At 32.8% G+C, this 124,557-nt stretch overlaps 9 protein-coding genes, 2 long non-coding RNA genes, 1 other non-coding gene and 1 pseudogene across 25 annotated transcripts; 6 read left to right on the top strand and 7 right to left on the bottom strand.

The window, feature by feature from the left end:
- Positions 1-3,652: 3,652 nt before the first annotated feature.
- Positions 3,653-5,073, bottom strand: LOC146934777 (uncharacterized). Its single transcript, XR_015007879.1, has 2 exons — positions 4,938-5,073; positions 3,653-4,852 (listed from the first exon to the last, which is right to left on the bottom strand). It is a non-coding gene; the product is annotated as an uncharacterized LOC146934777 (long non-coding RNA).
- Positions 5,074-18,131: 13,058 nt separating this feature from the next.
- LOC146934776 (small ribosomal subunit protein RACK1) lies at positions 18,132-20,370 on the bottom strand. The gene is made up of 2 exons (XM_085706727.1): positions 19,420-20,370; positions 18,132-18,458 (listed from the first exon to the last, which is right to left on the bottom strand). Exons 1-2 carry the CDS (start codon positions 20,293-20,295, stop codon positions 18,357-18,359), a joined length of 978 nt encoding a protein of 325 aa, XP_085562853.1. The 5' UTR covers positions 20,296-20,370; the 3' UTR covers positions 18,132-18,356.
- Positions 20,371-22,317: 1,947 nt separating this feature from the next.
- LOC146934775 (peroxisome biogenesis protein 3-2-like) lies at positions 22,318-27,971 on the top strand. Its single transcript, XM_085706725.1, has 7 exons — positions 22,318-22,595; positions 22,735-22,896; positions 22,999-23,198; positions 23,330-23,463; positions 25,485-25,612; positions 26,535-26,756; positions 27,564-27,971. The coding sequence occupies exons 1-7, from the start codon at positions 22,582-22,584 to the stop codon at positions 27,793-27,795; spliced, it is 1,092 nt and encodes a 363-aa protein (XP_085562851.1). The 5' UTR covers positions 22,318-22,581; the 3' UTR covers positions 27,796-27,971.
- Positions 27,972-30,208: 2,237 nt separating this feature from the next.
- Positions 30,209-33,150, top strand: MOS4 (modifier of snc1,4). Its single transcript, XM_085706726.1, has 6 exons — positions 30,209-30,561; positions 30,636-30,811; positions 30,913-30,996; positions 32,478-32,547; positions 32,643-32,776; positions 32,860-33,150. The coding sequence occupies exons 1-6, from the start codon at positions 30,310-30,312 to the stop codon at positions 32,915-32,917; spliced, it is 774 nt and encodes a 257-aa protein (XP_085562852.1). The 5' UTR covers positions 30,209-30,309; the 3' UTR covers positions 32,918-33,150.
- On the top strand, positions 31,511-31,602 carry LOC146934774 (small nucleolar RNA snoR113). Its single transcript, XR_015009270.1, has one exon. It is a non-coding gene; the product is annotated as a small nucleolar RNA snoR113 (small nucleolar RNA).
- Positions 33,151-53,830: 20,680 nt separating the features above from the next.
- Positions 53,831-63,020, top strand: LOC146934772 (Translation elongation factor EF1A/initiation factor IF2gamma family protein). Of its 12 annotated transcripts, none has more exons than XM_085706715.1 (19): positions 53,831-53,949; positions 54,677-54,718; positions 54,826-54,897; positions 55,632-55,679; positions 55,822-55,911; positions 56,953-57,064; positions 57,763-57,808; positions 57,935-58,006; positions 58,206-58,268; positions 58,387-58,541; positions 58,641-58,705; positions 59,180-59,330; positions 59,453-59,558; positions 59,656-59,791; positions 60,243-60,307; positions 60,393-60,557; positions 62,041-62,113; positions 62,203-62,263; positions 62,664-63,020. In XM_085706715.1, the coding sequence occupies exons 1-18, from the start codon at positions 53,946-53,948 to the stop codon at positions 62,238-62,240; spliced, it is 1,503 nt and encodes a 500-aa protein (XP_085562841.1). In that variant the 5' UTR covers positions 53,831-53,945; the 3' UTR covers positions 62,241-62,263; positions 62,664-63,020. The 12 variants fall into 12 exon arrangements, with proteins under 12 accessions (XP_085562841.1, XP_085562842.1, XP_085562845.1 ...); XM_085706716.1 differs by having other exon boundaries at positions 62,648-63,020; XM_085706719.1 differs by lacking the exon at positions 54,826-54,897.
- Positions 63,021-64,737: 1,717 nt separating this feature from the next.
- On the top strand, positions 64,738-67,017 carry LOC146934771 (microbial collagenase). Of its 2 annotated transcripts, XR_015007876.1 has the most exons (5): positions 64,738-64,958; positions 65,202-65,384; positions 65,475-65,534; positions 66,163-66,566; positions 66,689-67,017. XR_015007876.1 is itself a non-coding variant. In XM_085706712.1 (4 exons), the coding sequence occupies exons 1-4, from the start codon at positions 64,770-64,772 to the stop codon at positions 66,448-66,450; spliced, it is 720 nt and encodes a 239-aa protein (XP_085562838.1). In that variant the 5' UTR covers positions 64,738-64,769; the 3' UTR covers positions 66,451-66,670. The 2 variants fall into 2 exon arrangements, 1 of the variants encoding a protein (XP_085562838.1); XM_085706712.1 differs by lacking the exon at positions 66,689-67,017 and having other exon boundaries at positions 66,163-66,670.
- A 1,640-nt stretch (positions 67,018-68,657) lies between these two features.
- On the bottom strand, positions 68,658-71,543 carry LOC146934770 (protein PLASTID MOVEMENT IMPAIRED 1-like). Its single transcript, XM_085706709.1, has one exon. The coding sequence runs from the start codon at positions 71,508-71,510 to the stop codon at positions 68,895-68,897; it is 2,616 nt and encodes an 871-aa protein (XP_085562835.1). The 5' UTR covers positions 71,511-71,543; the 3' UTR covers positions 68,658-68,894.
- Positions 71,544-72,076: 533 nt separating this feature from the next.
- Positions 72,077-75,215, bottom strand: LOC146934769 (protein DETOXIFICATION 16-like). The gene is made up of 8 exons (XM_085706711.1): positions 74,607-75,215; positions 73,746-74,290; positions 73,439-73,525; positions 73,286-73,342; positions 72,899-73,137; positions 72,700-72,818; positions 72,490-72,576; positions 72,077-72,381 (listed from the first exon to the last, which is right to left on the bottom strand). Exons 1-8 carry the CDS (start codon positions 74,805-74,807, stop codon positions 72,280-72,282), a joined length of 1,437 nt encoding a protein of 478 aa, XP_085562837.1. The 5' UTR covers positions 74,808-75,215; the 3' UTR covers positions 72,077-72,279.
- A 767-nt stretch (positions 75,216-75,982) lies between these two features.
- Positions 75,983-88,187, bottom strand: LOC146934768 (alpha-1,3-arabinosyltransferase XAT3-like; annotated as a pseudogene).
- Positions 88,188-90,757: 2,570 nt separating this feature from the next.
- LOC146934767 (alpha-1,3-arabinosyltransferase XAT3-like) lies at positions 90,758-94,205 on the top strand. 2 transcript variants are annotated; one of them, XM_085706702.1, is made up of 6 exons: positions 90,758-91,393; positions 91,614-91,694; positions 92,084-92,140; positions 92,220-92,339; positions 92,543-92,605; positions 92,821-94,205. In XM_085706702.1, the coding sequence occupies exons 1-6, from the start codon at positions 91,255-91,257 to the stop codon at positions 94,008-94,010; spliced, it is 1,650 nt and encodes a 549-aa protein (XP_085562828.1). In that variant the 5' UTR covers positions 90,758-91,254; the 3' UTR covers positions 94,011-94,205. The 2 variants fall into 2 exon arrangements, with proteins under 2 accessions (XP_085562828.1, XP_085562829.1); XM_085706703.1 differs by having other exon boundaries at positions 91,255-91,393; positions 91,535-91,694.
- LOC146934766 (uncharacterized) lies at positions 91,773-94,780 on the bottom strand. The gene is made up of 2 exons (XR_015007869.1): positions 94,720-94,780; positions 91,773-92,699 (listed from the first exon to the last, which is right to left on the bottom strand). It is a non-coding gene; the product is annotated as an uncharacterized LOC146934766 (long non-coding RNA).
- Positions 94,781-94,892: 112 nt separating this feature from the next.
- LOC146934765 (DEA(D/H)-box RNA helicase family protein) lies at positions 94,893-108,147 on the bottom strand. The gene is made up of 19 exons (XM_085706701.1): positions 107,786-108,147; positions 107,225-107,379; positions 107,052-107,139; positions 105,738-105,983; positions 104,202-104,297; positions 102,982-103,170; positions 102,720-102,879; positions 102,312-102,442; positions 101,696-101,869; positions 101,322-101,594; positions 100,771-100,965; positions 99,088-99,291; positions 98,869-98,938; positions 98,571-98,719; positions 97,593-97,901; positions 96,792-96,851; positions 96,518-96,670; positions 96,278-96,388; positions 94,893-96,133 (listed from the first exon to the last, which is right to left on the bottom strand). Exons 1-19 carry the CDS (start codon positions 108,086-108,088, stop codon positions 95,663-95,665), a joined length of 3,537 nt encoding a protein of 1,178 aa, XP_085562827.1. The 5' UTR covers positions 108,089-108,147; the 3' UTR covers positions 94,893-95,662.
- Positions 108,148-124,557: the final 16,410 nt, after the last annotated feature.

Here is a 124,557-nt window from a genome sequence, read left to right as displayed (position 1 = left end):
TTTGTAAGTTGGTAAATGTTTTTGGAAGAAAGTAATAGAAAATATTAATGATTTTTGTTCATTGTTTACTTTTCTATTAGATTATCTGGATTAAACATAGAACATTTTTAGACATGAAATTTGAGTTTAACACAATGAATTTATAATACTTATATTAGTTATATGATAACTAAGATGAAAATGGTTGTGTTATAGTTTGTTTGAATCGACATGAGCTAAGTAGCTGAAAATACAAAATAATATCAGCAAAAATACAAATTTATTCATGTAAATGATTTACGTCATAATTACAAATATCTCGTTACCTGGACCAATTTGGTTTTTTCTCATAGGCTTCAATCTCTTTTACAATAGTCTTTTGCACCTTATCAAATTCATATTCAATGTATTCCAACAGTGGAAAAATTAGGTGAAGCCATAACAGTTCTGTTAAAAAAAATCATAAGACATAACATAAGTTTTGAATTTCAATAAATAAGTGTAAAATTCTAATTATAATTTACAATACAACTGACCTGAGAAGTTGAACTATAATTTTTATTTCGACAAATCCTTTTGGAAGCATGTAGTTGTTTTCCTCTTCAAACAGTTGAGGACACACAAATTCCACGTAAGTATCATCGCAAGTAGAAGTATCAATATCATTACCAGGGTTAAAATAAAGCCATTTTTTATGCGATGGTTGACCTCCAGGCTTAACCGCTGCAACTATAAACAAAGAAACGAAACCATGAATCAAACGTGAAAGTGATTTTCATATCCGTACCATCCTGTGAAACATTGGCATCCATTACATGTTCCCCAATGCTAACTTTCAAAGGCGGATGAAAATCTTTGTCCTTTTGGATTGGATACAATCGATCTTGATATAAGGCACAATGACCAATCCTCTTCTTTTTCAAATCATCATCAGTAGCATCCTTCTTTTTTAAATAATTAGTGAAAAGATTATTGAGAGCGTTTTCGAAACCTATCTCTATCTCTCATCTTAGAAGTGAAAGAGGATTCTCTGTTGAAATTAGGGTTCCGGGTATAAAATTGAGTTTTCAACTATCCAAAAAAGTGGGTTGGGATGGGTTGGGTAGGGTAGGGTAATTGGGTGAGTATGGTATACACCTCTATTTAAATTTTTGTAAGTTGGTAAATGTTTTTGGAAGAAAGTAATAGAAAATATTAATAATTTTTGTTCATTGTTTATTTTTCTATTAGATTATCTGGATTAAACATAAAACATTTTTAGACATGAAACTTGAGTTTAATGCAATGAATTTATAATACTTGTATTAGTTATATGATAATTAAGATCAAAATGGTTGTGTTATATTTAATTTTATGTTATGTATATAGCTTACATGTTTAAACTTATCATTTATAATATAATGTGTTAAGAAATTAATGCTTGACACATTCATGTTGGAATAAATATTTTTTGTATTAAAACTTGTTATGCCATTGGTGTGGGTCACAATTACAAATTGCATATCATGTGTCATTTGACAATTTTTTTATACCTTGCTAACATTAATATTGGTTACCTTAGTTACAAATCACATGCTTGAAAGAACTAATGAAGTAGAAACAACTTTCGAAATGAAAACAATAAATTCAATGTTGTGTTTTATTTAATTTCACCACATTAGTTTGTGCTATAGATATTACAAGAAATGTTTATTTTTCGTTTATTATCTTTGCTGGTAAATTGACTTTGTTTTTATATGATTGGAGTTGTAGTAAAAATAAATTTGTGTGCTTAATCAATGTAGTGTACGTCATTAGTATGTACATTAGTAAACAATATAGTACTGCAAATCACATTTTTTTTTAAGAATGACCTGCACTCTTTTCATTTCAATTGATTTACCTTATGCCTTTGAAAAAAATGAAATTAATTTGCCATATGTACTGATTCATTTTTACCTATGCATGCAGCTAGAGACTATGAGATTTGATAGAGTCTATGTCATAGAAGCATTGTTGGCATGTGAAGCTAGATTTAATATTTTTTGACTCCATACACACAATTTTAACACTTCAATTTGTTATTCAACTCACTTTCTGGAGGTTTGCTTTTCAAGTTTGGTAATATAAAACTTAGTCAAGAGGTAATAAAAACACATTAAATATTATTTAAATTAGATATCAAACTTGGATACTCATAATCTATAATTTATTTTGAACTTAGTCAAGAGGTAATAAAAGTTTCATGGTTTGATGATAGTGGATAAATACTATCAAGAGTATATAAATTGATCCATAGAGATGATTATTAAAATTCAAAAATCAAAACATACAAAAATCCTTCATTCATATTTAGTTTTTACATTCAATACGTTAATTTAAAGCATGCAAACTCTTTTAATAACACAATAAAACTTCAATATTGATTATTGACCCATTCATCAAGACATACAAAAACACTTCACGCAAATTGTTATTTTTTACCCTTCATTCACATTACTTTAAAGGCAAAAATATGGTATTGGTCCCTGCAAAATAAGCCAGTTTTGGTATTAGTCCCTGCGAATTTTTTTTATAGTTTTTGGTCCCTGCAAAAATAGGTCAGTTTTGGTTTTAGTCCTGCAAATTTTTTTATAGTTTTTGGTCCCTGCAAAAATTTTTGTTTTTGGAAATAGTCCCTGACCCCAGTTATGTGATGATTTGTCACTTTTATAAATTAAAAAATAATTATTGTATCTGTTTTATTATTATTTTTTAATTAAAAAATAATTATTGTTATATAAATTATAAAAAATAATATTCTTTTTATTAAGTAAGCACATATGCACAAAAGTGACAAATCATCACATAATTGGGGTCAGGGACTATTTCCAAAAACAAAAATTTTTGCAGGGACCAAAAACTATAAAAAAAAAAAAGCAGGGACTAAAACCAAAACTGCCCTATTTTTGCAGGGACCAAAAACTATAAAAAAAAATTTGCAGGGACTAAAACCAAAACTGGCCTATTTTTGCAGGGACCAAAAACTATAAAAAAAAATTGCAGGAACTAAAACCAAAACTGGCCTATTTTGCAGGGACCAATACCATATTTTAGCCTACTTTAAACATTGTTTTAAACACGAACAATACAATGAGTGTGGATTTAATTCCTACGAGATCAAGTGTCACATCAAAATGAGCCTTGCAGCCTAAGGTGTGGACCGCTTTGCCTCTTGCTCTTGTTTTAGTTGGTGACCTTTGAGAATGATATACCTCCCCTGAAGGCAAGAAGACCTATCTAAACATCATCACCTATCCAATTAGGTTGGGTTGGGTCCTTTCTTCCTCGCCTTCGTAGCTATATATGTCAAAAGTTCTGAATCATGTTTGATTAGGGTGTATTGAATTGGGATTTTGAAGGATTTTAAAAGACTTTTTGATTCTAAAAAAATCTTGAGGTATTCAATCAAGATTTTAAAAGATTAGAAATAATTATGGTGGTATTCAATTAAGATTTTCAGAAATTTTTAAAGAGTCCAACAAAATCCGGTGGTATTCAATCAAGATTTTTCACAACTTAAAAATTGTCCTTTGGTATTCAAAAATGTATAGATTTCAATGGATTATATGGTAGAATGGATTTTGTGAGACTTTTTAGTTGAAATTTTTAAAACTAACAATCTCATACAAACACATGAGATCTCCTGAGACTCTTTTTATATGTACTTTCTTTGTTTCTCCCACTTCACCCGTTAACATGCGTTGACTTTTTTTTTTTTTTGAGAGAAAAACATGTGTTACCATTGATATACTCGTTTCACTTTTCTGTTTTTCTGCGAGAGTCATTATGTCATGTTTGGGTTCTTTTCTTTTAATTTCCACTTCACTCATCAACAATCTCATGATCACGTTACGGCATTTTTTTTGTCCTGTTGTTTCTTCCATGTTTATATTATCAATACGTTTTTTTTTAAGCAATGAGTTTTTATTTTATTAGGTAATTGTTTTCTTTGAAGAAATTTTATTAATTAAGTTGTTGTTCTTCTTCTTATTATTATTATCATCATCATCTAAAGTAGTCAATCTCGTAAAATCATAGTAAAAAAAACTGATATATATCTCGTTAATTGTTAAAAAAAAGTTATTTCAAATTTGAACTTCTTAATTGTGTTAAAAATATTATCAAGTTGTTGTTCAAACGGAACAACATGAATAAGAAGATTATAATTTATGGTAGATTAGTTTAAGTTCAAGTATGTGAAGAAATTTCACTTAGGAAGACATGAAACTAGAACCACTTTGTTATTGAAAATTTAAAAAATTGTATTGATTTTATTTTTATCATGTAAATCTTTGATTTTTTATTATCTTTAGCCATCCCTCTCTTGTAATTTTGAATTTCTGCTAAAATTTGATGGAGTCATTTTAAATTTTAGGAATTCTCATCAAATACTTTCAAATCTTAAAAGTCTTTGAGTTAAAATCCCTCAAAATCTTTTTTTTTTTTAGGGAAAAATCCCTCAAAATCTTAAAAGTCTTTTATAAAAATCTTGAAAGTTAATACATTCTCACACAATCTTTTAAAATCTTCAAGACTTTTTTTTGCCAAAATAGTCTTTTAAAATCTCAATCCAATACACCCTCCAATAAGTGTTTGATAACATCATGGTTATGAGGATCCCAAGGCAATTTCTCTTGCAAAATGATCATTCATTATGCGTGTGTGTGTATGTGTGTGTATGTGTATATAACTTAGAAGCCAAGTGAACACACGTTACCTCACATTTTTCCAGCCACTCATCTTTAACATTTTTGGGTGTCTCACTCCAACAATGGTAAGGACTAATTAAGGACCACAAAACTGTGTGGCACTCTTAATGGCATCATCAACAGCTGTATTGCTAGGAGTAAACCTGTAAAGTATTAAAAAAAAATATTGAGTAAATAAAAATTAATACCACATAAATATTGAAAGAAAAACAAAGTATTGTAACTTACCCTCTACCGTAAGGTCTTATAATGATCTTTCCACTAGCATCTCTTTCTGGCATGAGATGAGGAACATTCCTCCAACTCCTCATCCTTCTGGCGGCAGTCTCCATTTTCCTCCTCATCCTCCTCATTGCACACACTCTGTTGTTTTTGGATTTCCAAACTGTTGTATTTGGATTTCCAAATTCTATTATCAACCGAAGTTGTTACTAGGTTGAGTCACGACCAGGTCGCTCTCTTTAAGACGTTTCGTGGCACTACCCAAAATTGTGCAAGGTAGACTATCAACCACGCCGCCTCCAGGATAAAACAAGCCCAGCTACAACTGTGCGGTTAACTACTGCACCGTAGAAAACCGTTCGAGAATTACACCTTCAAATATGGTACTAAGACCACTCTTTAATACTGAAACCACTTTAATATGATATTGTTACCACTCTGTTTTGGTGCTGAGACCACTCAAATATGGTGTTTCCACCATTCTAACCTTTAAGTTCTCCAAACTATCAATATGGTACTATGACCACTCAAATATGGTGTTACCACCATTTCCCCTCAAATAAAATTATTGAATAATTTTTATATACCGTTAAGATCATTCTTGATTCCGACGGGACATTGTTTATTCCAAATAGAGACTATGATCTTAAAAGTACTCTTTATTCCGAAGGGACATATATTATCGAAGGGACTATGAACTTAAGAGCATTCTTAATTCCGAAGGGACATTAAACCGAAAAGGGACTATGGTCTTAAGAACACTCTTAAAAATATGGTTCAATCGATTGATCGAAGCCACTCGATACGGTACGTAACCGCTCTATTTGAAACCGAAAGGGACAGAAAGGAGTAGAAGCAGAAGAAACTCGTTTAGCACAAGTCGGAGGGAGAAGAGAAGAAAAGAATTCCCGACAACTCAATGAAATTCTTTTCGGTGTGTGGAATGCACTGTGTGAGTTCTCTATTTATAGAGAAAATTCACAACTAATAAGTGAGAAACTTTGGGAACAAGTAACATATTACTTTGCGATTAAGTAATTCACATATTAGATATAGTACAAAAATATCTTAATTGAGTACTAAAATATATTAAATTTAGTACAAAAATATATTATATTATGTACCAAAATATTTTAGCAAAACTTGGGGACTAAGAAAGCACTTTCTAATAATGATTAAATTAATTATTTAATTTATCATTTCCAAATAATAAAATATATATCAATATATATTTTTTCTCTAGTGCTTATGTACCCCCATTAATTAGAGGTACACCCCCACTATATAAACACTACTAATGTGTGTGTTCCATCCGATGTGGGACTTCCACTTTTTTTTCAATTCACACAACACTAGTTCTACTCAACATGGAAATTTGTGTTTAGTCTTTTTACTCAATTTCCACACATGTTCCAACAATCCCCCACTTGAATTTAAAAAATGGTTTCATAAATAACGTCAAAAACGTCTCCATAAGATTTGCTAGTAAACAAAGGTGTCGCCTACAACTTGAACCTTTGCATAGCGCGTAAAATTCTGATTAACAAGAGTTGCTTACAGCATTGAACTCTATCTCAGACATAGAACCCACACACAAACCTTTTCATAAGGTGTATTCTAAAAGCCCGTGCGTTTATGGCCTTGCACGTGTATCCCGGTTTTAACGAACGCTCTAGGTATTCTGCCCCGAATCCCATAGGAACCGGCCCTTAGTTCCACATTCGTATAGGTGAGTCTATCAAGAGTACTCCTGTAGCTATGTACTCCACTCCAAATAGAGTATAGATCTCATTAAGAGTTTCTATTATCTCATCCTTCTATCGCTGCAGGAATCATGCTTTCTTACTTTTATCATAGCATGTTCTATCACTTGTGACTTGTTATTACCCATTGAACCTATTTCTTGGGATCTCCAGTCATGTAGGTCGGGTTACCATCACTTGTGACCTTTGGGCAATAGTCCCATCCTATTGGATGTGTTTAGGACTTTCTTTCTAGTAATTCCTTTCGTCAAAGGATTAACTAATTCTTTATCAGTACGTACATGATCTACTTTAACCGTTCCTTTTGAGAGTAGCTAGCTCTCTAATCCTTTATGTGTTCATGCCTTAATTATCGTCTCTAACGATTCTCAATTTTTGTAATAGCTGCAGACTATCACAATAAATTAACTCTTCTGGAAACGGTTTTATCCACTAAGGGATCTCAATTAGCAAGCATCTTGTCAACTTGCTTCTCCACTAGTTTTCTCTAGTGTTCTCATCTCAGATTCATTCCATAGTGGACTGAGTCAATATCATTTGTTTTAAAAAACAACTCCTCTAGTGATGCTCAATATGCAAACACTAGTCGCTAAATATTCATCTGAAAGATGTTCTATTTTATATCTTGTACCATTTAAGTACAATAGGTTACTCCTAGCGAAGTAATCTTAGAGTCATAGTTTTCTTAAGGCACCTCATGACTCTTTCTATAGCATGGCAATGCTTCTCATCCGTCAACTAGTAAACTTGCACAAGAGTTTCACGACATTAGCAATGTCAGGTCTAATACATTCAGTGGCATACCTAAGTACAGCCAATGATGCTCGCATATTCTTTTTTTCTAACTCCATCTCAAGTGTTCTTACACTTGGATCATAATATATGATTGCAAGTTTACGGCGAAATAATAATATTTCCTTAAGAACTTCCCAACTTTGTGAGATATATCAAAAAAGTTCTTTTTTCGATCTAGTAATCTTGAAACCAAGAATTACTTCAACTTTGTCTAGGTCTTTCTTATCAATGTTATTGTTAATGATTTCACATAATTCATAACATGAATCTTTAAATCAAATATGAGCAAGTAGTCTTCATAGAGACATATGATCGTGCAAATATTATTTGTCACTTTCATTCACTTTATACTCATTCGATAACATTAGAATGTCAAATTTTTCATGCCATTCCTCAGGAGTTTATTTTAGACCATACAAATAATTATCTAACTTACAGACCATGTTTTCTTGTCCATGAATCGCAAAACTTTCAGGTTGTTTCATATAGATTTCTTCTTCTAGTTCACCATAAAAAGAGGCAACTTTCACATCCATTTGGAGTACTATCGAGTTATGAACGGCGGCTAAAGGGACTAGTACTCTTATGGATATGATTTTCGTGACTGGTGAATGAATGTCGAAGAAGTCTATATTTTTCTCTGTCTAAAACCTTTGACTACAAAGAGAGCCTTGTATTCATCAACCGTTCCATCAGGTTTTAGTTCCTTTTTCCAAAATCCAAATACAACCGATTGATTTTGCAACTATGAGACAAGTCAACCAAGTGTCATGTTTTGTTAGACTCTAGAAGATTCATTTCATCGTTTATTGCTTTTTGCCATAATTCAGCATCCAATGAGGATATAACTTCTTTAAGGCTTAATGAATCTTCTTCCAATGTATAAACCAAGTTCATACTCTTTAGCATTTTTAGCTTTCTTACCTCCTTGAGGTTCTATAACATCCCGTACGATGTTCTCATAACTATTTCTAATTACGGAATTTAGTTTACCCCCACTAGTGCCCCCACTATTCTTTAATTTACAGGGGTACTTACTTCATAGAAATCAACATCTTTTAATTCTATGATCACTTTAACATTTAGGTCCTAAAACCTATATGTTTCGTTATTTATCGCATACCCGATGAATACACATTCATAGGCTCTACTAGTGAGTTTAACTCTCTTGGGTTCAAAATCCAAATATAGTTCAGACAATTCCAAGTTCAAAAATAAGACAAGTTGGATTGTCTTTTCTTCAAAAATTTCTTAATTAGAATTTTTGTTCTTAGACTTGGGTACTCTATAAATTTCAATTTTCGTTATAAAAATTGAACATTCAAGCATATCAATTTTATTTTCCAAAATGCACAGTCATCAATAAATATGATAAAATATGATTTTATCATTTCTAGTTTATGTGTCATCAAATTCACACATATCATAATTTATTATGTTTAGAGATTCATATTCTCTAAATTCTGATTTATATGAACTTTTGGTTCATATTTCTTGACTGCAATAAATAAAATTGCCTAATCATATAACGTTGAAATTAAGTCCAAGTTACTCAAGTTTAAAATTAAACGCTTGTTCACACAATAAATTTTGATATGTCAAATATTAAAAGCACACAACTAATAAAATAGAAGGAGAGTTTCATTTTGAACATATCATCAAAGGTGCAATCTTTTTACCAAAAGAATGCATGATGTACAAGTCACTAGACTTGTTCTTATAGGATCAAAATCCTAAAATAATTGAGCACTCAGATTTCTTATCCTTCCAAAAATGGGACTCAAGCTCAATTTCTTAAAGATATACATGTGCTTTAATTTACCAAATAAATCTTAGTCCATGTGCTTCAACAGTGAGTTCGTTTATATGGTAAGCTCATGTTCAACCTTAAATTTAGAACCTTTGCATCACTTATATTTGCAATGCACAGTACTTAATTTCCATTCTTGACAACTAATTTTATCCTTCTCATCGGCCGCTTAATATTTGTTTTTTAATTGTCAAGGATCAAGTAGAAAATTAAGTAAGCATGATGCAACAATCGGGTTCTATTCTTTTAACCATTAAAGTTATTTATTCATAGTGCGGTTTTGAATTTTTGAAAATAAATTTCAAAGTCGCATATGTGAATCTCTTAGTGTTGTTGTTATAACAACAAACACTTCATTGTTTCAGTCAAAAAATGTATTTCTATAGCTTGATTTATCCTTAATGTATTTAGGGACAACGAAATCTCAATAAGTAATTTCTTCGGTAGACATAGCAGATCGAAACGTCTTAAAAATGTTGTTTTTGGATTTCCAAACTGTTGTATTTGGATTTCCAAATTCTATTATCTACCGAAGTTGTTACTAGGTTGAGTCACGACCAGGTCGCTCTCTTTAAGACGTTTCGTGGCACTACCCAAAATTGTGCAAGGTAGACTATCAACCACGCCGCCTCCAGGATAAAACAAGCCCAGCTACAACTGTGCGGTTAACTACTGCACCGTAGAAAACCGTTCGAGAATTACACCTTCAAATATGGTACTAAGACCACTCTTTAATACTGAAACCACTTTAATATGATATTGTTACCACTCTGTTTTGGTGCTGAGACCACTCAAATATGGTGTTTCCACCATTCTAACCTTTAAGTTCTCCAAACTATCAATATGGTACTATGACCACTCAAATATGGTGTTACCACCATTTCCCCTCAAATAAAATTATTGAATAATTTTTATATACCGTTAAGATCATTCTTGATTCCGACGGGACATTGTTTATTCCAAATAGAGACTATGATCTTAAAAGTACTCTTTATTCCGAAGGGACATATATTATCGAAGGGACTATGAACTTAAGAGCATTCTTAATTCCGAAGGGACATTAAACCGAAAAGGGACTATGGTCTTAAGAACACTCTTAAAAATATGGTTCAATCGATTGATCGAAGCCACTCGATACGGTACGTAACCGCTCTATTTGAAACCGAAAGGGACAGAAAGGAGTAGAAGCAGAAGAAACTCGTTTAGCACAAGTCGGAGGGAGAAGAGAAGAAAAGAATTCCCGACAACTCAATGAAATTCTTTTCGGTGTGTGGAATGCACTGTGTGAGTTCTCTATTTATAGAGAAAATTCACAACTAATAAGTGAGAAACTTTGGGAACAAGTAACATATTACTTTGCGATTAAGTAATTCACATATTAGATATAGTACAAAAATATCTTAATTGAGTACTAAAATATATTAAATTTAGTACAAAAATATATTATATTATGTACCAAAATATTTTAGCAAAACTTGGGGACTAAGAAAGCACTTTCTAATAATGATTAAATTAATTATTTAATTTATCATTTCCAAATAATAAAATATATATCAATATATATTTTTTCTCTAGTGCTTATGTACCCCCATTAATTAGAGGTACACCCCCACTATATAAACACTACTAATGTGTGTGTTCCATCCGATGTGGGACTTCCACTTTTTTTCAATTCACACAACACTAGTTCTACTCAACATGGAAATTTGTGTTTAGTCTTTTTACTCAATTTCCACACATGTTCCAACACACTCCTATGTCTAATCCACATGTGAGGCCTTTTGTGAAGAGGCACCCATGGCTTGAAGGCCTATGTCTGAAGTCGGCATAAACAAGAATACTTCAGGAGTTGAGGCATGGATGGTGTTGGGTGGGAAGGTGATGCAAGGGGCTGAGACAATGTTGGAGAGGGTCGGTGGAGTGGCAGTGGATATTTGCCCAAGAATCGTTCGGCATCTGATAGCATGAGCCTTTCTTTGTCAGTGTAAGGTAAATTGACAATGTCCTTCTTATCATCCCATCTTTTGGATCCTATCACCTTGCTTAGCTCCTCTGCGGCTTTCTTCAAGACTTCTGGCTTTCTCAAGAACTCACAAATTGTCTATTCTATGCTATTGAAGCAGTACATGTTGTTCAAGCTGCCATTAGGACAAGATGATTAACAAATATACTAAAGGATAAGAAAAAAATTAACCAAATCCTTAAGTTTTGGATTTGTCATTAAGCAGACAAATCCTAGTTTGCAGTTATCGCAATGGGATTTTCTTAGCTTAATCATGCAAAAGCAATGCAATTGTTTACATTGTAGAGTATGGGTGGAAGATGTTACGATGAAATCTTGAATCATTCATTGAGAAGGGTTGCGCATCCATGATTGTTTATGATGAGAGGGAGTGAAAGTTTAGAGTGCAGTTTAAAGTCAGTGGTGGAGCCACATTGAGCTGGGATGCACATGCATACCCTGACATTTGAAAAATTGCACTTACCCTCTTATGAAAATTTAACTATGAACCCCCTGAACTATTTCGTTTGCACCGGATGAAGAACTCTCTCACACTTTCAGGGGGTGCAGTGTAACGTGGCTTCTCTCTTACCCCTTGTCATTCATAAAAGGAGTGCAATTCAAATTCAATTAGAAGATTGTAGTCAATTTTGCCTCTTGCCAATTGAATATTACGTTATAATATTACATTAAATTAAAAGAAAATGCTCACAAGTGTTGTTAAGGCATTGTTTAAGTATCCAAAAGTAATAACTTTTGCATTAAAAATTGCGTAGATATCATCTTTACATGCATTTGACTTTAAAAAAAAATTCTTTTTATATATTCCTTAAACAATGATATGATCTTACTCCCTCCGGTCACATTTATAAGCAAAAAGTAACTTTTTAGATACATTTAATAACTAATGTATCTTACCTATAAATGTGACCATATACATTAGTCATTCAATGAATCTAAAAAGTTAATTTTTGCTTATAAATGTTACCGGAGGGAGTATATCACTTGTTAGCAAAACCCCTAAATTAAATAATAATAGTAGTAGCATTTACAAGTTAAGTATAATCCTAACGGTCCTAATTTTCAAATATGTTTTGGAGATTCTTTAGTTTCATTTTTAAAATGTATCTACTTATTATTTAAATTAATTTTTCGAGTCGAATGGTCAATGACAAGAAACCGATATATTAAGTGTAGAAAAGTGAGAAATTGTGACTTTGAATTCACCTCCCAACCAATTTAGTAATACTACCAACTTTTTAAAAAAATTGTGTTTTGATTAATTAAGATCGTAAATTTAGAGACAATAAAAGAGGTGTACACTTATAATTAGGAAAAATGGATCTCTAAAAAAATGGTTGAAACTAAAAGACTTGTGATTTATTTGTTAGTCTATCAACTATTGAAGTTGAAAATGACTTGCCTATATTATCAAAAAAAAAAAAATGACTTGCCTATTGCCACAACAACTTTTGAACGGTCCTTTCGTGCTATGAAGAATGTGAATATTAGATTGTGTAATCAAATAGGGGATGAGCGGATGAACCATTGTCTCGTGGCTTATATTGAAAGAGATACATTACCAATATTGATAATAAAGTACAACGTAATTTTTAAATCTACATTATTTATATAAATATTGTTATAGTTATCAAGTAAAATTCAAAAGTTTGAACCTCTAATCCAGGGTCACGGCTACAACTCTGTTTAGAGTGCGACAAAGAAGAAAGAGTTTTGGTATTAACTTAAATTTTAAAGTAAATTTGGGTGTAAACTTAAATATATATGAGGTGTAAATAGAAATTTTCTAGAAAAAACTGTATTTGTCGAATTGTTCTATTAAATATATTTTGATGAAAATGGAAAAGAAAAAACAAATGTATTCTCCTGCCTATTAAGTATATGTTTGGTTACGCGGTCAAAACAGTCCAACGCGCGTCCTGCCTTTCAAAAGCAATTTTAACGTGTTTGGTTCTCCACATACACTCTACCGCCATCGTAAGTTTACAGTTTCAGAATCGATTTTTATAGAAGTTGCTCTCCCTAGCTTCTTGGAATCGAGTCTCTGCCGTGACAGTAGACAGCCTCCATTTGTCTCTTTTACCCTTGAACCTCATCACTTTCTTTCACATTATTTTTTTATATTTGAGAAATCTGTTACTTCTGGCTGTTGTATGTGTGTTATTTTTGTTGCTGGGAAGCTTTTATTTTTGCAGAAATCTGAAGCAAAGTTGAAGAAGACATTGTTGAGGTAAGAAGAAGAAGAAGAAGAAACGGTGGTTTTTGTTAGAGGTGTCAATAGAGCCCCAAATTTCAAAGCCCACTTAAAAAAGCCCCCACCAAGCCCACTAAATTAAAGCCCCCTAATTAAAAAGAAGGGTTAATTATGTTTCTAGTCCCTATAAAATAGCGACCTTGTAAGTTTAGTCCTTACTTAATTTTAATAGCATTTTTAGTCCCTATAAAAAAAAATTTACTTATAATTTTAATCCCTGCTGAAACAAAGTTTGATTAATTATCCTTAAAATCTTAAATTTTTGAACGATTTTTTTGAGACAAGATTAGAACACTATGAAAGGTCCGTTTACTAAAAGTTAGAATTTTCAGACATGAAATGAATTAAATATGAATTTTTTAAAACGACAAAAGTTAAAGATAAAAAGTAATAAAATCTGGATGTAGAAATCAAATTTTGCGATAATTTTTTGCGGAGGAACTTTTAGTAATGTTCTAAACAAGTCTGCAAAAAATTGTTCAAAAATTTAAGAGTTTAAGCATAAATTAAACAAATTTGAATTGAGTAGGGACTAATACTCAGGGCAAAAAAACAAAATTAGGGACTAAAAATGCTATTAAAATTAAGTAAGGACTAAACTTACAAGGTCGCTATTTTACAGGGACTAGAAACATAATTAACCCTAAAAAGAATTATTTGGGGCCAAGCCCACTATAAAATCTATTTATTTGTGGGCCTAATAAAGCCCCGTATTATAATTTTTTTCTTAACAGTTTATTTATGCAAAATAGTTTATTCGAAATAGTTTATTTATGCAAAACAACTTATTAGAATGACTTTTTAAAAACCGCTTATTCAAAACAACTTATTTATGCAAAACAGCTTATTCCGATCTCATTTTAAAAAACAACTTATTCAAAACAGCTTATTTATGCAAAACAGCTTATTCGAAACAACTTATTTATACAAAACAGCTTATTTGTACAAAACAGCTTATTCAAAACAGCTTATTTATACAAACAGCTTATTCCGATTTCATTTTAAAAAACAACTTATTCAAAACAACTTAATTATGCATAAATAAGATGTTTTGAATAAGCTGTTTTGCACAAATAAGCTGTTTTGTATAAATAAGTTGTTTTGAATAAGCTGTTTTGCACAAATAAGCTATTTTGTATAAATAAGTTGTTTCGAATAAGCTGTTTTGCATAAATAAGCTGTTTTGAATAAGTTGTTTTGCATAAATATGTTGTTTTGCATAAATAAGCTGTTTTGAATAAGTGTTTTGCACAAATAAGCTGTTTTGTATAAATAAGTTGTTTTGAATAAGCTGTTTTGCACAAATAAGCTATTTTGTATAAATAAGTTGTTTCGAATAAGCTGTTTTGCATAAATAAGCTGTTTTGAATTAGTTGTTTTGCATAAATATGTTGGTTTGCATAAATAAGCTGTTTTGAATAAGTTGTTTTGCACAAATAAGTTGTTTTGTATAAATAAGTTGTTTTGAATAAGCTGTTTTGCACAAATAAGCTATTTTGTATATATAAGTTGTTTCGAATAAGCTATTTTGCATAAATAAGTTGTTTTGAATAAGTTGTTTTGCATAAATAAGCTGTTTTGAATAAGCTGTTTTGCACAAATAAGCTGTTTTGTATAAATAAGTTGTTTTGAATAAGTTGTTTTGCACAAATAAGCTATTTTGTATAAATAAGTTGTTTCGAATAAGCTGTTTTGCATAAATAAGCTGTTTTGAATAAGTTGTTTTTTTAAAATGAAATCGGAATAAGCTGGAATAAGCTGTTTTGTATAAATAAGTTGTTTTGAATAAGCTGTTTTGCACAAATAAGCTGTTTTGTATAAATAAGTTGTTTCGAATAAACTGTTTTGCATAAATAAGCTATTTTGAATAAGTTGTTTTTTAAAATGAAATCTGAATAAGCTGTTTTGTATAAATAAGCTGTTTTGCACAAATAAGCTGTTTTGTATAAATAAGTTGGTTTGAATAAGCTGTTTTGCACAAATAAGCTATTTTGTATTTGTTTCGAATAAGCTGTTTTGCATAAATAAGTTGTTTTTGAATAAGTTGTTTTGCATAAATATGTTGTTTTGCATAAATAAGTTGTTTTGAATAAGTTGTTTTTTAAAATGAAATCGGAATAAGCTGTTTTGTATAAATAAGCTGTTTTGAATTAAAAAAAAACTTTAAAAATAGTTTTTTTTTTTAAAACAAAAACTTTAAAAGAAAATGTTTATAGAAATTTTGGAGCTTGGGGGCTTTTGATTTGTGGGCTTGCATGAATGTGGGTTTTTAATCTTGTGGATTTTTAAATCCCATTACTATATGGGCTGGGGCCAAAACTTCAAGGCCCATAATATTGACACCTCTAGTTTTTGTCGTGGCTCCCATTTGTTTTCTTGTTACGTGAAAGCCTATCAGAAAGGCTTTTTCAATGGCCTTATCATTTTTAAATTTTATAAAACAAAAGAATAACTAATAGTTTTTTAATAGTCTTTTTTCGTAGAACCTTTTTTTAATAATCTTTACACAGCTGTATTAAACTTGGACATAAAATTAATACTAACTAAAAATGGAAATGCTCTAAAAAAACGTAAAAATGGAATTGAAATTCGTAAAAAAACATAAAATAAAAATTGTTTCAAATGCACATATAGAAAAACCCATTTTGGTCATTTTCATAACAAAAAGCAATTTTAACACAAAATATTCAAACAACATCTTTCATATGAATCACTTCTAGAGTAAAAGTATCCAAACATAAATCACTTTTCATTCAACTCACTTTTAATCAAAATCAATTCCACAAAATCAATTCAATCAAAATCAATTTTCCCCACCGCATAACCAAACACACGCTAAATAATATGATATTTTATATTATTTTTTGGTAATATATATCTTTTTCTTTTAACTGGATGATATTTTATATCTGCTTGAGTTAAGTTGATTTACATTAAAAATAATACTTAAATGATCTCACACATATGGAGAATTTTAATAAATTTGAATTCGATTGGTCTACAAATATAAACACGGCAAAACTATAATGTATTTTATAATTCTAAACTTTTTAAAGCTAAAAGTAAAAGAAATTATATAGTTTTTTTTTTGATAGAGAAATTATACAGTTATAATTCTGAAATTAACGTATGGTTAAATTTTAAAAAATAAATAAGTGTTAGTTAGGACATTAAATTATATAATTATAAATTGTTGGTAAAAAAATATATTTAATCACTTTAAAATGAACATTAGTCTAGCATAAAAAATGAACATTAGTCTAGCATAAAATTTGTTAAAAAAATATTAGTTTTTTTTGTTAAAATTAAGGGTTAATTAAGTAAATGGTCCCTATAAATATTCGGAATTTTGTTTTTAGTCCCTATAAAATAAAATCACACTTTTTAGTCCCTGTTACATTTTCCTTAAGTATTTTAGGGACCAAAAATGTTGACAGGGACTGAAAATGATGATGAAATTTTTTTATAGGGACTAAAAAGTGTGATTTTATTTTGTAAGGACTAAAAACAAAATTTTGGATATTTATAGGGACCATTTCTCATCCTAGCACAAGTGAGACAAACCATGCACCATGTATAAATTAGTTTTCATCATTGGATCAATATCACCATTAAATCAAAAGAATTATGATATGATTTATTCATTCAATGGTGAAAAAGACTTGTACATGATGCAAGGCCATTTTACTTGTGCATTAGAAAAAGTCATTCACTTAATATTTTAATCTTTTTAGCGTGTATTTGATAGTCCTCTCAACACACATCTCATCTCATTATATGCAGTTCTGACCTGTTTAGTTCTATACCGATTCGCCGCTATTGCGTGTTTATTCTTTTGAGGGCTGCAAAGGTGTCTCCTCGGCTTCTCAAATGTGCGTCTCTTTGATGTATGCATCGTAGGGATGGCAATGGTCTTGGAATAAATTGGACTCGTGTTACTTTTTATTTGACAATGATAGTTATGTGTTTGGGATCAAACATTTGAGTTGATTGGACAATTGAGCTGTTGGCTTGGAAAATTTATGGGGAGGACAAACATTACAGGTCACAGTGGCACAATAAGAAGTGGTTCTTTTCTCCAGTTCACAAGGCACAGCAAAATGGTGGTGCAAAGCCTCTACAATTCTTGCTTGTACAATAATGAATTGAACTAACAAAGCCTCAGCCTAGAAAAAATGAAAACAATAGCGCCTGTAGGATTCTATTGACGCAAGAGAGAAATTTAGAAAGTGAAAGTTGTTTCTGCTAAAAGAGGCATTGAAATAATAGTATTCCAGAAATGTTTCCCTTCTCAAATATTCCGGCATATAGCATACATACTTCCAATACTTCAGGTTCCACAGGGGGAATCCTATTTTTATCCAAGACCAAAGCAGCCTTTCCGATTGAACAGCGGTGCAGCAGTTCTACGCTGCTATTCACTCTAAACATTTCTCATCCTAGCAGCAGAATGGAAATGAAGAAATGTTTCTTCCAGTGAAGTATTTATAGAACTAGAATCATTTAGGTTAATCACGCAAATAAATATGTAATGCTTCATGGCAGGACACTGTCATTGTGCCACAACAAAACTTTCGTGCATATTCCAAAATAAAGATTATACTTGTTTACTTGGAGGAAGAAAGAAACAAAGAGAACATTTCAAAATAAATAAAGCAGGCCACAAAGCCATTGTCATCAAAATTAAAATTGTTTCTACGGTAAAGCAATAACTAAGTTTGTCTCAAAAATCCAAAGCAAAGATAAAATCTGATTCAAACATAACATTACTGCAACTTTATTAGTAACGCCCGATCCCCCACACTCGGACAACACCATCGGTATATCCACTAAACAAGGTGCTTCCGTCTGCACTCCAGTTCAAACTAGTACAGTAGATAACCTGAAATACAATGGCAAAAATATACCTAATTAAAGGTTGAGTTGCAAAAAGTATGGCAAACTTAGAAAATGTACCAGAATAATACAATACATTGATATGAATGCAAGGATGGTGGCCTATCAAGTAAATGGACTAGATGGTCGACTTAAAAATTACATTTCAAACCATGAATGATAAATATCACCAAGGAGACAAACCTAAAAAATATTTTGGATTAACCTCAGAAAATGACATGAATGCAAGGAAGACGTTTGATCATTTACATCAATTATTTACAATCAAATGCTAGAACATTAACTTAAAGTTGATTTCAAAAATGAAAAGGTTTTTGCCATTGATTAATAAAATGAAAGTAATTCAAATGGCTTAATCTCAAAATGACATGAATGTAAGGAAGGCATTTGCTATTATACTAATCAAACAACAGTATTTCAACAACAATGGTCAAAGTTCGGTATTAACTGAGGAAAATAAAACTGAAAGAAAATATTTATTTCAATGTCACACATATGACAATTCAACACAAACATTAGCGCAAATCACTCTATTCAATGGTGAACAGAAACCAATTAGTTAAACACAATCTCTTCAAACAAAAACATAAAACAAGGGTTAACAATGCCTTATGTCAATCAAACAAACAGTTAAAAACAAAACCATTACACAGCAATTGTTCATTTCAACATAAGAATAAACAAGAATCAATCATTTCAAATTAAGAGGAGACACTTGAGTAACATCACAACTAAATAGTCAACACAAATTCTCATAACAAAATTAACATATAAAAATAAACATAAACATATCATAGCACATATTAATATCAGGGAGCATAAGGGTTAAACAACAACCCCCAAATAATAAACAAATCATGTATTATGATTGTAAACAATGCCTAATTCTAAACTACCCATCAACAACAACAATATATCAACAGCATCGGAATTGTAAAAAAAAATACCTTCTTCTTGGTGGTGGTATCACCACCAATAGCAGCATCAGCTTCGGTCTTGAGATCAACCTTCAAATCCTCAACAATGCTCTTGCTCTCCAAATCCCAGATCTTAATGCTAGACTCAGTAGCAGCACAGAGCCAGTACCTGTTAGGACTGAAACACAAAGCATGAATAATGGAACCAGCATCAAGAGAGTAAAGTCTCTTTCCCTCAGCCAAATCCCACAGCAAAATCACTCCATCTTTCCCACCAGAAGCACAGAGAGAACCATCAGGTGAAACAGCAACAGTGTTGACATATCCAGAATGTCCAGCAAGTGTGTTCCTCAGCTTACAGTTGGTCAGATTCCAAACCTTAACGGTCCTGTCCCATGACGCCGAGACAATTGTTGGCTGAAGAGTGCTGGGGCTGAATCTGACACAGCTAACCCAATCAGAATGAGCATCACCATCTTGGATAGTGTACTTGCACTCACCAAGAGTGTTCCAGAGCTTAATCGTGCGGTCACGAGAAGCAGACACGATCTGACGGTTATCGATGGAGAAAGCGACGGAGAGAACATCTTTGGTGTGACCAACGAATCGGCGAGCGGAGGTTCCAGCGTTGAGATCCCAGAGACGAAGCTCACCGTCCCATGAACCAGACAGAGCAAACTGCCCGTCGGATGATAGAACAACATCCTGAACGAAATGAGAGTGACCGGTGAGACGGCGGCGGGGGACACCGTAGGTCTTGTCCTCCTTGGTAAGATGCCACAGGATGATGGATTTGTCACGGGAGGCAGTGACGATCATGTCGGAATTGTCGATTGGGGTTGCAATTGCTGTAACAACATCAGTGTGAGCACGCATGGTGCCGCGAAGAACAAGACCCTCAGCCATGATTGGTTGTTTCTGTGGAATTGAGTTGCAGCGACAGCTAGGGTTTGTGTGAGAATGAATGAATTTGAGAGGCTTGGAGAATGGTGTAAGGGGTTAGTGTAGCTTTATATAGTGTATCGATTAGGGTTTCGCATTTCTGTCTTTGGGTTAAGCCCAATTCTTACCATTTCCTTACAGGCCCAACAAAATTCTTATAGGCCCACCATCCGAAATCGAATTCAGTTTTTCTTTTATTTGAAAAGGAAAGAAGTTAAGGGTCAGTTTTGGTAAAAATTAGTAGATAGCTGGTGACAACGGGGTATAACATTTTCTAAAACAATCACACTCTAAGACTAAATATCGATATTTTCTTGTCCATCATCATGAGTTAAAATAACAGCCATGTCTAGTTCATTAAGAGAAAAACTAAAATCCTCAAGAATATCAACCTATTGAATAGATATCATTCACATCCACAAATATCCCACATTTTGTTTCTCCTTCGTTGTAATTTTTACTCTTTGTTAAAGGGGAAGATTTGTGTGAACAAAAATTATATCTTAAGCTCTTTTGGGATTGAGCCTGTTTGTTTTCAATGGGTGGGTAAATGAATATGTGCTGCAGTTTATCTCAACACAAGAAGAACTTGGTTGCGAAACGGGTTTCCGCCCAATATCGAACCGTTGGAAACGACGTTCCATAAGTTATTCACCATTCATTTGGTTTCAAGGTACACTTGCGTTATTGCATAGAAAAAAACACTTATGTTACAATTAATCGAATTAGATGAGCTCACCTTCGACATTTAGAAATTTAACAAATTTTATAGTTACCTCTACTCTTTCATCTGCATCCTTAAAGTAATTCCTTAGACATTTGTTGCTTCGTGTACAAATCTCATTGTCCACGTGAATGCTCTTTATTTTAAGTTTCCTACGAGGTGTTCTTCGTCTTCTGGATGCCACCGTTAGCTTATTTAGCCAGCTACACTATCGATTTCTTAAGGCTGCTAGGAGGTTGAAAGTCTTCTTCAAAAATAGCCAAGTTTCACCACTTTCACATGTACCGATAAAGTATCATAAAGATGTGCTTGTTATTAAAATATCAATCCTGACGATGTTAAGGATAAAATTGAGTAACAAGTCTAACCCATACCCGAGTCACATAAAGACCACGGACGAAACAAATGAATAATGTTTTCTTCTTCAATGGTGCATATGAAAGACGTCAAAGGAATCAAATTATGGTGCCTATCATTGGTCAAAAGCCTTATAAACCAATCAAAAAACTCATATTTGAATTTTGTGAGAACATTTTCAATTTCAAATGAGATTTTAATATGCATCGTGCTCACTGCTTAGATCTTTATCTCTCTCTTACACACACGATCACTGTTGACTGAAAATATAAGTGCTTTAGAATCACCCGCTCAAGCAACCACACCTTCTTCAACGTGTAAAATTATATCACTAATGGTTGAAATTACTCTAGCACTTTATTTTTTGGCCAAATTTTAATATTTTATCAACCTTTATATTTTCCACCACTAAAAAAATAAATATATTTTCTGTTCGAAAATCAATCTTTATATTTTACAATAATTTATAAAACATTTTATATATGTAATTATTTTCTAGATTCCAAGTTCACTTATATAACAAAATAGAATAAACTATCAATTTAATTTGTAAAGTATCATTCTCTCTTGAACTCAGATGTTAAACTGTTAAATTACTAAATAGTTATTAAACTATACAAAATTTATAAATTTTCCTTCCTTCAATTTTCATTTATTATAAAAATTGACGGATTTTAAATATACTTAAAAAATTAAATTGAATTACAGTTGAGATTAACCAAAGTTGTTGGAGAATTTACAACAAGATTTTACACAGTTTTTTTTGTTGGAGAGGATGTTAATAGAACAGCGAGATTAAATTCCTTACAAAAAAAAAAAAAATTAAATTGATGTCTTATTGAATAAAAAAAAAAAACAAAAAATTGTAGCATCTGATATTTGATTTGTTTGCCTACTAGATTCTCAGCATAGCAATTGTTCCAAATAAATCGAAGAACACAACACAACATAGTCTGAGATTCGATTCCGAAAGCTCAATCAAAGGTAATCTCGTTCTCGCCCAACCAAACCAAACACCCTTACTTCCTCCCCACTTGTTTCTCTCTTATCTATCTATGCGTTGCTTGCGGCGTGTTTTCCAAAGCCTTTTTCTTCTTCTTCTTATTGTTATTATTTCTTCCAAATCGTGATTCTCAACTTAACCCACTACTAGAGTTTCAACTACAAAAATGTTCTCTGTCAGGTAAATTCTCCAACAACTTTGGTTTAATGTTGTTGTAATTCAATTCAATTCAATTCAATTGAGTTCTTGTTACTAAAATCACTAACTTTTGGGTTGCTTCAATTATTCATTCATTTCTATGCATTCTTTTGTTTTCAAGGGATTTCTGGAGACGACATAGGAGGAAGATTTTCCTCTCCGTCGGTGTTGTAGGAGGAGGCTATTGTTTGTATAAGCTTTATGGTGCTCATAGGCAAAGACTTGATGCACTTGAGATGGAACTCGATGTTCAGAGACAAACTGATGAACTTATCAAAGCTCAGTTAAGTCAATATATCCAATTTCAATTCTTCCTGTCTTTTTGTTTATAAAAAGCAACAAATGTTGATGGCATGTCTTTGTTTTTCGCAATTCACTATCATAGGATGCAAGCTCACTTTGAGAACATTCAAAGAATTTCTGATACAATTACATTACCTCATTCTATGCACAACTTAAGCTGCCGGATAGCACAAGACTTGGATCTTTCTCACCTTCTTGAGAGGCTAATTCAAGGAAAGGGTCAGCCCAACACTTTAACACAATCAGAGAAACTACATTTATGGGGTCGACTCAAAATTCTAAGTATGAATCTGCTCTTCACTCCCTTTATTATGCCTTTCGCTTCGTCACTGTTTTGATTCATTTCAGCTCGCTGTTATAATCAATACGGCTTAGAAATAAATAAACATACTTCTGTGCAATTTCCCCCCCAGGTTTCACACGAATGGCATTGTCAGTTTGGGCAACCGTAATGCTTAGCTTATATACAAAAGTTCAAGTCAATATACTTGGAAGGCATCTATACATTAATACCGCACGAAGCCTTGAAAGCTCTAATTTTTTAATGGTTAGAACAACCATCTTTCTTCCTCTTATGATTATTCAATGTGACACCATTTTTCTATTCTTTTGCGGTGTGATGAGTTGTTTTACGTCTCTTACCAAAGCTCAGTGTTGATTAGGATTCAGATACTTCGAGTATACTATTAGTACCAGGAACCCATATCATATAAAACATCCAAATATACTTTATTATGACACATTTCTGCAAAGGTTACTGTAGGTAGAAAGGACGGATAAACATGAGAATATTAGATTAACTCCCTATTTGAGGATACACTGTGATTCCAAGCACACATGACAGTGTGATGGAAGGAATGAAATAGAATCTGTTAGGGGGCAAGGATAACTAGGCTCGGTCTGGTAAAAAAATAGTGGATAGCTAATGACTTACAAGCTAGCCTATAGCGGATAAGCTAGCTGATTGAATATGTAGTGTTTGGTAAAATTAGTGGTTGAAGTATAAATATGAAATGACATAAAAAATGGTATATTCAATTAATATTTATCTTTTTCAATTAAGATTACAGGGGTAAAGTTGGAATAAAAGATGATAGGCTATTGCTTTAAGCTATAAGCTACTTCAATTAGCTTCTCAAAAAAGCACTATCAGCTCATAAAAATAAGCTATAAGCTCATGACTAAGTGACGGTTACGAAACGGGATCTTTTTTAGTGATACGAGCTAATAAGACATAAGCTATAAGCTCAAAAAAGTGCCCTGCCAAACAGACTCTTAGAAGGAGGAGAGGGAGGAAGGGCAAGGAAGAAGCGAGTAGTGGGCCGAAATCTCTTGAAAGTATGGGCTGTCTTTGTATTTTCATTTAGGTCTTGTATTTTCCTTTGTTGTAGTGTACAAATATCCATCTGGTACATAAATAATCTTCATATTAGTATCAATGAAGAGGGTCCTCTGAGATATATTCAATAAAACAAACTAGTTCAGGTGGATGTGAAATGCATCATTGCTAAGTTCAAATTTTTACGATTCATTTCCTCTACTGCTAGCGTGTATTTGTTGTCTCTCTCTCTCTCTCTCTCCCCCCTATATATTCTCTTTAAATCTACCAAGAGACTCCCTAAAGAATTAAGGCACCGTCCTTTCCGACAAGTGTCTCCCTAAAGAATTAAGTCATGTCCCTTTCCGAAAAGCACCACTCGACTTCAGTTCAAAGTTCCAGAGACAGCAGACACAGCATATTACAGAGAACTTTGACATTCTTCTACCAGAAAAAAAAAAACTATGCACTTGACCAACAATATGCAGCTCTTTCTCCACCACAGAAACACAAGTACATATTTGAAAACACTGCCTTGTTAGGAGTATGGATCTTCACGGTTGTAATGTTTGTTAGTACTAGTCTTATTGAGTGCAGCTATCCAAGTAGAAGGCTCGAGTTTGGGGCATTTTGGATTTCCAAGGGAGTTTCTATGAAAGAATTAATATGTCTGACTATTTAGCAGAATGAGTGAGAAATGGAAAAGAAATTACAATTAAACATCTTATTACAATTTTCTCTGGCAAAATTTTGAGCAAATATGATTACTGACATTTTTGTGGATTTAAGGTTTATGTTCTAATTACTATTTACAAAAACCTCTGGTTTGGATGATTGATCACACTAAAGTGTTTGAGATACGAAGTTATTTCAGCAGCAAACCAATTATGGGTGAATATATTGAAAGATTTAATTTTAACATTTTCCCCCTAGTGCTTGGGAGCACAAATTATATGATAATAGTAATGAGTGAGATTCAGGACTAATTTCTGTAGTTAAAATTGATGTCTTTGCTACTCAATTGCTTGATACAACGCATAGGTCAAATATCAAGGTAGATAGAAATTTGAAAGCTTTCCAATCAAACTATAGGGAATGCATTTATTATCTTCTAATGATTAACTTTTAATGTCAACTGACCATACTTGTTCAACTTCAATGTGAATAATTTCCACAAAATTTGCATATGACATGCCACATTATTGAACCTTAAAGTTTATTTTTTCTCTTCTATGTTGCGATATGTGCAGGATAGTGGAGACGTGGTTGATGGGGACGACCAGCAGAAATTTCTGGGAAGTGTTGATTTTCTCTCTCAGCATGGTATGCCTGCCTTGATTTCTGACATGGAGGAGGCAACAAAAGAAGTTCTCAAAGGGTGATGGTTCTTTTTTTTTATTTTGAATGTTAACAATTTCTGAATTGAATCTATCAATCATTAAAAATCTTGTCTTGGATATATAAAGAACAATCTTAATTGTGAATAGTTTTGGCTGTAGGATTTTGTTCGTCTGCCAATGTGCATAAAATTGTCAGTAGCCATGTCTGTGTTTGAAACTTGTCAACCTTAAACCTGTTCTTGACCAAGTATCTGAATTGACAGGCCCAGATAGCTTCCAATTCTTTTCGGTTTAACTGTTTATATTTTTATTATAAACCTACCTGGATAGTTAATAAACTTGATGAAAATCTAAGTTCAGCAACATTAACACGTCTATGCAACTCTCAACCCTGTGTTTCAAACACACGTATAAGCTGGTGATTCATTCAGGAGTAAATCTTGTGTCAGTTACTAAGTTTAATCTCTTTGTAATCATTAGATTTCATCGACCCACCCAACTATTGAGTATAGTTATGTGATTTTATCATCGTTTTTTAAGTAAAGTTTGTAAAGTATATTATTGTTAAATTGAAGTTCTTTGGTGAAGTATAATTTGTTAAATTATGAAAACTTGTATACTATATTTTCAGTAAGAACTTTTAATTCGACAGTTGAATTGATAAAATTTAAATATCTACAAAAGTTATTAAACAGGATTCGCCTTTCTCAGAAACAGAATACGTATTAGTATCAATGGAACATTTAATTCGGTGAAGTTGAATTGAAACACGTGTTAAACAGAATATGTCTTTTTAAACGGAGTAAGTAGAACCCCTTCCCGCTCACACAAACACATATTTGTAAACACACGGACATATAGAGAGCAAAAAACGGTTGACTCAATTTAAATCAGCTATGTACAATTTAATTGATGATTAAGACTCAATTTAAATTGGCTATGTGCAATTTCATTGTGCAGAAAGCAGTTGACCAGTCTCTTCAACAATACGACGTTTCATGAAACCATCACAAATATACTGAACACTTTCATGAGCAGGGGGAGCCCACATTTCTGGGTAAAATATATGATACCTGAGGATGCTAAATTACATTCCACAACCTTTGCCAGTAATGACACAGTTCCATTGGATATGACTGAATTTGATCAACTCATGATGGAAGCACGGGCAGTATTATCAAGGTATTTTTTGTTTGTTTTGGATGCATTGGCTAATTACAATTACCTAGAAACTCGATAAACCTGTAACAATAATGTGCATGAACTCTACATGTAATGTGACTGATGACTGATGCGTTTCTTGACAACTATCAAGCACTAACTTAGACACTGGACATGACACAAACATATAGATATTGCTTATATTCAAACTGTTGGACACCGACACAAATATATTATTTATTATTAGTTAAAATAATATAAGCATCTTTTATAAAAGATAAAAAAGAAGTGAAATTTGATGACTTTATTTTATCTTTTTTTATTGAAACAGCTTATACACAAGCAATTACTATAGGATAAGCGCTTATGCTATAAGCACTTAAATTGTTTATCCAATCGGGATCTCAAAATTAGAATCACAATCCGACCAATAAACAGCACAAAATATATAAGTATGGAGAACACAGTACCAATTTATGCAGGAAAACTATAAAAAAAAATAGGCACAATACATTAAAAAAGGCATCCTTTCCCACCATATAATGGTGTCTCATCCATGTTAGTATATATTTTTTTAATTGGACATCAAAATGAGGTGTCTGACACATGATGTTTCTATTGTGTTTCGATGATTGTTATGCTTGGATTACATTCCACTAATACATGTTATTCCACTCAGCAATTATATTATGTAAAAAGTTTTCTGCATATAGCACACTAGCATTCCATTTTTGAGGCTCTGAACACATCATAGGATGGCTGATAATACTATTTAAAAATAATAAGTTTCATAAACATCTGAAATAATTATTTCTCCTTTTTTTGCAGTGCTGAATTTGGGAGCGTTGTAGAGATATCTCTAAAAGCTGTGGTGGATACTCTGCCCGAGCTCATGGGGACTGCAAGCGTGCCACTGGCGAGAGCACTGCCCCAAGTTGCACAGATGTGTCCTTTGCTCCTAGAAGAACCGAGTAAAAATCAGTTCATCCAAATCCTTAAAAATATACCAGAGGTTGAACTTTTTCTCACTTTCCTCTACGCAAATATGCCAAGTGCATAGTGATGATTAGTATTTTTATGTTTCAAATTTCAAATGAAAGAAACCAAAAAGTTCGAATTCATTGCACAAAAGGCGCAAGACATTGTACAAAATTTAATTGAGGTTCGAAAGAGATAGTTATAGGTCAATTGTTAGCCTTCATCTTTTATAGCATGACGTTTCCCCTTTTGGTGTAATCACTCACTATTCAGTAGTTAGTATTTCATAATGCTCGTGTCATTGGTTCTAACTTGACATTTGGAGGAGCCAGGCCAGTTAGGACTTTAGTTTGCTTTATCCACACTGTATACGTTGGCAAGGGAAAATGACGTTTATCATCGCTTCAATTTTATCGGATGATCTTGAAGGGACAAAGAAAAATAGATATTTTTATCTCTCAAATTACCAAGTTTACCCTTTTTCACCCTTTCACGGTTTCACCCATTCACCCCACATTTTTCTGGAAAAAAACTTACGCGTTCATAAACCCTCTCTCAATGGAAAAACGCTTCTAACAATCACTGCCAATCAGTAAGTATTCTTTGCAAAAACGTTTCCATGTTCTTTCTCTTAACATTTTCATGTGTTTGTTCTAGGTTTGAGATTTGAGATTTTCTAGGTTTTTAAGGTTTACCGGAATCATGTTCTGGAAATGTTGATTTGGTGAAATGACGTTGTCAGGAAATCGTGCACCGGAATCTTATTCATGTAGGGGTTCACCGGAATCATGTTCACCGCCGTTGATATCTCTGAAAGCTTGTGCAAAGTCTTCCGATTGATTCTTCCCGGAATGGTTTTGTACAGATTTCCAGTACATAATCCTTTGATGTAGATGCTGATTTGATAAATTATCCGGTGTGTCTTGGGTCATTGGAGCTTCAACAAAAATTAAGCTATGTGCATTATGTGTTTGAACAACAACAAATAATATGATATAGACTATGAACTCAACAAGAAAAAGAATGATTTTTGCGTGTTTGAACAACAAAGGCTATTTCTCTCTCTGTCCTTAAACAATGCTAGTTTCAGTTTTAAAAAAAAATAAAAAATAAGAATAAAATCAGACAACACCGGAACACTATTTTACGGAAAGCATAACATGAGTTTTCCTAAAATTTTACAGAAACAGTGTATATATATATATATATATTTTTTTAACAAGAAACGGTGTATATATATTAAAGATAAAAATCTAAAATGCAGACATGGAAGAATATCATGTGGGGGTAAACTCATATTGAATTGGGATTGAAAAATTTGAAAGTGAGAGTGAAAAATTAATGTGTAAAAGGTTAAATAGAAAAAAAAGGGTGAAATTCTTCTTCAAAAAGAAAAAAAGGGTGAAATTGGAATTTATGAAAATGTGTAGAGGTGAAAGTACATATGTCGGGGTATAGGGTATAATTTCCAGTAGTTAAATGTTCATCTTTCTAAAGTGAATAAATGAGGTGTCTAAAATTCGAAGATAAGCTATACGAACGAATTTTTTTATTTGAAACTTTCTTTACAAAATTTTGTTAAAGAAATTTAAGCAAAAAGAGGTTAGAATATAAAAATTTGCTCATACCTCATATTTCTAAAAGTTAGTGTTTAATTTAGAGTCGATTTGAATAAATTGTTAGAGTCGATTTGAATATTCTATAAGTTAGTGTTTAATTTAGAGTCGATTTGAAAGAGTCGATTTGAATAAATTGTTAGAGTCGATTTGAATAAATTGTTGTTTTTTTTTTATAGTTGTATATTCCGAACTCTTTTTTTTTTTTTTGAAGAAGATAAATTAACCCACCCAAATTGACACCGGTGAGAATCGAACCTGAGACCTCGAGGAGGAGCACACTCCCAGGTCCCAAGCCAATACCACTAGGCCAACCCAAGTGGGTTTATTCTGAACTCTTTTTAAACACAAATTATAGGAACCAAGGTAATATAATGACAAAACACATGAATTTTTGAGTTTTAGGATTCATATTATATAATCTGAATATGGGTAAATTTGGAAACTATGAGTGCGCAGGAGAGGTTAGAAGGGTGGAAAAAGAAATTTTCAACTAGTTGAGACTTTCGGATCAGGTTCCATGTGTTTGGTTCCATTGTGGTGAAAATTGATTTTGAATATGATATTGGTTTTAAAAGAGACTTGAACGTTCCATAATTTATGTTTGGATATCTTAACTGGAAATATGATTTTGAGTACTGTAATTACCGAAATGAGTTTAAATGTTTACTTCTTTGAATATTATTTCTTTTTATTTACATACTATATACTATTAGTATTAAGGAGATCATATTTTACTTTCTATGAAGTAAATGGGTTGTTTTTGAAAAAATACATAAACGGGTGGGTTTCGGGTTTTTTGAGTGTGAAAAATTGAAAAAGCCCAAATGATGATGGGAAAAAAATACATAAACGGGTGGGTTTCGGGTTTTTTTGGTACGATGTCTCTAACCTAGAGACCGAGTTATAGGATAGAGAAAAGGGTATTCAGTATTCATCTCATTTCATCAAATCAAATGCTATAAACGAAAGGGTAAATCATGATGGGAGAAGGAAGAAGCAGCAGCAGTAACGGTGATGTTCTGATGCTTGAAGCTCCACCTTCTTACGGTAGGTCTAGCCATTCCGACGCCGAAATCATCGATGCATTGCCTTACATCGACGACGATTACAGCGACCCAAGGGTTAAGATCGAAGTCGACCGTCTCGTTGAAGAAGAGATGCGTCGCAGCTCCAAAAAACCCGCTGATTTCCTCAAAGATTTTCCACCTCTTCCCTCTTCCAATTTTCAGGTAATAATTAACCACACAAACTAACTCTTTCTCCGCCCGCTAGGGTTTTGTTTTGATTTACGATTCTGCTTCAGGATTATCCAATGATTGGTAGAGAGTATGAGCGTGTAAGAGCTGGTAGGCCTCCTGTTTCTCTTGATAGGTCCAGATATGAATTAGAACCACCACCTGTTAATAAATGGAACGATGAAACTGCTTGGAAACTTGCTATTCAACGAGCTCAACGACTTCTTCAATATCAAACCATCAGGTCTTCACTTTAATTTTTTTTTTTTTTTTTTAATAAATGTTTTAAGATTCATATTATCATCTACTTGTTTGTTTAACCAACTAGTTTAAGTTAATATACAGAATGGAAAATTTGGAGTTGTTGCTTAAATATGGCCCTGATGCATGGAAACAGCACAATCAACGATTGGAAGTATACTTGTCAAGGTTCGTTTGTTCATCCAATTATACTGTGGCTCATATTTAGAGTAAACTCTTGAATTCCACATTTGTTGCTGTGTGGATTCAGTATGTTTTGTTCACTATTTGCCTGTACTTGTGCAAATCAAATTTTGCTTATTTCATATATTAGCACATGACATGAACATTCTGACATACCTCAGATTAATATACCTCTTGTTGAATTGGTTCTTGAGAGTGATTCTGCAGATAAGAATGTTTCATGGTAAATATGGTACTTGAGCATGACAGCCTTGGTTGTTGTATGCAATATCCTGCTGGTTGGTGGAATGATAATGTTCTATTTTAATTAATTTTTTTGACTTTAAGACCTTATTAGCTGGAAAAGAAAAAATCTCTTAAGGAAATCATTAACCTCCATCGTCCCAACCTTGATTCATTAAATATGTTCTTGACTCTGGCCTCCCCAAGTTCACTAGAGGCACTGGTCCATATTTTTCATTTTCATTTTCAAACAAAATACAAAGTCTGTTCCTTTAACTGGCAATGATGATAAAAGGCCGGTCTTACGGCTGCCATTTACTTCTATGGTAGTAGATTGATTACTTTCATGTTTAGGGTTTTCTGAGCCAGTTTTATTCACCTTTTTCTTCTAAGTTTTAATTTTTCCTTTTTTCAAAACAAGGTTGAATTTTCTACTTCTATGTCTTCTATCATGGGTCATTCTATTTTTTAATGAATAAGGTCAATGATTTCCTTCTATTTTTCTCCTGAATCCAAAGGTCAATCATGGTTGAAATTCTTCATATTTTTCTCTTGGAGAAATCTAGTGACAAAAATGAGATCAGTGCACTGTGGTGAATTATTTTGTTGTTGTATGCAATATCCTGCGGATATGAATGTTTCACATAAATATGGTAGTTGAGGTTGACAGCCTTTGATGTGCTCGAGACATATTCCCTTAAGTTCCTAATTAACAAGTATTCAAACCTGACTTTATTCTTCCATATTGGTTTGGTTGCTTGAGTGAGGCTTACTTGAGTGTCTTTCTAAAGAAACTATTAGCAGATTCTTTAAGTCTCTTGCTTGGAGCATTTCTTAGTTCAGTGCTTCACAATACTCGTTACCTTGTACATAAAATGCACGCAACATATTATTAATTCCTTAACACATGAGTTTCACCCAATAGGAGAGTGAGTTTTAGAGTGTTAGAAAGAGGGTATTCCTGGCATTTCTCTAGGGGACAAACATCTTTATCCCTAATTGCAGTCTAAGCAACTCCCTTTTCTTCACATTAAGCAACTCCTTTTTCTTCACATAAAAGGCGACTCCTTTGCATCATTAGGCATAGCCCAATGCTCTCAAAATTACTAGTCTTAAGGACTGTATTTCATAGCATTATATCCTTTTTCTTTCATCGATTTTAATTTTGAGGAACTATTGTTCTGTTGTCACTTACATATCTCTTTTCGTATAGCATTGGTTACAGTTGTGTTATCTATTTTCAGAATGCAGAAATTAGCTCAGGAACAAAATGATAAGATTGAAAAAGTTAACCGTGAAAGGAAATATCATCAGGTGAATATGACTTTCCTGTCCACCCTTGTCACTGTTATTTTTAAAATTCTTGTTAAGTTTACTTAAAGTCACATTTTTTTAATAACTATTGTCAGCAAAACACCGCATATGAGCTTAATGCTTTGTCCATGCAATGGAATGAGCTCTGTCAGAAAAATATAGACATCAAAGTTGTGTGCGCTTCAGTTGAAACTCACTTAAATGAACTGAGAAGAGAAGCAGCAGAAAGGTAACTCAGCTTTGTAAATTTTGTTTTTCTTGGCTGATTTCATCTAGTTTTGGTGTGTAATTAGTTTTTTTCTTTCTTTCCAGAGGCTGGAACTTGGATGCTATCACTGAAAATGGCCAACTGGCAAATTCGGAATCATGAGATTTTTATCAGCTTATCTAGTTTTGTATCTGTAATTCTGACTGCAATTGCTATTGTACCTATTAATATTTAGTTTATTTATATCATGAAAATATTGCCCATCTGCGCATCGAAAAAGATAAACATGCCAATTTTTTTGGTCTCTAACATGTCAAAATATTAGAGTAAACTGTTTGTAGAAAAAACATGACTTGGTGTTTTTAGTGACAACATGATTTGGTTATTTCAGTTTATTTATCGAAAGAGTAACACATAATTCTCCACCACTTATCTTGCTAACCAATGTGTCTTGTCTGAGGTATATAGTCGGCGAATCACACAAACCTCTTGAAAGTCCCATTGTTGTTGGATTTCACTCTATATATTTGTAGGCTTTCTATCTGAAAACTCTATATTGCATAAACGATTACTATTGAAATGATACTTCTCTACTTCCATCATATCCACAAACTATTAAAATTTTCAAATGGAGGAGATAATCAAATAACTATGAACAAACGTATATTCACTGGAATAAAAAAAAAAAACCAAATAAACTGATGAAACGATGGAAGGCGAGAAGATCAAACGGAAAATAATATATTGATTGACACGGGAATAAGTAAGAGGAGAAGAAAGGGACTGAATTGTTGGAAATTGGAATCAATATATTATATAAAGGATTTTAACTAAACAATTATCTCTTCCTGTGTTCGGTCAAAAAAAAAAAAAATTATCTCTTCCTGTGTGTTGCATACTATTTCATAACGGACGTAAAGCACAAGGAAAGAAGTGCCAAGAGTTTGAAGTACGTAAATAACAAGCACCCAACATAAAAATGATTAAAAAATCAAATAGATACATGAGAAACCAAGCTATAGATACAACTATAAATACAACAAATATACTACAAAAAAATACGCTTGATTGTGGGGATTTTTAACATCCACAAATAGTTTTGGAAAGTTTTACACGACCACTAGAAATTTAATTTTTCTCACCATCTAATATTTGCAGCTTTTCCTCAACATTGTTGATCTATTGGTATAGTTTATTATTTGATCTTGTTATCAACCATACCTCTAGTTGCCTTGCCTTAGTCACCCCTGAGACTTCAATGAGGCCAATTGAAACTCAAAATGCAGAACAACAATTTCAAGCATAGGATGATAATGCAAACTGCACTGGAATGATGCAAAATGGCAAAATTCTCCACAGCACAAACTATACTCTAGCAGCAAAAACTGACGTCAACTCTGCAACAAAGTTTCTACAAGCAGCACACTAGGCTATGACAACAACAAGACCAATGTATGAATACAGTTTAGTGACAAAAACGAGATCAGTACTATGTGGTGAACTAGAATCATCATCCGGAATTTGAAATCACATGTATAATTTAGTTATCATATATTTAATATCATTCTTATGTCTAAATATATTATTATAAAAATATATCCAAGTCTAAGTTAAATTATAAACAAATTAGAACAAATTATTGTTAAATAGGATTGAAAAACTAATAAACTTCCTTCGAGAAAAAAAGTAGATTTGTGGCAAGCATAGCTCCTCTAACAATTAAGATGATTTAGCATTCCAATCATCTTCATTATTGTTCTTGAGGAGCTTTAAGTGGAGCTATAGCTTTTATTCTATAAATAAACAAGAGTAAAATCTTTAGTAACTTGCAAGATTTTTGTCCCGATAGTAATTGCAAACTAAGTATACAACATGCTTTTCGAATGAAGATGTAAGCGATGCAAATCCACATCCACTATTTGATGAAATCAAATTAGAAAGTATAACCTGTCACCTGAGTTAACCAGTTCAGGGAATATTTTTATAAAGATCAATATAAATATCTCAAGATATGACAATATTGTCTTTCAGAAATCCTTTGGCTCATTAGGATCTTCAAAGGGATACGATCCCACTAGCATCACGTATAAGGTTACTCCACAAGACCAAACATCTAAAATTTGATATTAGATGCAAGATAACATAACAACACTTTATTATTAATTAAACTTACTAATAATATTTTTCTTGATATACCAAAAATATACTACTGCCACAATAAGAACCTTACTTTTTAAGCAAAAAAAGGTTAGGATGTAACTTACCTCTCATTCCCTTGATTAATAATAATGAAAAAATGTTAATAATATAAAACAATACAGTAAACAGTCAACAAAATAAATGGAGATGACAACTAGTGTCAAGAAGACAAAAATGGTCGTTGGATTATCAAAATATCATGGTTTTAGTTTCTTGTAGAGGAAACAAACAAGAACGCACAAAACTATGACAAGTTATTGTCTTATTGACAACTGAGTTCTTTCTTCATTTACTCAAATGTGATGAGAAAAATACAAATAATACCATGAAATTGGTGTTTCAAGAGAAGGATATTGAAAAAATAATTAAAAGGATGACAGTAAAATTCAAGTAAATCAGCATAGGTGTTTAGATGGATCATCAGAAGTTCTTTCGCCTCTACTCAAGTGGATGTGGATTATCACCCCATTCATCACTGGTTTGAGAGAGAGAGAAAGAGGGAGGAGAGAAATAGCTAAGAAACTCTCCACTTCTTTCGTTTGGAACACGAGAGAAACAGGAGCGAGAGACTAAACCAGCATGGGTCCCACACCTTTTTTCTTCTTCTCTAACCTGCGAAGAAAATAGAGAGAAAGCTTCATGAATTCATTTTTCCATTAATACCCTTGCCTGTTTCTCTATAAAAAATGGAGAGAAGCTTCTTCTCTACTCTTTGGGACTTTCCTTTTTTAGTGGCCAAAAAAAGATTACAGAATAAATCTTGCCCTGCCTGTATCTGTGAAAGAATCGATAGAAGACAGAGGAGAAGGGAGAGGTTAAAAACAAATTGGAGTTTAATAATAACAAACGTTGATTGACTTATCAAAAAACTATATTAATTTAAAACTACCATGTTTATGCTGTCTTGATCCAAGATATTAAGGATTTAATTGGGTAAAGTAATGTCATTGTTTGTCATACTCTTAGGGAGGGAAATCAATGTGCGGACTTCTATGCTAAACGTGGAGCTAATTCGGATACTGAGTTGCTCTACCATGCCTCTCCTCCGGCTGATCTTTTGCATCTTATAAGGATGGACGCAGTTGGAACCCTCTACTCGAGAGAGTAGTTCCTTCTGTTTTTCTTTTCTTGTCTTTCTTTCTGTTGCTGTTTCCTTTTGTTTTGCATTGTAACCAAAAAAAAAAAAAAGAAGGAGAAGTTAATACTAACAAAAAAGTGATTGTGGCTGAGACGAAAGGAAAAACGTGTCTGTATACCATGAGAAACACTTGTGTGGACCAGGACCAAGAATTTTGGTTTGGTCACACACACAAGATTTTCTCATTCTCTCTCTTCTCTTCTCTCTTCTACATTTTCTCTCTCTTCTCTCTTCTCTCTCTTCTCTCTTCTCTCTTTGTGTGTGACCAAACCAAAATTCTTGGTCTTGGTCCACACAAGATTTTCTCAGGTGGTATTTGGGTTAACTATGGATATTTATAAGTTGATTTAGTCAATTATATTTAAAACAAAAAGTTATAATAAAAATATTTATCAATTCAAATTTATAATTTCTAAAATTACAAAAATAATCTAATATTTTACTTTCAATTAAAAATAATAATCTAATTGGTTAAATTCCTCGAAAATTGATTTAAGTTATTTAAAAAATTAAATAAATGGCTCAAAAAACATTAAATTAATTTTTATATAAGGTTTTCAACTTAGGGGTATTTTGGTACATTTCAAAATAATAACACTTCTTTCTTCTCTATATCTTTTATCTTTCTCTTATACCAAACAACCTATCAAATCAACTCTATTTCTCACTTATTTTTCTCTTTTCAAACTCTCTCTCACCTATTTCTCTCTTCACAATTTCTCTTCTAAACCAAACACACCTAAGTAATAGATGGATCATTAGTGTTTACAAATTACATGAGTATGAGGGTCAGGGACGGACCCACGTGTAGGGTCCTGTGGGCCTGGGCCCTCACCAGTTTTAAAGAACCAAAATAAATACTAGTATACTACCCATACACTTCCTAATGATGAGATAGTAGTGTGATCAACAACTTTTATAAGGCATAATGACTCACACCAAGTTATAAACTAAATAAACCAATTAATAATAAGACTACTTTTTACCAAATCCCCAATTGAAATAAACATGAAAGCAACTCTAATTTTATACCGTGAGAGCGAGAAGAAGCATTAACAACAGGAACAGGCATAGAAAAATTAGAAAGTGAGCAAATAAGAGATATTTTAATTGACATTCAAAATGAGAAAATAATTCAACGTTTTAAAAAATAGAGATATTTTAATTGACAATCCAAATGAGAAAATAATTCAATGTTTTCAAAATATGAGAAAACTGTAGAGAAAAATTGTGATGTACTTCCTCCTGTCACATTTATAAATAAAGAATAACTTTTTAGATTCATTAAATAATCAATGTATCGGGGTCTATAAATGTGACTAGATACATTGATTATTCAATGAACATAAAAAGTTTTTGCTTATAATTGTGATCGGATGGAGTAATAAAGTCTTAGGTTTCTTTCTTTCTGATGATGTCTTCGCCTAATCCCCGTTTGAGTTAATTACAACATTTATAGACTTCCTCACAATCAGATCTCGTCATGCAAATCAACTCAAACGAATAACCAATTTGAATAACCAAACTTTTTCTAAATCACCCAAAAGGTTAGCTACATAACATACAAAGTGTCTTAGGCAAAAATCAAAATAGAAACAAGCATAACACAGAATGTGGAGAAACCTTAAGTTTTAATGGAATAGCGAAACACTAAAGAAAGCAAAACACACAAACAAGAAGCCCTAAGTTTCAATGTAGAGAAACCCTAATCATCATTTTAGCTGCCAAATTCCTTGACATCCACATCAGCAAGATTCCCCTAATTCAGCATGGCTCATAATTCAGCAAAATCAAACCAAAGTTGCATTTACAATACATCTTTAATTCGCTTTAGGAAAGCCTTCAAGATTAAGAAAAACCTTCAAAATGGGTCTAACATACTGTAATAATATATGAACAAGATTGCACAAACGTAGATTAACAACATTTTAAACATCACCACTGGCAGGTATTGAATGATGACAAAGATTAATTAGAATCTAAACAATAAAAACACAAAGTACAACAAATTCATCATGAGTCATATGCACACACACACAGTGATTAGTGATGCTTTCGTTTGTCAACCATAGATTATGACTAGCAGTGTCAACTTAGCTAGCCAACCCAAACAAAGTAAGCTCTCCAACAAAAAACATTGCCATCTTGCAAGATCTTGAAAAGGATAACCCTTATGGCAAAAAAGAGAAGCCCCTTCACCAGCTATGGATAGGGACAAATGGTACTAATATATAATTCAGTTTATGAATATAGAATCAATTTAAAAGTTTGGCACGTACATTCAAAACTAAAAGATTTTCTAGTACCTTTTAACTAATGTACATTCAACACTACTTAAGGCTGCTAATATATTAAATATTTTATCATACGATTTTATGTTGTTCTTGACCAAATTAAAATTAATTCAACACTCAAATACAAACAAAAAAGAGACAATAGTCAGTCAATAATTTCGTAGGATCAATATTAAGCAAAGCATGATTTCACAAGCACAATACAAAATAGACATGACTAAATTTCATTAACACGGCATGGTAGTTAGATTTCATTCAAGATAATAGGCATTAGCAGAAAGATGTCAATTTTCACACAAAATCTCAACTAGTTACGGCTAAAATAACAGGTTAAACGAGTTGGCCCATCGGGCTCAACTTGTCTTGCCATCCATAAATTCTAGAGTATTACTTTTCCCATCCTATAAGATTCTCGCGCGCCCTGTGTTTTTTTTCAAAAAGGCTCTCGAGGTTTCCGGATTTCATAATCCGGAATGGTGTTTTCCTTTGTTAGAGGGTGAAAAATGGAGTTACGGATTATGTAATCCAGAAACTTCAAAAATAAGGCGCGTTACATGATGTTTCCGGATTACATAATCCGAATACCCCCTAAACACCCTTTTTTCCATAGTGCTGGTGCAATCCGGATTACGTAATCCGGACAGCACCAACACCAATTTTGAATATGTTTGTAACAGTTTCATATCACATTTGCCTTCATATATTGTTACTAGTTCTCTTTGTGCTTGTGTTGATGTATGATTGAAGTACTTTGTTGTCTTCTGTTAATTGTTCTGTGTGACAAGTTGATAAAATGACATATTTTGTGTATATGACTTTTTTTTGTTGAAACTGCATATATATCAAAGGCCAAGCACCAGGAGTGCATAAATTGGCAAGCTGTTACAACAATTAAAGATGCCCAGCCTACTGTAACAAAGCAAGCAGCGGCTAGGGACATAGCAGAAAAATAAGCCCAACAACAGGGAAGGTGCAATAAAAATGGAATCAAAATGATTCTGTTTGCCTTCTTTTTTTGCACATTACTGCTATTAGATTGAGCTAGATGTTATTTTTTGGACCAAAAGGGAATATAATAACAATGAATAGTTGAGTATACCATTTAAAATTGGTTAGATAGATCATACATGTAAACTATATCTTTAACTGTTTTTTCATGATTTAGACCCTTTTTTTCATGGTGCTAATGCAATCCGGATTACGTAATCCGGAATGCAAAAAGACATTTTTAAAATTTTTACAGGGCGCGCGAGAAGTCTACAGGGTGGGAAAAGTAATACTCTAAATTCTATAGCAAAGAAGCTTGAATTGGGCAGGGGCTTGCGATTGTTATCATTTTAATTCTAACCAAAGAAGATGACCATATCGACAAATATCTACATAATCCAATGGTCAATTCAGTTAATTCGACCAATGGTCAGGTAGCCTAGTGGCTAGAATTCACATTTTTTTCAAGATGAATAATTTTTAATTAAATAAAAAATTATTTAATTAAATTAAAATAAATTTAACAAAAAAAAAATAAATTAAGATAAAAAACATAGAATTTAACATTTTGAAGAGAGTGGTGTGTATGTTTCAAACATAAAAGAAGAGGTCGTAATATCATTGAGGAGCGTAATAAAGCTTACTTTGTAAGTTAAAAAATAAAAATGGGCCTCGGATAGGTTAGACCGAATCCCATATCAGTCGACCTGACTTATTCTTACCCGTGTGTGTGTATATACACACACACATATACATACAAGAACCCTATTTCTTGCTCAACGAAATCCTTGCACTTGCATGTAAAACGGCAGCTCTTCAGAATCTCATTATTCCTTCCTTATACAATCCATGGCATATGGTCTCTTCATCTTACATTATTATTGTTATTGTTATCTTCTCTGCAATAGACTCCATTTATTTTTTGTGTCATATTTTACATATATTATTTCACGTTAATCTGTCCCAACATCAAAGTCATGTGTGTGAATTTTGGTTTTGTCCCTCATATTTTTGTTTCTTTTTGTTTTCTCCTTTTAATTAATGGAATTTTTTTTGTGTGTCAATTAATGGATTTCTTTTTGTTTTGTCAATTAATGGATCTTTTTGTTGCTTACAAAAATATGTAGTTTATAATAATTCCTCTTGACTCCATCATCCTCGATGAAAATAAAATAAAAACTTGAGAAACATTTTATAAACTTTATCTACCGTTACTCTTCGAAGGACTCATACCAATTCACTTTGAAGGGAATTGTTTCAAGAGTTATTCAAAGGCAACGAAAGCTCACTTTGAACTTGTCCACGTCGTCTAACACCAATCATAAGTTTTGTTCCGTTTTAGCATTCTCAAGTTTTATTTTAATAGAAGGCGAAAGTGTAAAGTGTGATCTAAGGCGGATTGAATTTATTTAATGAATTCAATCTCAATTAGACCCCTTTTGCATTCATATTCCAAGCCAAGTAACGACGAGGGTAATCAAATGTGTGAAAACAAATATATAGTATCTATCTATATTAAATATTGCTTTCAAAATTTCAGTTATAATAGCTATAATTTTTGGAGGAAAGAAGCTAGCGTCTTAGAAAAATGACATGAATTAAACATTTATATTATGCATAAATGTTGGAAGAGTAACATGAATAAATCTCATGGTCTTCTAACATTTTTGCAGAGGACGTCTTTTGTCAAGCTAGTCTTTCTTCATCCAAAGTTTGTTTCTTTCCACCGAAAGTTATTAACCATATACCTAACTGATTTTGGAAGTTGTAGATATGATTGGCTTTCACACATTTTTGTTTGTTTGCAGTCGAATATTTGACATGAAATATGAATCCAAGAGTGTCATAGTGTATAGAATACTTTGGCCGTCCAACATTCATTCATTACAATATTTATACTGAGATTCAAATAGGCTTCATTCAATCCGTCTTTGATCAATCTTCAGCATCTATCGAAGCTCGAGAAGTTGCAAATAATTATAGGAGAAAAAACATATTATTTGTGTTGACGACATAACATGTTTAAATGCGTGTTACTCTTCCTCAATGGGTTGATGATCGAACCATCCGAATATATGAGAAAGAAGTTGTGGACAAAAACCGAGTAAGTTGGTTAGCTCATTTACTTTGTTTCTCTATTGAAAATTTTCTATTATCCAAATGTTGCTTTGCTGCCTCATCATTTGTTTGCTGCAACTTAGGGTCTTAATTTATTGTAGTTGGCATGTGGTTGAATTATCGCATTTAAAATGTTGTAGAGTTTGTTTTGAACTATTGGTGATTACCTTTTTTTTTTTAACAAGCAAAAATATATTATATAACATTGTTATAAAATCAAGCAGTTCAAACGGAATACAACAAGTGACTAGCCAATGCCTAAACACGACAATGGACTTGACCACCACAAATGTTAACTAAATACAAAGATAGTCTTTTTGGCTTTCAACCACCACAAAGAATAATATTTTACTTTGTCTAATAGGTGAGCTATAGAACATTCTTTCTATTTAAATAATCTATTATTTCTTTGGTTCTATAAAACCAAAGTAATTTTTAAGTTGGTGAGTGGTAAGCTATAGAATAAATTCATGGATTACTTGAACAGTTTTTAAGTTGGCTTACCTTCAATGAGTTTTAATGGGATGATATGTTTTGATTTGAATCTGCCTTTTGCCTTTGACGCACAAATGTGTCATGCCATCACAGCACAGTAACATGCCAACTATAGTTTCTTAGTAGGGTAGTCACTTTAGTCCTTGAATATGTAATGATTAGTCATTTTAGTCCTTTATTGTATCAAAATTTTAAAATAGTCTCTGATTGTACATTTTGTTAGTCAAAATAGTCCTTGACACTAAAATAACCTCTCAATGTTCACAATAACTCTTTTCATATAGAGACTAAAAGGACAATAAACATATACTTATAAGGACTAATATGACAATAAGTAAGTATATTGGAGGACTAATCTGACAATATTAATGAAGTATTTTAACATTAAGGACTATTTTGACTAACAAAATGTACAATCAGGGACTACTTTGAAGTTTTGATACATTGAAAGACTATTTTGACTACTCATTACAATTTTAGGGACCAAAGTGACTATTGCCCCTTTCTTAGTGTGATGAGATTTATATATTAACTTATGGGTCATGCTAACAAAGTGCCCTAAGAGTTGAATACACAATTGCTAAATTAATATTTTAATCAATGTTTCAGTATTTTATTATGTTTGTAACTACTTGCCTCTTAATTGAAGCATGGGTACATCAAAAAGATAATAATACATGTTTGAGACCGTATGATACTTGATTTTACTCTTCATATTCGCGACTCTGTGTCAATTAATGTTTCTTAAGTTCTAATGTTATACTATGTATTTGAGTAAATAGGTAATTACCCCCTGAAATTGTAAGTTTCATCAATTACTCCCTTGAAATTAACAAAACTTCAATTACCCCCCTGAAATTGCGCAACGTTAATCAATTTACCCCCTTCGTCAAATTCTTCTGTTAGTCAACATGAACTTTTGCAAATACCCCCCTGAAGTTTTGCACTTATGTGCAAAATGCCCCCCGAACTTGAAAATTTATATATTTTTTTCTTATACTTGACTCAAAAGATATTAAAGGTAAACAATTAACCGTTAGCTTTAAGAAAGATTGCAAATTGGAGATTGGAGACACTTATTGCTTTGAGTTGATTGATGAGAAAAAAAATTGTTGCTAAAGTATCATTAAAAGAAAGAACTCATGAGCTTTTTGAAATGTTATGTTTAGTTGTGCTATGTCATGATCTTTTTGAAATGTTATGTTTAGCTGTGCTATGTTATTTTGATACTTTGTAATTTTGTTAATGTCAGCATCTATGTCATATGAATTCTCAATACTATCATGTCAAACTTTGGACACTTGTAATGTTTAGTTTGATATTATATGTGATTCTCTTTTCAATGCATATGCATTCTTTCAATTATACATGATGAGAGATAATTTGCATATGGATGAGAACATTGACCATTGTGTTTAGCTCTGTTTTCAAGCAATTTTGAGTGAAGAAAATTATTGGAAGTGCCTTTTCCCTAATAATGTTTGGCTCTGTTTTCAAATATGGAGGTTTCATTCACTTCCATAACTTTCAATCGAAGGATTTTGTATATATGGATCCATCCCAAGGATTCTTGTTGATAAGTGTAGGAAGCCTTATGCTTTATAGTGTGCTGCTTAACGTAGGAATTCTTTAAACTTGACTTTGGGACCAAATATTTGAATTCTGTAAAATTAAAATGACATGTTGATTGTTGATGAAGGATCACATGAAAAAATTAAAAGGTAAACAACATCAAGTTATAAATGAATAGCCAAGTACAACAAAAAAATAATAATTTTTTAAGTTCAAGGGATATTTTGCACATAAGTGCAAAACTTCAGAGGGGTAATTGCAAAACGTCATATTGATTAACAGAAAAATTTGACGGAGGGGGTAAATTGATTAACGTTGCACATAAGTCACTCCTATGTATTTTGTACCTTTCACTTAAACAATGCAGTCGAGGTGCACAAACTACGAAAATGTGGGATGTTACCAATTTGGTTTCAAACTTATTATATATTTATTTTGTTGAGTAAGCAAATTTTTATTATCGATTTTTCGAAGATGAACACTTAACTTTAGAATTTTATGGGTCGATATTACCAAAAGGTGATTGTGTTTAAATATCAATCTAGTATATATTACTTGATTTACTCTCAACTCACTTTAGATGAGCCAAATCTTGTTGGGACAAGGGATGGAACATTTTAGCTTAGTTTATATACTTGACACTAATCAATATCATGTTAATGATTTGAAATTTATATGCCAGGTACATGGTTTATATTATGGAAATAAATGAGGAGGAGAAAGTAAAGGTATGAATAAACTCACTTTCATTTGTTTATCATTTAATGTTGATCTCCACTTTTGCTTGTTAATTGTATGAATATGTTTACGAGATTAAACTTGTGATAATTATAGGGAAAAACTGTTGAAGTTTGAAAAGCACATTTTAAGACGGATACAACGAGGTTCGCCATCTTTGATGAAATCTAACTGGTGGTATCTAGTAGGTACGATGAAATCTAACTTTGTATCCTTCCAGGCAAAAATCAACTTTGTTTCTCCTATTTTTTTAAAAAGGTAATACCCTCTATTAGTCGCATAAAATGTGTATCCTAGGCTAAAAAATACCAGACAAAAACCTTGCAGTATTTTCATCCATTCAACTAATTTTTAGAAGAGGAAAATACCCATATATCACTCCAAAGAATGCGTACAATTACGGATATGAGATATTCTTGCATGAACTCTCACCCAACACATTATGCTTACACCCAACCAATAAAAATATGACACTTGTTATTAACTTTAAAAAAAATGTGATTTTAATTAAGGAAATGGAAACATAAATGGTGGTGGGTGGTTTTTGTTGGTTAAAGAAAGTGGAAAAAAGAGAGAGAAATATTAAAAATAATGAGAAAAAATTATGATATTAATTATTTTAATGAGATGTTTGATTTTAATTGGTTGGGTGTAAGAATAATAAGAGTTCATGTAAGAATTTCTCTTACGGATATACATTCTATATATACGATCCTCCTTTCCTTCAAAATATTCATTCACACTCACTCCAAATTCTAATCGTCAAATCAACAACCTCATAATCACTTCTTCCATTACACACTTCATCCATCTTTTTCTTCTTATTATTAAGCCTCTGCAACTAATGGATTACTACATCTAACTCAAACTGAATCGATACCCAACTAAAGATGATTTAAAGACAACCTACAAACAACTTGCTTTAGCTTATCACCTAGATAGAAACCACCCCATAATATAGAAGTTGAACGCAAATTCAAGATGATTTAAAGACAACCTACAAACAACTTGCTTTAGCTTATCACCTAGATAGAAACCACCCCATAATATAGAAGTTGAACGCAAATTCAAGCTTTGTTCCAAAGTTTATGACATTTTACATGAGTTCGAGAAGCATGATCTATGACGAAAACAGAGAGGAGGGACTTAAGTATGGTGGGGCTTCACGACACAAAAAACAATATTTTTATCCTTCGTTGTCCTCATCATATCCTGCCCCTTCTTCTTGTTGATCGTACCACAATGACCCGTGGTTCTATAAGTATAATATTTGCTCTGTCGACTATATTCATATTGAGTTTTTTTATGGGTATGATGAGTACGAGTATCGAAGAACCCCGTCTGGTGTGTCGTTTAGTGAGCCGGAAAAGAAGACTGGTGATTTCTTGAAGATGCCGAGTGGTGTGCCGTTTGGTGAGCCAGTTAAGAAGAATGACACTTCTTCTATTATGAGAACAAAGCCTTGTAGTCTTGGAAGAACTTTACAACCCCAATGAAAGTTTTTCCAGACTTCAGGAATCGTTCTCTCAATAGAAGCATACTTTTTCATCGGCTCACCAAACGAAACACCACTCGACGTCCTCTTCTTTACTAACTCACCAAACGACAAACCGGTCGGTGCCATCTGCTACTCATACTCACCATATCCACCAAAAATCTCATTACGAGTATCCTCAACTTGGCGAATATTACATTAGTAGGACCACTAGTTGTTAATGTACAACTATCAAGAAGAAGCAGCATATGAGGAAGGCGAAGAAGCATAAAAATATTGCTTTTGTTGATGTGGAGGGGTCCCACCATATTTAAGTCCTCTCTCTCTGTATTCGTCGTAGATCCTACATTTCTCGAGATCATGTAAAATGTCAAAAAAATTGGAACAAACTTGTATTTGCATTCTACTTCTTCTATATTTTAAGGGTTTCTATCTGGGTGATAACTGATAAGCTAATGCAATTTGTTTGTAGGTTGTTTTTAAATCACTTTAGTTGCATATTTGAGTACGTTGTAGTAATCCGTTGGCGGCAGACGCTAAGAAGAAAAAGAGAGTTAAGTGTGTAATAGAAAAAGTAATTATGAGGTTGTTGATTTGACAGCTAGAATTTGGGAATGAGCATGAATGAATATTTTGGAAAGTAGGATCTTATATATAAAGGATGATATTGAATGTATACATGTAATTGTATGCATTCTATGGAGTTATGTAAGAGAATTTTCCTCTTTTAAAATGTAGCTGAAAGAATACCGCAAAGTTTTTGTATGGAATGATACACATTTTTAAAAAAAATTAGGTGATAACAAGTATAGACCCTTGATGCCTTGTAACGGTACACATGTCTTGGAGTGATATATGAGGGATATTCCTCTTTCAAAAATTAGCTGAATGAATGAAAGATACTACAAGGTTAACGAAACTCGTTGTTTTTGTTTTATTTTATTTTACTTGTATACTTCCTTTAAAATAAAATTGGCAATATGAAATTTCACGATTTATATATCAAACTCAAAGTAACTCCAAGTGAAATGTCATCGGTAGATCTCAACATCTTGAAGCTTGCTTTTGGAGGAAGGAAAAAAAAAACTAGTAGACATGAATAAAACATTTATGCATAAATATTGGAAGAGTAACATGAATAAATCTTATGGTCTTTCAACATTTTTGCAGTGGCTGTATTTTCATGTCAAGCTAGTCTTTTTCCTCCAAAGTTTGTTTCTTTCCTCCGAAAGTTATTAACCATACCTATTCAAACCGAAATTTTGAAAGTTGTAGATATGATTGGCTTTCACACATTTGATTGCACTCGTCTTGTTTTGTTTGTTTGCAGTCGAATTTTTTACATGAAACATGAATCCAAAAGTGTCATAGTGGATAGAATACTTTGGCCGTCCAATATTCATTAGAATATTGTCTACTGAGATTCATATGGGCTTCTTTCAATCCGTCTTTGATCAACCTTCAACATCTATCGAAGCTTGAGAAATTGCAAACAACTATAGGAGAAAAAAAAATATTATTGGTGTTGACGACATGAACATGTTCAAAGGCGTGTTACTCTTCCTCACTGGTATGATCGAACCATCCAAAAATATGAGAAAGAAGCTGAGGACAAAAACCGAGTAAGTTGGTTAGCTCATTTACTTTTTTTCTCTATTGAAATTTTTTTATTATCCAAATGCTGCTTTGCTGCCTCAACAAAAGGTTCCCATTCCTCACCGGTCTTAATTTATTGTACTTGGCATGTAGTTGAATTATCGCATTTAAAAAGTTGTAGAATTTTTGTTGGACCATTGGTGATCTGAGAATATAAATTTATACAAAAAAAAATATTGTTATTTATAAATTCTCTTTTGTAAACGTTGTAGTGGCGATGGAATCGATATGGAGGTTATACATTCTTCTGTTCATTTTCCATCGCTGAAGATGTTGATACTTGACACAGGGTAAAACACTATGGACCTAGTGTTGCTTTTTTTGCTAACTGCCACAGATTGGAAAACTATGGGTGTTTACTTTTACCATGCCCATTCCAACTTCGTCCAACTCTTCCAAGAGGTTGAAATCCACCAATGACAATTTCACTTAAGTAAAATTCTCATTGGTTGATTTCAACATCGTTGACCTGGATGAAGTTGGAATGGGAACCTTTTGTGTATAGGAAAAGTAAACACATTTCCAGCCCGGGGCAGCTAATCCACAAGTATCAACACCTTCACTGATGGAAAATGAACCGAAGAATATTCAACCTCCTGCAATGTTTTCAAAAGATAGTCATGTTATAGATAACATTTCTTATTTGTTTGCATCTTAGAAATAGCAAGAGATGAAATGTTTGTTGAAATTGTTGATATGAAAAATTCTTACTACCTTTGTATATGTCTTAGTAATATAACCTTTGTGTCCATTCTGCCACCATAGGTTGATACCGACTAGAAACTTGTTATGATAATCCCATCTGATATGGAATTTGTAATTTTTTTGACTTGAGGAAAAGATATTTCTTATGCATTGCTGACATGTGCTTGCTTTTAACTGTCAACTTTGTAATGTTGTTCATTGATAAGTGCTAGAAAGTGTTAATTTCATGATTCATATTAAGCACTTTTGGTTACTTGTTTTACAAGTTATCAAAGGAAAAACCAAGAAATAATGAGAAAATACATTTTTATACTCCTTGTGTCTTACTTAACCCAATTGTGTAGGAAAAGAGTGATCAAGACATGAACTAATGAAAGAAAAACAAAAAGAGGAGCAACCTGCAAATTTTAGTCTGCAACTGTCATGCCTAGGCCAGACACAACATTTCCTACCTGGCGAGAATTACAGGTCCTCTGATCTGTTTGACCAAAACATGTCGCTATGGCGACAAAATCCTGCCTGGCAAGATTTCGCCCGAGCAACAAATCGTGGCCATGGCGGGAATGAAGTTCCAGAACCCATGTTTTCCAAGATCATATGTCGCCATGGCGACAAATGTCCTGCATGACGAGAAAAGGCGGTTTGGGGCAAGTGGATGATGATGTGGCAGAAACCCACTGGCAAAGAAAGCTCATGTCGCCCTAGCAACAAAATCCTGCCTGGCGAGAAAGCACTTTTCAGCAGAAGTATAAAAGCTCTTCTTCTCATTTCAGAAACATTATTATCAGATAGGATGACATTTTAGGGAGAGAAAAACAGGGGAAAACACAGAGAGACCCTCAATGAGCAAGGAGCAGAATGATTGAAGGGATTCACAAGATCATTGAGACATCATGACTTGCTTCCATTCCATCTCTTCTTTTCTCCTTGTAAGGTTATCATGACAATGAGTAGCTAGACTCTTGTTGGGATTAAATGTAATCAACTCTACTAGTATGTATTCCCTTTGATTATGATGTTGTTTGATTTTAATTATCTCATGATGTTGAGGTTATTCTTGTTTTCCATGCTTTTAATCTTATGGATTTGATTTGTATTGAAAAATACCTTTTGAATCTAGGTTAGAATAATCTTCTATCAAAGCTTTTGTTCTAGACATGGAATTTAGGTTTTGATAATCACTTTGAATATTGGAACCCAAAGCTTTATACAACGATACAATCGACTATTGGATCGTTTAATAGTTTGGGAAATCGACGATTGAACGAACCAATAGAAATCACGACATCATTTGGACACGAATGATGTTGCCAAGCAATATGTGATAATATCAATTGATAATTAGAATCCGCAACACTAATCCGAGAGTACGTAGCAATATGTGATAATATCAATTGATAATTAGAATCCGCAACACTAATCCGAGAATACGTATAAGTAGGTTGATGAAGTTTAATCCCAGCGTAATCATTTCCCTGTTAACTCTCAAACCTTTTATAATTTCGTAGTTTTATAGCTTATGAAACAAAATATTGTGAAACCTTAGCTCAGAACAACATCAATTGTTGAACGACTTAGAATATCGCACCAGTCCCTGTGGAGACGATAACAAAAGTACTTACTTTTAATACTACATCATTCATCAGATCTTCTATGATTTGATTATCCTAACATTTACACTTTTTCTTTTGTTAATTTTGAAGGTATTTGAGGACCTTTCTATTGTCTTTCTCGTTTGTATCTAGATATATTATTTGAAGACCTTTCTAATTTCCTACTATAGTCTCGTAAAATCATTTGATTTGTTCAATATTATATTTTGCATTATATTCCGATCGTCATGTCTGCAGATTTTTCTAGTGTTCTATGTTTATTGAACAAATCAAATGATTTTACGGGAATAGAGTAGGATATTAATGCTACTGTCACTGGGTCACTAGTGTTAGTATTATTTTGAGGAACCAAGTGTTCTGTTTTGTCACTTATATATCACTTTTTGTATAACATTGGTTATAGATGTGTTATCTATTTTCAGAATGCAGAAATTATCTAATGAACAAAATGATAAGAAATGTCATGAGATGAATGAGTTTTGTGTCCACTCTTTTCACTGTTATTTGTTGAAATCCCTATTAAATTTACTTAAAGTCACTTTTATTTTTTTACAAACATTGCATTCAGTTGAAACTCACCTAAATGAACTGAGAAGAGCAACAGCAGAAAAGTGACTCAGCTGTGTTAATTTCTTTTTTCATCTAGTTTTGGTTGAAATTTGCGTTAGCACTGAAATTTTTAGTTTATTTATTTATATCATGAAAATATTACCCATTCGCGCACCGAAAATATTACCCCTTGATATAAATACCCAATGATGAATTCTTGGTGGGATCTATTTGCTCTTTTGGGAGGACTAGCTACGTGCAAGGATGGAGACTGGTTCATTAGATTAGAGTCAAATATTATTACTTAGGTAATTTTATTGGAGCTTTGATCGGCTATAATCGTAGTTATATTTGGCCTAGTATATTATATGGTCGTTGATATATTTTGTTGAGAGGTGGTTATAGCTGCCAATTGTTTTAGATATTAATAACGTTGTTGGTAGATTTGCTCAAAAAAAAAAAAAAACGTTGTTGGTAGATGGAGTTAGCCTTACACGTCACATTAAAAGCTTCTATCTTAAGGGAGTATTGGCACTTGGCAATTGGAGAAACATAAGAAACCAAGTATATTGAGAAAATCTTGAGATCTTTGTATTCAAAATCTTGAAAGTTTAAAATATGTCTTTTAAATACAAAATTTAACTTTTTATTTTATTTTCAACTTCTTAGAACAAGTTAGTATGACATTTAATTAATTGTTGACAATTTGTTTACTATGGTGTCTCTTAGAAGCTCTCACTTGCCTAATTCGCTCTCTTTTTTACAATATAAATTTTGAAGAAGATTCATTTTTTTGTCGAAAATTCATGCTACTATTTGTATTATCGATGTGTCTCTTTATTTATGTCATTATCTAATTAAGACAATTCATAAGTTAACTACTGATTAATTATTTTTGTCTGACCTTCGTTAAAAAAAAATTGTAAGACCTTTTGGATAAAATTACTATACAAAAATTATAGAAAATCTGAAAACTAACTATTTATCTTTTAGTTGAATATTTGTCTGATGCAATTTTGTAATCTGGTCTTATTTTATAAAAAAACTAAAATTGAATAAAACTAATATGAATATTGTACGATAAATAGACTGATATGTTAGTGCACGTCTTTCTGCTAATACGTGTAAAGAGAGATCGATTGTCGTGGAAAGGTATCACAAGGGATAATATAAAAGCCCGGTGAAGAAATGAAAAAGATTCTTTGTGTGAGCATGAACACAACACAAGGATATGGAAGAATGCATACGAGGACATATCTCATGTCTTGAGGCGTGGATTTGAGTAGTTGCAAGTGGAGATTGGCACACCAGGTTCACAAGCAACATCACGACAAATATAATATGTTGTTGGAGGTCTCTTTAGTGGATTGAGTCATCTAGAGGTCGTTTAAAATATAATATGGATGCATCCTTCTCCAATCACAGAAATTGTGTTACTTTGGGCATGTGTATTCTAGATGAGTATGTTAGTTTTTTTTTTTCCCTCGATAAAACTAACTGGATAGCTCCTATTTGCTTTGTATGTTAGTTTTGTTTTGGCTAAAACTAATTTGATAGCTCGTCTTTTCTTTGTTGATGAAGGAGAAGCACGTTGTTTGTTAATTGTCGTTCTTCGAGTCTATGAGATTTGATTGAAAAATATTGATTTTGAGCTGGATACCACGCTAGTAGTTGATGTAAAAAAAAAAAAAAACCTAAATATAACTTTTAATTGGATTTCCCTTCATAAATATATATTCAATTTAAATCATTATATATTTCAAAACTATTTTTGATATAAAACTATTACATAATTTTTTTAAATATATTTATAATTGATACTACTAAGTGTATTAGCAGTAATCAAAGTTTCACAAGTCCATATACAAAATCTTATTTTGTTAAAAGAATACATGACTACTTTAAAAAAAGAAAAAGTAAATTGCAAGCCCACCCCCGAGAGAAATTTCAATTACACTCTCCTCCCCTATTTTATTAAAATAAACACTTCACTCTCTTGAAAAGTAAACACTTGGAGAAATTTTACTACACTCCCCTATAAAATGTTTGAAACACACCCCACTCCGTTAAGAATTATATATGTATTAAACTTTAACTCATTTTAATATAAAGAAATATTTTTATAATAACAATTAACATTTGTTTGTTTCAATTTTTAAGAAATCTATTTTCTTATCTAACTGATATAGTTTTTAATATGTTGTTAACGATATTGTGAATCAAAAATGGATAAAAAAATGCATAATAGATATTAATTATATTAAAATGGTATGAAAATTTAACAAGGTTGAGGAATGTAGATTTCAACATAAGAGATAAGAGAGATGTGATTCAATCATCATTTAGAGGAGATAATTGTAATTTTCTACAATATGGTTTGAATTAGAGTGGAGGGGCGTGTTAACATAATATGAGATAATAATGTAATTTAAGCATCACTAAGGTGTCAAAATTATACATGAAATAGACATATTAAATTTGGTAATACATTTTTATAACATATGAAAGCTCATAATTTGGAACAATGACAACAAATAACATAGTGAACCTTTAAAAAAACAAAAAACCTACTGAAATTATTCATCGTAGAAAAACCTTGTTCAAGGAGTGGCAAACAATTGGTGGAGAAAGTCATTTGAATGTCGTGATTTAGCCAATAAGTTTTCCATTTAGGTGGTTGAGAATCTTTGACGTGCACTATAGATGCATCATTTTCACTTTTCAATCCACATCTTTAAGAAAGACTTAAAAATGGTTTCAACGGGCATAAATTAATTTAATGAATCGATTAAGTCTTTCAAAACATATCTTGTAAATTCTTTAACTTGAGTGAATCGATTCAAGCCAAAACAAGGCAAGAATTGATTTTTGTTTAAGTGTTCATGATAAATTTGGTATGTTGATAAGTGCAAAGACATTACGAATACAACCAAAGATGGAAGTAGTTAACAAGCAGACATCCGATTTACTAAAAGCAATGAATGAAACTTTAAAGTTGGGATTTCAACAATTCATATTTTCTACGGACTCCAAGGCGGTGGTGTATTGCTTCAATTATATATTGCATAATACGAATGAGAGTCCGTTTGTTACAGATTAAAATAAAAGTGCTTTTGACATAAATTAATTTAGAATTTTTTTTATACAGTCTATGTTCACTATTATAAGCAAAAATCTACATTTTAGATTGATTCAATTAATGATGTATATGATCTTTATTATAGACCACATACATAATTTATTAAATGAATATAAATTTTTGTTTTTTTGCTTATAATAGTAACGGATAGATTTTCAATTTTCTTCTTTACTTAAGACACACACCCCAGCAACATGCATTCATCCTTTAATTTTGATTGAAATGAATTAGTTATTTTTTGCTTTTGTAAAATAATCATAATAGTAATAAAAAGTGAGAAAGAAAATCCAATGAAAAATAAAAAAAAATAAAAAAAGGGATGTGAATGTGATTGGCATATTGGCAAATACAAAAAGCTTACGCATCTTTGTTTTTGCAGTGTTCACTCTTCCCTGCAAACGAAACGAAACGAAACGAAACCCTTGAAGTGCAGTGCAGTGCTGTGCTGTGCTGTGCTGTGTGCAGTATATTTCTATCTAACTATCTACCTCCATGGGTACGTTACGTTCTCTTCATCCAATACCAATCTGTTATTGGTTATTGCTATCATCCTCTTCTCTGCAATTCATTTTTATTTTTGACGATTTAGTTACTTAGATCTGCATGTTTCCGTTTTTCATACTCTTATTTTGATATCAGCTTTATCAATCGATATCACTCAATTTTGCTTTGCTTGCTTCATTTTTAGTGTTAATTTAATGGATGCTTGTGATTTTCACTTTGCATGATCCTATTCTGTTCACACAAACTCATATAATTTGTGTGCTTTGTGTTCTTCAATTACTCAATTTTATTACCTTATTATTTTGAGTTGCATGTTATGTTATCATGCTGCTGATTGTGGCTTCATTTTATAATTAATTTTCGGGGTGATCATCTTTATTACTGTGATTATATCTAAATCACAACGGTATCAAATTTCCGGAAAGCTGCGCAATTCGACACCCAACTTATGGATACTCTTAATTTGTTTACTACTGTGACTTTTGGTTTTAAACTCCCATATTTTTGTTTTTCCTTTTTAATTAATGGATTTTTTGTCGTTTAAAAAAATATTATTTATAATTCCTTTTGATTCTATAATAATACCTGACAAAAATAAAATAACCAAAACGAATTTTATTGCTTTTCGTCGACTCAATCAAAAGTTTTTTCTTTGAGGTTTTAAGGAATCAGGAGAGTCGGAGGTAATGTTTTTTATGTTTGTTTTGTTTGAATGGTAGATATTGAGGAGGACATTCGTTCTTTACAGCTTGACTCAGCAGGTAATCCTTAGGCATAAGGTTTTTGTGTTTTTATTCTTTTTGCTATTTGTCTATGTCTGTGTATGATTTTTTAATCTTTCTATCCAATCTTGATTATGATAAAGCAGAAGACATTAATGGGGTGGTAAATCCAGAGCTTGAAAAGCCAGATGTTGATAATGTTGATAAGATGGATGAAGGTTTGTTGTCATGAAGTGGTTGGTTACATGTTTTTTTGTGTCTTCCAGTTTCATGTTTATATTTTCTATGAAGGAAAATCTCATTAGCATCGAAAGTGGGCGTACTGTCTCTATTCTTTTTTCTTATTTTGAATTTCATTTAAAGCGTCATTGTCATTATCAATTTCTTTTGGTACCAACCTTTTTCTGCTTCTTACAATAGTACCTTTCATTTCCCCTTAACACAATCATTTTTGAATTCTCAATTGTTCAGAAAGATGGTTTTGATGTAAAACTTTATTCCCAACGGTTGAAAACGAGACTCTTAAAAGATATTATAGAAGTGGTAAACAGATGCATTCCTGTCTTCCCTCCTTTTTCTTAGGGTCTCTTGTTACAATCATGTACTTATGGCTTATCTGTTTTGAATGACTGAACGATTGATAGCCAAAATAGGTACACTGTCCCCAAAATAGGTCTCATCCAATCTATGACAAGCTCGGTTGTGTAATGTCTGTTTGCTTTGTCAGAACTAGAGAACTTGTTTGCCTATTATTTCTATTGTCGTGAAGTTCATGTATACAAACTCATCTGTTTCTTCTAGCAATGGATAATGCATTTGTTATTTTTGTGTTCATTGTCGATTGTTTTATTGGTTGTTTGCTGCCTATGTTATTGGTTTACTTCTGTAGTAGTATAACGTAACGAGGGAGATCGAGAGCATCGTATGAGGGATTTCAATTTGACTGTTTCAGATCCAAAGCAGGAGGTTCAGGCTCAGGCTGTTGAGGCCGAGCCAAAAGGTATTGGAATGTATTTAGTTTTCTAGTATGTCATAACATATGTATTGCACATTTATATTGCTGTTTTGAAATTAGACAACTCAATGCCAATTAAGATATCAGATCGATTTTCATGTCCTCACTCCATGACTTTGATTTGTAGCGAAAGATAAGGACATTCCTTCTGTTCAAGATGAAGAAGTCGAGCAAACGGAGAAAAGACACTTGAATGTTGTGTTTATTGGGCATGTTGGTAAGCTGATAAATCCCACATGGTTGCTTTACCAGTATATATAGGTTATCTCTTATCAGGGTTCCTTTTTGTCGTTTATTCAGCTTTTATCACTGTGCAATTGGTCAAGATTATGGTGTTTCATGTCTATCATCTATGCATTATAGGATTGAATTTAAATGTCCATTGGTTCAACTTCATATGAAATGAATTTTAGATGTTGGTCGTAGACCACTAGAGGGGATACCCCTGTTGACTCTTTACCGGTTACTGCCCTCTGAAAATTTTTATTTTCAAGACAGAGATGAAATGAAGGTATTCTTGACTAGAACGGTGGGTTTTCACTGCTCACTTGTTATTCATGTAGAAATTCTCCTATAATCTGTATATGTCTAGTAAGTACTAAGTAGTAACTTGTTTGGTTTTATTAATATGGGAGGATAATCAATTTCTTTTATGATGTTTCGGAAATAAAGCAAATCCAAACACAGACTAAACTTGCTTTGAATAGTATGCTCATATTATTAAACATGTGAGGAAAATAAAAGACTTATGCTAGTAAGAGGTGAGGTGGAAGGGAATATACGTGGGGAATTTGTAATTGCCTGGTTTTGTGGCAGCAGGGAAAGGTAAGTCAGTGAGATGTGAATTTGAAGGGGAAAAAAAAGCTTAAAAGAGGGCAGAGGGGTACAGCTGAGAGAACTGCATAAAGAAGAGCTGTTGGGCGTGGGGATTGATTCCTAATCTAAAATTATTCTATATTTTTCATTTCTGTTTGTTTTGTTTTCAAGATTTCTAGAGCTTATTTCTGGTGTAGGTTGTAAGGAGCTAGTCTCCCATCTCTCATTCATCAATATAAGAATAAGAACTCAGTTCCTGTTATTTTCTTTTTTCATATATCAATACATTTGTCTCAGGTTTAATCTACAATTCATTGGCTATTTAAGTATTATGGGTCTTTAACAGATTTTAAAAGCGACCTTTCTCGCATGGTCTATGTGTTTCTGTGTTCTTTTAGTATAATGTTCTAGTGGTGATTTTTTCTCGTTCTTCTTGTTCTAGATGCTGGCAAGTCTACAACTGGAGGCCAGATACTTTTCCTCAGTGGTCAGGTTGATGATCGAACTATCCAAAAATACGAGAAAGAAGCTAAGGACAAAAGTCGAGAAAGCTGGTAAGCTCATCTACTTTGTTTGTCTATTGAGATTGTTCTATTATCCAAATCCTGCTTTGCTGCCTAATCATTTGCTTGCTGCAACTCAGGGTCTTAATTTGTTGTAGTTGGCAAGGTACTTCACTGACGTGGTTTAATTATCACGTTTTAAAAAGTCGTATAATTTATGTTGGACTATCGTAATTACTGAAATTCAGAATATAATCTAATAAATTAATGGGATTACTTTCTCTTTTTGTAGCATCTTGAACAGTTTTTAAGTTGGATCCAAATATGGTTTATGATAGAGAAACTATTAGGAAAGATTTAGAGGTTAATGAGTTGGATCCAAATATGGTTTATGATAGAGCATTATGGCGTAATTTGATCCATGTAGCTGACCCCACTTAGTGGGATAAGGCTTGGTTGTTGATGTTTGTTAGGGGGATTTGACTCTTCTAAGGTGAACGCTTCACTTTCGAGTGTACATCAAGTAATATAAACTATTGTTGAGAATATTAAGGGTTGATTATATATGCACATGTACAACAATTCTTGATTGTGTTTTAATATCAACCTGTTTGAGATTACTTAATTTACTTTCAACTCACTTTAGAGGAGCCAAATCTTGTTGGGAGAGGGGATGGAACCTTTTAGCTTAGTTAATATTACTTGTTACTAGTCTATGTCAAGTTAATGATTTGAAATTTATATGCCAGGTACATGGCTTATATTATGGACACAAATGAGGAGGAGAGAGTAAAGGTATGAACAAATTTGCTGATAACGTTTAATTGGTTTTTCTCATTTAATGTAGGTCTCCACTTTTGCTTGTTAGTCATATGAATTTGTTTATGACTCATAATGAGAGTAAAGTTATGCTAATTACAGGGGAAGACTGTTGAAGTTGGAAGAGCACATTTTGAGACAGAGACAACAAGGTTCACCATTTTGGATGCACCTGTGAGTATATGCATTGCTTGATTCTCCTCAGATCAGTTTTCTGGGCCTCAAAATGCATATTCTGCTGCGCAATAATAGTTTCCCATTTTTTTCTGACTAAAAGTCTTACCTTGACTTAATTGTCATAGTATCTTTAATTTAAAATAACATATTTTTTTGCTAACATAGGAAACACCTAATATTTACATTTTTTATGCAGGGCCACAAGAGCTATGTTCCTAATATGATCAGTGGTGCATCTCAAGCTGATATTGGAGTGTTGGTAAGTTGTAATGCGCACTCATTCTGTTTCTTTTCTTGATCTTTCAGTTAATGATTCTTCACGAGCATTTGGTGATATGTTTGTCTTTTCCTTTCTGTATTTTATGCTCATCAATCAGGTAATTTCTGCTCGGAAGGGAGAGTTTGAAACTGGATATGAGAGAGGTGGACAAACTCGTGAACATGTCCAGCTTGCAAAAACATTGGGTGTGACTAAGCTGCTTGTGGTTGTCAATAAAATGGACGATCCTACAGTAAATTGGTCAAAAGAAAGGTTCTCTCTCTCTCTCTCTCTCTCTCTCTCTCTCTCTGCCTTCCTTTATGAGCTTATATGCAATTCTAATGAGATATCTTACTGGTGGTGTTTTATTAGGTATGATGAAATCGAGTCAAAGATGATTCCATTTCTAAAGCAATCAGGATACCATGTAAAAAAAGGTATCTTCTGCCTTTTATTTGCTTAAGAATGTGGGAACTTTATTTTGTCTCTCTGTTTAATCCTTATTTTTTTTAGATGCTGGTATAAATGCATTATAAATAGTGGGTGGGTTATGTTGCTTTAACATTAGGAGAATGCTTCACTAACATGACAGAGGTGACAAACTGTCTACCATAGTTCACTCCTAAGAGTTTCTTACTCTCGTCTAGAGGAATGGGGATTGTCGCATCTTGCTGGATGCTCTGGAGCTTGGGACATTTTGAAGATCGCTGAGAAGCTTTATTTACTTTTAGGAAAGTTAGGATTACGATATGAGGGTATTTAGGTCGTGCAAGGGCTAATTATTATCCCGCTCTGCAAGTTATTGTGTGGGATTTTAAAATTCATTTCATACCAATAATTTCATATTTTGTCTTTACCAGTTAAGTGGATTATGCAAACATAGTTATTTTAGTAATTTTTTTATTTAACAGATGTCTTGTTTTTACCAATATCGGGGCTCATGGGTTCAAACTTAAAAACAAGAATGGATAGAAGCATTTGTTCATGGTGGGATGGGCCTTGCTTATTTGAAGCCCTTGATAGTATCGAAGTTCCTATGGGAGATCCCAAAAGACCTTTCAGGTACTGTATTTCTAAACATTTTGTTGCTTCCCCCCCTCCCCCCCTAGAGGTCCTTTATAATTCTGTATTTTGAAAGTTCAACTTTCTTTTTCTTGCAAAGATTGAACTTCTGATCTTTGCAGGATGCCTATAATTGACAAATTCAAAGACATGGGAACTGTTGTTATGGGCAAAGTTGAATCTGGTACTATTCGGGAGGGAGATTCCCTTTTCATCATGCCAAATAAGGTAGTCTTTTTAGGGCGTTGCGAGCTTTGTCCTTCCATTCTTTCTTCTGATTTTTCCGATTTGTTGAAGTAGTTGACAACTGTACTTCATTTTGCAGGATCAAGTAAAAGTTGTTGCTATATATATTGATGAAAATCGGGTTAAACGCGCTGGACCTGGTGAAAATTTACGCGTTCGATTATCTGGTGTTGAAGAAGAAGACATATTGGCTGGGTTCGTCTTGTCTAGTGTTGGTAAGAAATTTTTTCTTCTGTTTATTTAATTTTGCTGGACTTGACATGCATCACACCAACAGTACATTTTATTGAAAACATGTTCTAGAAAGCATAATTAACAAACAATTTTGATGCTATGTGCAAAAGCTAGTTTATTTTAGAAGCATTTCATTTCTTGGTCTGATATGAAACTTTTTGCGTCCTAGCATGCCATGACCTCACATTTCCCATTCCAAACAATTTCAAATTGTGTTGTTTTCGTTTGGATTTGAAATTTATCCATAAATTATTGTGGGTTTAAAAAAAATGATTTGATTATAATGATTCCAGATGGTGACAGAAGAACCTTTTCCTGCCATAAATGCTTCAAGTTCTACTCAATTGAATTTTGAGATCTATATCATTTATGTTGTGATCCATGTGCTGCATAATGGTTTCTTACGCGGTTTTTGTTTTCCCCTTTTTGCAGCAAATCCAATATCAGCAGTTACTGAGTTTGTTGCTCAGTTGGCAATCCTTGAATTACTAGACAACGTGTGTATCCTCTGTGGCATCTGGAAGTTAGCAGTGGTTTCTATCTATTGTCAATGAAATTGACATCTGTACATAAATTCTGCAGGCTATTTTTACTGCTGGATACAAAGCTGTTCTGCACATCCACTCTGTAGTTGAGGAATGTGAGATTGTCGAGCTATTACAACAAATTGATCCAAAGACAAAGAAGCCCATGAAAAAGAAAGTTCTATTTGTAAAGAATGGTGCTGTTGTATTATGCCGTGTTCAGGTGCATTTTTTACATCACAAATGTCACTAAATTTTATCTTTTTTTATTGGTGGACAATCTTTTGTTTGACTAAAAATTGGTGGACAATATTAAAAGATACAATGGTTTGGAATTTCTCTCGTGTGATCCAGTAGCAGTGTTATAACTGTTATATTCTGTTAGCGGCATTAGTTGCTAGTTAGTATTCTGCTGTCACTCTAGAATATTGTCTCTGGTATAAACCATTTTGTACCTCTAATATTAATTCAGTGAAGTAATTCCTCATAGTATTTGGTTTTGGACTCAACCCAAAAAGCTAGCTCATGGGGTGAAGGTTGCTCCCCTTATAACCTCTATTTAGTTGATATCGCTATCTAATGTGGGACTCTCGTGCTCAGGACTGGATATCTGGAGCATGAAGTATACGAAATTAGACATCTGGCGGTGGCCCAATGGATCCATGATAAGGCCATACTACCATCTTAGGATTTGAGTTTGTGTGTAACTCAATTCTATATGCTAGCTTTTGGGGGCAAGTGTTGCTTCTACTTATCACAAGTTATAATCACTATTTAGTCTATATCACTATCTAATTGGGACTCTAAACAACTCCTGTTGTTTTCTTCTCTTCCTCTCAAATCTTTTTCCTTCTTTACAGTCTATAATAAATATGGTATCAGAGCCTATATTTTAAGGTTCATCCATGGCTTTTGATCTCTCCCTTTTTTGAGGGTCCTTCTTTGTCGCTGACAATCATGAGCTTCCCACTGTTGCCCTCTTTCCAAAGGCAATCTGCGCCAATCACCTTCTCCTTTGTGAATTACCATCTTGGAGAAATTGGATGACAAAATATTCTTAGTTTGGAATCAGGTAGAACATGCACTGAAGGGACGTTGTTTCCACCATTTCGTCGTGAATCCAACCATTTCTACGTGCTTTCTATCAGAAGATGATTGCGACATAGGTTGCATCAACATGCCATACACAAATTGTGAGAAACAAGACCAACTGTTGCTCCATGGTTGCAGTCATCACTTACATCTACAATGAGGCCGTCTGCCATGAACTCAGTGGTTTTACTTTTGACCCTTTCCTTGAACCTGTGCATTTTGTCTCCCCAAGCTTCCCTTCTTATTTCATTGCTGACTTGCTGTAGATGGACTTCTCAGGGCTATGGATAAGACTGTTGCGTGATTTTGTTTGTGCAGAATAGTTCCGTAGTCTTCGAGAGAGATTTATTCATTGCTGATGCTAGTTTTTTTTCCTTTCATCCGGGCCTTGTTAATTAGTTCCCAAGGGTATTTGTTGAGAAATCTAAAGATAAACATTGTTTAATGAATAGTATGTATGACACTTGATATGTTTGCCTTCAAAAGTTTTTATTTTTCAATTAATACCCTTTTCATTTTTGAATCCTTAACAGGTACCTCAAGGGTACTCATTATCATTTGTTTATTTATTTGTAAGAGTTTATTTACATCTTGTTTTGGTGATGTGCTTGCAGGTTAGTAACATGATATGCGTTGAGAAGTTCTCCGATTTTCCACAACTAGGGAGGTTCACTCTTCGCACTGAAGGTAAGGATTAAGACGACTGTTCAACTTGCAATGTGTTTATAATATTTATTTATATATGTTCAAGCTGTTTGACTTACCCTGTCCTACAGGAAAAACTATTGCTGTGGGAAAAGTCACTGCTCTGTGAGTTTGTAATTTTTTTGACTTGAGGTAAAAAAATATTTCATATGCGTTGTTCACCTGTGCTTGCTTTTAACGGTCAACTTTGTAATGTTGTTCATCTGGTCTTCCATAGTTTGATTATGCTAACATTTATTGGGTTTCTCTTTTACATACATTGTTTGATTTGGAAACCGACTAGCAAATGGTTGAGAGCCTAAAATATAAAATATTTTATTTTACGCAATGTTCCGATCATCGTGTCTACAGATTTTTCTGGTGTTTTATGTTTATTGAACAAATCAAATGATTTTACCGTAATAGAATAGGAAATTAATTTGCTACTGCCACTGGGTCGCTTGCATGGAAATGTCAGTTTTAATTTATGGTTCTCGCCTTTGTTTTTTCAAATTCACTACGACTAATCGTTGGCAGATTGGCATTTCTGCAGAGACAGATGGAGTGGCAGCGTTGGGGCATAATTGACAGCATGGAGTCTGCCATATATCCATTTCGGAAATTAGGTTGCATTTTCTTGGGGTAGTCCTCAATGGAGAGTTAGTTGTTGCAGCTGGTACCCATGTACTTGTATGCGTCCGTACAAGACTTGTTGCTTCAGTAGTATACGGTTGGCGGGTTCCAGCCATACTACATGTGATATATAATTGAAATGGATGGTGTTGAATCGATCCACCTAAGATTAGCTGTGGTATCTGATGACTTATATTTTAGAATAACAACAATGGAACAAACTTTGATGTTGATAAATGATTTATTTTTACTATAATTACCGAGTATACCTGATGAAGTTTTGTAGAGTTGGATTTACTGTCCCGTGTATTTCGACGATGAACTGATATGGCTAGAAATTTAACGTATAGAAACGCGGTTGAGTTAGTACTACTGAAACGAGCTTCGTAGGATGGAGATATTGATCAATACTGAATCATGGCTCATGAATCATGATATACTAGACATAACGAACTTTAGAGTGGACCGGTATTAAAATCAATTATGTGAAACTAGTTTGAAAAAACTCTTATTAAAAAATTACTAAATAACCGTTTATTACGATTAACAGACATAATTGGTAGATAATATGTTTTCCTAAGAATCTGGTTAGCGTTTGATTGTATAAAAAAATACCTAGCATCTGTTTGTTGAGTGGGGCCAATCTATGAAACTGGAGATTAATTTCTGGGTTCATCCGAAAACACTTTTGAGGTAGAGTTTCATTGTTAGTCCTGAAGGCATTGTTGTTAGGGGAAATAATCACTTTAGTCCTTGAATAGGAAAGGAGTAGTCACTTTAGTCCCTGAATGCAGAGAAATTGCAAAACAGTCTTTGAATGTAGACTCTGTTGGTCAATTTCAGGAACTAAAGTGACTAACGAAGTCTACATTCAGGGACTAAATTGACTAATAGAGTCTGCATTCAGGTTCTAAATTGACAAACAGAGTCTACATTCAGGGACTATTTTGCAATTTATCTGCATTCAGGGACTAAAGTGACGACTCATTTCCTATTCAGGGACCAAAGTGACTAATCTCCCATTGTTGTTACCTTGAAATGGTTTGGTTAACCGCTCGAAAGCTTTTAGAATTTGAAGATAAAATATAATACGCGATCTTTAGAAATATGACATGATAAACTGAAGTTGTAATTGTTGAATAACAACGCTATTGATGAATGATAAGAATTCAACCATATACACAAATACATTTCCTTTAATTATTTAAAAAAAATAGTCTTTTTTTCCCCTTCAATTGTGTATGTGTCAATTCGTGTCAAAATCAAATGTCCAAATGCTTGTGACTTGTTCTCTAAAAAAAATATCAGGTCGAACAACCATAAATATAATAAATTACTTATGGGGATAACCATAAATAAAATGCATTTAGACACGCACAATGAAATAGGTTATTCCATCTTTCTCATATTATGTGTTCCATTTAAGTTTTATGGGTATTAAAAAAACGATTAAAGTTGTTGATTTCAATGATAAAATGTGTTATTTACTAAAATATCTTTATTAATTATAGTTAGTAGAGTGGTTATAGATGATTTAAATGCAATAGATAATGGTACATTAATATTGTAAAATGGAGTATGCGACAAAATATTATAAAAGATGACACCTAATTTGAGACGAATGAAGTTATTTAAATGTTTCTTCTCTTAGCTTTTTTGTATTTGTGTGTATCTAAATAAAACTATTTGTGTATGTGACGAAGCAAATGGTTTCTCAATGGTTTCTTGCATGAGCATCCACCTAGCAGCTCATCTTTAGGCACAACCAATCATTTCTTCCTTCCTTGTAAATATGTGATTGGCTATGCCGTGCCTTGTCAATTAATTAATATAGTAATGATTTTTCCTTCCCTCCCCGCGCCAATAATAATAATAATAATGTTGCAATAACGATGATAATAGAAATTTCAGGACCACATAATCATAAATACTGAACAGTGAAACACAAAAAAAAAAAGTAAAGTAAAATGGTTGAGAAGTGAAAGGCTTTAGCTAGTTTAGTATCATCAGCTAGCTACATTTGCAAATGGCAATGAACTACTGTATACACACATCACCAATTCATGTGTTGTACGTCTCATCTTTTAAACCATCAAAGCCTCTCAGAACAACAACAACAAAACATCATCATCATGTTCAAAGAACAAGAATAAGAGCAACCCTTGATGACATTCAAAACAACCCACTTGTTGTTCAGGACGACAATCCCAAAAGGGTAAGCTGCTATTGCTATGCTTATGTTCTTTTCCTTTCCATTTGGGGAGCTTATGGAACCAACTTATACCATGTCCATAAGCTCTTCGATATATATTATGGAACAACTTATTGCTCATATGAAAATACTTTGATTTTATTTTATCTTTTGTTGTACAAATAACTTATATCATAAGTGCTTAATTAAGCAGTCTGTTTATCCAAAAACGACTTAATTTAATTTTTAACTTCTATCTTTACGTAGGAAGTAGAGGAATGTGTGAAACTGCTTAAAAATGCAGCTAAGACAAGAAAGGTACCAGCAGAAGAGATTCTTTCAGCACTGTCTCTCATTGAGAAAGCAAAAATTGATCCTTCTTCTTTTCTTGACACCCTTGGAGGAAAGGATTCCCCTGGGAGAACCTGGATGCTTATTTTTACTGCTAAGGTTATAACATATTTCTCTTATTTCGTATGATTCTGGTTTTAAACTATGTTTAGCAGTTTATACTTACTATAATTTTTTGCTGAATTTTAGAAAAAATTAGATGGTGGTGTATATTTTCCTCTCACAGCTGTTCAGAGATTTGATGCTGCTGTAAGTCTCTTTCTTATCATACCATCTTTATTTCATTCTAGATACATAAGAGTCCATTTATAGTGGAAAAATTAATAGAGCCCTTCATTTGCATAATTAGAAGCTTGTACCTTTTATGTGTTTGTGTTTTGAACTACATTCTCGGTTTGAGATCTAATATTTTATTTTATTTTTTAAATATAATTTTTACTTATGTTAAGGACAATTCTACATTGGATATTGTGATGGTACCACTTTTACGAGGTTGTGAGGATTTTAGGTTGTGCTGTTGTTTCTTAGCCACTTACATGAAATCGGGGTTAACAACACCCACGCACCCTGCACACCGAGCCACCGACCACTTGTGCTAAACCCCGGTGGTAAATCACAATGTTATTTGGAATGGCTCTTGTGGAATGTTTTTATCTATGAGTTATAAGGCCTCTATAAAAGATTCTTCATTGCCTTCTTAACTCTTCTTATGCAAGCAATGTTGTATTGCTGTTCTTTGTTTTATTCCTTTTAAATGTTGCTTATGCCAAATCATCAAACTATGGCTAAGTTATCTTTAGAAGAAAAAAAACTAGGGTATTTTTTTTTTTTTGATTTCTTCTGTCTAAGTTAGACTGTTATGTTGATAAATTGTTAGGCAAAAAGGATCGAAAACGGTGTATTTCTTGGACCTATCGGACAATTAACATTTGAAGGCAGACTGTCGTGGAAAAACAGAATATTGTCTTTCATTTTTGAGAACCTTCGAATAAAAGTTGGACCTTTAAAACCTCTACAAATCAGCCTTGGACAAAAGGAAGACAGGGAACCAAGTACAAAGGATCCATTTTTTATCTGGTTTTATGTTGATGAGGAAATAGCTGTTGCTCGAGGCCGAAGTGGAGGCACTGCATTTTGGTGTCGGTGTCGTCAGGTTGATATTTGATTCTTTTGCATTTCTGTGGAGGCACTGCATTTTGTGTCGGTGTCTTTCTCTGAGTTTCTGACTTATTGGAAAGAAATATTCACATATATGGTTTGAAACAGTTGAAGTTCATTCAGGTGAGTTACTTTTTGTATTTGTGTACTTTTTTGTTTTATAATACATACAATCCAGAAACTGAAATGTATATAGATACTTCAAATTGAAGTTTTCTTTTCATGATGCTATGCCCCTGCTGTAGAAATTCGGGCCCGGCCATTTGTGAGAAAATAGGATTCAAAAAGTACTATAAGAAGATGAAGAAAAGAACAATTCTCCATCAGATTCAGTTAGTTACATATTGAGTACTAGGTTTTGGATTTGTTGCTGGCTGAAATGGACAACAATGACATGCCAAACTTTTTCCCTCATTAGGTGAAGTTAGCTGCATAGATCAAACAATACCATAATGTGTTATTATTCAACAATGTCGTAACATCTTTACTGTGGTATCTTATTATGAATCACGTGTCAATGTAAACAGTCTGAATCCAAATATCTCTGAATGATTTGATTAGTACTTTTTTCTTCCGTCTTCCTTTTTTATCTACTCTCTTACCAATACTTATGACTTTCTTTTCCACACATTTGTTGGAATGCATTTCGTCTATAATGGATGTCACTGCAACTTTCTGTTTAATACTTTCATTTCTAGTCCTATCTTGCAAGTGTGAGTGCTTATTCATATTAACATTTTCATTGAAATTATTTTCTTTTTGGGTTTAATTTTGTCTACTATTCATTTTCATACAATGTTGCAGATGATGATGATTTTTTCATAAAACTTGAGGGACGTAATAAAGTAACACGCACTAAAAAAACGCAGAAAAATAGTCGACTAGTGTTCTTTCAATCTGTTAAGAGTCCCCAATTGGATGAGAGATGATATGAACATATGTTTATAAGTCGGGGCAATCCTCCTCACCTTACAAGCCGGTTTTGTAAGGTTGAGTTAGGCCCAACCCAAAACTTTAAGATGGTATCAGGGTCTATCCAAGATTCATTGGGTCACTTGCTATCAGGTTTTCACTATCAGGCCACTCGGGTCATGCTCTTGATGTACAGTCCTGGGCGAGAGGAGTGTTAAGAGTCCCGCATTGAATGAGAGATGACATGAGCTTATGCCTATAAGTGGAGGTAATCCTCACCTTTCAAACCGGTTTTGTAAGGTTGAGTTAGGCCCAACCCAAAATTTTAAGACAATCCTTATTTTATTTTTTTCACAAGTAAAATCCAATGGCTTAAACTAATGATGCAACTCCATAAGCCAATGAGGAAAAAGATGTATTGATTCGGCTTATCTTTAGTCTTTCAAAATGTTTCTTTGTATCTTATACATTCGGAATAGATTTGTATCAAGAGGAGTGAAAAAGGAAGTCTAGAATGAAGTCTATGATCAACAATATGATGACATGTCAGCATCTATGATGAATGTAGCAAATCTAATTTATTTTATGGGTCATGCTAACTGGTTCCCTAAGGACATTTGTTATAGAATTCATAAAAGGAAATTTTGTCTTTGAAATATAAGTCAAACATTTGTTAAAGTAATAAATTCTCAATATTCTATACAAAAGTTACCTCTTTTGAATCCTTAAACAATGCCATAAGGTCACTTATCAGCATTTTCCTTATTTTATAACTGATGAATCATGGTTTCTGGTTTGTTGCATCTTGTGAAGTTTTGTTGCCATATTTTTGTTATGTTGATCAAATATCATGAAGCAAAGTCAATGGATACATAGTGTTGGATATAGAAAGGTTTAACGTGGAAAAGAATATGTTATGTGAACAGCATGAAAGGGATATTTTTATTGAATGATAACCATCATATTTATACATAAAGAAAAGCCTAAAATAATGCATAAAGAAACTACTATTTGAAAACTAAATGCCTAAAAACTGGTAACAAATAGAGCATATCAGAGAGTTCCTAACAATAACATAAAAAGATAATGGATCCTAAAAATTAGGATCTTAAAACAGTAGTTTCATAGTCATCCAGTCAACACATAGTTATGTTGTTATGTGCATTTGACCTGGTTCTTATCTTGGGGTAGGTAGTACAAGGAATTTCTCTTTATTCTTAAGCCTTCAATTTAAAGTAATAGGTATGTGCAGGCCTAGATAAATATCTTTATTTTTTTTGTTCTATATCCCATGGATGCATAGACAATGCAAAAGTACACACTTTTATATCTATATATAATCGAACCAGATCAACAAATATGAACCAACAGGTTGAAAAAACACAAAAAGGGGCAAAAAAGAAAAAGAAAGAAATATCAAAATGAAAATAATCAAATAGGGTCATTCAGTCTCAGACCCTATTTTATTGAACTTTCTATGATACATGAATGAAACTTTTTATGATACATGAATGCAAGAGTGTTTCCTTGGCATACTCATCACTTTACAAGCTTGACATCGGGATTTCTCATGGTTTTGAGCCACATATCAGCCACGATCCGTGACGAAATACTCCATAGCAGGTCTTGCCCCTTTGTCAATGTCTTCTTCCCTTTCTTCCCTGCTTTTCCCAACCCATATGCAACTAACCATTGCATTGCAGTTAGTCTTTGCTTCTCATTGTCCCATGCATTCTTATTTGTGGAACTCCTAACTTTGAAACCACCCACATGCATGCTTGTTACTTTGAACCTCTTCTCCTCCTCCTTAGCCCCCTTTGTGCCAGAACGTGTTGCATGAATAAGCACCATCGTAGGTCCTCCAACTTCTTCATATCGTCTCATTGGATCCCGCAGTTGGACAACCAATATCAGCGTGACTCTTTCAGGTTCACCATTAGAACTTGCAGTTGCAGTACCTTTGTTGTAGCTTAAGCTTTGGTCTCTAATCCAATCCTCAAGTGGAATAGCAGAAGCCAAAAGATCTTTCCCACTTTCCCCTTTCTTTGAGCTGAGTGCAGAAACATCGAATGGAGCTTCTTCTTCGGCCACGTCAGCTTGAATTTTCAATGCCTCAACTGCCATGGATTCAATCTTCTGCATTGATATAGCAAGAAGCTTCTCTGAAGTAACTGGATTTTCATCAACATTCCAAAGTCCTGTTGATATTCGTTCTCTCCTTCCTGAACTGATAATGTTTGACATGCTTTTCAATGCAGAAACTATGCGGGCAGCGCTGGAACTTGCTCCTTCCTTGTTCCTACCTTGTACGACGGCTGACGCGATGCCTTCAAAAGCAATCTGCTCTGCAGTTTTTCCCATCAGTTCATCTATCGGCATCAAGGAGGATAAAATTAGAGAGCCGAGTTCATCAAGACCAATGCCAGCCAATTTCTGAAACAAGTCAAACCCACTTACGGATTCATGCGATGCCAACACAAAAGGCTTTGACATCTGCATTGCTAGCTTTGGGGTATCTTTTCTAGCCACAACAACATCCAAAGGATTCATGGAAGCCAAGTATCCGCCATCTCTTGTTTGAACCACACAACCCAAGCCTTTACCGAGGTCAGAAAGATATACTTCGGATTCTCCTCCATCTTCCGGAGAATCGGCATGCCCTTCAAGTTGTAAAGGTGGAATTTCAGGTTGGTCGAATAAGTATCCTTTGCTGTCTTGATCCTCCTCAAGCATCTGAAGAAACTCCCTAGTCACAGTTTCTTCATCTGCATCCAATGATTCCGTCTCTTCCTCTATTTTCATTGAATTATTAATTCCATCATCTCCCATCATAGACTCAAGAGCTTTTATTTGTTGAGCAATTGAATCAAGCTCAGACAATCTAGCATGGTGCACATGATCGTGCACTACTTCCTTCACAACCTCATCTGCAACCGGTTTCTCTTCTATGGTTTTATCAGATTCCTCACCTTCATCTTCTTCCTTCTCTTGAACCTCAATCCCTTTATCAACTACCTCAAAATCCGGAAGATCAAAATCCTCCACTTGTTCTATGTGGTCATCAACTTTCTGGACAGAAGAAGAGGAATCATGAACTGGATTTGGGTCATCAAGATTCAAATCATCCATTCCTTGAATGGCACTGCCACCTTCATGTGAATGTGAAGGAGTCCACGCGTCGTTTCTGCTTGTCATTCTAGGACTAGGCACACTGAAGGATGATTTGGATTGTTTGCGTGCGAAGGAAGATGACAAACTACTCAACTTGCTGGACTTTGAATTCTGCATTGGACTATTGTTATTTGTATTATTGTATATATCAACTCCTCCATCTTTCTCCACAATCTGAAAACCAAGTTTCACAACAAGTTCTCCTCCTTTCGCCTTTCCAGATAACTTGAAGCTCGTATCCCACTGCCTAACTCGTGCACCTTGTTGGCTTTTCTCAACGGACTCTCGAATCAACTCGCTCAAATCCACATAGCTTCTTCCAAAATCCAGCTCTTGAGCATCAACAGCAAAAAGATAAATTGAAAAGGGACGTGGCTCAAACTTCTTCTCATGATTGTTGTTGGTATAATAAGCATGGCACTTGATGAAAAGTGTCTCTTCGAAATCAGCAGCTCCTTGTGAAACACGTGATGGCATTGTCTTAACAGCACCATCCTTTGTTTCCTTCTTCCTAACGCAAACGGCTAGTCTTAGTCCGTTCATGGAAGAAGGAAGGTCTTGAGCAGCTACCACTTCAACAGAGAACAAACAGCTTAGTTTCTGCATTCCAATATGTGAAAGTGCACGCATCGGCTTCCACTTCCAAATCCCTTTCTTCTCATTCTCTCCCAAATTAGTTGTTGATGTGTTAACCACCACCTCTTTGGTTTCTGTCTTGGAAATTCCATCCTCAAGCTTTGGTCTTGATCGCCATGGGGACAAGGACATGCGACGGGATCGAGGTTTGTTACTGCTTTCACTGTAAACTTCGGTTGCGTGATTGTCATTGTGATCTTCAATGGATGGAACAGGAGTTGTTCGTGGCAAAACAAGGGAAGCTGTTCTTCGAGCTGTGGTGGATGTGTGTGATTTGTAGAGGGTTTCACTCAGAGCCTCTAGTTCTTCAAGAATCTGAGCATTGGGATTGTTCTTGGCATCTGCCATTGGTATATTGAATGAAGATGATGTTGCTGTAATGAATGGAGAGTGAGAGGATAAGATGATCATATCACATGGTTTGGTGAGTCAATTTTTAAAGGCTGTTTCTGAACCAAGAAAAAAAAAATTATTAATTGGATTTGTGGAGGATAGAAGATGAATGGTGACATTGCATTTTTCCTTGGTTGAGTAAGACAAATTTGGAAATGGATAGGTTGATTTCTGAGTAGACAAATGGGTCCCAGGGAAGTTAATGTCAATTGTTTGCACTTGCACTGATTGGTATGTTTCAAAGACAGAAGATGCTGATTAAGTGAAACTTCCCTTCCTCTCCTCAAATTGGTTTGTTTGTTGAGGAAAGGGTGTTCTGTTTGGGAGAAAAAGAAGAAGAAGCCAAAAGTACATAGCAGTGGATAAGGTTATTTCAACAGTTATATTTATTTGCAAAAGGAATTTATTGACAGACTTTGCTCTTTACATGATTTATATGCTTACTGTACTTTTCTTTAATATACTCAAATTTAATTCTTACTTTGTCTTCTCAATATGTATGTATTGTATAATAAGAAAAATTTAAAATTCCAGAATTAATTTGCTTAATTTTGTAAAAGCCCAATTGCTTGAATTTTGAAATTGTTCAAACAAAACCAATCTAGTGAACTAGTACTTAACAAAACACAATTCCTAAGGACACTACTTTTATTATGGTGCATGGTGGAAGGTTTTGCTATGATTCAACACAATAAAACCAATAATAAACCATACAAGAAATTGATTAGGGAATTTGTTCAAGTTTTTGAGATGGTGAAATGCTGTCTCTGAGGGTAGTATTTGGGGTGGTGGTTGAGCGCTCTACTCTTCTTTGAGCTTTTGTTGCCTAATAAATAAAATAACCAGAGTTGTGTAAGTAAATTAGCAAGCTAAATGCAATATCAAACAAAAATAAGCACATTAATGAATATTGAATTATTCTGAATTTGCTTACTTCTTCCTCCCAGTTAGAACGAATGGTAAAAATACTGTAAAGTAAAGTTTGCACAATAAATGCAGAGATGATCCCTAACCACAGTCCCTATTATTTGACAGAAAAAAGAGTACAAGTCAGTAATTGCAAGAGAATAAAAACAAAACACAATCCAGATAGATAAGGTATGACATATTTATCACTATATTTAGAATACAATCTTTACTTTACCATGACATGCATGTGTACAAAAAAGGCTAATACAACTGCACATGGTACACCTACAACATAAAATGAACCAAGATTCACATAGGCACCGATCTTCTGCCACCCACATCCTGCAAGAACACCTGCATCATCCAAACCGTGACCGTGTAAGCCGTTGGTACAATATTCTACAGATAATAAGATCAAAGAGAGACATACATACCTGAAAGTGTACTTTGGATGGCATCTAAGAAACTGGAGATAGCTAAAATTGGCATCATAGCTGACACATATCTGATGACTTGTTTGTCATCACTGTAAAGATGCCCCCACACTTTCCTGGCTAGAATCATACTTAAAACCATAAATAAGGCTGCAATGAAGGATGTCGATAACGCCACACGAACTGCTAGACTTGCACCATTTGGATTTCCACCTCCCAGTTCATTCGATACCCGTATGCTATCAAACAAATCCATCAAAACTAATATCAAACTACACAATATTTACATTGCAGTGTGCTTTTGATTTTTATTAACTTTCATAAATAAACAAGCTCAAGTATGTAATAAAAAAGGAAAAAGTATTAAAGCAAGTGACTATAGAATACCTGACAGCACAACTGCACCCAAAAGGGATCATCCAAGCTAGACCAAATGTATTAAGGCTGCAAATAAATGATTTTTAGTTTTACATCCACAATTAGCACTTAATGTATATTGAAGAATGTTGTAAATATTTGAACTGGAGATATATTACTGACCATATTGAAAGCACTGACGTTTCTATTACTGGATTAGGAAGAAGACCAGACATGAGAACCATCAATTCAAAAGTCCACACTTTCAAACTGTCACAAAAATATCTAGCATCAAAAGAACTCTGAAAAATCTAGTTTTGTGTAAATTTATAGGCAAAGTTGCATCTACCATCCTATAAATTATGTGTTTGTATCAGATTGGTCATTTAAGTTATGTAACCCGTCCTTAAAAGACCAATGCAGTATGAACATAGGCGTTAGATGCATTCCCAAATTATACTATTGTTTGACAGTTCAAAGAAATCATTACCAGACCATGAGAGCTGAAGGTATAGCAAGTCTAAGGAAGACAAAGAGATCCTGCAGAGCTCTCTTTGAAAATCCTGTCCATGTTTGTTTACAAGTAGAAGAAAATTTTACATAGAGTGAAATCAACAACACATTGACCCAATAACATATAGAATTGGATATAGCTGCCCCTTTACTTCCAAGCTTAAATTCAAAAACCAAAAGCCAACACAAAAGGGTGTGAAGCAAAGCTGCAATCCCAGAAGTTACCACCATTGGGAGGACAATGTTTTGTGTTTGCAAGAACTTGAGAATGCATTGGAGAGGACCATATGCGAACAAACTCGGGATCAGAAAAAATGCGTATGAACCAGCTTCCTTGGATATGGCTTTGTCCTGATGCATAACAACTAAAATTTGTTTTGTATTTGCCCATATGATGGCAAGGAATACACTCACAATTGAAACCACAATCATGGCTCTTTGCATATGTATTCCAAGCATATGGTACTGTTCTGCTCCATTTGATTGACCACAAAATGTGTCCAGTGCACTAGTAATTCCCATCTGATCAAAACATTTATGCATGTACTAAGTAATTGAGAGTTGAGACATATAATATAACTAAAAAAATTTAATGCAATCATTACTATATACTCCTCCCTCTGAATTGACATATAAGCAAAATTGGACTGAATTGTGCATATTGAAAAAATATGACTTACAATTTTCTTATAATTCATTCCAGCACATGATACGATACGAGAGTATGTTTTGTTTTTGTAAGGTTTACTAGTATGTTACATTACATGCAAAGAAAACTAACAGGACAAAAGTATATAATATAATAGGAGGTGGAAAAGAATGAAATAAATGTATATACCAGTAATGTGAAGCCAGTAACAGATGCAAAGGAAGTGGCCATGGAAGCACCAGAAAGAGGAAGGGTACCAAGATGTCCAACAAACACAATAGAAATTGTTTGTAGAATGTATTGCAAGATTCCAACTGAGGACAAAGGAACTGCTAACCATAGTTGTCTCTTCAATTCTGCTATCACTAACTCTTGTCTTTCACTTCTCATCTTTGATATTTTCTTTTAATCACTCAAGTTCCTACCTTATACAGATTTTGTTAAATGTCACTGCCAACCCGATATTGCATTCGTCATAGAAAGAAGAAGAAGAAGAAGAAGAAGAAGAAGAAGAAGAGTACAAATCAAAAAGGTGACCACAATGAATACTGCATTCGTCACAGTTAATATTCAGAACCACCGAACCTCCGCAAATTTTTGTCAATTGTATGTGTTGTACAAATGCATGATATCTTCTTGTCACTCATGCAGCTTCTCTCATTTTTCAAAGAGTTTTGTTGTCTTTAGCATAATTAACTCTCTTTTGCCTGAAAAAGTGTGTGAGTTTCATAAATATATTGTCAAACCACTTTTATAGATTTTTTCTCCTTTGTTATGTGACCACCTCTTTTGTGTGTCAGTTTTTATGGGTTAGATATTTTAACATATATCAAGTTAGTTAGCATTAATTAATTAAATACAACGCCGATTCTTCCTATTTTTCATGTGTTCTTTATCGACCGTTTTACAAAGGTGGCTGTGTACCACACTCCAAAGAGTAGCCGATAAGAAATAATAGAAAAATACATTGAAACCCCTTCCTATCTAGTTATGCTTGCAAGGATTTTGGATATCCTTTTCATTTTTTGTTTCTTGATATAGTTAAATAAATATTGATTAGAGTTACTAATAAGGGACACTAATATTCATTTTTTTTTTTAACAATCAAAAATGGAATATATTAAACACCAAACAAGCAACCCCCCCAGCACAATGTGTGCCAAAAGAATTACTAAAATACACAGTGTCAATCAGGCAAAAACGAAAAACATTAGGTGATGCCCAAACATTGTAAAGGGTTCGAACACCACCTATCTGTGCCAAACATAAACGTAGCCTTTTTGGCTTTCAACCAGGCTAGAGATACATATTTCACTTTGTCCAACAACCTGGACATAGGAGTTACAACATTATTGAACACCCTATTATTACGCTCATTCCACAAAGGAGCCAAATGAGCTGAAAGAATGACCTCTTTGCTTTGCCACTACCTGTTGAATACACAGACTGGATAAAATGATCGGACAAAATATTGGTGTCGACACCCATAAAACCAAGCCAATGTCGCACCATAGGCCACAAAGAAGAAAAATCAAAACAGGCTAAAAATAAATGTTGCGCCGTTTCTAAGAAACCACAATCTGAGATACACTGAGAGGCTTCTGATGAGAGACCCCTCTCGTCACCAAGTTAGCTTTAGTAGGCAATCTGTCCCGAAGCAACCTCCAAACAAAAACAGAGACCTTCAACGAGACCTGGTTATGCCAAATCATAGATGCTGCTGAATCCGCAAGAGGAATATCCTTTATGGTGAGCAACTGATAAGCACCACGGACTGTGTAACCCCCTTGAGTGTCCGGTAGCCACACCCAAAGGGGCTAATATTCATCTTTTTACAATTGTAGCCGAAGGACATAAACTCAATATTCTTAATTACTTTGGAATCGTTGTATCTTCTTCGTACTATCATCAAGTATACAATAAGAGACACTAATTCTCCTTTTTATTATTATTATTATTTTTTGTTAGACTCTACCATGATTCTTAACACTTTTCTCTCTTTATTCTCTCCATTTTTTTATGGTTAAAATCCCCCTGTCTTTTAGTATAGGATTATTTTAGGGTAATATAGGATTTATTTATGTAATTCGCTGTACAAAAGAATGTAATTAATTTGGTTGCTAATAATAAACTTGTCAACAATAAATATTAGATTCTTTCAAAAAAAAACAATAAATATTAGATGCGTTAAAAAAATAATAAGTATTAGTTTTTCAATACTGCTATATAATTTTATATTTTTAATTTTAATCTTTTGGAGTTGTAAAACTCCAAAATTTTTGAAGAACTCCTCAACAACTCTTATATTTTTTTGGCATACTACATACAAATAAACTTGATAATCTTTGAGGTAAATTTAAAGAGTTGCTGAGGTCAAAACAGTCTTTGAGATAAAAAAATAAAATAAAAAATTAAAGAGTTGCATTAAGTTCCACTTAGATGGTGAGGCCTGTTATTAAAGTACGAAAAAAGAAGTAAGGAGAGAATAAGCAGGACCGAACATAACTTTGTTTAAATAAGCTATAATTTCTTTTTTGAAACATTGGTTAGATCTGAAGAAGAAAAAAAAACATTGGCTTGCTATTTCTTTATTTTTTTTTAAGTGATAAATGTTAATAAGTTAATTGTTATTATAGTTTGTTTACTCTTGCTAAAACTTGAACCATGATTCTCAAACCTCTTAACCCTTTGGCACTAGCTTGCTTACTATACACAAGAATTAGAATGACCTCATCACATATCATAAATTTGTCTCAAATTTGTTCAACTAACCATTCGTTTCAATTTTAACCTCCCGTTTGTCAAAGAGACAAAAAATATGGCACCATTTATTTTTATTTGTTTTGGGTGCAACTATGGCACCATTTCTTACTCCATACTTAAGCGTTGTTTGAAGTAGTTTTTTTTTTTTTTTTTTTTTGTATAAAGGGTTGTTTAAAGTTATGTATATTTTTTAAGGGAAATGACTGAATATACTAATGAATTTTTATGGTAAAATGATATTTATTAACTAAAATATTTATTTATTTTTTTGTCAATACTAAAATATTCTTTTTTTTAGAACAAGACTAAAATATTCTTATTAACAAAGTAGTAAATAAGTCATTATTTAAATTGCGATACAATAAATCATAAATGTATTGTTAAACAACCCCTCAAAAAAATGTATTGTTAAACAAAAATAGTAATTATAATTCATTAGTATTCTAAATACTAGCAATTTTTTTTATTAATATTCTAAATATGAAACAAAAAAAAAAGTAGTTGTTATTTAACATTTTTAGTAAATAAAAACAATTAACATTTTTTGTCAAAAAAAAAACAATTAACATTTGTCCAACAAAAAAAAACATTTAACATTTTTTGAAGAGTAAAATGAATTTAATTTGTTCGATTAATGACATCCATGCTTTTGTTTATGTTCCTTCTTTTCAATATCGTAGGGTCTGCTGAGAAAGAATATACTAAGAGGTTGACGCTTCAGAAGTTGCATGAAGCCCATATTATTTGGTTAAACAGAAAAGACTTAAGACAAATGCTACATGCAATTTTCTACAAATATTATGTAGTTTATGTCAAATAACTTCTGAATTTGGTGAAGAGGAATATACTGGTTTTAATTATTTTACAATCAATTTTAGTTTAAAATGTTGGCTAAAATATGGTTTTAGTCCCTGCAAATATGCCTCGTTTTGGTTTTAGTCTCTGGTAAAAAAACAATTGTTTTTGGTCCCTGCAAAATTTTTTGTTTTTTAAAATAGTCCCTGACCCCATTTTTGTGATGATTTGCATACGTGGCAGATGATGACTGAACCCATTTTGTAGTTTTTGGTCCCTGCAAAATATTGTTTTTTAAAAAGGTCCCTGCAAAAATTTTTGTTTTTGAAAATAGTCCCTCTAGGGACTATTTTAAAAAACAAAAAATTTTGCAGGGGCCAAAAACAAATTTTTTTTTACCAGGGACTAAAACTAAAACGAGGCATATTTGCAGGGACTAAAACCATATTTTAGCTTAAAATGTTTATTGATTTTGTAAGAATCTGGTTAGGCACGAAAGGCTTGGAGTGAGGCCGACTTCTTCAGATATTTCAAATTCAGAATCTTGGTCAAAGAAAATTAGAATGGAACTTGAGTTTGTCCATGTAACATGTAACTTAGGGTAGGGGGGTATTCACGGGTCGAGTTGAATCAGTATTGACCAAATATGTTATCCAATCCAATCAAGTTTTATTTGTTTAAGTCAAAACGTTTATTAATATTTATGGCAAACTGAAACCAATCAAATTAATGAGCACATTAGTTTGAATTAGATGTTCAGTTTAAGAATATTGATTTTGTCATCTAAAATGGGTTAGTTGTATAACTTTTCTTTCATTTATGTGTAATTATCTATAGGCTAAAATATGGTTTTAGTCCCTGCAAATATACCTCGTTTTGGTTTTAGTCCCTGTAAAAAAAATTAGTTTTTGGTCCCTGCAAATTTTTTGTTTTTTAAAATAGTCCCTGGAGGGACTATTTTCAAAATCAAAATATTTTGCAAGGACCTTTTTAAAAAACAAAATATTTTGCAGGGATCAAAAACTACAAAATAGGTTCAGCCATCATGTGTCACGTATGCAAATCATCACAAAAGTAGGGTCAGTGACTATTTTCAAAAACAAAATATTTTGTAGGGACCAAAAACAATTTTTTTTTACATGGACTAAAACCATATTTTAGCCTTATCTATATATACCATCAATTTTTACAAGTAAAAATACGAAGGATCGTTATAACCTGTTATAACCTATGAAGTTCAAATACTTCAAAATGGAGATGTACTCGTATCGGATACTGATACTCTACGGATATTTGCAGATACGTATCCACGAAGTATCAGAATTAATTATTTTAATTTAAAAGATATACTTTATCGAATACTTATAAGATACTCGATAGATACACACAGATATTTATAAGATACTTACCAAAGACGTATCTTAGAAAAAAATTAAGGGTAAAAAAGTGAGATTGTGTTGTGAAAATTCAGATGTATATATATATATATATAATTTTTAAAGTTTTAGTATAAATCATATTCTATTTTCATTCATATGTTAGGATATCAACAAATGTATGAATAAAAGAACTCATAACAAAGTTTGTTTAATGTTGATTGATTGAATCTCACCTCTCTTATTAATTACTTTCATCCACCAAAGACATAATTTTTAATTGGTTAATTGAAAAATAATTATAGTGATTCATATATTAAATTGAATCATAATTATACCAAGTCTAACTAATGAACTGCAATTGAAAAGTAACACTTGTACTTGGGAATTGCTTCAGATGAGACTAATGGTATAAGGGGGCTTCAACTCATTCACCTTCATGAACTAGGACTAAGCTTTCAAGGTAAGGCTACCTTGAGATAAATAAATAATATTAAAGTGAACATTAATATTAATATTAATAGTACTGTAATAAAGTAAAATAAATCGGTCAGAATCCTACACTTTTCGAATAAGATTATCTACTGTGGAGAGAATTTATAAGAAGAAGAAAAAAATAGATCATCATTTCATGTTGAATGAGTAAATCATAAACCGAAACAGGTTATTCGATCATAAAACAATACCTTATTGATGCAATATTTCAATAACTTAAAGGCATGCCATCCCTGTTTCTCAATTGAAGAGGGATCCTTTATAATCATATTGTCTGGTGGATACTGTTGTATAAGAGTGCTTTCTTCCAACCTTATTTTATATTCCAAGTACTTTATGTTCATATCCTCTGAGGGTTCTGCAAAATGATTTGTTGCTAGCACTTGCATTTGCATCCCACCATAAGGCACAACTTGAATGAAAATTGCATTTTGAGGAAGAAAAAGTATGTTGGTAAGACCAGCACCATGAACTTCACAATATTTGCAATCCTTGACATGTTTCTTCCTGCTTCCTTAACAATTACTTTGAAACCCAACCCTTTAGCCATTTTTGCTATTTGTGGTATTAGTAAATTTTCTTGTTCTTTTTCTGGAGAGAATCAAGAGTCTAGGCTTCTTACTTAGGTTACCCATATCTCTAATATTGATTGCACTGAGTGAATAAGTACTTCTCAAAAAATCTCTGAAGTCTTCGATAGAATATGAGAACTTTTGAGGGTCAATGCTTAGCTCTTTATGATTCCTTTTAAGGCCAACAATCACACTTGGGAAGCAATGCACATCATCATCTCTATCAATATCCATAATCTCATAGTTGGAAAGCTTTTTAAGAAATGGTTGGTGTTTGGAAATCCACCAAGGCTTGTTATCAGTTATGATAAGTTGCATTTGTCCATTAAATTTTCTACATGTCAAAAACAGTGGAATGATAATGTCACTGAATTCATGGAAATGGTTTCCAGTGTATCCTGCAGTAGAGAATATTACTGCTGGAATGCTGTGATTTTTGGTGCACTGTGGTACTTGGTGGCTAGCTTTGACAGACCATTTTCTTACATGTCTCATTGCATATGCATCCTCCCTTCTTGCATAGGGCCTTGTGTAAGAATTAAATCAACATGATCGAATTATTATATGAAATTAGAACACACTTACTTGTAAACGATGATTACCAGATTCGCCGAGATTTGAGACAAAGTCTTCCTTCGCCTTTCACATGCTCCAAACTTAGGGTTTTCAATGGGGCAAACCACTAATGAGCAGAATAGTCAGAGTGATGGCAAAGGGGACCTACCCTTTCTATTTATAACCGTGCAACCCTAGGCACCACCCATCATGGGCCTAACGTTTGGGCCTACACTATGTTTCTACACAAATCAGATTAAGTGCCCAAAAGCCCATTATTAATTGATCACTTTTATTAGGGCCTAAGCATCATCAAATGGATCACAACATCAGTCCGTTTTTTATTAAAACCAAAACCAACAATTGATTGTAGCCCACAAAATATTAGAAGAAATTCTAACATTCTCCCACTTGGGCAAAATCAATTGTGTATTTGAAAAATAAAATAAAAATAAAAATTTAAAAAATAATTTTTGAAAACGACTCTCGGACTGATAACAAACTTCCTAACGTGGCCACTACATGATCCCATGATGCAACACTTAATAAAGACTCTGTCCAACTAAGAACTGAATGATATCGAATCATGGCGGTAGTTATATCCTTAATTGATACAACACCTTCCATGGTTACAAATATCACCAATTCCGTCGACTAGTCATCTGTGTAGAGTGTAGCAAGAAATGATATGTCAAGGTGATCATCGACCATACTATCATTTTCATTGTCAGTCCTCAATTTCTCTCAATGCCTTAAAGCCAGAGAAATTATGTGATTTCTCTCAAATGCTTAAAGCCAAAGAAATTATGTGATTTCTCTCAATTGCCTTAAAGCCAGAGAAATTATGTGGTCCACGGAAAACCACATTGCCTTAGCTCCAAAATAGTGTCAATCACCGGCATAGTGATCCCAACGACACTGAGCTCTTTTCACACATAATACATCAGCTCCAAAATAATGTTAACAGCCGGCATAAAGATCCTGTCAACATTGAGCTCAAATGTAATGCCTTAGCTCCAAAATAGTGTCGATCACCGGCATAGTGATCCCTTCAACACTGAGCTATAATTTTTCACATTTGATATTTGATATATACAAGAATTCATCTCATCATCAATAATTAAATTGAATGGAAATTCACATCAATATATCAAAGAAAATAAGTGAAAGAAAAATTCATCATCAAAAAATTGATAATACAAAATTCAAACTCCCACTAACCAAATGCATCAAAAGAATTCACAGTATTCATGTTATTCAAAATGACTCTTGAAAACAATGAACCTAAGTCATTTGGTTAAAAGAACAATTAATGTCAAAGTTAGGGAGCCAATCAATGTAATAAATAATTTATTACCATAAAATACAGAAGTTGGGAGCCACTAATTTCAATTTCGACAATTTCTAAGGGTTCAGAAATGCTAGTTGTAACCTTTGATTTTAGTAAATTTGCTTCTAATGCAATCTACACAAGTACCTGGTTCATCAAACATTAAGAAAGGTAGAATATTTACTTTGATTAATTTCTCAGCCCTTTCCCCAATAAATATGATCCAAGTGCTTATGTCATCAATCGAGGTTTTGGCTTGGGTTTCGACCTTAGTTTGTGCATTCTGCCCAAAGGTGATTGTACAATTATATTGGCCTCGTTATGATAGCTTATTTATTTTGAGCTGAATGTTGTCTTATGACATATTTTAATGAATTCATGTTTTGAACCAATGATTTTCTTTGTGATTCTGCTTCCATTGAGATGTTAAACAAGTCAAACTGTAAGAAATGGAAGTAAGATTTGGAGTTGCCTCTAGGAGAACATGCATAAACTGAAATAACCTTTTGGTCAGTGGGAGATGTCAACTTAATTTCAAATTAATATGATCTAGGAGTAATTGTGAAGTCAGTGGGAGTTGTCACCATGATTTAACATTCTAGTTTTGAACTTGTTTTGAAAAATATTTTTTTTTCATTTAGGATGAATCTTGTTTGTTTTTCTTTGTTGGAGCAACTTTGTTTTAGTTTTACTCTTGGAGGTAGAAAACTAAGTTTGAGATTAAACTCACATAACTTTGCTTCACCCTTTGTTCATCTATATAAACGGTCTCTAGTAGATAGTTCATGACTCCCTGGATCTTTTGTTGATGGTTTATATAAGTTGTCTTTCGTTGTCAAAACTTTTGTTGCTATAAGGTCTAATGTTGAGGAAGACATCCTTTACTTATGACAACTTGGGAAATTGTCACCTTTGGGCAGACAAATTCTTTGGTTCAACATATACTCCAATAACTCCATCTTATATAAGTTAATCAATGAGCATGCATAATAAAAGCATAACAATTATCCTTTGAGGAAATATATGAGACAAAACATGAATGCATCAAAATATATCATTTGACAAGATATAGCTCAAAATAAACAAGCTATCACAATGAGGCCAATATAATTGTACAATCACCTTTGGGCAGAATGTACAAACTAAGGTTATAACCCTAGTCAAAACCTCAGGTAAGTTAATCAATGAACATGTATTGAATTCAGAAATTTGTCACCTTTGGGCAGACAAATTCCTTAGTTCAAATCATTCTCCAATAACTTATCCCAAATAAATTTTTAATTGTAAAATGCAATAACCACCTTTGGGCAGGAAACTACATGTTACGATTAAAAACATTCCTCAAGCTACAAAAAGAAATTTCATCAATCAATCAATAAAGGTGGTCCCACTTTGGTGGTAACGACCTATATCAACGCAGGAAATTCTTTTTGCATAGGAATCAACAACTCTTGTCAAAATACGACACAGAAAAAAATATGCATTATTTAAATGCATCTAAACTGGTTAATATCGTCTCAATTTGCATTCATCATAATTTTGTTTGATACAATGCGGTAGAAAAGTACGTTAAAAGCACATAAAAGAAAATCAACATGTAATCATGTGCTATCTTTTGGAAAAGTAACTATTACCGCTAAACTCATAATCTCATCAACAAGTAAATATTTAAATCAATTACCAACGCAGCGGAAATATGTGAGACTTAAATTTCACCACCATTGAGGATAAAAGACAAAATAGTCATAAAAAAATATTTAAGAAAAAACTATAATATCCTCAATGTAAGTCTCCATAATAAACAAAAGAGTATTCATCAACAAAGGATGTTTGTTTCTCAATTATATATAATTGACATGTAAGATTCTCCCACTTGATAGAGAATGATAGTTAGATTTTCAATCCAAGACTTTAAAATATTTAAACAAATATTCAGCTATATTCTCTATCACACAATGGTCATGTCAATTAATATTACACCAATAAGATATCCACATCCCTTATATAATAAGGGAACAAGTGTAATCAAAGTGTAATCAAATTCAATAAAAAGAATTTAAATTAACTAAACCTTGACTAACCTCAAAAGGTGTAATGAATTCTCCTTGTATGTAGAGTCATTAAGCTTCGATGACTTAGAGAAAATTCCGCACAATTTGGCATATTGTCATCTCAATTGGTTCATAATTCAACAACAAACCAATATAGCAAAAGAAAGACTCTCATAATACATCAATAAAATACAAGGATAACATTTTTTGATTACCTTCAGAATTGCTCGAAAATTATCTTTTACGATCTTCCACAATTGAGCATTCAAATAAGAACAAGGCAACATATAATTAAATAATTATAAAATCATATACATTGATATTTGGTGCTATGATTGATAAAATTGAGTGTAAATAATTTCACAAATACAATACTTTAATAGAATAATTCACTTCTATAAAAGAGAATTTCACAAATAATATTTTAGACTCATCCATGGGAATATATATCTCACAAAAAAAAAATTACATATTTCACAAAATAAAATTTATTCCCATAAATAAAAATGTGAAAACAATGTTTGGAAATTATTTCCAATCAAATTACTCAATTTTAAAAACAAATCAATCCACCAAAATCAAATAAAATCCTTTTGAAAATTGAAAATTTGATCCATAAAATATTAATCATGGTGTTTCCATCCGGATTTGAGATAAAATAAAATTATGCATGATGGAATATTAATATAATAATCATGCCAATATTTATTCACATTAGATGCACATGCACAATGAATCACAACATGTGAAATTTGTTTCAAAAACCGCAAACCTTATGGCAACAGAAACAAATATAACATCAATTTTTTTTAGTGACAAAAACAACATCAAAAGGAGTAGCACAAAAACACATGGTCTTAATTTGAACATGACTACTCAAAATTGTCTCTGGATCCACACATGCAATTGTAATTCAATCATGATAAACATATTTTTAAAGCAACTTCAATCTATGCATAAACCAAATCTCAAATCTACTCAAATAATAGAATAGAAACTATAGTCTTGTATAAAGGAAACTATCCATAAACTTAACAGAAGAAGGAGCCACACAAAATGGATCAATTTACCAATTTCACATGTATTAATACATCTTTGACACATATAAAAATAATAATAATTAAGCAAACAATTATTAAACTCAAACCATCTTTCATATTGATCAAGAAAATTTTCCAAAATTCCACAAAGAAAACAATCAAAACTCTTGTTCAAGTAATTTCAATGAAAATTGTTTGCATATTCAAAGACCGAGCACATACAACAATAGGAAATATTTTATTTTAGTATGAGTCACATAATTTTGAAAATTGAAACAATTTCAATAATTCATTTTGAACATGAAAAACCAAATCTTTCAATTCAAAGCTTCAAACTGAATGCTCAAAACAAGAACAAATTCTTGAAAGCAAAGTTGAACTTTTTAAACAAATATGCAAATTCATCATAAAGTACAGACCATATATAAAAATATATCAGCCCAAAAAATACCAAGGTGAAAAGAATATCAAATTCCAAGATATGGCAACGATGTTAGAGAAGAAGAAAAAAAAAATGAGACAAAGTGAAAAGATTTAATTCTAAATCTTTAGAAACAAATCACTCAAAAATTAATCGATATCCATATCCACTTTAAGAACTTGAATTCAATCGCATGATGAGAAGCATATCTTTTCCGGTCCATATTTATATAAAATAAATTAATATCCACAAAAAATATCACTTTTGTAATATATAGATTCAATCCAAAATATGAACATAAATTCTGTCCAAATTAAAACATAAATAATCAAAGTATGAAATTGAAAATGATTATCACTCTGTGGTTCACAAAAATTCCATAAAATTGAATTTGTGTAAAAGCATAAATGCCCCTATCAGTACATAGGCATATGTATACATAGGCATATACACATTGTTTAACTACCTTTGTGAATTAGTGCCGAAATTTTAACTACCTTTGTGAATTAGTGCCGAAATCAAGTAGCAATATCAGGTGCCCTTAACCCTTTATAATTATTGCAACAATTGAAAATAGTTAAGGCAACGGAAACAAAATAAAAAATAAAAAAATATTCGGAAGTCCTTAATTTTGTTGTGAAATAATTTTGCGTTCAAATTGATTCTTTGAGATATCAATTCTCATCCAATAAAATTGCAGAAATCCATGTTCAATAACAATTTTAGATCCGATTCCCACCGAAAAAGATAATAATAATAATATTAATAATAATAATAATTCTAGTTCACTTCACTTTGATAATAAAGTGGAACCAAAAGAAAAAATTTGATCAGGATGAATAGTGAGGGAACCCAAAGGATCAAAATTGCCGAAGCCGTAACAAACAATTTAATTTTTGTTTTCTTTCTCAAAATTAATTGGTGAAGCAATCGACATAACTCACATGATCTCAAAATTAAACCAATTACAGTTTGAAATTGAAACCGTGAGGAAATTTTTAGAAATTAAATGCGAGCCGAAAACATTGAATACTATCTCAATCCCAATAATATTAGGGTTCTAAATCATATAAAATTAGGCTCTGATACCATGTAAGAATTAAATCAACATGATCGAATTATTATATGAAATTAGAACACACTTACTTGTAAACGATGATTACCGGATTCGCCGAGATTTGAGACAAAGTCTTCCTTTGCCTTTCACATGCTCCAAACTTAGGGTTTTCAATGGGGCAAACCACTAATGAGCAGAATAGTCAGAGTGATGGCAAAGGGGACCTAACCTTTCTATTTATAACCGTGCAACCCTAGGCACCACCCATCATAGAACGTTTGGGCCTACACTATGTTTCTACACAAATCAGATTAAGTGCCCAAAAGCCAATTATTAATTGATCACTTTTATTAGGGCCTAAGCATCATCAAATGGATCACAACATCAGTCCGTTTTTTATTAAAACCAAAACCAACAATTGATTGTAGCCCACAAAATATTAGAAGAAATTCTAACACCTTATAGTCCATGACATGTTTTCAGTTGTTGTGTGACACAAAGTAAACATTGGACGATTTTCCATGAACTCTGATGTCTCCCTGTGTTTGGCTATATTCTGTCGTTTCTTCTGAAACACACTGTTGTTGCTCTACTTTCCTTGTTTTTATTTCTTCAACTGCAAAATAAATAATGATTACCTTTTATCAATAGAAATCAAATTTGGTACCCAACGGTTTACGTTAACACTCACACACACTGCGCATCAACCACTTGCGTTGGACCCAAATGGTATATATATATATATATATATATATATATATATATATATATATATATATATATAAAGAATGATTAAAAATAGTTATTCAAATATCATTTCTCATTTTTTTTACATCAATTCTATTATAAACAATGTTAAAAATACTTTTTACAACAGTTTACAAAAGAATCATCACATAAACAAACACATGTTATAAGAATCATTGCCTCAACACACAGTACAGTCAACATCTAGGATTGGCCTTTATTTTTATTTTTCCTATGGAACAGATTTGAACTTGCTCTACTATAACCTTATTGAAATTCAGAATATATTTGCATTTCATGCCAAAGCACTATAAAAATAAAAACAAAAACAACATCATGCATGCTTGTACATTAGTCTTGGATTATGGAAATAGCTAGGAAGGTTAATCAATGCAAATGAGTAGAGAGAGAAAGTAAAACACTCACAATAATGTATAAGACCCAAGTAAGGCTTAATCATTGTAGAAAGACAGAAAACCATGAGCAAGAAGCACACAAATGCTCCATATCCCAACCTTTTCTTCTCACATCGACTAAAGCATTTGAAAAATATGGTATTATAAACCATTTTTTATCACTCAAAAAACCAACTCTAACGTTGATTACTGGATGATCATAGCATCTTTGTACCATTGCATTTAACCTTTTGGACGAGGAAAAAAAATAGAAACTTTAAATTTTAGGAATATTAAAATAAAATAGAAACTTTAAATTTTAGGAATATAAAATTTTCTTTAAAAAAATTGGAATTTTAATATTTTAGGAAATTAATCTCATCAATTATATTGTCTTCATTTGCAAAACTTTTTATTTGAATAAAATAAAAGCATTGTCTTCATTTGTAAAATTACTCAATTTTTATAAAGTCATTGATTTTTTTTTCTTGAATTTCTTTATTTAAAAGTAAGTAATTTTTATTCTTTTGTGATTTCTTTTACTTTAGATTAAACTTTAAATTTAATTATCATGATTAATCTGAATGAATTCTATAAACATCATGAATAAAATAAAAATCATGTTTTTTATCCTGATAAAAAATTACATTTATAAAACTGTCCGCATTTACAAAATTGTGAGTGTGAACAAATATACGAGAAGAACAATAGTAACAAATATAAAACTTTTGTATATAAATATAAAAAAATTTGAAGAAAAGTAATTAAACGAAAGAATTATATGGTAAAACCAAAACAAGTGTTAAAATAATTACAGGCATTATTCTTTTCTCTATACATATATATTCAGCAAAATATATTTATAGGTATAGAAATATAAACATTGTACTATCTATAAAAATATTTTCTCCATATAGAAAATGATATATTCAATATCTCAACAGAGAGTATATTTTACTTTTTTATCTTATTTTAGGGCAGAGAGTATATTTTACTTTTTTATTTTTAGAATATGTAAAAAAAAATTAACTAAACTCATGATTTTGTTTCAAAGAGTGCTTCTCCAATGATGATTTTATTAGTTTTCATGTTTTTTCTTCGATATCTTTTTGTCAATTGTGTTTGGAACTGTTCACGAGTTTTTGTTGTTTCAGTTTATAATTTTAGAGGTTTACGTGTATTGAGTTTATAGTAGTTACGTAAATTGAGTTTAGTTAGTGTATGTAAACTGAGTTTACATAAGTCATGTAACAATAGTGTACATAAAATTGTGATGGTTCTCAAAATGTCATGATAGGCCTTGCATGTTGCGGGCGTCTCTTGAGGGATGCAATTGGTAGATATATATAGTTGAAGGGATACTTTCAGAAGTTTGGAGATTGTGATTCTCTTCATGCGGAAATGTGGAGTATATGTACTTCCGAATAGATCTTACACGGAGACAAGTAATCATACGTCTTCGTGTGGAAAGCGACCGTAAAATTATGATTAATATAGTGACGTATATAATGATTAATGAATCTCAACGGAAGCATACCCACTTTGGTGTGGTGGATTAGACAACTCTTGGATTTTGATTGGCAAGTACAATTTTGTCGCAGATGGCAAGAAGAAAATTGAAGCGCCGATTAGCTAGATAATTTTAGCTACTCTCGATTCATTTCAATGTTCATTTTCTCGAGTTTCTCCTTATGACACTTTAGAGTCTTCTCTTTAACGACATCTTTATGACTTACATGCCTAAAAATGCTAGCTTAACTTTGTAGTTTTTTTTCTTTTGAGCTTTGTCCTCGTTTGTTACCAAAAAAAAAAGGAAGTTAGTGGTATTTTATATTGTCAAACAAAACTAACAGAAACAGACCGGTCTCTTTTTTTTTCTTGGGACCATAGAATTATTTCTCATTAGTTGGTGCAATGAACATATATAAACTCGAACATGCGTCGCACATAGTTACACAAGGTACACGACGTTGGCCACACATTATGTATCCCAGTCCCACAATTTGCTACCTAATATTGACTTTTTAACTACTAGGTGTCGATTATGGTAATGCACAAAAATATAAGGTCAAGGATTTGTTGAGTAAATCAGTGTTTAGACTATTCTCATACTATAGCTTGTTACTAAATATTTTGAATTCGCACGTGTGTGTGGTAATCCTGAGGTTTAGTTAATTATTGAGAGGGTGCCTAAATGTTAAGGTAAGGGGGACACGGGGTGGCTTGCATTACAAGAATCAAAGTAATAAAATTCACGAACAATGCTTAATTTTGAACTACCTATGACGTCTAAAATCCAACATTTAAAATTATTTTATGATAATATAATGTAATATGCACACGTATTCCACAAGAAGAAATCACTCATATCATACCAAGCCTCCGAATATATTAGTTACTCCAATTCCTCATCATGCACCCCACACCATAAATTAGAAATTAAAATATTATTCTGATTGTTAAAATGTCTTACTCTTTGTTACCAAACGACTAGGCTAGCTACCTGCCCGTTGTTTTTAATTGGAGGTTATTCAAATTTTTATTTTTTTACATTTTTATTTTATTTTTCGAATGTGAAAGGAGGGTCTATGTGCCTTATTTTGATAATCATACATATTGTTATATTACTATTATTCATTCATTAAAAAAATTAAAATTTGGATTGTTAGTTAATTTTGTCCTTGGCTTTCTGTATTTTCTTCGCTACGTTAACTATTTAAGTTGCTATTTTCGTGAAGAGGTTGATGCAGCAAGCTAGTAAGATTTTTTACTTGAGCTACATGGGTCACTCAGTATGGTGATAGTACTGCAATAATTGATAACATTTTAAACAAGCTTTAGTTGGTTAATACTTTTTCAAAGCTGGCTGGTAGTTCTTGCTTCATATGTGAAAAAACTATAATTACCTAACCAAATATGCACCTATTAATCATTGAAAAAGTTTCCAAATATGTCTTAACAGTCAACCACAGGGTCCTTTTCATTCCCTATTTTATTAGTTTTTGAGAATCCTCCTGATTCAAGAGCTAACAACTACGTGAGGAGCAACATTGTATAGACAAATTAATGCACCTTCCTCCATTTGTCATATATATAAAAATATGTCCCAAAATCTTAGCTTTGCCTACAAAGATTTTATATATGGTCATCCACTAATCAGCGTTTGATCAGAATGGTTTTAATTGATTGTAAGATGGCATTCTGACAGTACTACTGAGTTCTTTGGTTGATAAAATAAAAATGATTTACAATACAATATTTGCCAAAAGCTTTAGTCGTTATGAGCAGAAAAAGCTGGGATATGGAGCATTCGTTGGCTTTTTGCTCATAGTTTTGAGTCTTTGCACATTTAAACCTTACTTGGGTCCTATATATGATTGTGAGTACATCATTTTTTTCCTCTGTAATGTAATTAACCGCTTGCATTAGCCACTTATTTCCACATATAATGCATGTCTAAGTTGTACAGCAAGCAACCATGTTGTTTTTCATTAATATAGTTCTTTGGCATGAAATGCAGATAAATCAAACCACTTTCTTTTGTGAAATGAGTTTGCATATATAGTAGCCTTTGAGTATATCTTTACTTCTTTTCACAGTGAACATCAAGCTCTCAATTGGCGTTGACACCAAATTGTTGATGGTCAATGACACCAGTGGCTCTCTAAAAATAGCCAAAGGTAAGAATAGATAAGACATATAGCTCCTTTTTTTGGATAAACAGTTCAATCTAAGTGGTTATGTATATGCTATCTATGCAACAAAAGATAAAATATTGAAATATTTTCATATAGCTTTGTGTTTATAAGTTATATCGGAGAGCTTAAAGAAATAAGCTGGAAATAGTTTACAAATAAGTTGTTTTTATAAGCTTTCCCAAAACAGTCTCACAAGTGCTTATGTTAGTCAATAAGCTCAAATAAACAGATCAAAAGATACCCATATTCTGAATTTCAGTAAAGTTAACACAATAGAGTTTTTTGAGATAAGAATAATCTATATACATTTTGAGCCAAATGAATCTGACATGAGTTAGTTTATGTGATGATTCTTTGATCTACCATTGAAGACATTGTAGCTGAAATACTTGTTGAAGACAACGGCAGTTCTCTACATATTATTGAAGGTAAGATTTTTTGAATCTCTATATGGTTAATAAAAGGATTTAAGGTAAACCTTTAACCTATGAATATCTCACTTGTCAGATGATAGAATTGTACCAAAGAACCCTGTCAATGCCACAAGAATATCTCATTTGTCAGATGATAGAATTGTACCGAAGAACCCTGTCAATGCCACAAGAATCTCTCCACAAATGGCTAAAGGTAATAACAAATTAATTAATAGTAGTAAGGGCAAGTTCAGATCAGCTCTACTTGTGGTTTAATTATATGAACACCTCAACCAACTTAATTTCCATAATTAAAAAAAAAAGTTAAAAACAACAGATAGGCAGAGTACACAAAGGATGGTAATTATAAGGACTGTGGAAGTTAACTATTTTGACAGAAACTTCTTTACTTTGCAGTTGCAGATAATGCAACGAAGACTCTCATCAATGACACCAGCATCTCCCCACCAAAAGCCGAAGGTAAGATCATTTGCTAGTCTGATGTCTCAGTAAGTTGGGACTTGAAAGCTTACTTCAAATAAGCTCCATTTATTGATTAGTAACATTGATCCATCTGCCCTCCCCCAATAGAAAATGCAAGGTCCTCAGTCAGATTGAAATTAATTTTTTAAATTAATGATATCAATTCTTAAATATCCTTTATATACAAGGCTTCATCATTCTTTATTTTTCAGTTGAAAAATTAGAAACAAGAAAAGTAGAGCAAGAGCAACCACTATGTGTTTCAGAAGCAAGAACAGAATACTGCCAAACCCAAGGAGATATCCGGGTGCATGGAAAATCCTCCTCCGTTTACATTGTGTCACACAAAACAAACAGCCTGGCTGAAAACGTGTCATGGATTATAAGGCCTTATGCTCGAAAGAGTGATGCAAATACGATGAGTAGTGTAACAAAATGGTCAGTAAAGACTGTAAAACCTAGCCACCAAGTCTCACAGTGCACCAAATATCACAGCATTCCAGCAGTAATATTCTCTACTGCAGGATACACTGGAAACCATTTCCATGAATTCAGTGACATTGTCATTCCACTGTTTTTGACTTGTAGACAATTTAATGGACAAGTACAGCTTATCATAACTGATAAGAAGTCTTGGTGGATTTCCAAACACCAAGCATTTCTTAAAAAACTGTCTAACTATGAAATTATTGACATTGATAGAGATGATGAATTGCATTGCTTCCCTAAGGTGATCATTGGCCTTAAAAGGTATCATAAAGAGCTAAGCATTGACCCACAGAAGTATTCCTATTCTATCAAAGACTTCAGGGATTTTTTGAGAAGTTCTTATTCACTGAAGAGAGTGAGTGCAATCAAAATTAGAGATATTGGTAATCAAAGTAAGAAGCCTAGGCTCCTGATTCTCTCCAGAAAAACATCAAGATCCTTCACTAATACAAATCAAATAGCAAAAATGGCTAAAGGGTTGGGTTTCAGAGTAATTGTTATGGAAGCAGGGAGGAACATGAGGAGTATTGCAAATGTTGTAAACTCTTGTGATGTACTAATGGGAGTTCATGGTGCAGGTCTTACTAACATACTTTTCCTTCCTCAAAATGCAATTTTCATCCAAGTTGTGCCTTTTGGTGGAATGCAAGTGGAATGGCTTGCCACAAATGATTTTGCAAGGCCCTCAGAGGATATGAACATAAAATACTTGGAATATAAAATAAGGTTGGATGAAAGCACTCTTATACAACAGTATCCATTAGACAATATGATTATAAAGGATCCCTCATCAATTGAAAAACAAGGATGGGAAGCCTTTAGGTCAGTGTATTTTGACAAACAAAATGTAAGGCTTGATGTTAATAGGTTTAGACCAACATTACAGAAAGCCCTTGAGTTATTGCATCAATAAGGTCTACTTTTTGATCTAGTTAGTTGGATTCTTTGGGTTGTCATTGTTAGTAATCAGTTGAGATATCCATAATTTATTAATATGTTTTTATCCATTGTATTTTCCTAAAATAGCAAACAGAATATTTGTATTTGTATTAGTGGAGTTTCAGGCATGGTTATGGGACATCTTGCAAATAACAAACAATTTAGGTTACTGTTGTGTTTGATTATACAATGACCAAAATTAGTTTAAGTCTATGAATTTCATGATCTGCATTATTAGAGTATCAGTATTTTTATAGATAGTGGGATCAATGTATATTAAACCTATACTAATGTAACATTATTAGACTCAAATGAAAAATATTGACCTCAATACCTTTTTATTTTCCTTTTTAGTAAACTAGAAAAACAAAAGTATTATTTTATCATTAAAAGTAATTCTATAATTAATAAAAAAATAATCAAAAGTATATGATAATATACCTATACTAATGTAACATTATTAGACTCAAATGAAAAATATTGACCTCAATACCTTTTTATTTTCCTTTTTAGTAAACTAGAAAAACAAAAGTATTATTTTATCATTAAAAGTAATTCTATAATTAATAAAAAAAATAATCAAAAGTATATGATAAACTATTAAAAGAATAGTAAGTAAAAAATAAGAAAGTACCAAAACTATAGTATCAAAATTCAAGACGTTCGTCTAGTGTTCTGCATACCTAAAGACAGCAACAACTGGGCAACTTAATAGTCAATAAATTTTCTGAGAACACAACACCTGTGTCATAATAAATGACTCGTGAACAATAAAAAGTTATTTTATAGTGAAATTGAACATCTGCAGGGATAAAATAAGAAAAAAAACTTTGAAGGCTGTAAAAACTCAAAGCACTGTCAAACTGAGTTTGCATTGTCGCTATAGAAGATTCTAGTTCTAAAAATTATTGTACAACTTAATAAATCAGCTCACTTGTTTTCCTAAACAGATAATGAAATTAAGTAAATCAAATGAAATTAAGTAAATCAAATCTGATCTCCCTATTCATTAAAGTTATCTCTTATAGCTTACAATATCAGCTTGAAAAGAATTCATCTCAAGAGGTCTAACATGCACCATAATCCTCTTGAGCGTAAAAATAATTATAACTACATATTCTATAATTTAACCCGATGATCGGATGGCTTGATTAACAAAGTAACTACAACTCTTAGAAATGCACTTTAAATATTGCGAGTGATTACCTTGTAAAGTATCTCTTCTTTGCCCACAAGAGTGATGCAGAACAGAAAGCATCATTAGCCTGTGGATATGAATTTTAGCTGCTTACACTCTCCATTTTTCATGAATTCATTGCAAGTACAGTAGCTGCTCAGCTACCCATGCTGTACTCCGGGTCAGACTTAGTAAAAGCAATTGTAGGAATACACATCTTGGAATGTGCCCCTAATTTATGTGGACTCTAGATACAATCCCCCCATTACAAAATCAAGGGCTAAGATCTATACCTTTCAGATTCAAGATTCAAGATCCCTAATAGCTCTGTACACTCTTGCCGGTAAATTTATCCCTGATTCGATTGCACCACATAGAGACCATAGACAAGCCTTGGTATAGGATCCTATCAAACAAACCTATCCAAAAATATGTCTCGCAAAGGTAACTTAACTCCATTTAGCATCACTAAACGATTTTTTTTTACTTTTCTTGTTGCTTTTCTTCAAAAGCACAGATGCATGATCAATATCACCAGATGAATGGGTATTATCCCCTTTTAACCATAGAATAGCCTCAGCAGCAGCAGATTTTTCTGCTAGCTTCTTGTTGTTGCATGGCTGGCCAACAAAATCCAAGCCGTTGAATATGACAGTAGAACGGAATTGGTTGTTTCTCAGCTCCTGTGTTTTGTAAGTTGGTAACTGATGTCCAGCCCTGCTGAGGAATGTTTGAAGCTGATTTTTAGAATTATCACCCCCAGCTCCATCACCACTTTTGGATTTCGTTTCCTTCTTTAACTGTGGTAAGACCTGGTGACCATAGACAAATCTTCCGTCGCAGTGGTCCTCTGATACCAACAGTCTAACAGCTGAAAGAAGCTCATTATGCGAGTGTATATCGAACATAGGATCCACAAGCTGGCATAACAAGCAGAGCATAAAGTAATTATGTCAAGGACTTGAAGAGAGACTGGAAATTGAGGGGAAAATATGGCTACACAGCTGAATTATTCCCTTGATAAGTATCAAAGTTTTAAGTTATGGTCAATAAATTGAACTTACTTTTTTATGTATCAATTCTTCCAGTTCCCTCTTCAAAGTTGAGTACGTCTTGGCTAATTCTGGTTTCATGAAAAATTCTAGATACCCTCCCAACATTTTTAGGTGACCATCCTGTCAAAGGAATCATATGTTCACCATATGTAAAAGCACAAAGAGTAGTCAAAAGGAACCAGCAGATATAAACAATAAAGAACAACTGGTCGAGGGGAAACGTGAAGAAAAAACAGAGTATGAACTTACCAGTCCACCTTTGGATATGTTCCCGCCAAATAAGAGCAGCATGGAATCAGATATGCCAGTTGAATCCCTAAGGAATACTGTATTCACTTTAATCTTTTCATTAAACACTATCCATGGGTATGGAATTTTGGCTACACTTCCATTTACCGAGTTCTACACGATGCAGCAACAAAATTTTAGAACTTTAATGGATTATATTTTCCCCCAAAACAAAACTTGGTCATAAACGTACAAGGATTGATGAAAACATCAGATATTGGAAGAGGAAACTTACAGCATACAGAAGAACCTGACCATCCTCCATTGTTTTCAGTGATATTGACTTTTCCTTGTTCTGCATAACATTTTTCACGACCTCACATCAAAAAGAATTACATGGGAAAATTCAACTAATTTACATATAAAACACAATGGACAGCCTTCCCTCCATATCTATATGCAATACCCAAAGACACGAACATTTATGAATGTTACAAAATATGTATAAATATTTTCTTAAATTACAATTTCAGTAGTCCTTATTTTAACAAAGATCAACTAATGTCCCCGTAATTGCCATGTTATCGTCACCTCCATCATTTTCATATCGATGTAATTAATTCCTCCAATAATATCCTACTTTTGATATGGAAATACTGTCTTTCATTATCTTTGTTTTTTGCTGGTGTGATATTAGATGTAATGAGAAGTTACTTTTTTCATGTTCGCTGATGAAGATATGATATGACATTGATGAAAAAAAGTGCAGTTAATTTAATATCAACAACGAACATTAGGGGAACTTAATGCAGTCATTTTTTAAACTGAGAAATATAGTTGAAATTGAAATAAGAAACAAAATTATTGAGAGCAAATATGTAAGCCCATGTGGCTCATATAGTCATATATGCTACTGCATGTGTGCATAAATGTGTGTTATTTGCAGGTATGTTACTTTCATGAAAATGCCATAACTGTAGAAAATGAATTATGCAGACAGAACAATTCAACATGCATCAAAGCCCGGACAAATTTGAAACAGTGTAAACTAAAATTGAAGTATCAGAGAAATGAAAAGGACTCGTAAGTGGATTACCACAACAGAGGATATTCCAGGAAACAAACCCGCACAGATAACTGCTCGGAGCAGATGCTCCTCATTACTCCATTTATTGTTGGTTTCAGAATTGTTGCCAACCAGACCAATATCTTTGAGCAAGTGAAAGAATTGCTTTCGGAGAGAGTCAATAGCCCTAAGAGTTTGAGACGAGAGAAAATTACGCCAACAGAACTCGTAACCAGCTTGCTGTGCTTCAGCATCTTTCCAACCATCATAAGCACGAACAAGTGCAAGATGATCACTGTATCCACGAGCAGCAATCTGGGCCTTGGCCGACTCTGCAAGCTGCATAAAAAATAAAAGTAAATAATTAAATAATCTTAGGTACAACGCAATTCATGTACCTTCACTTAACAAATTTAGCATATTATGGGATAGCTGGTTTATAATATTGCATCAAAGCCTCTATGACCATGTGGACTAGAGTAGTAGAGTTTCACCCTTGTTGCCCCATTCTTCTACTGTGGTCTACGCTTCAAGCTCAAAGGGCTCTTCATTAAGGGGGTGGGTGTTAGTTATAAAATCATTTGTGTCTAGGGAAGTATTCATGAGTAATGACAAATACAAAGCCATATCTTCTCTGCCTAGCATACACCTAGCATAGCAATATTGATTTGATCCCAAGCAAAATAATGAATGAGACAACAATATTTTAATATCAAATATAAACAAATATAACTACAGTTCTTGCAACAAAAAAATATATGAATCCATGTTCATTTCAATGGGATCAACCTAATCAACAAATTCAGAGACGAGTGCATGAGTTTAGGCCAATATAATAAACAAAGCAGCGCAAATATAAGAACTTACTACACTTTATGTCCAACAAAAATATTTGGACTCGTGTAACAACTAACAACATCAAAACTAATATAATCCACCACTATTTCTATCAAGAGCAACATGGCATGGGGAGAGGCGGGGGAGATATTAGCAGTGCTCATAACTTACATCCTTCTTGTCAGCCGGCACAACAAATGGATCTCTCACGCTAAGCCCAGCAACAACAGTCAATATGGGATCCAAACAGTTGAAAATAGCTCCCAAGATGAGCATCTTGCCAAGCTTAGGCTCTACCGGAAGCATTGACAACTTGCGCCCTGAAAATTGACAACTCAATATCCTCAGTGACTCTTGAAATAAATCAAAATAATGCATAAAAAAAGGTTTGGGAAAACAGTGGCATCAGTAGATAGTAAAATGGCAGGAGAAGCTGAGACCAAGATGCAGAAAGTATAAGTTCTTTTACCTAGAACTGTCAAATTTTCATTCTCGTCTAAAGCACCAATAATTTTCAAATAATCAACAGCATTTTGAACCTGCAATTGACAACATAGGAAATTGAATAAAACAACACTGATGCAAGATGAAGAATGTCTTAAATCAATACATAGATTTCATTGAAAATAAATTCAAACAACCATCCTATTTCAGTTCAAGTTCCAAAAACAAGTGCAATGATGTTTACCGACAGAGGCTCTGGTGGCTGGAGAGCACTAGATAAAAACTCAGAGATGCTTCCAAGTTGTAGACTTTTTATTTGTAGACATAAGGACTGTAAAGGTGTTCTTAAAAGCTCTGGCAATTGATAATCAGCAAAAGCATCATAAACACATCTGGGATAAAGATGGTAGCATTCGCCAGATTGAACACGACCTGCCCTTCCTTTTCTCTACAGAAAAAAAATGTAAATTTGCTAAGCACCAGACTACCAAAGATAAATCCAAAAGAATATGGTAAAGAATACATTATGAAGCTCTATGCATATAAAGGAGTCATATTTGGCAGCTTAACTTCTTGAAAGATGTAGGGCAACTCGATAGCAACAATCACATGTTAACAATGGTTCATGATCCAACTACAGTAATCCACCAAAAGCACTAGGTTCATCTGTTTCCAATTGACACATTACTTCAATCTATTTCTACTCCAATAATGTGTGTGCCTTTAACAAGGCACACACATTATTGGAAATCTTTCTAAAAAGTATATGCATTGGAAAGTGTGTTTGACTTTTTCTACTCATGGAAAAAGGCCTTTTCCATAGAATGTGACATAACTACATAAACATACTGCTTCCTGAACAGTCAATTTGCTTGCATGTTCATTCCCTGTGCTATTTGCTTCATGGACGAATCCCACATCGAAAAGTTAAGAATAGAGTGTGGAGCATGAGATTGAAGTGTGTACTGCATAGCAACTAATATCACCTTGTCATGATTTGGGTTAGTTGAGGAATGTGATTGCGAGGCCCATTTAACCCAAAATGCAAAACGGCGACTTTTGTGCGTGATTCAAAAAAAAGATGTGTTCTTTTGAATCGTGTGCAACCGGGAAACCTCCGCTTTTAGTTGTTTTTAACCGGTTTGGCTGTTTTTGAATGGTTCTGCCACAGTGCAGTTCACGGGCCCTATTAAACCGGACATATGACGGGTTCCCAATCCGACCGGTCCGGTTTTAATTACTATGGTTAGGGTATGGTTATCTAGAAGTGCTTTTTTTACAAAATTACAATGAAGGGCATAAAAATCATTTGAAAAAAACATGTTCGTTTGAAGTCACTTTTTATATAAATTTGAATACAATCAGATGTAGCAATATTTCTTGAATATATTTTATATGATAATGTGAACAATATTAACTTTTTTTTTGCCAAAGAACATTATTAACTTAGAACATAATTTAAAAGTATATACTAACATAATTATTTATATATAAATGTTTCTATGTTAATGTAGTCACACGCAAATATATATATTCATGAATGAAAATATATACGAGAAATATATTGCACTTCAAATTGTATATTTCATGAACTAAAATACAATAATGGAACCAAAAACAGGGCTCAGGGCTGTGTGCTTTTATATAGATCCCTGATAATGGTTCTACACTACAGACACTTACAGGACGAAAATGAGGGTAATACAAGGGTCAAACCTTTCATATTCGAAAGATTGTGATACAAGGGCCAAACTCTTTTTATTTTATTATTATTATTTTAACAATCGATGTCTTTAAAAAAGTGTTTTTTACTCAAATAATCTATAGCAAACAGACTCTATCTGACCATTTTCCTTTCAAAAGGAAATAGACAAATAAATTCTCGAATAATCTAAATTTTAAAAAATTAATTTGAACAATCAAATACCTGTCTGGCAGCAGCTTTTGAGATCCAAGATGGAAGCAAACAAGGAGTGTTATTTAATGCATCATATGATGTCTCCTTTGCTTTTCCACAATCAACCACAAATACAACGTCATTGATAGTAATACTAGTCTCTGCCATATTAGTAGCCAGAACAATCTTCCTCACCCCTCCTCCAGGATTTTCAAATATTAATTTCTGCAAGATAAAAGAAAACAAACAGAATTCACTATACGCTATATTGAATGAATAAATGAAATTATATATATATATATATATATATATATATATATATATATATATATATATATATATATATTCAGTTAGAGTACAAAAACCTGATTGATTTAAATAATAAAAGACAGTGTGATTTAAAGGAAAGTGCAAGAGGAGTGCTGGATCTGAGAGAGACCAAGAGAAGCTTAAGAGACTCATTATTCCCAATATTTTAATAAAAAAAGTACACATAAGACATATATTAAATCGTAAAACAGATAGCAACAAGTAGTAGCATTTACTGTGGTAGTATTTCAGTCTATTACTAGCAAGGTCACCTGCTCTGAGCTGGACATAGAGCCATGGCACGCAAGAAGTAATACTCGGCTCTGATCACCCAACAAAGGATGAGCGTGGAGTTTATCCTTCAAAGAGTTTATATCATCCCAACCAGTCATAAAAACCAAAACAGCACCTGGCCTTTCATTCTTAACAATGTGGCAAAGCACGTGTTCAATAAGGTTGAAACCAATTGAATCAGGGTTCCAGCAGGACATTGACTCCTTAGTGCGTAGGCTATACCCCTTAAAGTCTGCAACCTCTAATGCATCCTATGCAACATCATAGAAAAATTAACATAACTAGTCAAAAAAATAACATCCCAAAAAAAGAAGACAAAGCAAAGAAAATATTTCCAGATCAACTTGTGTACCTCAACAGCAGAAGCAATCTGGCTCTTTCGTTTTTTGAAAGACTGGGCTTGTTTCTGCATTTTCCATGTTTTTTCTTGACCATAGTCATCAATTTGATTATAAGGAGTCAAACGATATCCAGTCCTTTCCAGAATATCCTCAAGAAATTGTGCTCGAACTGGAAAGGTAAACCCCTACATATTGCACATGTCCCAAAAACATAAAAATTTATTGTGTCCTTTCACAACATCTGTAAGCAAATGTGCAGTCATAGCCAAAGCAGCAAATTTGGGAATTTTCATTTCATATACTAGTTTGTGGAAATATTGGCCAAAAAGCAAGTTGAATAAATGTTAATATGCAAAATAACTCCAACAGAAGCATTTCTTTCAACAGCTAAGTTGTTGAATTACTAAAGTACACAGTTTGACTTTTAAAAGCTTATACAATCATTATCAAGAGAGAAAATTCATCATGTCCATAAAAACGGAACATCGCTGATCATTGCAAAGTTAAAGAATGAATCACATCAGAATAGATTATATGACTGCTGAAATACAACAACATAGTAAACTATATTGGGATAGCATCATTTGAACTTCAATTAAGATGCAGAAATGAGTATTCTGAGCTTACAGGGATATGCATCGTTGGGGCACCATCAAAATATGAAGAAAAAAGCTCAGCATTTAAGGTTGCACTCATCAAAACTAATCTCAAATCAGGACGACGAGGGAGGAGATCCTTCAGGACAATGAGAAGAAAATCTGACAAAAGTGAAAGTCAGTGGTAAGCATCATACTGACATATTAAATATAACAAGGATTTAATTTATATACACCAACGGTTTCAAGTTTTTTTACACTTGCCTCTAATCAAATCACGCCATGTAGGTATTTATGGAGATATTTTAGGAATTAACCTATAAAGTGGCATTATGGTGCGATTTGATTGGATGCATGCATAAAAAAGTTCTGCACTGTCGGTGCATAGAAATGAATCTCATAACAAAACAATATTGGAATTAAACAATATCATCGCTACCTTCATTCATTCCACGTTCATGAATTTCATCAACAATAACATGAGTTACACCTTTTAAACTTCTATCCACAAGTAGTCTCCGCAATAACACACCTGTGGTGCAAAAAAGAAGACGAGTATCCCTCCCTCTCATACCCTCCAACCGAACTTTATAACCAACCTTTCAGAATGGAAAACATGCAAATAATTGAAGTCAAGCAGATAGCATATAAGTTTAAGTAGTCCGAGCAATGGCAAGCTAAAAAAGGTACAAGAAACTAACAGATTCTCCCAATTTTTCCCCACGTTCTGCTGCAACTCTTTCAGAAACAGATATAGCAGATATTCTTCTAGGCTGAGTACAAATTATGTTACATAGAGATCCACGTGCAGCTTCAATCTCAGATTCTAATATGTATTGAGGAAGTTGTGTGGTCTTACCACAACCAGTTTCACCTGAGACGACAATGACCTGCAAATTTTCATTAGTGATACCAATTAATACAAATTATCATTCAGCAGCACAAGCATATTGGTATTAATATCCTCAACAATAAATAGACCTGCAGAAAAACTATTACCACATATGTTACCCATTCTAAGTTATCATTTACTCAGAAACTGTAAGTGATTCAATTTGATTGTTCGCTTCTGACTATTGTAACATATGAAGAGACAATGTAGTTCAAAGTTTACTTAGTATCTTGTAATATTTTTTATCTAATTTAATCTATAATCTTCTACATGTGCACAAATTTGTTATATTTGAGTGTCTATATCTCTCCATGCTAGTATTCCATCCTAATATTTCACATGCCTGCTTGATTCAATATGCAATCTAGTTTGCGTCCATGCAGAAGCTCCACATATATCAATATGCAATGTAATACAGCAATGATGTGCTGCAGTGCACAATATTAAAAGAGACTAAAAGTTCGCAGGTGAGATATAAGTTATAACTGATGTTGGATGAACATAAAAAAAAATTGTTTTAGATGATAATCATAATAATAGTAGTAGTAATAATAATAATAATAAGAATAAGAATAAGAATAAGAATAAGAATAATAATAATAATAATAATAATAATAATAATAATAATAATAATAATAATAATAATGATGATGATGATGATGATGATGATGATGATTATAATGATAATGATAATAATATCCTAATTTATCAAAAACAAACAGCTTCTTGTAAAAGTAAGAAATATTGACATCAATTCACAACAAGAATTTATAAGTTAATTATTTTTTCCAATTGTATCCTCTAATTAATATTATGTACATCACTCCCAAGTTATTATTCTTCAATTTGCCTTTATCATAATGGGAATACAATAATGGTTAATAAGGATAAATTAGTAAAATCATCATTCTCTTTTTTTCATTTATCATTTTTTTATCATGTGTGAAATGGTCAAAGATGAAAGTTATTGTGGGACGGAGGGAGTAATAAATTACAAATCGCAGAGGGCACCCTTTATTCCTTTTTCACCTGATTCTCTGAAACAACTTTCAAAAATGCATCTTTCTCTTTGAATGCAGGAAGACTTCGGCGAAATTCAAGCATCTTTTGGCCTTCGGGAGATTCCTTTGAATAAACCAACATATGTTATAACAATGACAAAAAGATTCAAGTATAGAAAAATTTCACTTAGAGAAAATATCAATAAACAACTGACATCGTATGATATATCAAGGTAACAAACCATATAACACGAATTGCAACCATCAAATGTAGATCTTGAATATTCAATCAAAATTGATTAATCAACAAGTTGGAAAATTTGCAATTTAATAAGCCTAATTCCATAATTGCTTTAATGTACTAATAGTGTTGCTCTCCACTAAAAATGTATTGTTAAATTGATAGATAATGATAATGCACAATAGCGTCTTTATAGCAATCTCCCACAACGGCAATGTAGAAGCAACTGAATTTGGGAGAAAAAATCGGAAAATAGTTAAAAACATAAAAATTAAAAAATAGTTAAAAGTTATTAAAAATATAAAAATTAGAAAAATAATTTAAAAAAATTGGTGAAGGGCAAAATGGGAAATATGGCTGGCCCCCATTATGGATACTAGATAGCAGAGCATTTTTGGATTACATTTTTGTAGTGTTTCTCACCATCTCTTGTGATTATTTTATTTTTTCACCCTTCATGTTCTTTGTTGCCACTATATCCTTCAATCATCGTAGTTTTAAACTTAATTCTATAATTTTTGTTGTTATTAACTTGTGTACTTAGCTTAAAAGTATTATTTAGTATTAATAATATGCCTTTAATTTGATGCATCTTTTCTTTTTGGAAATGATATAACTTTTACTGTAATCTTCAGTATAGAGGCCATCCCACTTTATAAGTTTTGGGGTCAGCCACTCTGCTTCATGCCTCTATCCAAGAGTTTTACTTGAAAGATATGTAAAAGATATATGATTTCAAATGGCCAGGCTAAAAGATAAGTTTATTTACTCTATAAGTTCCTCAACTATTTGCGGATTTTTAAATAGGTCTTTGAACTAAAAAAAATTGCAACTGAGAGTCACTAAACTAATCAACAAATTGTAATTAGGCCCTTAATTTGAAAAAAAGAATCAGATGATTGAACTTTTAAATAACTTGTAATTAGGTCCCTCAATTACAAATATTTTAAAAGTTCAGGACAGGCCTAATTACAAATTTCAGGGACCTAATTAAAAAAATTGTTCAGGGCCTAAACTCCAAATTCAGAGACTGGATTACAAATTTTTATAGTTCAATGACATATTTGAAAATCCTCAAAAATCCCAAGGACCTTCATTGTAGTTATACCTAAAAGATATAAATCTTAAGAAAAAAGATATGTATAAGATATATGGCCAGAATAAAAGATATAACTATTATGAAAAAGATCATGGCTGAACCTAAAAACATTGCTGAATATAAAATTACATTATATATTTCCATAAATTCACACGCGCACACACACACACAATAGGAATGTGAAATAAGCCGAGATTACTTAAAACAACTGAAAAACAAGAAACCTGCCAGTCTTGTTGTTGATGATGCAGTTGCAAACTTCTTCGTCGAAGGATTTTCTCTTTGGCAACACTATTATGGCTCATGGGTTCCGGATGCCCATAAATCCCTTCATCCGCATGAATGCTTCCATCATCCCTTGATCTATGCAAGGAATCATCGAAAGAGCCTACTCTTTTTGTAGCCTTATGTGAAAGATGAGCAAGGAGATGAGTGTCTACTTCTCTATGAACACCAAATGGTAAGGTTACCTGCAGAACATAGAAAAGCAGCAGGATATGTGCAAGAGAGGATAGATGTTAGGATATAGAATAAATGGAAATTATAGTAGTTAAAGTAATTATGAGTTGTTAGAGAAGTTAGTTAGTTTGTTATCTGGGTTATAGTTACGAGTTGTTAGAGAGGTTAATTAGTTTGTTATTTAGATTAGTTAGACAGTACATGTATAAATAAGAAAACACAATGGTTAGAGAGTATATTTTGAATATTGTAATTTTGAACAGAGTATTCTCTATTGTGAAGGGGAAACCCTTGAGGAGATATTCTCTCCTGTTCTATCCTATTTCTTAATAAAATTGTTAATTTCTTTGGAATCCAATTCTTGGGTTCCTAACAATAGACTTTTCCAAACAGCGCAATTTTCCAGTGTTAAACATTAAGACAGTTGTTTTCTGCTTATAATTCTTTGCACTGTTTGCTGCTAGGAATCTATTATTATCATAAAAACAGAGTCACAAAACAATTAATTGACACCAAATCACATATTTTTCCACATCATTAAAATGATGAGGTGTCATCATCAAAATCAATTCATGCATTTCTTCTCCATACCTCACCAATCATTCACCTTAACCTCTCTCATCATTACCTACACTTTTGTCTCCTCCAATTACCATACCAAAACGGTAACATAAAAATGTCTGTCAGCAAGCCTGTTTCACCGATTTTCACTGCCACATACACAAATCCCCCCTCCACCACCACCGCTACTATCATCAACACCATCACTACCACCAGTAACCACAACAAAGTCTACTTCACGTGTAGCATTGAGGACATCAAACAATAATATTAGAGTTGAACTGAACTAAATTACAGCTCTAGGTTTGCAACTACAATTGTAATTCAAATAAACTGTCCCCTAAAAGTGATTTCCTTCACCCCAAACTTTACAGGTCCATCAAATTCATTCAATTAAACCAGTTCATGCATTAAAATTTGTCACCAAAGGTCCAAAGAAAAGGAAGGTGCTTTTTTTCCTTTACGCGCAAGAATTAAAATAACAGAAAGGAACTCATTTGATGCAAAGTAATACATACCTCTCTGAGCGGACGCTTATCATCGAGGTCAGGGCGATAATTCGGCAAAGGCGCCTTGCTAAAAACAACAACTCTTGCATATTGTCGACTGCCAGAGTAAAATATGTATATTTATAAAACTAAAAAATGAAATAGAATAAAATATGAATTAATTAATGTGGAATTGAACATACCTGTATAATCCCATCCTGGTAGCTAATGTTTCAAGTTGCAGAAAATCACGGCGGTCTTTTTTCTCATTGGACACAACTTCTTGCTGATCTTTATTGCGAAGAAGCATGGTGAGTTTCCATCTCCAAGAATCAATGTTTTCAAGAGTCGAATCCCCCTAATAATAAGCAAAATCACTCTTAAGAGCAGGCGACGACTGGCCAAGTTTTATTCAATTCAATCTACTTTAAAGAGCCTATTTGAATGGCTTTTTTGAATTTATCTACGAGTATAAGCACTTGTGAGTTGTGACACTCTCTTGGAGAACTCACGAAAACAGGTTCTGAAATGTTCATTAGCTATTTGTTTTTTCAACTTATTTCCATAAATTCTACAGAATCGCTTATGAAAAACAGCATATAGATAATACAAAAAACCGTGTGACTATTTTATATTATTGTGTTATAGAAATATGTTATTCATAAAAGCTTAAGCTATGGCAGAGTATAATTAGTGAACAGCGTAAGTAACAAATATAGTGATAGCGATAGGAATATAAAAAGGAAATGAAAATAAGAAGCTACCAGTTGTTGTTGTTGTTGTTGATGATGTTGTTGAGGGCGAGAAGAAGCGAATTCGAGGTCGGATTCATCAGAGGAAACGTCTTTGAAGGCAAAACGGCCGTAAGTGGAGGTTTGTTGGTGAAAAAGCGGAACAGCGAAGGTCCTGTGTCTATGGTGGTTTAGGGCGGCGGGTGAGGGAGATGAAAGACGAATGCGGAGGTTAGTGGTTGTTGTTGTGGTGGTGGTGAGGAAATGACGAGCAGCGAGTCTGAAGATGCCGGCGGAGGGAATCCGCATTCGAATTCGCATCATCTGAAACGGCATGGTGAGGTGAGTGAACGAATGTGAGGTGCACTAACTAACCACGCAGCTTTTGCATCCCTAACTTCACACACTCTCCTATTGCTTATAATTGTAGTGAATCATTTTTCTTTCTTTTCCTCCCACAAAAAATACTATGCATTTTTACTTTCATCGCTACTCCTTCCGGTCCTATTTACAAGAAAAATTGACTTTTTAGATACATGGGATAATGTATGTATCTAGTTAAGGACCTAAACCAAATACATAAATTATTTAATGTATCTAAAAAGTTACTCCCTCCGTCCCGGAATATCTGACTCATTTACTAAAAAAAAGTGTCCCAAAATAACTGAGTCATTTCAATTTTCAATACAACTTTCATCATTCCCAGGGAGTAATTGTTTCTTGTAAATAGGACGAGAGGGAGTATTATCTTCGGCGAATAATTATTAGACCAAATACCTTTTTCAGTCTTTTAAGTTGACAAAAGTATTATGTTAGTACTTGAAGTTTTTTAAGCTTTAAAATAGGTCTTTATTACCCTTTGAAGGACAAATTTGAAACTTAAAAAAATTTTAAAAAATAGGTCTTTATTACCCTTTTAAGAACCAATTTGAAACTTAAAAAACTTTAAATATGTGCATTAAATTAACAACATAAATGACTTATTTAAAACTTAAAATGACCTATTTGAAACTTTAAAAATGTAAATGATTAAGTCGATATTTTGTCAAACTTAAATGATTAACCCGATATTTTTGTCAAACTTAAATGACAAACGGATGTATTTTGCCTAATTATTATCTTAAACTAATGGAACACGATCCTCTCCATATTTTGTCTCCTTCTCTCTCCTTCCTTCAATCTTAGTCATTCGATCAATCTAACGGTGGTAAATTTAAAAGGAAAAAAGCAAAATATATCCAAATCCCTAAATCTTGAACGATGCCATAAATTGGAAAACACGAACGAGACTCCTTATGAAACCCAACAGCAAACCCTTAAATGCATGACGCCGGCAATGGGGAACACAACGGTAGTGACGCAACTAAAGGGTCAGGAAGCATGAGACTCCTCAACCTAGTGGCCGCCCACAACGGAAAACATGACTTTCATGTACAAGACGTTGGCGACGGGGAAGACGAAGGTAAACGGCACGACGTCTCTACCTTACCCGCTTCCTCTTTCTTACAATTGACATAGAAACATAGAGAGTGTGATTCGATTTATTAAATGAGAATATAAGAATATGTAGAAAATCTTATTTTTCTATGAATTATTTGCTTTATCGTATGAGTTGAAATTGTGGGGAATTTGTAGATTTGCTTTGCTTGAGGATTTAGATGAACTTGAATTTGGGAGGATGTTTGATCAAATTAAAAGTGGGAGTTTACAGGAGGCAAGATGTTATGTTTTGAAAGGAAGAGGGTATGAAGATTAAGGGTTGTAGGTGTTGGAGGCCGCCGCCGTGATTTTTTATCACCACCGGCATGATTATTTGATTTTAAATTTACGACTGTTACATTGATCGAATGACTAAGATTGAGGGAAGGAGACAAGATCTGAAGGAGATGATCCATTTTTCTAATTACCGTATTGTTTTTTAAATTAATCTTGAAATAAAATGAAGAGATAAAGAAAATTGAGAGTTACTCTAAGTAAAGAATGAGAAGGGGATGATCCATTTTTCTAATTACCGTATTGTTTTTTAAATTAATCTTGAAATAAAATGAAAAGATAGAGAAAATTGAGAGTTACTCTAAGTAAAGAATGACGATGACAAACTCAATAATTTTCCCTATAATTTTAACGTTTTCTTAAAAAACAAAACTATAAATTATATTTATTTATTTTGGTTTTAAGTTTTAACGAAAAACTATTTTTTTACCAATGTGAAAAAATGTTTTAAAATAGGATTAGTTACAGTTTTGGTTCTCTATTTTACTAATATCGTGAAATTAACCCTTCTCATCGAGGGTTAGTTCTATGATGATTGTTTAAGAGATATTTGGCATCTGTGATGTTGAGTATGTGATCACAGACACTGATTTTCAACATTCCATGTTTTTCCATCAATGTTGAGTATGGTTGCAACTTCAAAATACCTACAAAAGAGAACAATTTAATGCAAAACTGATGTGAATTAATGAAAAGAGAAACTTAAAGGAAAGAGATCAAATATTGGTAACTCATAAGTTATAACTGTGAAAATAAAAGAGAATTTCTATTATGATCAAGAAATTATTTCAAACTTATTAGCTCTTCATATGTCTATGTGCAAATGTGCAGTGGATTGTGAGTTAAAATAAATAAAGATTGTTTCATGTTATTGAACTTCAATTGAAGTATTATAAAATACCACAAGTACTTTATATTCCTTCATATCTTAGCATAAATTTGTTTGTTACAAACATAAAATCGTTGATTATATCCTACACTACCATAAGAAATCAGTGAATTTAATCTAAACCCAATTGGTTTGTTAGATCCACTACATGCATTTTTTTCAAATTAATTGAGTCTGAAAATTTTCAAAAAAAAACAACTTGTCCTACAAGTACATTGATGTTTTCAACCCAATAAGCACAACTTTATATCATATTCTGCATACATTTTTTTTTATTTTCATGAATCTTAAAGCTAAACAAAGATGCACCATCTAATGAACATGACAACTACAAGACATAATATAGATCTTTTACCTTACATGTAACTCAACATGCAAAGATTGTCTACAATAAAAATTAAGGCATGTGATTTTATGATATAGTAAGTAAATGTCGTTATTATCATGTAAATGTTTTAGATTGTCTAGAATAAAGATAAAAATTAAAACATGTGCCTAAAGAACTTAAGCCAGAAAGCATAATATAAGAGACATGTCCATAATTTTAGCAAAGTTACTTTTTGAGCATCCGTTTCAGGGCACCTCATAGCAAGAATTTTCTTTGTATCCGCACGAACACCAAACATGTTGAACCACCTATTCCTATCCAGAACACTCTTGGGGCCAATACCCTGCAAATAGTTTTAGTCTTTTAGAAAGTTGTTTGGTTAAAAGAAAATTAAGAATGAAAATGATGGTTAGTTTACACTAAATTTCTTCTTTAACTATTGTCCTCACACACTCGTAAATATCTTTGTAATGTTTTTGTGTTTCTTAATTGAAGGGATGAGTGAAATTGAGATAATGTTAGATATCACTTCAGATAAAAGTGTAAAATCAATGAATTTCAAACAACTCCTATCAAGAATATGTTTTAATGAGATATAGTCACTTTAAGTGGTTATTGAGCTTCATATAATGTTTTCATGATTGCATTTAAGTGGTTACAAGTAACGTTGCAAACAACGTACACATATTCATGATTTTTTTCTCTTTCAAAACTCACATAATAAGTCGCAAATTAAACGCACATGTGTTTGTTCTAATTAGGGTTTCTAAGACAATATTGACGGCAATCGTGTGGCACATGCATTCCCAACAATATTTTACATTCATTAAGAAATGTCCATGATTTTATGCGTGAATCATGTATTATTATATGTTTTGCAAAATTGTGAATATAATGGTTTTTTAATGTAATAATTTTTTTTTTGTGGTGGCCGGGGTTTGAATCCCGGACCTTGCATATATTATGCATTGTTCACACCAATTGAGCTAAGTTCACGAGGACAATGTAATAAATAATTAAGAGGACGTGGTTTATTTATGTTAATGTTGGAAAAGTTTAAATAATATGGATTACTTATTCACTTGCACCTCCTTCGTAATTGACACATGTAATACAGCAAAAAAATTATGGTACACGCATAACTTAATAATATGAAACTACTTTACGATTGTAGTTACGTAACGAGTGTTGATAACAACTGATCATCGACCTATGTCAAAGAATTTTTAGGATGATCTTCTTTTATTATATCTCTATATTATGTTATTTAACATTCTCTTTTTTATTTTATGGAATATGCTTTAAATAATATTTAGGTTGTTCATGCAGCCTGCTTTTTGTAATTGACACATGTAATACGAAATAATTTTTATTGTACATGTGTAACATGATACATGTAACGCCCTCCTTTTTATTTAATTATTTTAATTAGTTTTAGAATATATTTATATATTTATATGATGTATATGAGGGATATATGATTTGTTGAGATTAGATGTCTTTTTATAATTTAGTTAATATATTTTGTTGAGTGATATTTTGTTATGTTATATGTTGGTATTTACTAGCATAATATATTTGTTAATTGTTATAGATATATATTTGTTATTTGGTGTATTATTATATATTTAGTAGAGAAATATTATTTATTAGAATATGAGGATTATTAGTGTGAGTGAATTTGGGGGTTAGAATAGAAAGAAGAGTAAGTTGTTGGGCCTAAATAGATTTGCGAAGAATATTTTAGTATTATAAATAGAGAAGCTTAGGTTAGAAAGAGTTTACCCTAAAACCGCTTTTTTGGAAAAGAGGAGAACAAGAAAGAAGAGAAGAGAAGAGAAAAGTCAAGAGAAGAGGAGAACACCTTAGGAAAGAAGAACGTTGCCGCTGATTCAGGAATTAATCTAAGGTGAGGGTGAGACTATCTTGCATTAATATTAAGTTGTTAAATCATTAGATTGCATCTAACAAGTTGGGGAAAGTTTGTGAGAATTTGAGAATTAGGGTTTTGAGAAAGATTTGATGATTAGATGATGAAAACTTGTTGAATTGATGTAGAAATTGTATACAGTCTTTAGATAACCTATATGATGATTATTGGATGTAGTTTTGAGGTTAGAACCATGGAATTGGATGAGATGTTGGTGAGTTTAAGAATTAGGGTTTAATAATTGTAATAGGTTGTTAATAGATTTGAGAACCCTTTGAATTTGCATACAGTAAGTTGATGAATAATTAGTGTTCTAATGATAGGGTAATCATAGGGTAATGATTAGGGTCAAGTTTGGAGAGTATTGGATCGAATACGAAGTGAAAAAGATTTCCTCAAAGCGAAATCGCAGCTGAACTGCGATTTTGCTGTCAATGTGCAAAACGCGTTTTTATTGTCTCAGTTTGACAAGTTTAAGTTCAGAACTGGGTTTAGGTGTAAACACAAAAGTTGTAGGTATGGATGTTAGCTTTCTAATGTCGTTGGTCTCGCGTCAATAGGATTTATAGAACTTGAGTTATGGTCAAATTACTGCACGTAGGTCACAGTGAATTTTTATGGACTTTCAGCACAACTTTTCCGAATTTAAAATAAAAACTGGTATTGATCGGTACAGAATTGGTCTCAGGCGTAAACATAAAAGTATTAGATAATTTTGTTAGCTTTCCAGTGGTTGTGGTTTGACGTGAAAATGATGTTTGGTCTTTGAGTTATGATGAAAATACTACAGGGAGGTCTTAGCGAAATTGTACGGTGACAACCTTCTCTGTTTCATGTTTTTGCGTTTTGTTCATATGTTTCTGTTTTGAATTGATCTTTGTTGTAAACATGAAAGTTGTTGATATTTGTGATATCTTTCCAATAGCTTTGGTTTGACATGAAAATATGTCGTGGATAATTTATTATGTTTTTACAAAGATACATAGTGAATTATTGTTGATGTTTAAATACGATGTTATATGAAGTTGTTTATGATTGATGAATATGATGTTTTAAGATGTTGTTTATTATCATTTGATATTGTTATATTATGATATGACATGAATTATTTATGTGATCCATATGTTGTCAAGATGTTAAGACGTTAAGATGATAAGAGTTGTTAAGTCGTCTAGTCGTTATGAAGTCATCAAGTTATTAAGATGTTATGTTGTCAAGATATCAAGATGTTAGGATGTCATAGATGTTCATGAAGTTGTCTAAGTTGTAGGAAGTTGAGTCCATTGCATACTCATATACGTTGGTTGGGGGCTTGATGCTCTGGAATGCTTAGTCATTCACACGATTGGTTGGGAGCTTGATGCTCTGAAGAGCCTATTTACGCTCATATAAGTTGGTTGGGAGCTTGATGCTCTGTATTGGTACCAAATGCATTTGCATATCAAGAAGTTTTAAGATGATTTAAGATGTGAAGTTGTCAAGTTGTTAAGTTGTCAAGATGCTAAGATGATTTGAGATGTTGAGAGTTACATAGTCGAGTTAAGTCGCATTGTCGAGTTAAGTGAGGTTTGATTATGAAGTTTGATTGTGATTTGATGATTATGATTTAATGATGATGTTTGTTTATGAAGTTGATTATGAACTTGATTATGAAGTTGTTTTCGATAAATGTTATGTTTTGATAATGATACTTATGTGAATTATATGATGATGCTTACGATTATATTTGGTGTTAGATATTGATGCTTATGATCATGATTTAAGATAAGATGTTTTATGAATAATAATTGAGATTACTTGATGAAGTATATGACTAATGTAGGAAGGATAATGACACTAGTTAAGGAGGTTTAAGTTATTAGATATGATTAATGAATTATAAGATGTTTAAGTTGTTGAATGTACTTTATATGATTTATATGCTTAATATTATTGTTTGAGAAATCTCACCCCTCTGCTTGGAAATGTTGCTCTTCGTATGGGTAACTTGCAGGTAACCAGGATTAGTTGCGGTCGTGAGTGGACTCCTCACAAGTGTGTTTTAGGTGCTCTGATACGTAACAGGATGGGATTATGTCTTCTATTTCTATTCCTTACGTATTACTTATGGATTTTTATGAATAAATATTGAACAAGACTTATGAGATTTTTATGTTGAGGCCCGCGTGCTAAAGATTATTTTTATTGTTGAACTAATTTCCGATGCGAAGTTTTGAATTACTTATGTTAAATGATTTTGAAAAATAAATTGTTATTTATTCAGTTTATGAATTTTTAAGAAGTGTAGCATTCCGTTTAAAGTTGAAAAACTCTGATTTATTTATGAAATTTTTACGTTGGGAAAACAGGGTGTTACAATTGGTATCAGAGCAGGTCGGTCCGTCCGGCCAAGTAGATGAGTCGTTGTGTCGTGTCGTCATGTTTTCTAGTTAGTAGTTATTTTTTTTATGTGATCATGTTTAACTGACTAACTTGATGTGGTTTTTGTGTTTTGTTTGAAGAAGTAATGACTAAATTTATTTTCTATTGTGCTTGAATTTCGAGGACGAAATTCTTTTAAGTTGGGGAGAGTTGTAACGCCCTCCTTTTTATTTAATTATTTTAATTAGTTTTAGAATATATTTATATATTTATATGATGTATATGAGGGATATATGATTTGTTGAGATTAGATGTCTTTTTATAATTTAGTTAATATATTTTGTTGAGTGATATTTTGTTATGTTATATGTTGGTATTTACTAGCATAATATATTTGTTAATTGTTATAGATATATATTTGTTATTTGGTGTATTATTATATATTTAGTAGAGAAATATTATTTATTAGAATATGAGGATTATTAGTGTGAGTGAATTTGGGGGTTAGAATAGAAAGAAGAGTAAGTTGTTGGGCCTAAATAGATTTGGGAAGGATATTTTAGTATTATAAATAGAGAAGCTTAGGTTAGAAAGAGTTTACCCTAAAACCGCTTTTTTGGAAAAGAGGAGAACAAGAAAGAAGAGAAGAGAAGAGAAAAGTCAAGAGAAGAGGAGAACACCTTAGGAAAGAAGAACGCTGCTGCTGATTCAGGAATTAATCTAAAGTGAGGGTGAGACTATCTTGCATTAATATTGCATTAATATTAAGTTGTTAAATCATTAGATTGCATCTAACAAGTTGGGGAAAGTTTGTGAGAATTTGAGAATTAGGGTTTTGAGAGAGATTTGATGATTAGATGATGAAAACTTGTTGAATTGATGTAGAAATTGTATACAGTCCTTAGATAACCCATATGATGATTATTGGATGTAGTTTTGAGGTTAGAACCATGAAATTGGATGAGATGTTGGTGAGTTTAAGAATTAGGGTTTAATAATTGTAATAGGTTGTTAATAGATTTGAGAACCCTTTGAATTTGCATACAGTAAGTTGATGAATAATTAGTGTTCTAATGATAGGGTAATCATAGGTTAATGATTAGGGTCAAGTTTGGAGAGTATTGGATCGAATACGAAGTGGAAAAGATTTCCTCAAAGCGAAATCGCAGCTGAACTGCGATTTTGCTGTCAATGTGCAAAACGCGTTTTTATTGTCTCAGTTTGACAAGTTTAAGTTCCGAACTGGGTTTAGGTGTAAACACGAAAGTTGTAGGTATGAATGTTAGCTTTCTAATGCCGTTGGTCTCACGTCAATAGGATTTATAGAACTTGAGTTATGGTCAAATTACTGCACGTAGGTCACAGTGAATTTTTATGGACTTTCAGCACAACTTTTCCGAATTTAAAATAAAAACTGGTATTGATCGGTACAGAATTGGTCTTAGGCGTAAACATAAAAGTTTTAGATAATTTTGTTAGCTTTCCAGTGGCTCTGGTTTGACGTGAAAATGATGTTTGGTCTTTGAGTTATGATGAAAATACTACACGGAGGTCTTAGCGGAATTGTACGGTGACAGCCTTCTCTGTTTCATGTTTTTGCGTTTTGTTCATATGTTTCTGTTTTGAATTGATCTTTGTTGTAAACATGAAAGTTTTTGATATTTGTGATATCTTTCCAATAGCTTTGGTTTGACATGAAAATATGTTGTGGATAATTTATTATGTTTTTACAAAGATACATAGTGAATTATTGTTGATGTTTAAATACGATGTTATATGAAGTTGTTTATGATTGATGAATATGATGTTTTAAGATGTTGTTTATTATCATTTGATATTGTTATATTATGATATGACATGAATTATTTATGTGATCCATATGTTGTCAAGATGTTAAGATGTTAAGACGTTAAGATGATAAGAGTTGTTAAGTCGTCAAGTCGTTATGAAGTCATCAAGTTATTAAGATGTTATGTTGTCAAGATATCAAGATGTTAGGATGTCATAGATGTTCATGAAGTTGTCTAAGTTGTAGGAAGTTGAGTCCATTGCATACTCATATACGTTGGTTGGGGGCTTGATGCTCTGGAATGCTTAGTCATTCACACGATTGGTTGGGAGCTTGATGCTCTGAAGAGCCTATTTACGCTCATATAAGTTGGTTGGGAGCTTGATGCTCTGAAGAGCCTGTTTACGCTCATATAAGTTGGTTGGGAGCTTGATGCCCTGTATTGGTACCAAATGCATTTGCATATCAAAAAGTTTTAAGATGATTTAAGATGTGAAGTTGTCGAGTTGTCAAGTTGTTAAGTTGTCAAGATGCTAAGATGATTTGAGATGTTAAGAGTTACATAGTCGAGTTAAGTCGCATTGTCGAGTTAAGTGAGGTTTGATTATGAAGTTTGATTGTGATTTGATGATTATGATTTAATGATGATGTTTGTTTATGAAGTTGATTATGAACTTGATTATGAAGTTGTTTTCGATAAATGTTATGTTTTGATAATGATACTTATGTGAATTATATGATGATGCTTACGATTATATTTGGTGTTAGATATTGATGCTTATGATCATGATTTAAGATAAGATGTTTTATGAATAATAATTGAGATTACTTGATGAAGTATATGACTAATGTAGGAAGGATAATGACACTAGTTAAGGAAGTTTAAGTTATTAGATATGATTAATGAATTATAAGATGTTTAAGTTGTTGAATGTACTTTATATGATTTATATGCTTAATATTATTGTTTGAGAAATCTCACCCCTCTGCTTGGAAATGTTGCTCTTCGTATGGGTAACTTGCAGGTAACCATGATTAGTTGCGGTCGTGAGTGGACTCCTCACAAGTGTGTCTTAGGTGCTCTGATACGTAACGGGATGGGATTATGTCTTCTATTTCTATTCCTTACGTATTACTTATGGATTTTTATGAATAAATATTGAACAAGACTTATGAGATTTTTATGTTGAGGCCTGCGTGCCAAAGATTATTTTTATTATTGAACTAATTTCCGATGCGAAGTTTTGAATTACTTATGTTAAATGATTTTGAAGAATAAATTGTTATTTATTCAGTTTATGAATTTTTAAGAAGTGTAGCATACAGTTTAAAGTTGAAAAACTCTGATTTATTTATGAAATTTTTACGTTGGGAAAACGGGGTGTTACAATTGGTATCAGAGCAGGTCGGTCCGTCCGGCCAAGTAGATGAGTCGTTGTGTCGTGTCGTCATGTTTTCTAGTTAGTAGTTATGTTTTTTATGTGATCATGTTTAACTGACTAACTTGATGTGGTTTTTGTGTTTTGTTTGAAGAAGTAATGACTAAATTTATTTTCTATTGTGCTTGAATTTCGAGGACGAAATTCTTTTAAGTTGGGGAGAGTTGTAACGCCCTCCTTTTTATTTAATTATTTTAATTAGTTTTAGAATATATTTATATATTTATATGATGTATATGAGGGATATATGATTTGTTGAGATTAGATGTCTTTTTATAATTTAGTTAATATATTTTGTTGAGTGATATTTTGTTATGTTATATGTTGGTATTTACTAGCATAATATATTTGTTAATTGTTATAGATATATATTTGTTATTTGGTGTATTGTTATATATTTAGTAGAGAAATATTATTTATTAGAATATGAGGATTATTAGTGTGAGTGAATTTGGGGGTTAGAATAGAAAGAAGAGTAAGTTGTTGGGCCTAAATAGATTTGGGAAGAATATTTTAGTATTATAAATAGAGAAGCTTAGGTTAGAAAGAGTTTACCCTAAAACCGCTTTTTTTGGAAAAGAGGAGAACAAGAAAGAAGAGAAGAGAAGAGAAAAGTCAAGAGAAAAGGAGAACACCTTAGGAAAGAAGAACGCTGTTGCTGATTCAGGAATTAATCTAAAGTGAGGGTGAGACTATCTTGCATTAATATTAAGTTGTTAAATCATTAGATTGCATCTAACAAGTTGGGGAAAGTTTGTGAGAATTTGAGAATTAGGGTTTTGAGAGAGATTTGATGATTAGATGATGAAAACTTGTTGAATTGATGTAGAAATTGTATACAGTCCTTAGATAACCCATATGATGATTATTGGATGTAGTTTTGAGGTTAGAACCATGGAATTGGATGAGATGTTGGTGAGTTTAAGAATTAGGGTTTAATAATTGTAATAGGTTGTTAATAGATTTGAGAACCCTTTGAATTTGCATACAATAAGTTGATGAATAATTAGTGTTCTAATGATAGGGTAATCATAGGGTAATGATTAGGGTCAAGTTTAGAGAGTATTGGATCAAATACGAAGTGGAAAAGATTTCCTCAAAGCGAAATCGCAGCTGAACTGCGATTTTGCTGTCAATGTGCAAAACGCGTTTTTATTGTCTCAGTTTGACAAGTTTAAGTTCCGAACTGGGTTTAGGTGTAAACACGAAAAATGTAGGTATGGATGTTAGCTTTCTAAGGCCGTTGGTCTCACGTCAATAGGATTTATAGAACTTGAGTTATGGTCAAATTACTGCACGTAGATCACAGTGAATTTTTATGGACTTTCAGCACAACTTTTCCGAATTTAAAATAAGAACTGGTATTGATCGGTACAGAATTGGTCTTAGGCGTAAACATAAAAGTTTTAGATAATTTTGTTAGCTTTCCAGTGGCTGTGGTTTGACGTGAAAATGATGTTTGGTCTTTGAGTTATGATGAAAATACTACAGGGAGGTCTTAGCGAAATTGTACGGTGACAACCTTCTCTGTTTCATGTTTTTGCGTTTTGTTCATATGTTTCTGTTTTGAATTGATCTTTGTTGTATACATGAAAGTTTTTGATATTTGTGATATCTTTCCAATAGCTTTGGTTTGACATGAAAATATGTTGTGGATAATTTATTATGTTTTTACAAAGATACATAGTGAATTATTGTTGATGTTTAAATACGATGTTATATGAAGTTGTTTATGATTGATGAATATGATGTTTTAAGATGTTGTTTATTATCATTTGATATTGTTATATTATGATATGACATGAATTATTTATGTGATCCATATGTTGTCAAGATGTTAAGATGTTAAGACGTTAGGATGATAAGAGCTGTTAAGTCGTCAAGTCGTTATGAAGTCATCAAGTTATTAAGATGTTATGTTGTCAAGATATCAAGATGTTAGGATGTCATAGATGTTCATGAAGTTGTCTAAGTTGTAGGAAGTTGAGTCCATTGCATACTCATATACGTTGGTTGGGGGCTTGATGCTCTGGAATGCTTAGTCATTCACACGATTGGTTGGGAGCTTGATGCTCTGAAGAGCCTATTTACGCTCATATAAGTTGGTTGGGAGCTTGATGCTCTGTATTGGTACCAAATGCATTTGCATATCAAGAAGTTTTAAGATTATTTAAGATGTGAAGTTGTCGAGTTGTCAAGTTGTCAAGATGCTAAGATGATTTGAGATGTTAAGAGTTACATAGTCGAGTTAAGTCGCATTGTCGAGTTAAGTGAGGTTTGATTATGAAGTTTGATTGTGATTTGATGATTATGGTTTAATGATGATGTTTGTTTATGAAGTTGATTATGAACTTGATTATGAAGTTGTTTTCGATAAATGCTATGTTTTGATAATGATACTTATTTGAATTATATGATGATGCTTACGATTATATTTGGTGTTAGATATTGATGCTTATGATCATGATTTAAGATAAGATGTTTTATGAATAATAATTGAGATTACTTGATGAAGTATATGACTAATGTAGGAAGGATAATGACACTAGTTAAGGAAGTTTAAGTTATTAGATATGATTAATGAATTATAAGATGTTTAAGTTGTTGAATGTACTTTATATGATTTATATGCTTAATATTATTGTTTGAGAAATCTCACCCCTCTGCTTGGAAATGTTGCTCTTCGTATGGGTAACTTGCAGGTAACCAGGATTAGTTGCGGTCGTGAGTGGACTCCTCACAAGTGTGTCTTAGGTGCTCTGATACGTAACAGGATGGGATTATGTCTTTTATTTCTATTCCTTACGTATTACTTATGGATTTTTATGAATAAATATTGAACAAGACTTACGAGATTTTTATGTTGAGGCCTGCGTGCCAAAGATTATTTTTATTGTTGAACTAATTTCCGCTGCGAAGTTTTGAATTACTTATGTTAAATGATTTTGAAGAATAAATTTTTATTTATTCAGTTTATGAATTTTTAAGAAGTGTAGCATTCCGTTTAAAGTTGAAAAACTCTGATTTATTTATGAAATTTTTACGTTGGGAAAACGGGGTGTTACAATACACGTGTAATGCAAAATAATTTTGATTTTTTTTCCTTTGTGCGACATTATTTACGCGACGAGTAATAAAAACACGTAATCGTCGTCCCGTGAATCGGCACGGGTTACACATTTGTGATACATTTAAAATGAAAAATGAAAAATTCTAAAATTAACGTTCGTCATTGAACTCAACATCAAAACACTTCAACACACTTTAAATCGACACAAAACAAAACAAAACAAAAAAGACCATGCCTAATCGATGACTCACAGTCCAATATCCGATTGAAAAACCCGACAGTCGAGCAGACTTCACCCAAAACTCTCCACTGGCACCGGAGTTGAAGATGGCGGCGGCGGTGAGAAAGTGGACATCATTGAAAGTAAAGAAGTATATCATTTTATCTTGGATGCCAATTTCAAATATTGTTTAATCCGATGATCTGATATTGTATGTCTTGCATTATCTTATTAGGTTAGCTAACACAACAATGTATTTTTGAAATCCTTAATAAAATACGAGTATTATATGAAAAGTTGATTGTATAAGAAACATATCTACAAATTAATGATGATTTAATTGATTCAAATTTGGTGGCACTTCATTATTCATTATTAACAAAATTAAGTTTGATAATGATGAAAGAATGATACAAAAGTATACCCTTTGTTATTGGCAAGCCACCCTCTTTGTCCATGGTAGTTATGGTGCTCTGTTTTTTCATTGCATCGTCTCTTTTAGATTTAAGGCCTTAAGTTCCACAATTATTTTTAGATTTCTGTGTTTTTTGATTGTGATGAAAGTTGTTATTTTGTCTTACAAGTCATATTTGAAAGCATTAGATCTTGTACTATGATTTGTAGTTTGTCATTTGTTTAAATTTGATAAACTAATTTCTATGTTAGCATTTGATTTTCAATTTGACACCTTTCATAATTTCATTGTCCTCTTGCATGTGTTGTTTGTTTGTGGTTCATTTGTTTTTTTGCTCTTTAATCATAATCTACCATGTTACCGTTCTATTAGCAGAGTAAAGCCTTGGAATCTGCTGGAACTTCATCTACTCCGGCAAGTTGTTTGCTCATTTTTAATATCTTTTTGGTATTTGAGTTTTTTCCGTCTTGTATGAGTTAGTGATTGTGCATGTGTGATAGACTGCTATCAATCCACCTATAACTGTGGCAACACCAGATTCCACAGACGTAGTACAAATTTAGTGAGTTATTTGAAATAGTTTTCCGTGTATCTTTTCTATCAACTTATGTTTCTCGTAACTTAATATGATGGTGTAAAATGAATTTAGTATTCAGACATTATGATTATGCATTAGTTTTCATGAAATCATTTTTATGTATTTTTTGCATTATTTGAAATAATTTTTAGGGTTAATAGGGGTTTACCCCCCTGCCATTTGGGCGACTTTTGAAAAACCCCCCCATAAAAAAAACTTGTAGATTCCCACTTGTAATTTCAAGATTCTTTGGTTTACCCCCCCGAAGCCAACAGTCAGCAGCTGACTGGATAAAAATGGTGACGTGGCGTGCTGACTAGGTATTATTTTTATTTTTTCATTTTTTTAATTTCCACCTAGATTATTAAAAAGCAAAGTCCGAAAATGTTGTTTATTTGGCATACCCCCCTCCCTTAATCATTTCCCCCAAAACTTCAAACCTAGAAAACGAAGAACAAAGGGAAAACGATTTCGAACTCTAGGGTTTACAATCGAAGCAAACTATCTGCGAATTGAAGCAATTTATGTGGGTTTTAGCGAATTCGAAGCAAGATTTCTACGATTTCTGGGAAGCTGCGAACGAGTTCGATCTTGATTTAGGGTTTCTGGGAAGCTGGGAAGCAAGATTTCTGGGAAGCTGGAAACGAACAACGAAAGAGAAAGCAAACTGAACGAAGAAGGTTGAAGACGACGCTTGTGGTAAGTTTACTGATTCTCTCTTTCTCTTTATGCATGCATGTATTGTTTTTGTTACTATTTGTAGAAAGGAAGAAATAGATGATAAAGAAAGGAAGAAATGTATGTTGTGGTCCCAAAAGTGTGATGCTAGATTCCATATTTATTTCCATTTCCATGTGCCGTAGTTCCATTTTTAGGGTATTTTTTTATTGAAATCTTTGTTTTGTCTGAGTTATTTCTATCAACCTGGTTTAAACCAATGGGTTGCTGACACGTGTCAAAGAATATTGATTAAAAATTTAATTTTTTTTACCACAGATGATGGGTTTGTTTGATGTTGTTTTCCATCATGGTGGGGAGTTTGTAAGGGATAAACATATGTTTTATAGGGGTGGTGTACAAACTATTGTGTCTGGAATTGAAGGTAACAACTGGGGTGTGTGTGATATTCAGAATATTGTGGCTAGATGGGGATATGATAGGAATGCTTTTAGGGTTTGGGGTCAAATTGTACAGGTTTCTGAAGAGTTTGTTCAAATTAATGAGGACCATATTGCTGATGAAATTTCTGGGTATTCAATTGGTAATAAAGTAGATGGACATATTTATGTTGAGCACAATGTGTTGGACATAACTGTGAAGGCAGATGTACCTAGTTTTGTAGATTTGGATGCAGGGTATGATGAGGAAGTAGAAATGGTTAGTAGTGATGAAGTAGAAAGGTTTAATGATAGTGAGGATGAAAGAACCACTGCACTTGCAGATGGGTTTGAAGAGATTGAAGTTGAAGCACCTGCTAATGGTACCAATAGAGTCACAGTTAACAACAAAACATTAAGGATCAAGAAGTGTGGTTCCAAAACACCTAAGAAAAAATCACCTAAGAAGATGAAGATGGTTGTACAGGAAGAAGTATATGAAGAAATAGATGGAGATTACCTTAGTGAGGAGTTAGGTAGCTCAGACCCTGATGACTCAGATGATGAGACAATTAAATATGAGAAGTTTAGGAAGGAACAATTAAATAAGGATTTTAAGTTCAAGCTAGGTATGGAATTTAATTCTCTGGTGTAGTTTAAAGAAGCAATTATTGAGTGGAACGTATTGAATGGTTACCAAATTAAAATGCCAAAAAATGAAAGTTACAGGGTAAGGGTGGTGTGTAGGGACCAATGTGGGTATACTGTTTTATGTTCCAAAGTGGGTGACAGGAGGACTTTTCAGATAAAGACATTACATGGGCCCCACACATGTATTAAGGTGTTGGAAAATAAGAGTGCCAACTCAAAATGGGTTGCTAAGAAACTTGTGCCAAAATTGCAAGTTAGCAACAAGA

Source organism: Medicago sativa, chromosome 4 (assembly GCF_051527215.1).
Source record: "Medicago sativa cultivar Bolivia chromosome 4, Bolivia_mono, whole genome shotgun sequence".
In the NCBI taxonomy this organism is placed as follows: domain Eukaryota; kingdom Viridiplantae; phylum Streptophyta; class Magnoliopsida; order Fabales; family Fabaceae; genus Medicago; species Medicago sativa.
This window is presented reverse-complemented; position numbering and strand designations above follow the sequence as displayed.

Coding starts and splice junctions, on each gene's coding strand:
- LOC146934776 (XM_085706727.1), bottom strand. CDS start 20,295: ATGGCTGAGGGTCTTGTTCTTCGCGGCACCATGCGTGCTCACACTGAT. Junction 18,459..19,419: donor ATACCACCACCAAGAAGAAG/GTATTTTTTTTT, acceptor ATTGTATTTCAG/GTTATCTACTGTACTAGTTT.
- LOC146934775 (XM_085706725.1), top strand. Junction 23,199..23,329: donor GGGTCGACTCAAAATTCTAA/GTATGAATCTGC, acceptor TTTCCCCCCCAG/GTTTCACACGAATGGCATTG. Junction 26,757..27,563: donor GCACGGGCAGTATTATCAAG/GTATTTTTTGTT, acceptor CTTTTTTTGCAG/TGCTGAATTTGGGAGCGTTG.
- MOS4 (XM_085706726.1), top strand. CDS start 30,310: ATGATGGGAGAAGGAAGAAGCAGCAGCAGTAACGGTGATGTTCTGATG. Junction 30,997..32,477: donor TTGGAAGTATACTTGTCAAG/GTTCGTTTGTTC, acceptor ATCTATTTTCAG/AATGCAGAAATTAGCTCAGG. Junction 32,548..32,642: donor GTGAAAGGAAATATCATCAG/GTGAATATGACT, acceptor AACTATTGTCAG/CAAAACACCGCATATGAGCT.
- LOC146934772 (XM_085706713.1), top strand. Junction 58,007..58,205: donor TCACCATTTTGGATGCACCT/GTGAGTATATGC, acceptor TTTTTTATGCAG/GGCCACAAGAGCTATGTTCC. Junction 60,308..60,392: donor TCCTTGAATTACTAGACAAC/GTGTGTATCCTC, acceptor TAAATTCTGCAG/GCTATTTTTACTGCTGGATA.
- LOC146934771 (XM_085706712.1), top strand. CDS start 64,770: ATGGCAATGAACTACTGTATACACACATCACCAATTCATGTGTTGTAC. Junction 65,385..65,474: donor TGCTTATTTTTACTGCTAAG/GTTATAACATAT, acceptor GCTGAATTTTAG/AAAAAATTAGATGGTGGTGT. Junction 65,535..66,162: donor TTCAGAGATTTGATGCTGCT/GTAAGTCTCTTT, acceptor ATAAATTGTTAG/GCAAAAAGGATCGAAAACGG.
- LOC146934770 (XM_085706709.1), bottom strand. CDS start 71,510: ATGGCAGATGCCAAGAACAATCCCAATGCTCAGATTCTTGAAGAACTA.
- LOC146934769 (XM_085706711.1), bottom strand. CDS start 74,807: ATGAGAAGTGAAAGACAAGAGTTAGTGATAGCAGAATTGAAGAGACAA. Junction 73,138..73,285: donor GGGTGCAGTTGTGCTGTCAG/GTATTCTATAGT, acceptor TTTGTTTGATAG/CATACGGGTATCGAATGAAC. Junction 72,819..72,898: donor CATCCAAAGTACACTTTCAG/GTATGTATGTCT, acceptor TGGATGATGCAG/GTGTTCTTGCAGGATGTGGG.
- LOC146934767 (XM_085706702.1), top strand. CDS start 91,255: ATGATTTACAATACAATATTTGCCAAAAGCTTTAGTCGTTATGAGCAG. Junction 91,695..92,083: donor CTCTCTAAAAATAGCCAAAG/GTAAGAATAGAT, acceptor CTACCATTGAAG/ACATTGTAGCTGAAATACTT. Junction 92,340..92,542: donor CTCTCCACAAATGGCTAAAG/GTAATAACAAAT, acceptor TTTACTTTGCAG/TTGCAGATAATGCAACGAAG.
- LOC146934765 (XM_085706701.1), bottom strand. CDS start 108,088: ATGCCGTTTCAGATGATGCGAATTCGAATGCGGATTCCCTCCGCCGGC. Junction 101,870..102,311: donor CCCCAACGATGCATATCCCT/GTAAGCTCAGAA, acceptor TGCAATATGTAG/GGGTTTACCTTTCCAGTTCG. Junction 96,389..96,517: donor ACATATCCAAAGGTGGACTG/GTAAGTTCATAC, acceptor TTCCTTTGACAG/GATGGTCACCTAAAAATGTT.